The sequence below is a fragment of the Thamnophis sirtalis genome, unplaced genomic scaffold, assembly GCF_051295495.1.
Source record: "Thamnophis sirtalis isolate CommonGarterSnake01/CBP01778 unplaced genomic scaffold, rThaSir2_p1.2 scaffold_9, whole genome shotgun sequence".
Taxonomy (NCBI): Eukaryota; Metazoa; Chordata; class Lepidosauria; order Squamata; family Natricidae; genus Thamnophis; species Thamnophis sirtalis.
This window is the reverse complement of record NW_028261389.1, coordinates 81,555,061-81,699,239: the sequence shown is the minus strand read 5'-3', so window position 1 is coordinate 81,699,239 and position 144,179 is coordinate 81,555,061. Positions and strand designations below refer to the sequence as shown.

Sequence of the window (144,179 nt, the reverse complement as noted above, 5' to 3'; positions counted from 1 at the left end):
AAGGCTGAAAGGTACAGAATTGAGGGAAAACGTCCTGCCTTTACCAACCGTAATCTGAAAAACGCAAACTCTGAAAATAACACTTCTCTTTGATCTTTTGAAACACATTTGGAGACAGGAACAATCAGTTTCTGGCTGATTAAAATCTGTTTAACGAGAGGTTATTGCTTCTCTTCTCCACCATCCTAAGTAATTAAAAGTGAATTGCATTAGAGAGGTATCCTCGAGTGTCTGAAGAATATCCCCCCCCCTCCATAAAACTTAAAAAGTGAATGGCGGAAGATTGAAGCTGGATATCCCTTGATATCGGTTTTAAATCCTGTTGTTCCCTGGTCTAAATGAAACGTCTCCATCTAATTGGTGCTTGCTGAGTGATGATTCAAATTGGATGCAAATCCTGTGGAGCAAGAACTCCTCAAGGAATATTTCTGTTGGCATCATTGTCTTTTTTTCTAAAAGAGTTTTATTGTTTTTCAATTACAGAACTAAACATCCCATCTTTCCTTCTGCCGTGTGTCATCTGGGCACAAACATCTCTGTTCAACATTGTTCTTCTTTGCCACGTCTTTCAAATTCATATTAACCTTAGCAATAGCAATAGCAATAGCAATAGCAATAGCAATAGCAATAGCAATAGCAATAGCAATAGCAATAGCAATAGCAATAGCAATAGCAATAGCAGTTAGACTTATATACCGCTTCATAGGGCTTTCAGCCCTCTCTAAGCGGTTTACAGAGTCAGCATATCGCCCCCACAGTCTGGGTCCTCATTTCACCCACCTCGGAAGGATGGAAAGCTGAGTCAACCTTGAGCCGGTGAGATTTGAACCGCCGAACTGCAGATAACAGTCAGCTGAAGTGGCCTGCAGTACTGCACTCTAACCACTGTGCCACCTCAGCTCCTTATTTCCCTAAGTTTAGTATTATAATATATTAATATAATATATAATATCTTAAGCACTTAAAATTATAAAACTCTCCATTTTTCTTCTTACTGTCTTTTAGTAATAATATATCAACATTAAACATCATTATTCTTAACATACCCATACCAACTGTTTTATAGCTTTATCTAAGTGTATTATCTACTTATTTTTTAGTTTTCTTCATTTCCAAACTCCTTTTTTTCTCCAACCATTGGTAAAATACTTCCCATATCATACAATAATCAGTTTGTTCCTTCTCCTTAATTGCTAATGTTAGTCTATTCATTTCTGCACATTCTAATATTTTCCTTATCACCTTCTCATCAATAGGGATCTCTACACTTTTCCAATGTTGTGCAAATACAATTCTAGCTGCAGTTAATACATGAATGATTAAATATACATTCTCTTTATTATAAATTTCAGGTAGAATTCCCAGCAGAAATGTTTCTGGCTTCAGCTCAATACGTTGTTGTATCATCTCTTCCAGCCATGTCTTAATTTTTGTCCAATATTCCATCTGTGCTAGTCATTCCCAGCTCTAGGGGACGGTGCTCATCTCCGTTTCAAAGCTGAAGAGCCAGTGCTGTCTGAAGACGTCTCCGTGGTCATGTGGCCAGCATGACTAAATGCTGAAGGCACACAGAACACTGTTACCTTCCCACCAAAAGTGGTTTCTATTTTTCTACTTTCATTTTTTACGTGCTTTCAAACTGCTAGGTTGGCAGAAACTGGGACAAGTCACGGGAGCTCCCTCCGTTATGTGACGCTAAGGATTCGAACCGCCCAACCGACAACCTTTCTGATCGACAAGCTCAGTGTCTTTAGCCCCTGGGCCACCATGGCCCTATATAAACCTAGAGATTGTGTGATTCAGTAACACAGGTAGGTTTTTGCTATAAACCATCATGGTATCCTAGCACAAGTGATGATATCATAACTGTTGTTGTTTTGTGACCTAGTTTGGCAGAAGAGGGTCATTTCCCATGAGAAGGGAAGTTCCCTAAGATAACAGCTTAGAAAATCTTTTGCTCTTTTGACTGACTAATCTAGATCAGTGTTTTTCAACCTTGGCAACTTGAAGATGTCCGGACTTCAACTCCCAGAATTCCCCAGCCAGCGAATGCTGGCTGGGGAATTCTGGGAGTTGAAGTCCGGACATCTTCAAGTTGCCAAGGTTGAAAAACACTGATCTAGAGCACATCCCTTTATGACTTGTGGACTTTGACTCCCAGAATTCCACGGGAAGGCCAGAAATTCTGGGAGTTGAAGTCCACAAGTCTTAAAGTTGCCAGCGTTGGAGACTCCTGATCCAGAGAGAGAGGCCTTGCCCCTACATTCATGGATCGAGCATTGACACCTTCCATCACGTGCTGTGTTGCCTGAAGACTTTTAATGCCAATCAGGATTAACTCTGCCCATTGGAACACAACCAGATTGTTGCGTCTTCTCATTCTATTTCTCTGTAAGAAATACAGAAATTAATCCTTTGCCATCTGGCCCTCGACAATAAATAGAAAGCGAGAAGCCCTAATGAAGTTGGATTAGGAAGCCATGTTTATTTATATAACTTTTATGGCTCCCGGGTTATGACAATAGGCTCCGCGCAGTTCTGCTCTCACACAATCTTCTCCCAAGGTTGAAAAATAGCCCATTAATGGGCAATGCAGGAATCCTTCTGCCACAACTGATGCATCGGGATGGGGGATTGGAAGGCAAGCAGAACCTGCCAAAGTTTGCAAATTTGTCTTCATTGTTGCGTGGCCAGAAGGCACCCAAAAGTGTGGATTCTGTCACCATATTTGGAAGACGGTTATTATCTTTGCAGGCAAAACCTTACACAGCACTTCCCACCCCTCTTCCTGTGTCAAGGGCCAAGGTGGCGCAGTGGTTAAATGCAGCACTGCAGGCTACTGCTAGATCAGCAGGTCAGCGGTTCAAATCTCACCGGCTCAGGGTTGACTCAGCCTTCCATCCTTCCGAGGTGGGTAAAATGAGGACCCAGATTGTTGGGGGCAATATGGTGACTCTCTGTAAACCGCTTAGAGAGGCCTGAAAGGCCTATGAAGCGGTATAGAAGTCTACTGCTATTGCTATTGCTATTGTCAAGAAGGTTGTTGTGGTCCAATATTGGTGAAAGTCTTGTGTATTTTCTAGCAGCACTTTCTCCATCAAAGAAACAATTTATTTATTTATTTATTAAAAGAATGACTAAGAAAATCACTATTAGTGCAGTATAAATTACTGCTGGGAACACCAACCATCTACTTTTTTTTAAAAAAAAACTTTTGGTCTCTTAATTGCAGCAGAGAGCAAAATGATCATGAGTGGAACATTTCTTTTTTTTTTAAATATAATTTTTATTAAACATTATTACCTTTAAAAACAGAAAGAAAAATACAACAACATAAGAAAGGACAAAACATACATAACAATATAAAGTAAATATACAGCCTTTTGTATCGGCATTCATTAGTTATACATTTTTTTTAAGAGTAAAACATACAAATAGAAATACAATTTTAAACATACAACACCCCCCCCCCCCCCGCGGTGACAGTCATTCACAGCCCAACTTTTTTCTTTCCTTCCTCATTGTTAGGTCTCTAAGCCACATCTTCTCATTGCAAAGTTCAGGGATCTATTACAATACCCATGTTCACTTTTAACTTTCCCCATTTTAAGTCCCTGCTGTTCTCCTTGTCGCCTACATATACCATAAGTTCCAGCTAAGATAATGTTCCGTTTCTCCTTTGGAACATTTCTTGTGGCCCACCATCAGAATCAGACAGGGAGGAGGGTTGGGGAGGAACCTGGGCCAGTCCTGGAGTCTGGAGAAGGCTCAGGTGAGGGCTCTGCGTCGGAGGCACAGAGGGGGCCAGGGCCATCTGAGGATTATCAGCTGCCTTCGGAGTCAGACATGGCCCTGGTGTCAGAAGAAGAACATCAGGAGCCTGTTCCCAACGTGCGCACGCGCAGAGCTGCCAGAAGAAAAGAACAATTAAGAAAAAGGCGTCAACTCGGGAGTAAGGCTTATGTCCCATAGGACATAAAAGAGGAGCGAGCTGGACGTGAGCTTTTGCAGGAAGCAATTCGTTCATCCGGTCAGTTCAAGCTCTGAGAAGTCCTGTTTGACTCTGTGCTGTGTTTGGCCTTGCAAAACTAATTGGAAATTAGGTCTCCGGAAGCATTTCAAGGGAGATAAAGGTGGGTGCTTATCAACAGTCCCTTGAAAGACAGTGGCAACTCAAGCAGACATCTGTCGGAATCTTCACAGACTGTTTGCGAATCATTACGGGCTGTGAATGACCATAATTCACAGCCGTCTATAAATAAAAGAGGGTTTTGGGGACTAAGAATGTGAGTTATGCTTTCTCAGGAAACCTAGGTCAGAGCAACATTGTCCAATACCTTCTGCCATGTTGTAGGAACCTTTAAAATGTTATTTAGCCAGCTTGGTTTTCAGTGCAGCAAAGAATTGGCCACACTGAACTCTACCTCAATATTGGGCATGTGAAGTGAGTGAATGGGTTCTGTACCATCAGGATTCTTAGCAACCACACACGACAGAGAGGTTTTCTCCAGGAAAAAAAAAGACCATCTCAGCTCTCCAGTCAGTGGAGAGGCAGTGCAGGCAGGCAAACAGACAGGCAGGCAGACTGACTGACTGACAGATGGACAGGCAGACAGACAAAACAGGAAACTAGAGAATGCATTCATCACTCTGCTGAAACTGTCTTGCATTAACTGAGAAAGGGCAGCCCCACTCACCCAGCCTCACTGCCGAGCACAATAAAGCTTAACCAAGGGCTGAGCATAATTTATGCTGATGTAGCTATCTGTCAACTCAAGGTTGAGAGGAAGGCATGTTAATGTAGTTTTGAGAAAGTGCCAAACTGTAAACTCAAAAAAAACCTAAGAATACCAGTGCTTAGCCTCTTGCCAACAAGAGTATCAGAAACCTGGCCAAGTCCTGGATTCATGAAAAAAAATGGTCATGATTTAGCAGTCAAAAACTTGATCAAAGCATGATGTTGGCCTCCGGTAATCCATGCAGTTAAATAATGTGTCACAGTTGATAGTGATAGTTGATAGACACAGTGATAATTAGGATAACACTGCCAACAAAAGTGTGTATAGCCAAGGCTACGGTTTTCCCAGTTGCAATGGATGGAGCAGTTGGACCATAAGGAAGGCTGAGAGCCAAAGAATTGAGGCCTTTGAACTCTGGGGCTGGAGAAGAAGAGTCCTGCATTGAGTCCCTTGGACTGCAAGGCCATCCAACCCATCAGTCCTAGAGGAGTCCACCCTGGCTGCTCTTGAGAAGGCCAGATCCTGAAGAGGAAACTCAAGTACTTTGACCACCTGATGAGAAGGAAGGACTCCTGGAGAAGAGCCTCATGCTGGGAAAGATGGAGGGCAAAAGAAGAAGAAGGGGACGGCAGAGAAGGAGGTGGCTGGATGGAGTCACCGAAGCAGCCGGAATGAGCTTCAATGGACTCCAGGGGATGGCAGAAGACATCCTCTGGAGTCTATTGAAGCCCCAAGCTTGCTTTGGGGTGGGGGGGAATGGAAGGAAAACTTTTCAGAGAAGTTAAGGGAAGGGCCACCCTTTGTCCATCCCTTTACTAAGTGAAAGTTGAAACAAACAAGGACCAGAGAAACGGAAGAGCTCTAGGAAATCTAAAAGAACAAGCAATTTATTTTGCAAGGATTTTTCATAAAAACGCTGTTTCACAGCTCCCTACTCTCTGATCTCCCAGCAGCTGAGAAACACAGTTAATATTCCCAATTTTGTCATATTTTAAATGTACAAAGCCTCGTCCCCTTATTAAGGGACTCTAGATGGAGACATCTCCAGAAGCTTCATTTTAGCAAGATGCCAAAGCTAATTTGCCATCAACTCCCAGAAATAGAACATCAAAAGTGTGCCATCAAAACAAAAGCAAGTTACATACCAAAATTGCCCAGATAAATGCGAATATGTTTGAAGTCACGTCTACTTTAACAGATTATGCTGAAGAAATGGAGACGAAATTGGAAACTTTGGAGAGGGCTAATTTTGATTTGACTTCTAATATTCAAGCTTTACAACAAGAGATTATTAATAATCAAACACAACTTACAATGATAAATTATAATACAAAGGCGTTTGCAATAAGAGTCAGAGGACTGCCTGAAAAGAAAGGAGAAAATTTGAAACAGACTTTTGTAGAAGCTCTCAGCCAAGTGGTGGGAGGCCCAGGACTTAATCTTGATTGGAATATTCGGAAAATCTATCGCCAAAATTCGCATGTAGCAGAGCAACGACAGCTTCCAAGAGACATAATTATATATTTTTTCACAAGAGAATCCAGAAATGCGATCTCACAAAAGCTTTATAATAGCAGGCTCCGAATTGAAGGTCACGATTTGTTCGTCTTTAAAGATATCCCGCTTCAGATGCTGCAAGCAAGGAGAAGTTATACTTTTTTAACCCAAGAACTTAGAACTCGTCAAATAAAGTATAAATGGGAAGCTCCAGTTGGAATCACAGTTACATTTGAAAATCAAAGATTTCGTATTAATTCTGTTTCGGAAGCTCGGGACTTTTATTATAAAACTCTGAAGGCGGGGCTTCTTGACTCACTCGGAAACGCGGAAGGACAAGGTGAAGGAAAGACAAGCAGCAAGTCACTTGGCTACAAGAAGGAGGGAGTTGTTCGCCCCCTACTGGAGAGGCAGAAGAGCGGAAACTGAGGATTCAGTTACATTTTCAAAGCAGCGGGACACGTGGTTATAAGGCAGAGGGTTGCCTTTTCTTTCCGGAAGGACAGAAGAGTAAAGAATATAGACTCAGTGACGTCTTTAAAATACTTTCTAAGCTTTTGGACTGATTAAAACTTTAGGATTTCTGTTTGGTGTGAAATGGTAAAGCTGTGTACTGATACGGGACTTTTACAAGACTTATTTGAATTTCAATCCAAACTGCGCATGAAGTGTTTTCTGTGAGGAAAGCGGGGACTAAGATTTATTTGAATTGCGGTTTGGGATGAATGGAGTGTGGGGCAGAAAGGAAGGTGGAGCGGGATATTGATGAAGGGATCTTGGGATTGAACGAACTGGTATGAATTTCGGGCATATATTTTACGAATTTATATGTTTGAAGTATAATATAAAAAGCTCAGGATTTTAAAGTGAAGAGCGAGATCCTAATCTTATGCAATTTGGGCTTGGGAGGAATGGAGACGTGAAACGAAGGATAGGAAGATGAGTAGCGAAAGTATGAAGATAAATTGATTTTTGTATAAACTAATATTTGAATATAAGGTTAAGAAAGGCTATCTGGAGATTCTACAGGAAGATGGGGGTAAATATCAAAGAAGTAAGGGACGAGGACAAAATATAAATGGAATGATTCACACTGTTTAAATTTTAAGAATGATGGGAGGCTGAGCATAATGCAAAAGAGTTTTCAATTTTTTTATTTACTTTTTTGTTTTTGTTTTCTTTCTCGGAGTGTTCTTTTTATTTTATTTTCATTATTATTGTTAATAAGATATTTTGAAGGTGAATGGTACTGAACTGTGCCGGGTGTGTGACCTGGGAAGTCGGAGGGGGTTAGGGAGGGGGGTTCATTGGGGGTGGGTGGGTGGGTGGAGATATAGCTTCAATATATAGAACAAGAAGAACACTTGTATACTGTTGTTCCTTATCTTTTCTTTTTATTTTTCTCTTTTTTTTTCTTATTGCTTTTTTCTTTCCTTTTTTTTTTTTTTGGGTGTAAGGAATAGAGAAATGCACCATAGTGAGAAGTAGAGGAAAAGAAGAGGGAGAAGTAAGGAGGATGAGAGGGGAAGGAGGGTGAGGAAGGCGAGAAAGGAAGATAGGAGGGGAAAGGGAAGTAGGAGGGGTGATCGTTGGAGGGAGAAAGGAAAGTTGGAGGGGGAGAAGAAGGGGTGTGTGAAAGTGATAGGTTGGGTTTATGAGTTGTGTTTAGGTTGGGGTTTTTTGTTTTTTGTTTTTTCTTACGATTATATTATTATTATTGCAAACATCCAGTATATAAGTGAATGTACAAAATTGAAAATGAAAATGAATAAAACATTTAATTAGGAAAAAAATAAAAGAAAAGTAAGATAAAATTAAAAATAAAAAATAAAAAAATAAAAACAAAAAAAAAGCAAGTTTTAGTTTTCTTATGCTAAAAGAAATAGTGTGTGTTGCTTATCAAACACTCTCAAATATCATACATAAACATGGCATCAAAGAAGATGCTGAATTTAGGATACTACACACTAAACGAATTGTTGACTTTTGTTCTAATGAGGCAGCAGACAGTAAATATTGGACATTGAACTGCATAAAAGAAATCTGTTAGAAATTCATGTTTACCATTATGCAAATTCATTACAGAGACTGATGGGCATCCCTAAATATCTAAGGGGCTGCTCCAAAGAAGGGGGATCAACTTATTCTCCAAAGCATCTGAGGGTTGGGCAAGAAATAATGGATGGAAACTTACAAAGGAGAGAAGCAACCTAGAAATAGGGAGAAATTCCCTGAGAGTGAGGACAATTAACCAGTGGAACTGCTTGCCACCAGAAGTGGTGAATGCTCCAACACTGGAAGATTTCAAGAAGAGGTTGGATAACCATTTGTCTGGAGTGGTGTAGAGTTTCCTACCTGAGCAGGGGGTTGGACTAGAAGACCTCCAAGGTCCCTTCCAACTCTTGTTATTCTGCTAAATCTTCCATTAACCTATTAGAATACAAGTACTCCTTAACTTATGATAGATTGCTTAGAAACCATTCGAAGTGATGACAGACCTTCCCAGAGCTACTTATGACCCAGTTTTGATACTTTGATGGACAGCCCTCACCCGTGGTCATGGGGTTGCTTTTGGGTCCTTGATAATTCCTGTCTGTGGGCAGAGTCGGCCTGCAATACTGCATTCTAACCACTGCACCCCCACGGCTCTTCAACCAACTTATCTGATCATCAAAACCCCAACCCAATCAAACCTTGGAAGTTGATGAGAAGCCTCCAGTAAGACTAGGGCAGGCAAAGATGCTCTCAGATCTTGAGAGATTTGAGCTACGAATTTTACAGAAGAACCGGATTTCTAAATAAAAAGCTCCCAATACAATAATTGGTTTTATGGAACAAACCACCTCTTACAATACTAGACAACACAGGATCAACAGAGGAGACCTTCAAGTGTCTAGCTTCTACCATATCTCAAGACCTAAAATGGACACCTCACATCAGAAACGTCATCAAAGAAGCACAACAAAGAATGTTCTTTCTGCGCCAACTCAGGAAGCTCAAACTGCTCCAAAAGCTGCTGATCCAGTTCCAGAGAGGAAGGATTGAGTCTGTCATCTGCACCTCCATAGCTGTCTGGTTTGGCTCTGCAACCCAACAAGACAGACACGGACTTCAGAGGAGAATCAGAACTGCAGAAGAAACAATGGCTGCCAACCTTCCTTCCATTGAGGACTTGTATACTGCAGGAGTCAAAAAGAGGGCTGTGAAAATATTTACAGACCCTTCACATCCTGGACATAATTTTTTTCATCTCCTACACTCAAAACGATGCTATAGAGCACTGCACACCAAGACAACTAGACTCAAGGATAGTTTTTTTCCCCCCAAATGCCATCACTCTGCTAAACAAATGTTTCCCTCACCACTGTCAAACTATTCACTATTACTATTAGTCTTCTCATGGTTCCTATCACCCTTCTCCTCCCAATTATGGCTGAAGGACTGTGACTTTGCTGCTTGCATCCTTACGATTGATATTGATATTGATTGTTTCCTGATTGCTTATTTCTACCCTATGACTATCATTAACTGTTGTACCTTATGATTCTTGACGAATGTATCTTGTCTTTTTATGGACACTGAGAGCATCTGCACCAAAGACAAATTCCTTGTGTGTCCAATCACACTTATAAAGAATTCTATTCCTATTCCTATTCCTATTCCTATTCCTATTCCTATTCCTATTCCTATTCCTATTCCTATTCCTATTCTTATTCTACTCTACTCTACTCTACTCTATTCTATTCTATTCTATTCTATTCATTGGCATATCTACACCCTTTGGGTTAAAAGTCACGTGCAAAGTTAAGTGATTTTTTTCAAAGGAACGTAGGCAGCTCCTGGGTGTGCAGTGCAACAGGGGGTTCAAATGAATGAAACAGGAGAAAGGTTAAGTTCCCCTTGAGACACCCCCCCCCCAATAACTTCCACACAACATCAAAAGACGATGGCATGGGGGGACATTAACCAAATCTTAACGTTTGCCCGAATGCACAGAGAGGTCCTCCTCCAGCTGCAGCTTTCTCGGTCTGATCCGGTGTGTTTCCCTTTGATCAACTCGCACCGTTTGAATCCTGCGGTGACGTGTATAAAGGACATCCAGAGACAGTTCCACTCTTTCTCATCTTCCGGCCTTTCAGAGCTGGCAAGCTGATCGCGCCTTTTATCATCGGCCTAAAATGATCTGCTATTGTGCAGGAATTCTCTGCATTCAGCCTCTCTCTCGATCTGAGCTCTTGGTAGGGCGCTCTGATTAAGCATATACGTTTCTGCTATTTGGAAGAACCATTTCTCTCTGTGAAAGAATCTATCAGCTGTTGCTGCTGCTTCTTCTTTTTTCAAAAGGAGAGAAGTTAGCCTTAAAGGCACAGCAAAAAAAGCTTCTTTCGTTAAAGCTCTTTTAACCTTGAACAGACCTGTGGAGCTGATAACCAAAGCTTCATTAGCATAATACTAAGGCAGCCCCATTGAATCCTCTCTCGATTCAGGGCATCCTCTCCATTTGTCTGCCGATAACTCTGAACAGATAATCACAGAGAATGAAGGCAGACTAAATTAAATAACAGCCCAGTGCTGCAAAAGAGAATACAATTGTTTGCTTTAGAAAGCAGAACCATGAGTGGGAATCAGCCTGGTGGTTGAATTAAAAGGGGGGGGCTGCCTTCCGTGTTCAGCAAAAGGCCCAGTTCAAAGAGAAACGGGATACGCCTCCGAATCATTTGGGGTAAGTAATAATTACTGTGCCATTCTCCAACACGCGTAAAAACCCTTTGATAAAGGCTGTGAAACTCACTGTCCATAAGGAATTTTAGCAGTGGGCTCAAGGAAGTTTTGAAGGCAGAGAACTCCCTTCAACCGCACTAGAAACAGAGAATATCTGCTACCTAGCCTGCTGTGACGGGATGTAGTGCCTCAGTGGCTAAGATGCTTGTTGATCAGAAAGATCGGCAGTTCAGTGGTTCGAATCCCTAGTGCCGCGTAACGGAGTGAGCTCCCGTGACTTGTCCCAGCTTCTGCCAACCTAGCAGTTCAAAAATACGTTAAAAATGCAAGTAGAAAATAGGAACCACTTTTGGTGGGAAGGTAACAGCGTTCCGTGCGCCTTTGGTGTTTAGTCATGCTGGCCACGTGACACAGAGACGTCTTCGGACAGTGCTGGCTCTTCGGCTTTGAAATGGAGATGAGCACCGCCCCCTGGAGTCGGGAACGACTAGCACAGATGTGCGAGGGGAACCTTTACCTTTAGCCTGCTTTGGAGGAAGGCAAATTCTCAATTTATCTGGTATTAATATTTCAAATAGGGCCAAGGTAGGAAAACTACAGTGGGCTTCAAAAATGAAAGGAAATGAAATGTCAAATCAAACTCTGATGATGGTCATAAGATCAGAGTAAGGAGGATGGGATATGAGAAATTGAAAAACATACTGCAAAATAAAACATATTAAAAGCTGAACATATTTCTAAAGTCTCAAAAAGTTTTTAAAGGCGTCTAAAGGAGGGTGGGAGCAATAGATGGATTAGATGGCAAACTGAATCTATCATAATAGAGACTTGAGTTGAGTCGAATAGAATGGAATGGAATGGAATAAAGGGACCTTGAAGGTCTTCCAGTCCAACCTCCTGCTCAGGCAGGAAACCCCCCTACCATTTCAGACAAACGGTTGTCCAGTCTCTTCTTCAAAGCTTCCAGTGATGGAGCACCCACAACATTTGGAGAGAACCCATTCCACTGATCAATTATTCTAACTGTCAGGAAATTTCTCCTTCGTTCTAGGTTGATTCTCTCCTGGATGAGTTTCCATCCATTGTTTCTGGTCCTGCCTTCAGGTGCTTTGAAGAATAAGGTTGACCCATATGTGTTAAATTTTAAAGCATGATTGCACTTGTATACTGTGGCTTTTTAATGTTAGTGTCAAAACAGAACAAACTGAATATGTTGGAAAGTAATAGAAGTATACCGAAGGGAGGAGCTGAGTGAAAGAAGAAGGAGAGTAGAGAGAGTGAGAGAGAGGAGGAGGAGAAGGAAGGGAGGAAAAGAGAGGGAGTGATAGGGTTAGGGTTAGATAGAGGGGGAGGGAAAGTAGGTGTAGAGGGGTATGAGAGAAGGAAGAATGAAAGTTGGAGGGGGATGAAAGAGGGTGTATGGTGGGCTAAGGCGGTATATTGGGTTTGTATTGTAGGGGGCATTTTCTATATAAGTGAGGGCTGTGTTTATTACCCAATGTTATATGCCTCGGTTATGCACAGTAAACATGTGATTGTATAGAATGAAATGGAAATAAAAAGGCTTGTGGATGGGGGAAAAAAAAGAATAAGGTTGACCCCATCCTCTCTGTGGCAGCCCCTCAAATTTTGGAAGACTGCTATCATGTCACCCCTGGTCCTTCTCTTCCCTAGACTAGAGCAATTCCTGCAGCCAACCAGTGCAGGCCCTGTTCTTTCTACCTATCTAGGGTCAGAGGACCATCGTCTTTCCCGAGAGGGCGTCTTCCTGTAGGGCCTTCAAGGGCTGAAGTAAAGTCTTCCATTCGCCGTCTCAGCTGTAGGTTGGAGATGAGACAAAGGCGACACGATGAGAAGATAATACTCAAAAATGGATACCAGGACAGGTTCGTGGTGTTGCTAGGGGAACATGAGAAAAAAGCCCAGAACTTGGGAAGGTCTTTCAGCTGACGAGGTAAATCAAGAATCAGCTTTCATTTCAAGTATGCAGAGTTACCGAAAAGGAAAGAAAAGAGGGGATTATATTTTTAAAGCTTCAGAATAGAGAGTTAAGAATGGCCTTTTGTGCATTCCCCACGGGGAGAATACGTGAAAGTTTTAATATATCAAAAGAGCATTTTCTTTGGTACAGTTGAAAGTAGAAGATGGATGGGAAGAAAGATGAGAGGGGGGGGGGAATAGATAGATTTGGACGAAGAAATAGAGTGAACGATTGATGAGGAGAGGAGCATTTGCATGTTGCTGACTAGGGTCAAAAAATGGCCAAATAAATCTCTCATTACTTTTTCTCCCCCATAAGATATTCCTGGGAGGACTTACGTCTCCAAGACTTGCAGCCTCTCGTGTAAAACAGTCCATTGTAAGGACTTCTGAAATAAATAATATGTCTATATAATATTTACATCTAATATGTCTGCTTTTATTTTGATCTGCATATTCAGCAAGTTTTTAAAATGATGTAGGCATTTAATTGCAACGTCCCCTCTCGTGGCTTCCTTCTATACAATAGATCTTAAGATGTTACCCCAGTGGTGAAATTCAATTTTTTTTACTACCTGTTCTGTGGGCGTGGCTTGGTGGGCGTGGCAGGGGAAGGATACTGCAAAATCCCCATTCCCTCCCCATTCTGTGGCCAGCCAGAGGTGGTAATTGCTGGTTCTCCAAACTACTCAAAAGTTTCCCCTATCGGATCTCCAGAACCTGTCAGAATGTGCTCGATTTCACCTCTGCACAAGGTGGTAGATATATATATATGACAAAATTAGGATCTTTGGGGCTGCAATAAATACGACGTCATATTACAGGAATTCGGTGATATGTCTTGTATCCAATTTTAATTAAAAGGAAAAGTAAAGAATAGAATACACTTGTACCACTATAGAGAGGCGTAAAGTGTTTCAGATAGGGAGAAAGCGGTTTTGAAAGGGAAATACAAATGTTTTGTATCTTAGAAGAACAGTAATGAGCTTTGACTTCAGATAATTTAAGGGTTTGATAAGTCTTAAGAAAGACTCGGGCAGAAAAAGGAATTTTTCCCACTTGAGTTTTATTCTGGCTGATTTTACACTGGAAGAGGGGAAAAATTGAAAGAAACCTTTGGTAGAAGAAGATATTTCATTAGAGTAATATTGTAATATTCAAGTATGAGAATAAGAATACCCCACTATGTGCTTAAGTGATTTTTCTCTGAAAGTGGGAAGTTACTATAATTATATTTGTTTCTGCCTCTGTTACATGAAATAAAATGTTTTGAAAAGCTTCGTTTTCAACACGTTTGATTCATAAGCTCAGAACCATTTAAGTACCTAGAGAAGCAAATCTGTAGGCAGAGAGTGAATAGTCCCCACCACGGTGCTAAATCTGGGTTTAGTAAAAAAAACCACACACAGTCTTAACATCTTGATCAAAATATTATCAAAATATTTAATAAATCTTGGATTATGGCTTATTTAACATAAGGTAATTTTTCAGACTCCTGCATACGGCTGGAAATGTAATGAGAACAGCACTTCGTTGAATCTCATTTTTGCAATATGAATTAATATTAATTCATATTAATATAGCCCATTTATATTAATTTATAAAATACATGTACTGATGTGTGTGCATGTGTTTGCACAGATATATTTTATGTATGCGTGTTGCAATATTAAATCATAATTTTAATAAAAAATGAATTGTATTTCATGAAAAAGTCATTACACATATTAATTTAATTTTGAGGGAAAGTTTGATATTTCCATTCCAATAGAATTTGGAATTATATACCCCTTATGTGGCCAAAGTAAGTGAGATGCAGTTTCATGATTGATTGATTGATTTTTGCCTTCGAGTGACATGTCTGGTGTGATGGGCTCCATTACTTGATTGTTGGTGACCTTTGCTGTCCAAGAAATGCTCAGGAAACTTCTCCAACAACTCAGCTCAAACAAGTCGATTTCCTTCCTGTCTTGTTTTTTTAAGGTCTAACTTTCAAAGTCATTAGTAGCTACGGGGAATATTGTGAGTATTGAATGAGTTGCTGACAGACGTAAATCATATATAGACAATTACAATGATATGTGATCATCCTTTATAGAAGGTGTTGGAGTAAAAATTTATGTCCACATATGGGAAGCTTGTACATACATGTATACATGCATAAAAACTAAAGGTTCCCCTCACACACATGTGCTAGTCGTTCCTGACTCTAGGGGGGCACTGCTCATCTCTGTTTCAAAGCCAAAGAGCCAGCGCTGTCTGAAGACGTCTCTGGGGTCATGTGGCCCGCATGACTCAACGACAAAGGCGCACGGAAACGCTGTTCCCTTCCCACCAAAGGTGGTTCCTATTTTTCTACTTGCATTTTTTTACTTGCTTTCGAACTGCTAGGTTGGCAGAAGGCGGGACAAGTCGTGGGAACTCACTCCGTTATGCAGCTCTAGGGATTCGAACCGCCAAACTGCCAACCTTTCTGATTGACAAGCTCAGCATCTTAGTCACTGAGCCATCGCGTCCCTTGTACATACATACCTACATACCTACGTACATATATACATGTATGTATGTATATACAGGCTACGACCAAAATGGGATCCTAAATGTATATTGCTGAGAAACTTGTTACATGAGTTTTGCCCCATTTTACAACCTTTCTTGCCACAGGTGACTCACTGCAGTGGCTAAGTTAGTAACCCGTTTGTTAAGTGAATCTGGCTTCCGCATGGGCGTCCCCTGCCAGAAGGTCGCAAAAGGGGACCACCTGATATTCCAGCCTTCGGAATTACACCTCAATTGACAGGCTTCCCACTTGGGATGACCGTGAGGATACAACCATGGTCATAAGTGTGGGAAACAGGCCTAAGTCCCCTTTTTTTGGTGTTGTCGTAGCTTTGAACAGTGGCTAAATTAACTGTTGTAAGTCAAGGACTGCTCTATATTCTCATTTTGCCACGGAACCCAGCCAAGGCACAAGAGGCTTCAGCCATTCCTTCTTCTGACAACCTTGTTAACAACGGAGAGAAAGTGAAGCCTCCAACGGATCGTTTTAATTGCACGATACGTGGTTATTCGTCTCCTAGGAGGAGGCTGGGATAATAAGTCTCACTCTGACATTTCCCAGCCACACAATAATAACAGTTCAAGAAGCCGAAGTCAGGTGTTTCTCTTTCCAGGCGGGCATCGCTCTCTTACATCAGTGTTTTTCAACCTTGGCAACTTGAAGATGTCTGGACTTCAACTCCCAGAATTCCCCAGCCAGCGAATGCTGGCTGGGGAATTCTGGGAGTTGAAGTCCAGACATCTTCAAGTTGCCAAGGTTGAAAAACACTGTCTTACATCAACAGTCATAAAGAGTCCAGTGGAAAATCCCAACCTTTCATGCTTTCATTTACCGCAACCAGCTCCCTGATGGAGAGAGAGAGTGTTTTAGGAGTAAATTGATAGATAATTAGGGAGGGAGAATTGGCATCAGAGGAAAATGAAAACGCAGGAAAGGACAAAGGCCTTATTAATACTAACATCAACTACCAAAATATCTGTCCAAAATATCCGTTGTTTGGAGACTTATCCTGACACTATTTTAATTTTTTATTTTTTTATTTTATCAATTTCATATATACATTCACAATTATATGATCTCATAACTGTTATTAATAATATGTATTTATAATAATTTTTTCCCTACAGTTGACAATATACTTAAAGATTGCTTTCTTACCATCCCATAGATCCATCTTATCTTACAACGGTCCTACTTCTTCTTCCCTCCCTCCCTCTTTCCTTCCCTCGTTTCTTCTCTCCTGCTCTCCTTCCTTACCTCCTTCCTTCCCTCCCTCCTTCCCCCTTCCCTCCTTCTCTCCTTCCCTCCTTCCTTCCTTCCTTCCCTCCTTTCTTCTCTCCTTCTCTCCTTCCTTTCCCCCTTCCTTTCCTCCTTCCTTCCCCCTTCCTTCTCTCCTACATTCCCTCCTTCCTTCCCTCCTGACACTATTGGAAGATAATCTTCTCAACTTTTCCAGTGATGTCCGTTCCTGTTCTCACTCTTAGCATCGCATCTCTGTGGTACCAACAACTGCAGTTCCAGTTGTATGATTGTTGTTGGTTACAAAGCCGTGTCCAACCCATCGCAACCCCATGGACAACGTTCCTCCAGGCCTTCCTGTCCTCTACCATCCTCCGGAGTCCATTAAAGCTCACGCTGACTGCTTCGGTGACTCCATCCAGCCACCTCCTTCTCTGCTGTCCCCTTCTTCTTCTTTTGCCCTCCATCGTTCCCAGCATGAGGCTCTCCTCCAGGGAGTCCTTCCTTTGTGAGATAGTTGTGCCCATACCAATTCTCCAAGGGGTCTATTTTGCATTGCTTGGCCCAATGTTTCTCAACTCTGACACATTTCAGATTTCAGAGCAGTGGGCTTCCCCAACTCCTAGAATTCTCTGGCCAGGAGTGAGTCCACATGTTTTAATGTCACCAAGGTGGAAAAACTCAGGTTTCGCCCACATGCCTGGTATGAGCTGGATATTTCATTACAAGCTTTGTCTTCCAAATGGTGAAGGTCTCTTTGGGAGAACAATTGGAGGCAATCAAGAGAAAGCATAACTTATCTGGGACCATCATTAAATGTTCTGCAGCGGAATAAATACTAGGCATCTCTTTCAATAATTTTTATAAGGGAAGAAAAGCAGCAACCAGCTAAACCCAAATGTGTCCAGATAGAGAGGGCTGGAAAGTAATTAAAAAGAAAGAAGTAAGCTAGCACAGCACAGAATAAAATGGGCTGCAAATTATTTTCTTGAAGAAACAGCTTTTTTTCTTCTTTATTTCCTCTTCCTTAGATTGGGAGACTTGATGAAACTTTAGGTTTCATCGGTCCAGGGTTCAAAGTAGTTACAGGCTGCTCTTCCCGCTGCTTTTGAAGTGAGTATCAGCCAGGCTTAGGGGCTTGGGGGCAAAACTGACCCTTCTCTCATTCCCCCCATTCTTCCTAAAGAGGGTCCATGGTGCTCTCTGAGCTTGGTGGTTTTCTTGCAGACATTTCGCTACCCAAAGTCTCCAGAGGTTGCGAATGCCACAACACTGGAAGTCTTTAAGAAGACGTTGGAAAGCCATTTGTCTGAAATGGTATAGGGTTTCCTGCCTAGGCAGGGGGTTGGACTAGAAGACCTCCAAGGTCCCTTCCAACTCTGCTATTATATTGTAAAGTAGGTAACATCATCAGCACCAGGTGACACTGATAAGGTGATAACTTTAGAGCCAAGGTGACGCAGTGGTTAGAGTGCAGTACTGCAGGCCACTTCAGCTGACTGCTATCTGCAGTTCGGCTGTTCAAATCTCACCGGCTCAAGGTTGACTCAGCCTTCCATCCTTCCGAGGTGGGTAAAATGAGGACCCGGATTGTTGGGGGCAATATGCTGACTCTGTAAACCGCTTAGAGAGGGCTGAGAGCCCTATGAAGCGGTATATAAGTCTAACTGCTATTGCTATTGCTATAACTAATAGTACAAGACAATGTTACCAACCTTGATAATAAAACATCTACAAGAAGCTCAGAGAGCTCCCACTGTTCTCCTCCTCCTCCTCCTCCTCCTCCTCCTCCTCCTCCTCCTCCTCCTCCTGTCCACAAACTCCACTCCCTTCTAGCATTGATAAAGTTATCTAGTTGGATAATGAAATGTCTGCAAGAAAACCACCAAGTTCAGAGAGCATCAAGTCCTCCTCCTCTTCCTTCTTCTCCTCCTCCCACTCCTCCACTCCACAAACCCACTCCATTCTAGCACTGAAGATGTTCCCTACTTGGGTCATGAAACGTCTGCAAGAAAACCATCAAGCTCAGAGAGCACCAAGGACCCCCCAGTTGTCGTCCTCCTCTTCCTCCTCCTCCTCCTCCTCCTCCTCCTCCTCCTCCTCCTCCTCCTCCTCCTCCTCCCTCCTCCCTGCAAACCCTTCTAGCACTGATGATGTTCCCTAGTTGGGTCCTGAAACATCTGCAAGAAAACCACCAAGCTCAGAGAGCACCAAGGAGCCCCCAGTCTTCCTTCTCCTCCTCCCCATAAATCCTGCTCCCTTCTGTCACTGATAATGTTCCCTAGTTGGGTTATGAAATGTCTGCAGGAAGGCCACCAAGCTCGGAGAGCTCCAAGGACCCCTCATTCCAACCCTGAGCTATAAATAGTCTCCTCCATCAGTATTCATCCTGAGGAAGGCCAGCCTGGCATTCTACCAGCTCAGTCTTATCTCGGCTTCTTCTGCCAAGGAGGAGAAATATGAGGAAGTGCAATTTGCAGGTTCAAATCATCATGAAAATGAAACCCCAGACCCACTTCTGACTTGGTCACTGCTGCATCCCCCAGAGAAACGAAACCAAGGGGCTGCATCCTCCTCCACTTCTCTGCTTATCCGAAAAGACACATTGAAGCTCTCTGGGCTATTTTTACATTAATCACCTCCCCATATTGCACTATAAATTAATGGCTGGCGGGGGTGGTGGTGTTGCCACTTTTCCCGTTCAAAGTCCCCATAACTTGCTTACTGTTTAAGGGCAAGAGAAGGAAGGGAAGGGGATGGAAAGGGAGGAAGGCTGGACAGAAGCCACCAATAATCCAGCTTTGCTCCTTTTCTGTGTTCTGAGCTCTTGGGGAAGGAGATGATTATTGCCACCATGCTGTTCCTTTTGCGATTACTCGGTGAGAAAAGTGATATTGGAGACTTCTCATTTTCCCAGGGTATCAAAGCAGAGCCCGAAGAAGCTTCTTGGATGAGAAGCAAAACGTATTTAAGGAAAAATGAAGTCCAGTTGCTTTTTTGTGGGGCGGGGGGGGGACACCTTAGGGATGGACTGAAATGATTCCTTGATTGATTGATTGATTTTTATTTTGTCAAATGAGTACAAGATAACAGGTATAAATATAAACATGGACATGAAGGAAAGAGATGAGTATAAATAGATGGGGACAGGGGGACAGGGACGGAGGGCACACTGGTGCGCTTATGCAGGCCCCCTTTACGGACCTCTTAGGAATGGGGTGAGCTCCACGGTGGACAGTTCGAGGTTGAAGCTGTGGGGGGTTTGAGGAAGTAACAACGGAGTCAGGTAGAGCATTCCAGGCGTTGACCTCTCTGTTGCTGAAGTCGTATTTCCTGCAATCGAGTTTGGAGCGGTTGACCTTGAGTTTGTATCGATTGCTTGCCTGTGTGTTATTGCGGTTGAAGCTGAAGTAGTCGTTGACAAGTAGGACATTGTAGGACAGTAGTAGCAGTAGTAGTAGTAGGCAGTAGTAGTAGTAATAGTAATAGTAGGTAGTAGATAGGACAGGTAGGTAGATCCTCAGGATTGAGTTTAGAAATAATTCCTCAGGCGCTGCTTGGAATCTCTTTGGGAATTTTGCTTTCCTGATTCCTGGATAGTTTAAATGACAGCTAGAAGAAAGTCCAACTAGGCAGTGAGTGAGAGAAATTGTGGATTCCCGCAATCTCCCCTTATTAAACTTCTTAAAAGTCTGGCCTGCATCATCTTGAAAGAGTAAATATTTCTTCTCTTCTATTTCTGAGCTTCCCGATTCTTCCCCCAAATCAAGAAGCTCTAGAAATGGACTATCGGAAGATAAATGCAATGTGCAATGATCGTTAAGTTCAAAACATGGTAAAGAAATAGACAAGATGTCTTGGTCACCTTGCTGAGAAAATAAATACAAGGTCTGATTCAGACTTTACATTGACAAATTGGATGTAAATAACAGAATAACAGTTAGAAGGGACCTTGGAGGTCTTCTAGTCGAACCCACTGCTCAAGCAGGAGACCCTAGATCATTCCAGGAAAAAAATTCCTATGATAACAGAAAATTGGAGAGTTAAAAGAAGGAACAGACTTATAAATTGTGTCCTTCTTATATTACAGGTGATGCAGTGGCTCAGTGGCTAAGACGCTGAGCTTGTTGATCAGAAAGGTCAGCAGTTCGGCAGTTCGAATCCCTAGTGCCACGTAACGGAGTGAGCTCCTGTGACTTGTCCCAGCTTCTGCCAACCGAGCAGTTCGAAAGCACGTAAAAATGCAAGTAGAAAAATAGGGAACACCTTTGGTGGGAAGGGAACAGCTCTCCATGCGCCTTTGGTGTTGAGTCATGCCGGCCACATGACCACGGAGACGTCTTTGGACAGCGCTGGCTCTTCGGCTTTGAAACAGAGATGAGCACCGGCCCCTAGAGTCGGGAACGACTAGCACGTATGTGCGGGGCGAAACTTTACCTATATTACCTGGAGCCTTTGAAATAGAGTCCCCAAGAAGGATCCTGTTTTATCCTAAGGGTTTTTTAAAGGATCCAACTGCTACCTATTTAATACCCGGATTCAGAGCACAGAGAGTGGAAATGCCTTCTTGCCCTCCAGCTGGTCTTCTCAAATAGCACAAAGACTTCAAGGCTGAGGCCTCACAGTCCTTAATGTTGGTCCTGTTGGCTGCACAGGTGTGTGGAGCTCATAAGTGAAGGGGATGCCCCAAGGACAGCCTAAACTTTTGCACCAGTAGAAGAATCTGCATGTCAGGCGTGCCTCCTTCAATGGCCAAGAAAGAAAACTCCCAACTCCATCGTTTGTGGAATTAAAGATACTTTTACTGGTGGTGAAAAGATAGCAGCGAAAGAAAAGCCATAAAGGCGCAGACAAGTACACATCAAACGTTTGCCCAGCACCCACCCACCCACAATTACCCCAACCCAATGACCAATCTGCAACTCCCTAAGGTGTCATGTGGGGTGCATCTTCAAAAGGCCTCATCCAGTTGGTACGCAGAGACGGTTGACCTTGGCCAAGTCCAAACACCGGCCATCAGCATGCACAGAAGATGGTGAGAACAGAACTCCCTCCTTGATAACTCCTCCAGCACCAGAAACTCCCCCTCCGAAATACCTCCAGCCCCCACCCTCCCCGTTTCTATGGCAGCCGATAGCAAGCAAGCAAAGCAGAGGCGGAAGCTGCATTTGAAAGACAAAGCCACCACTTATTGAAGACAGCAAAGTCCACCTTCTGGACAGAGAGATCCGCTGGCTTAAAGGAGGGGTTACAGGGGCCATCTAGATGAAAACTGCCCAGCCCTCTCTCAACAGAGGGGGAAGCAATTCGTCCTTTCTTAAAAAGGACTATCAGCTTTAGATAACCTGACACCAGCGGACCAGTCCCCCAACACAACTTCCTTTTGTGATTAGTAGACCACAAGATTCCAATGAAAAATGTAACCCTGGAAGATGACTTGGGAAGTTTCTCCATGGAAGCTGCTGGGTTGTTACGTAGCAAAATGCACAATTTGCCTCCAGTAAAAGGTAAAGCTACAGGCAAACAAACAGCATCAGCAAATCCCTTGTAAATAAGGTGTAGTCTGTTGCGCAACTACTCCCTGTTGTTGAAATCCCCCTTCAATTTGGAAGATGTTTTAATTTGTTTACTGCTTTTCTCAAGTTGCCACTATTTAATTCTTTTACTCAAGCGTTTTTGAATAATAAACGTTTCCTGCATTATTTTTACCCTTTAAAAAAAATGCCTGGCTGTTGACCTCTGTTTCCCACGTATCAGCTTTAATTGGGAAGCCAGGAGGGGCTGTCAAGCTTTCTCTGGCAAAGGCAGGGAAATCGTTGGGCTGTTCGACTTGATTCCCCGAGAGCTGATTTTGCAATTAAAGGGGACTCTTTTGAAGCAGAAAACCCTTCGCCTCGCACGTCCCTGAGAATATTAACAGGGGGGGGGCTCCATTTAAACCAGTTTCTACAACCAAAATAAACGCCAAGCCCAACGAAACCATTGAAAGCAGCGGCTTCTCTAAAACGGGACTGGACTTCCTTGGTTTTTCACTTCTCATCCAAGCAGCTTCTTCAGTTCTGACCGAATGCTGGGATTCTTATAGAGCCAAGGTGGCGCAGTGGTTAAATGCAGCACTGCAGGCTACTGCTAGATCAGCAGGTCAGCGGTTCAAATCTCACCGGCTCAGGGTTGACTCAGCCTTCCATCCTTCCGAGGTGGGTAAAATGAGGACCCAGATTGTTGGGGGCAATATGCTGACTCTCTGTAAACCGCTTAGAGAGGCCTGAAAGGCCTATGAAGCGGTATATAAGTCTACTGCTATTGCTATATTCTTGGATGAGAAGTGAGAGGTCTTCAACAAAAAACTAGGAAAGTCCAGTTGCCTCTTGAAAAAGCACCTTTGGGATGAAGAATCGTGCAAACCTCAGCTCTGCAAGCAGTTCCATTTCTCCAGCATTTATCTCGATTTTCTGCTCAAGGGAGGGGTGGCGTTTTGGTTCATTTTGTAATATTCATTTTAGCCTCCTGTTTTTCAGCAATTTTTGCATGTATTCCTAAAAGATTCAGGCTGCACATCGGTGCGAACAGAGTTCCAGAGAAAACTCCTATCTTGGGACTAACCTAGGAAGGTAAAATATATATTATGCTCTTCTGGTTTCTGTTTACTTCAGTGATAAACTGCCAATGGGGGGTTTAAAAAAAACAAACATGTGAGTGCGTGAGGTTTAACGTTTTCAATGCAGAGAAGCTGGGAGGAGGGCTATTTTTTAACAGAATAACAAGGAATGGACCTTGGAGGTCTTCTAATCCAACCCCTGTTCTAGATGGAGACCCAGTATCCTTCTGGACAAATGGCTGTCCAGTCTCAAAAGCCTTCACTGATGGAGGAGAACCCACAACTTCTGTTCCACTGGTTGATTGTCCTCACTGTCCAGAAGCTTCTCCTTAGTTCTAGGTGGCTTCTCTCCTTGATGAGCTTCCATCCGTTGCTTTTTGTTCCCCCTTTGGAGGGCTTTGGAGAATAGGTGGGGCCCCCTCTTCTTTGTTGACTGTTCAACTTGTCCTTGGGCTTTCAGCTGTCCTGGGTAATTGATCCCCTGTAACCACAAAAATATGAGCTGCAGTTAAGGATCCCTACGAAACACCACATGAGAATTCGCAAACCTGTCGTGTCTGAAGACTTCCAAGAAAACAGACTTGTGTCCGACTGTTGCACGAGTTTAGGACTGATTGTCAGTGCTGGCAGGAGGCATTTAACCCCATCAGCAACAGAAGGTTCACCAGCCCTTTTGGCAACTGGCCAGCCATTCTCTCATTTCTGTGCCTCTTCAAGCTAATGATAAAGTTTATAAAAGCTGCTCCTTCGGACTATGGATTATTGGTTACGGCTGGCTTTGTCATCATCTTCTCAAGAGCAAACCAACATACACTGGTTTGACAATGAAGCAGAGCCCACCAGAAGTATAATCCGAGAAGGCTTTCGTCCAGATCACGATCCAATCGGGAATTTCGATTTACACATTTCTAAGGCACAGGAGACCTTATTTCTTGCATTTTTCTCCTGATGTTGAAGTCCAATTTTCCTCTTTTGTCTGATCTCACCCAAGAATAGCTTCAGGTGCATAAAATGCGTTACTCTTGTCCCCATAGCCATTATTAAAGAATATTGTTCCATCTAGCCAAGAACTTTAGAAGTAGACCTCAACACAAGGACTTTGTCTAAAACAGCTCTTCTTTCTGCAGAATCTATTTCTCTCTCGTTTATTTGGCAGTCTTCTTTTTTAACTGCCTCCATCCCCTGGCTCTGGGTTGATGTGTCAGACCACAACTAACAACTTCTTGCAACCCACATTACAGCGACAAAAGCTAGAAAACTAGACAATTATCTAGTTATGGCTTATTCTGGACCAAGATCCGGCTGGAAAAATAATGGTTTTATGTGCCTTCTAAAAAGTCAAGCAGGGAACCCACATTTTCTAACTGGAGGTACCTCTAGAACAGTGTTTCTCAACCTTGGCAACTTGAAGATGTCCGGACTTCAACTCCCAGAATTCCCCAGCCAGCATTCGCTTACAATCGCTTATAGCATTCGCTGGCTGGGGAATTCTGGGAGTTGAAGTCCGGACATCTTCAAGTTGCCAAGGTTGAGAAACACTGATCTAGAAGATAAACCTGCCTTCCAGTCCCCTTCCTTCTTTCTTCTCATGGGATGGGCCCTGAAGGAGCTGAGGTGGCGCAGTGGTTAAATGCAGCACTGCAGGCTACTTCAGCTGACTGCTAGTTCTGCAGTTCGGCTGTTCAAATCTCACCGGCTCAGGGTTGACTCAGCCTTCCATCCTTCCGAGGTGGGTGAAATGAGGTCCCGGATTGTTGTTGGGGGCAATATGCTGACTCTGTAAACCGCTTAGAGAGGGCTGAAAGCCCTATGAAGCGGTATGTAAGTCTAACTGCTATTGCTACTGCTAAACCCTCTTTGGACGGCTGGGCTGGGCAGACACATGCGTAGGGAGTCTGTCCCTGGTAGAACATAGGAAAACTGTGCCGATTTGCAGCCAGTTGCAGAGCTGCATGATCTTAATCATCGTGCAGCATCCACAAACTAGTTGAGCCTTCATTTTCAGCTCCACAATTTATTTTTATTTTTTTTATTCAATGCAGAAGGAGCTGGGGTTGTCACTACTCATGAGGGATTCTGGTTTTTCCCTCCTTCTCCAGAGTAAAATATTGCAAAGAAAAAGAAGCATGAGGCATTTCCACCCCAGATACTCCAGAATGGCCAAAGTTGTCATTCCGCACTCCGTATACTTCACAAAAGGTTTGTTGCTACTGCCTGCCTTGGGGAAGACACAGGCTGACAGTGAATCAAGCAATTGTTCTTTTTTTGCAGAAATGTGCATCTATTGTCTGGCATTGAGATGCAGCAAACAACTCTAATTCCTTTTGTGGTTATTGTGGTAGGTTTTTTTGTGTGTGTGGATTGTTTTGACAGGCTGGCGAAGACGGTTTCAATAATTGGATGTGGACTTTCAGTCCTGATGTCTGTTTTATTCCGTTTTACTTCCACGGGTAATTTTGATGATGTCACGAAGTGCTCACAAAACAAACGGAGAGGCCCATTTTCTCTAGCAATTATGCCTCCGCAATCTTAATCCCGGCTTTTTAAATGTCAGTGTGTTTTCAAAGTAAGATAAGAAATGTTCCATTTTACAAAATAATGCTAAAGACGCTCTCAAATGCAGCTCAGCTGCTGGCTTCCATGGACCTGGAATAGCCAAACAGTTTTCATAAGAGCAAAAGTTGTTTTTTCGTTGTTGTTTTTTTTTCTTGGATGTTTTCTTCTTCTTCTTTTTTTTTTGTATTTTTTATGAAAACAATTTATTGAAAGGACGATTTATAAGGATGTTAAAACTGCAGAAATGAGGAATAAGAAAAAGGAAGCTTTTAAAAGAGTAAAAGAAAAAGCAAATAACATTTTTTAAAAAATTTCCTTGTCTTGCTGTCAGCCTTAGAATGCCCACGTGGTTCCCCTCCAAACGTTAACTAGGGCTGACCCTTCTTAGCTTCCAAGATCAGCCAAGATCAATCACTTCATGTCTAACATCATTTCATTTTTTAAAACATCGCTTCATTTTTAGAAAAATCCAGATTCATAGAATGAGACTTGCCTTTAAAACCAGCTTCAAATAGTACTAATATCTCTTTATAGACCGGCGCGTGTATTATTGGTGCTGTAGTTTCATTCATGCAAAATGATTGCTTTATTATTTTCTTTAAGAATATAAAACTATGCATGTACATCAATGCACACATCAATCCAATACAACTCAGTCAGCCATGAATTAATGTAGATGTATTGTTGATAGATGATACCAGAGAAATCATCCAAACATACAAAGGTATTTCAAAGCAGCACTGGAAATGTGAAAAACATGAGGGAACATCTTATCATGCATGGTGGGCTTCTAAGGAAGCTGAGAAATTTTGGAGGAAAATTCATACAAGGAAGCAGAGGACTTTAAAGATAAATATTGTGATGAAACCAGAATTCGTTTTATGGACAATGAACTAGAAAAGATCGATTTTGTGTCTAGTAAAATCAGCAAGGCTATTGAATGCACAACAATTTAAGAACAACAAAATTCCCTTAGTGGAGGAAGTGGTTGTGAAAATGTCAAGATTTGCTGAGGTGGCAAAACTGACCTATTTGCTCAGAGGAAAAACAACAAAAACTTTTCCAAAAGACTGGGGAATTCTGGTAGTAGTAGTTGAGTTTATTTATAGGCCGCCCTTTTCCCTGGGGGTTGAAGTCCACACATCTTCAAATTGCCAAGTTTGAAAAACCATTGATTGAGATGAAGGAGGAGGTCACACATTTCTCTCGGGGTCTTTTGAACTGAGATGGAGTCCTGAGGTCAACACAGATGCATCCATGGGGTTGTCGTTACTTTTTTAGACAGCAGAATTGTTCATGGGGTATTGTCAGAAATGATCAAGATGACAAGATCAAGTCACGATCAAAGCAAGTGGCATATGGAAGTGAAGGGTCCTTGGTGCTCTCTGAGCTTGGTGGCTTTCTTGCAGATGTTTTATTACCCAAATTAGGTAACATCTTCAGTGCCTGATGATGGTTGTCTAATGAATCATCCTCAAGAATAACCACCAAGCTCAGAGAGCACCAAGGACCCCACATTTCAACCCTGAGCTCCAAATATTCTCTTTTATTGGTGCGTATAGACGTGCTTTGGGAGTCTCCCTTATAAGTATTGACCAAGTTTGACACTACTTAGCTTTCTAAAGACTTCCCAAGGTCAGCTGGATGACTTGTGTGGCCTTGCTGCCTGAGAGTACAGTATTTTTAGCAGACAAACCATTTTTCTCTCCTGCAGAAACCGATTTTATATCCCTCAATGCCAATCGGAATCTTATTGCTGGAGCTGCCTGGCTCCGAATGTTCCTTTGGCATGATGAAAATATGCCCTTAAATATAACAGCTCTTTCCATTTCAAAGAATACATTTCTCTGGCTGGCAATTGGGTTTTCCTGAGAGCAATCAGAGAAACGATGTTTTCTAAATTAGATGTAGGCTCCCTTTGTATATGATGATTACTTGTAGGTTTGGTAACCACAGTTGAGTGGATAAACTGCAATTTCCCGGGTTTACTCATTGCATTATGCTCAGAACGATGCTCTCTCAATTAAAATAACTGGCTTCACGCAACATGGTCAGCCATAACCAAGCCACATTAGAGCTCAGTGCAATGGAGAAACACAATCAATGATAGATGTAATTGCCCCGGCTCACAATCTGGGGGGAAAGGAAGAGAAACCAAGAAGAAAAGGTGAAACTCTTGATCTGGAAAGGAAGTTTCAAATGCAGCATGAAAAGTCTGCTAAAAAACTGAAAGATGTACCAACAAAACAACAACCCACCAGGATTTCACAATAATAAAATAAACTTAGAAACACTAGCCCCAAAAATGCATGGACAATAAAATAGCAGTAGAGAATACAGGGGCCTTTGCCAAGCAAAATGATAATATTTAAGTTTAATTATGATTTGTCACACGGTCAGTCTGAATTTGGCCTTTTTATCCTCCTATCAAGTCCTTCCCAAGGATCTGGGCTGCTCTTCTTCTTCTTCTTCTTCTTCTTCTTCTTCTTCTTCTTCTTCTTCTTCTTCTTCTTCTTCTTCTTCTTCTTTGTTATGGTAACCCAACTTGCATTTTAAAAAATGCCTTCTCAAGGTGTAAAAGGCTGGATCAGATGGTTGTTTCATAGAAACTGCAAAGTCCTATGAATTCAAATCCCCTCCCACAATATAAGGGCAACCCCTGAGCATCTTTTGGGAAGAGCCGGAAAATTCAAATCATGTCAACTGTCCAAACTGCCTGAATGAAATCTTTAGGTCCTTTAGGCCATCCTTGTTTTTTTAAGAAATATTATTTTTATCGAAGGTTTTTACATGAGCTAGTTATAAACATAAAAACATACGTAAAGGAGCATTAAGAAAAAGATCAAAGTGTGACAAATTGAAGAAGTGACTTCTGATCTTCTTCACAACAAACAACCTCATTACCCCTTTTGCAGCTCTAAGATTACATCCCATACTTCCCCTCTGTCTCATATTCAACCCCTTTTAATCATTCAATCTAGAAATTGTCATTTCATTTATTTTTCTGTTGTCAGCAAAAAGTCCATAAAAGCTTCCTCCTTCTCCATTATTCGGCAGCCTCTGTCTCCTGGGCCAAGGGCATTCGGACGGAACAGACAGAGAGATGGTGGCCTCCAAGACCTCTGTCCTTTCCGTATCTGTCATCTCCCCGTTGCCCCCAGGAAGAGACCCTGTCTCTCTGCTTCTGAGACGGAAGAAAACAAGGTCACCCGGGGTGGGGGTGTATCTGTATAGGCTGGAGGTGATGGGGGGGGCTTCCTCTTCATGAGTCAGAGGAAAATAATTTGAGTACATTGGTAACACTTGGGAAGGAAGGAAGGAAGGAAGGAAGGAAGGAAGGAAGGAAAGAAAGAAGGAAAAGAAGGAAAAGAAGGAAAGAAGGATAGAAGGAAGAGGTCAAAGAATGAAAGAAGGAAAAAGAAGTAATGGGGAAAGAAGGAAGGAAAGAAAGAAGGAAGGAGGAGGTGAAAGAATGAAGGAAGGAAAAAGAAGTAATGGGGAAGGAAGGAAAGGAAGAAAGGAAGGAAGGAAAAAAGGAAAGAAGGCAGGAAGGAGGAGGTCAAAGAATGAAGGAAGGAAAAAGAAGTAATGGAGAAGGAAGGAAGGAAAGGAAGGAAGAAAGGAAGGAAGGAAGGAAAGAAGGAAGGAGGAGGTCGAAGAATGAAGGAAAGAAAAAGAAGTAATGGGGAAGGAAGGAAAGGAAGAAAGGAGTATGGGAAAGAGAAGGAAGGTCAAAGAAGGAGGTCAAAGAACTAAGGAAAAAAGAAGTAATGGGGAAGGAAGGAAGGAAGAAAGAAAGGAAGAAAGGAAGGAAAGAAGGAAGGAGGAGGTCGAAGAATGAAGGAAAGAAAAAGAAGTAATGGGGAAGGAAGGAAAGGAAGAAAGGAAGGAAGGAAAAAAGGAAAGAAGGCAGGAAGGAGGAAGTCAAAGAATGAAGGAAGGAAAAAGAAGTAATGGAGAAGGAAGGAAGGAAGGAAGGAAGGAAAGGAAGGAAGAAAGGAAGGAAGGAAGGAAAGAAGGAAGGAGGTCGAAGAATGAAGGAAAGAAAAAGAAGTAATGGGGAAGGAAGGAAAGGAAGAAAGGAGTATGGGAAAGAGAAGGAAGGTCAAAGAAGGAGGTCAAGGAACTAAGGAAAAAAGAAGTAATGGGGAAGGAAGGAAGGAAGGAAGGAAAGTATTGGGAAAAGAGGGAAGGAAGGAAGGATTGGAAGGATCATCTTTTGGTTTCCATAATGATGCCCTTTTTTAAAAAAAAATGGAATATAATATCTTTAAAAGTCAAAGGCTCCTTGTTTGTTTTCTCTCCCATCTTACTCCAGCTGATTATGGGATGGCAACAACACTCCCTCCCCCCCACTCCCCGTTTTATGCCCCAGCATGGGGAGCAGCCGAGAGTTCCTGCAACCGATGAAGGCCTCACTCCTGGCTCTGCTGCTGATCCCTGGGAGCCTCTGAGCTGATGACTTCAACAGACAATAAAACTGATGGTGGGGAGGGGATTATGGCCATGTTGGATTATGACCTTCTTCCCTCTCTTGAAAAGGGGGGGGAGGAAGAGAAGATGGGGTTTTTTTCTGCGGAAATCAGCTCCTCCTTTTTAATTCAAAGTTCTGGCAAAAGTAACAGCATCCCATCAGATCACTGATCTTAGTCAAGTTGGGATTCTCCAGACATGATTAGGCCTACAATTCCCAGCTTTAAAAAATGAAGAGTCTCGTTAGGAGTTCTGACATTTTTTCTTTCTTTCAAAGACACCGGGATAAAGGAAAATGGAATAAAGGAAAAGAGATGTACAGTAAACGCCTGCTTTTCTTTCTTTTTTCTTCTTTCTCCCTCCCTCCTTCATTTCCCTTTCCCCTTGTTTCCTTCTTCCCTCCTTTCCCTCTTTCCAATTCCTTCCTTCCATCTTTTTTTCCCTCTCATCTTGCTTCCTTCTCTTTCCTTGGTAGAAGGGATGGGGGGGTTGTAGGAATGAGGGGGAGAGGAGGAAGAGGAGGAGGAGGACTGTGAGATCCTTGGTACTCTCTGAACTTGGTGGTTTTCTTGCAGACGTTTCATTATCCAACTAGATAACTTTAAAGAAAGGTGGCTTCTTTTCCATGTGGCCAAAATACATATAACCCAACAGCGTCCATAGCTGATGGGTCTCATGCTCCTCAACCATTTAAGGGCAGGTAGCATGAGTTCTCTGATGATAGATTCAGAAATAGAAGGTGCGACTCAACATTTTTATAAAGTGGAGCGTTGTGCTTGCAATGAGTAGTTATAGATACTTGAGCTGGTCCCCTTCTACATAGCTGGTTGAGCTAATAAAGATGCCTATTGCAGATGGAGGCTCAGAATTTCATTAAATCTCTCTGAGACACCATCAATCCTGCCAGGCAATTATTATTTTATCCAAGGGAGAAGTCAGGCTCAATCAAATCTTGAGTCCCACCTCATGCATGCAAGAAGCCGGACTTTCATATCCCTCCTAACCTTCACTCCTGGTTCCATCTGCAGGAGCTCAATTAATGTAGCACAAGAAACCAAATGCAATCAAACCGCATGGTGGGTTAGAAAGGGAGAAAGTGGGATTGTCCTTTGAAGGACAGACAACTTCTAGGCATGTGGGGGCACCTTGAAAGAGATAGCAATAGCAATAGCAGTTAGACTTATATACCGCTTCCTAGGGCTTTCAGCCCTCTCTAAGCGGTTTACAGAGAGTCAGCATATTGCCCCCAACAACAATCCGGGGCCTCATTTCACCCACCTCGGAAGGATGGAAGGCTGAGTCAACCCTGAGCCTGGTGGGATTTGAACCGCCGAACTGCTGAACTGCAGTCAGCTGAAGTAGCCTGCAGTGCTGCACTCTAACCACTGCGCCACCTCGGCTCCTGATGGAAGATGGTTTTGCTTTGGGGGGTGATAAAAGCTTGCTAGGCAATAGAAAACCTTGGGAGTGCAACTGCCATACCAGATGAATCCTGATTGGGATTTCCATGGCCACAACTCCACCTACTCTTTGAGCAAAAGCTGGAGGATCCTCTAAGTTATATCAGCTCTGTCCGGGAGAGGGCAGCCAGGTTTAGGAGTAAAGGAGGGAAATTCCCACACCAGAAAATCAGGAACATGCAGTTATTCTAAGCCCATCTCTCCATCCAAATCTCAGCAGCCTCCAAACAGTGAGAGAAGACAATTGGCTGATCAGAGGGGATGGGGGAGGGGAAGGGACAGGACAGAACAGAATAGAAGAAGGGAAGGGAAGGGGGGAGGAGAGGACAACGAGAAGAGGGGAGAGGAGAGGAGAAGGAGAGGGAGAGGGGAGGGAAGGGAAGGGGGGAGAAGAGGAGAAGGAGAAGGAGAGGGAGAGGGAGAGGAGAGGGAAGGGAAGGGGGGAGGAGAGGACAACGAAAGGAGGGGATAGGAGAGGAGAAGGAGAGAGAGAGGGGAGGGAAGGGAAGGGGGGAGAAGAGGAGAAGGAGAAGGAGAGAGAGAGGGGAGGGGAGGGAAGGGGGGAGGAGAGGACAACGAAAGGAGGGGATAGGAGAGGAGAAGGAGAGAGAGAGGGGAGGGAAGGGAAGGGGGGAGAAGAGGAGAAGGAGAAGGAGAGGGAGAGGGAGAGGGGAGGGGAGGGGAGAAGAGAGAATGGAATGGGAGAGGAGAAGGGAAGAGGAGGGAATGGAAGGGAAGAGAGAAGAGGAGAGGAGAGGAGAGAATGAATTTTGGGTGGTATAATAGTCCCTCTATCAAAATGGTGTTTGTGCAACGACATTCTTTCAATGAAATCCTGTCCAGGGAATACATAATTCAGGGCCCAATGAGCAACAGGACATAAAAACAATATAGCTGCCCAAGGGCTCAGCTGACAGCCTTGTGTCCACTTCATATTTCTGGAACTGCCAGTTGTAAAAAATTAAAAATGACTGGACCACCTTCCCTACCTTCATTTCTGCATTAAGATTATAAAGACGGTGCTTTTCTTCGTGAGGGGGTGGTCAATGAACTTCTCCAGGAAGGGTTACTTTTTTTAAAAAAACAAAACTTGTGGTCTCTTTTTCTTGTTTCCCCTAAGCTGATAATATGCCCTTGAATAGATTTTTCACACTGCGGTTCCTTCCTGAGCGATTTCATTAACATTTCTGCTACAGGATGAATTTTCCCCCTGCTATAAGATCAGCACTGCAAAAAGTGGAACTAATTGCCTACCTGAGTCTGCGGTGCAGCCAATAAGCGAGCATTTCTTTCTCTTCCCTGTCCAAGGGTGGGAATTGGACTTTTATTGGGAGGAAATGCTTGCTTGACTGTTTTGATTTGAGATATATAGATAGAGATAGAGATAGAGATAGATAGATAGATAGATAGAGAGAGAGAGAGAGAGAGAGAGAGGGAGAGAGATGATAGATAGATAGATAGATAGATAGATAGATAGATAGATAGATAGATAGATGATAGATAGATAGATAGATAGATAGATAGATAGATAGATAGATAGATAGATAGATGATAGACAGACAGACAGACAGACAGATAGATAGACAGACACAGACAGATAGATAGATATAGATAGATGATAGACAGACAGACAGACATAGATTTAGATAGATAGATAGAGATATAGATAGATAGATAGATAGATAGATAGATAGATAGATGATAGACAGACAGACAGACAGACAGATAGATAGATAGACAGACACAGACAGATAGATAGATATAGATAGATGATAGACAGACAGATAGACATAGATTTAGATAGATAGATAGATAGATAGATAGATAGATAGATAGATAGATAGATGATAGACAGACAGACAGACAGACAGACAGATAGATAGATAGACAGACACAGACAGATAGATAGATATAGATAGATGATAGACAGACAGACAGACATAGATTTAGATAGATAGATAGATAGATAGATAGATAGATAGATAGATAGATGATAGACAGACAGACAGACAGACATAGATTTAGAGAGAGAGAGAGAGAGAGAGAGATGATAGACAGACAGACAGACAGACATAGATTTAGATAGATAGATAGATAGATAGATAGATAGATAGATAGATAGACAGACAGATAGATAGATAGATAGATAGAGATAGATAGATAGATAGATAGATAGATAGATAGATAGATAGATAGATAGATAGATGATATAGACATAGACATAGACATAGATATATACAGTATCAAAGGCAAGTTGTTCCACTGGTTGATTGTTCTCACTGACGGGAAATTTCTCTTTAGTTCTCGGTTGCTTCTCTCCTTGATTGGTTTCCATCCATTGTTTCTTTCACCTAGAAAGGTGGAGGATAACCACCCCATCCCTGAACATCGAGATGGGGAGGGAATGGAGGTGCTGGAGTTGCAGGAACTTGTTTAAGTCGTTGCCAGGAGACAAGGACAGAAATAACAGAGTTGGAAATAATGTAAGTTGGTTCTCTCCTTGATGAGTTTCCATCCATTTCTCCTTGTCCTGCCTTCTGGAGAAGAGGTTGACGTCCCTCCTCTTCTTTGGGGCAGCCCCTCATATATTGGAAAACTGCTATCAAGTCACACCTAGTTCTTCTTTTCATTAAACTGGGGAACTCTTTAACCTAGGCATTAAAATATCCAATTCCTGCAACCGTTCTTCATATATTTTATCCTCCAGGCCCCTCGTCATCTTTGTTGCTCTTCTCTGCAACAAGGCAGGTTTTATGTCTTCCAGTCGATGACTCCAATTTTTTTCTTGTACTTTAAAGGTGGAAAATTTGTAACTTTCTTATCATCTGGTTAGGAAGGTTTGCATTAGGATATTCATATTGGAATAATGCCTTATTGGGGGGTTGATAATTTCTAAACAATACAGAAAATGGCTTCTTAACTAGCAATTGCTTGGTTCATTGCACCAACATCCACAAAATGTGGGCAATTCCACACAACCTTACTTCTACTCTGCCATTTTTTAAAGATAGTTTGAAGCCAATTCATGTCCATTTTCACTTCTACCAACCCTTGAAATGCTGAGAACATCAAAAACTAATCAACGTTCCCTCCAAATCATCAGAGGGAGAATGTAAAAAGTGACATTCCATCCCTGTTCCCTTCAACCTTGTTTTGATTTTCTGTTCTCGATATTATTTCCCCCCAGGGGTTGCTACGAAGTTGAGTGTCAAACTGCCACCGTGCTTTCTGCTTCATCGAACACCTGGGAAATAATAACACCTGGGTGCTTGGAGGGAAGAAAAAGTTGTGTTGAGCCCAAAAATCATAGGAAGGAAGAGCCAAAGCAGATCTTCGCAACTTCTGTATTTCAAAAGGAAATTAATTTAAAGTGCAATTTTGAGACCCATCTCAGCTGCCCAACTCCAAGCTTCCCATTATCCGTGAAGAGATCTGATCCTAACCAGATAACAAGATTGCTAAATTTCCACCACTGAAGTACACAAAATAATTCCGTTTGTTGACTGGAAGACATACAACTGGCTTGTTTGCCTTGAATCTTTCCTTGTATCACACGTGCTGGGTATTTCGATTTTCTTCAAGCAATATTTGTTCCTTGGAGAACTATCTCAATATAGTACATGTTCAACCCACATCTTCAAAACCTATTCTCATGTCACTGCATCATTAACCAGATGTAACGGTATACATATACATTTTTAAAAAAAGAAATCACATCTGGAAAATATGTAGTGTTCTGTCAGCTTGTAGTCTAGCTGTATCAACTATGATCAAGTTGACTATGGTTTGAGACTCTAGAAAGAATGCAGAGAAAAGCAACAAAAATGATTAGGGGACTGGAGGCTAAAACATATCAAGGATGGTTGCAGGAATTGGGTATGTCTAGTTTAATGAAAAGAAGGACTAGGTGTGACTTGATAGCAGTTTTCCAATATTTGAGGGGCTGCCCCAAAGAAGAGGGGGGACGTCAACCTCTTCTCCAAAGCACCAGAAGGCAGGACAAGAAGAAATGGATGGAAACTCATCAAGGAGAGAACCAACTTACATTATTTCCAACTCTGTTATTTCTGTCCTTGACTCCTGGCAACGACTTAAACAAGTTCCTGCAACTCCAGCACCTCCATTCCCTCCCCATCTCGATGTTCAGGGATGGAGTGGTTATCCTCCACCTTTCTATGTATGAGAATCTCCTTGTGTCAACAAAGATACAAAGTCTGTCCTCCCCCTGATAGTTGACTTGTTCTTCTTCTAACTTCTTTGGTGCATGATTTTGTTGGGCGTCAGGGGAACGGTTGATGACGTCCCTTGGGTGCCTTCAAGAGACAAGCTCCACCTGCGGAAAAAGCACCATGTGTTCTTCCTGTGCATTGTTGTGGTCTTCAATAACCTATCCACCATGCACAGGTGTCTACTGTGCCCAGGTACCAGAGATGGACCAAGGGTGTTTATAATCTTCTGGCTTACAGTCCTTGAAAACCTAAGTAGAGTCAGAGATGACCTTTTATGGAATACTTCTATATTATGAAATAAGCGAAGTATTTCACATTTCCAGAAGAGCCCTTTGGCAAGAACCTCAAACGACTTGCCTTCTGCTGCTGAGCTGAAATCTGAAGGCATGAAGCAGAAAGGACACTCCACTGGACAGAAAGCTGGACCTCTTATAGTCCCCGCTGTCCAATATTTCCCAGTTAGAAGATGCTCTAAAGCTTGAAAACATTTTAGATGTTAACAATTATAGTGTGCTTCAGATTGCAGTTAGGTTGCAAATATTTAATTGGTTTTATTCACTTAATCGAGTTGCTAAGTTTACACAGATTTGCCTCTGAATGAGTACGATATGTTTGCAGCAATCTTTTTTTGGGGGGCTTACTTTTAAATAGCACCCACGGATCCTGTACGGATGCTTGGGAATATGTTTCTGTAGAAACTAATTGGTGGGCTCTTCCCTTCAAGTCTTCTGAAAAACCTAGAAGATAGCAAAAGGCGCCTCTCGCTTCCTTGCAGCTAGAAGACATCTGACCCTCTTTCCTCCCCCCCCCTTTCCGTTTACTTCAGCACCACAATATCTCAGCAACTGCCGTGGGCCTCTTGGGAGGGGTCCCGACTGCTCCCCTCCGGAGCCAGGCTTCAGCTGCCTCACGGCAACATTTCGGGTTTCAGGAGGGAAAAAAATAATGCTGTTTCCTACCGCAGGGCACACATTTTGTCCTCCATCCAGCACAGGAGCCAAAGTCACCGCTGTCCATTGCTTTTACAGCATGTTGTCCTAGCAATGAAGCCAGAATGGATTGACACCAGCCGTGCTGGTGGGAAACGGTGCCCGGATCCTTTGCACGGAAGGAAGAGCAACCCGGAGAATTATATTTGGACTCAGAATAAACCCCAGCAACTGCTTCCTCCTGGGCCATCCAGCACTTCTGCCAACATTTTGCCTCTTTCTTTGTAAACAGAAATGTTTGAGGGGTGCAGCCTAAATCTGTCCCCTGCATTCTCTGTTCAAAAGCAGCATCGGATAAGCACCGAGACTCTGCATCCCCCTCCCTATGCAGGGAAGCTAGTGCCAGAGGGGGCACTTCCACACTTAGGAAATTGAAAACATGGGGGTAGGAAGTTAGCGCACAGGCCTCTCCTAGGAAAATGAGATATTTTAGGAAATATTAAAAGGGCAGGACATTTTGCCTAAAGACTGGGCACAGAGTCTCTAAGATTCACGGACAGATCTTCACACTCCTGATACGAATCTAATGAATGAATTGTTTCCTGCAAAAGCCCCCTCCCCTTTCGCTCCTCTTTTATTTCCTATGGGAGGGGCCATTCACCGTCCACCTGTGGCTTTACTCCCAAGTCGACCCTGATTTCTGAGCTCTGCGCATGCCCACTCTGGGAACAGGCTCCAGCTGTTCCTCTGCCTCACTGCTGTCTAGCTCCAAAGGCAGCTGGTAACTGGCATATGGCCCTGGCCCCCTCTCTGCCTCCAATGCAGAGCCCTCATCCGAGTCTTCCCCAGACTCCAGGACTGGCCCACCTTCCTCCCTGTCTGACTCTGCTGCCAGCTCTGCTGGTTGCTGGCAAGCCACAACAGATTCCTCCCCTCCCGTGATGGAAGTTGTGTACTAATTATTCTCCACCACTTTAGAGAATGGAGTATGGGTTCTCCTCCTTGAGCAGGGGGCTGGACTAGAAGACCTCCAAGCCCCCTTCCAACTCTATTCTGATTGAGACTGATTGGCAATTGCAGTTGAGACACACAATTGCAGTTGTGACGAGCTGATGAAAGGGAATTGAGACACTGAAAACATTTAAACATTTATTTATTTATTTATTTATTTATATTTTTATTTAAATGTTAGAGTTAAATAGATAAAAAGAAATACAAACTATTACTGGTGAAAATTCATGGCATATTACGTGTCTCTGAAGGAACAAAGATGGCACAATGGTGAGATTGGCAGTTAGAAAGTAAATTCCGGCTGGCAAAATCTCTCTGGAAAAGGGAAACGTCATGAAATCACCCTCTTCTACTCCAGACATTGATTTATTGAAAACATTTTTAAATTCTCAAAAACATCACAAGCATAGGTGAAAAAAACCACTGGTATCTGCAACCTATTTATTTCTCCCAGAGTATATTTCATTAAACTGAACAGGAATTACTTCCTCTCTGTAGATAGACTCACCATTGCATTGTACGGCTGAAATTAGATGTTTTCCAGAAACTCTGTTCAATTTATCCCAGGATACTTACCTCAAGATCCGATCGTAAGCCTGTTTAAAATACAGTTTTCTTCCAAGAGGGAATATCGAGAGACCTAAACTGAATTTGAAAACGTTACTAATGAAATTTGGATCGTTTGCTGGGTCTCCTATAAATTGTTGATGAAATATGACTCAGAATCCAAATACTGCATTATTTAAAAAGATACAAAATGTGAAATGTAGTAATAGAAATGCAGCTAAGGGGAATTTCAGCGGAAGGGAAACATTTGATCCCATTTACAGGGGTGCAGTTTACAACACCAGAAAACGGTTCTGTTTTATTGTGGATTACTGCAATTCTGGCTGCAAAACTTGACACTTCGCTTTCTCAAACTTGCTTAAATGTAATCAGCAGTGGCAAGCTACGAAGCTCAATACCTATGGAATATTATCTCTGTTAAAAGTAAAGGCACATGTGCTCATCATTTCCAACTCTAAGTGGCAGTGCTCATCTCCGTTTCAAAGCCAAAGAGCCAGCATTGTCCGAAGACGTCTCCGTGGTCATGTGGCCGGCATGACTCAACACCAAAGGCGCACGGAACGCTGTTCCCTTCCCACCAAAATTGGTGGTTCCTATTTTTCTACTTGCATTTTTACCTGCTTTCAAACTGCCAGGTTGGCAGAAGCTGGGACATGTAACAGGAGTTCACTCCGTTATGGGGTGCTAGGGATTCGAACTGCCAACCTTTCTGATCGACAAGCTCAGGATCTTAGCCACTGAGCCACCACATCCCGTCTCTATTAGAATGAATCAAATAATGAAAGTTGAATTCCCATCTCAACCTGCAATATTCGTATTAAAACTTCTAAATCACATAACCCTTCAAAATAAACTGAATATGTTTTTTTCTTTACGCTAACTTCTGAAAATGTCTTTTAATGCCCTCCATGGTAGGATGGATAACTTAAAATTGTGGGAGCTTGCTTAGAATAACTACATGCTTTAAAAGTAAATCTGATTCAGTTAAAATCATTCCTAGATTCTAATTGAATATATGGATTTGTACCCCCAAAAAATATGTCTGTTCTATTTCTGGAGCAGCCATACAGCTCTAAATTATATTTTATTTCAGTAGTCAACAGCAAATGGTGACATGTTGAATAACAGCATGCAAAATATTTCACCGTAGTCTTTGACAGATGACATTCAAAGGAGTCACGTACTTAAATATTTTCAAAGAATGCTAATTAGCTAATATTAGTCTGCTACCCTCCCTCATAACCCTCGCAAAAACTGCTTTTAGTATTTTTTAAAAATGAATTGTTATGGTTGGCCACATAATCAGCCAGGTGTTCAGACTAGATTCAGCATTTTTATCCGCCTATCAAATCCCTCCAATTTTCATGGTTCACAAAAGCAATTAAATATGTTAATTTTCTATTGTAGAAAACAAGTTAGCAAAACAGGGAACAATATTATTATCTGTGAAAGCTCAGGTTATTTTTCATGTATCCATAAATTAAGCACGCATCAATGAACATTGGTGTGCTTTCTGGGATCACAGAAAACCTACTGACTTTGGAGCTCTTCCAGATGGGGGATATAAATGCAAGAACTGGGAGAGTCTATCCCCTCCCCTCCCAAGGATCCTATCGTTGCAGGGGTCCCTCAAAAGCACCATAATGGGGGGATCCTTTTGCAAGAATAGAGGTTGCTATGTAAGTAGAAAGATGATAGGATAGCATAGAAGCCATCGCTCTCTCACTCTTGTGGCCCGCTAGTGCCCAGTGGAGCTGGCAGCAGAGTCGGACAGTGAGGGGGTTGGGGAGGGACACAGGCCAGTCCTGGAGTCTGGGGAAGGCTCTGAGGCGGGGTCTGCATCAGAGACAGAGAGGGAGCTAGACAGCAGTGAGGCAGAGGAACAGCTGGAGCCTGTTCCCAGTGTGCGCATGCACAGAGCTGCCAGAACAACTAAGAAAACAGGGTGGGCTTGGGAGTAAGGCCACGCCTTGGATCTGATTGGCCCCTCCCAACAGAAACAGAAGAGGGGCTTTTGCAAGTAACAATTCGTTCCTTCGGTCAGTTCAAGAGTGGAAAGTTCTATTTGTGACTATAAGAGACTCTGTGCCATGTCTTCCCTTGCCTTGCATTTGGAAACTAGTTATCTGGCAGCTCTCCAAGCGAGATAAGGTCCGTGTTGATAAACATTCCTCGGAAAGACTGTTTGCCAAGCCTTGCTGACGGTGAATGAAAGGAATTCACAGTCGTGTAAATAAAAGGGGTTTTGCCAGGACTAAGTCTCTGCTTCCTGCTTGTTAAGGAAGCCTCGGTCAGAACACCCACCACCCTTCTACTATTACCATACTTTGTTGAGAAAGGCCCATCCAGCTAGAAAGGAGGAGCCAGGTGGGAGATTAGCCTTGAATCCTTGTGCAGCCACAAGAGATCCAGAACTGACCATCCTCCCTGAAGCTCCATGGAACCTTATGTATCTCTTCCCCAAAGGAAGGGAAGCTATCTGGGGAAGATTCCTGTAGTACAGGCAGAATAACAATAAAGTAGTTTGCTCAAAGTCTACATATTTGGATCTGGTTTCTTGAGCCTGACAATGTCTGTGAAGCTCCATGGAAATCACATCTACCTGTCCCCAAGTGCAGGGAAGCTATCTGGGGAAGATTCCTGTAGTACAGGCAAAATATAATAAAGTACTTAGCTTGAACTCTACATATGTGGCTCTGGTTGCTTGAGCCTGACAATATTGCTTTGACTCGGATGCAGAGCATGGCAAGCACAGGAATTTTGAACATGTAGCCCTCCTTGTTTGTTTCATCGTTTGAGTTGGTTCAGGTGCAAAATCGAAAGAGGATGAGCAGAGAGCTAATTCTACCAAGTGAGCATTGTTGATGGACACTTTTCTATGCTTGGCTACAGGACTCAAAGAAGCCAATACCCCTGGGCCAGAGGTCCCCAATTTTCCACCTTCGTCATTTCCCAACGCCTGGACTAACCTGCCACACTCGGAGTGGTTCAGAACAGCCTGATGTGGAATTAGGAGGAGGAGGATTGAGGGGCTGGAGGAGGACTGAAAATCTATCTTGGAACGATTTCCCCGTGGAGATTCGCACCCTCACCACCGTCCAGACCTTCCGCACAGCCCTCAAGACCTGGCTATCCCATCAGGCCTGGGGATAAAGATTCTAATCCGTCCCCACCCGAATGATGAATGAATGTTGTGTTCTATTTTTACTTATGTATTGTCTCATGTCTTGTCTTGTATTCCCTTCCCCACAAACTGTAAGCCGCCCTGAGTCCCCTCAGGGAAAAGGGCGGCCTATAAATAATAAACAAATAATATATATATATATATATATATATCGCCCCGAAAGATCCTGGGCTGTAACCAGACTGATAGATGGTCTGTAAAATGTTAATATTGGGCGACAGTTGGCAGCTTACGAAATGTCACATTTGGTGGAGGCCAAAACAATCAAGGGAAGCAATAAATGCAACATGGCATTCAAAATCCAATTTTGAATTTTGAAAAACCTTAAAAGTTTATAGCCGCTTGGCAGGAGCAAAAAAATTTTTTTTTTATAAATGGACTGCTCATGAATATTTATTTCGGCTTCAGCTTAGGGAGGGTATTTACCTTGCAGATCAACAGCAGCATCTCCACAGACGTGCAAATGTGGATTAAGACACAGAGGAGGGCCGTTTTAATCCAGGCACCCAACACTTCGTAACGTGGCAAGGAAGAACAGCGTGGGTTCTGATGGGAAGGTTGTTTTTATTTATTGAGAAAGATTGGTTTCCCAATCCCTTCGACTCCTAAACCCTAAAAGCTTCTCCACTCCTTCTTTTCAAGCGTCCTCCAACTCCCTTTTTAACAGCCCAATCTGGGACACCTTTTAGCAGGGGTGAAATCCAGCAGGTTCTGACAGGTTCTGGGGAACCGGCAGCAGAAATGTTGAGTAGTTCAGAGAAACGGCAAATGCCACCTCTGGCCAGCCCCAGGAGTGGGGATATTTTGGATATATTGGATATTTTGCAATATCCTTCTCCTGCCACACCCACCAAGCCACGCCCACAGAACCAATAGTAAAAACAAATTGAATTTCACCACTGTCTTTTAGTGCTGTTGTAACTAAGAAAGCTAGAGCAAGCAATCCTTAGCAATCTCGTTCCAAATCATGGAAAGATCCACAAGTAGATCCAGAACAACCTTTTGCCTGATGTTGTGTCACATCACTCTCCCAAACTAGGCAACAGCGAGGACCCGTCAGTAAATTTTAACCCCTTGTGACCACATGGACAGATATTTCCATTTCATTTTGTTGGATGCAGCACAGAGGTACTTTACCACTCTTTATCCTCCTCCTCCTCCTCTTTCTTCTCCTCTTTCTCCTCCTCTTTCTCCTCCTCCTCCAGCTTCTTCCTTTCCTTCTCCTCCTCTCTGCAATCCCTCCTCCCTTCTAGCACTGAAGATGTTACCTAGTTAGATAATGAAATGTCTGTAAGAAAACCACCAAGCTCAGAGAGCACCAAGGACCCCACAGTCCTCCTCCTCCCCTAGCATTTGATGATGTTACCTAGTTGGGTATTGAAATGTCTGCCAAAAAAAACCCCAACCAAGCTCAGGGAGCACCCAGGACCCTACAGATCTCCTCCTGTTCTTATTCTTATCTGTTCTTATTCTCCTCAAATCCCAACTAATAGCAGTTAGCAATAGCAGTTAGACTTATATACCGCTTCATAGGGCTGTCAGCCCCCTCTAAGCAGTTTACAGAGTCAGCATATCGCCCCCACAGTCTGGGTCCTCATTTCACCCACCTCGGAAGGATGGAAGGCTGAGTCAACCTTGAGCCGGTGAGATTTGAACCGCCAGACATGCAGATAGCAGTCAGCTGAAGTGGCCTGCAGTACTGCACTCTACCCACTGCGCCACCTCGGCTCTTCGCTTGTTTCTCCATCGCTTCTGAGCCACTTAAGGAAGTGTCTGACCCACTGAGGCTGACTCTCAAGTCATCATTTGATTTGCTCAGAATTTCTACCCTTCACAAGTTTGATAACTTTATTGTTTTTGCAAGAAGATGCAATTGCAGTTTCCTGCTCTTTGGCTGCTGTTGGCCTTCCTAGGCACGACGTTCTTCCCCAGAACCTGGTGGGTGTTGGGATCTATCAGTGGCTTAAATGTGCGAATCCAAGCTGGGCGGCCTTTTCAATTGACAGATGAAAATCTTGCCAGTTTCCAGATTTTCTAACTGAAGTGCAATATTTTTTGGGTATGGCACCCAGTGTGCTGATAACTACTGGGACCATCCCAGTTGGTTTATTTATTTTTTTATTTAGTTTATTTCATTTGTCACTCCTGTACAAGATAACAGGAATAAACATGAATAAGAACATAAGAATACAGGAAATGAGGACAAATAAAGGGGGACAGGAGGACAGGAATTGCCATCCCAGTTATGCCCAATTTCAATCAATTTATCTCCTTGCAGATGCCTTTTCAGGACTCAGCAACATGCCAGGGCTTGGCCCAATGACACAAAAGCAGCCACCCCCAAACCTTCCATTCCCCAAAAAGCAAGGAATCGGAAGAAGCTGAGATTTATTTGAGAGCCAGCTGGAGAAAATGAATCTGCAGATAAGTCCGTCAACTAAGATGCTCTGCGTTGGCCAACGCTTTTGTAGAGGACCCATCAGATGGGCACAGAGACGGATGAAGAGAAATAACTCTAAGTTATTATTATTCGGAACCGAAGTTAAGGGAAACTGTAAAGCAAAATAATAAATCTGATTGCCTCCAGCATTTTGGAATGCTTACAGAAATCGAAGTAACTGTGGTGGAAATATGTACTCATTCCAGCAAAACTGTAGAGAAATATGTTTCACATCTGAGTTTTGTACCAAACATCAAACATGTCAATGCACCAAGAACAATTTTGACCTTCTCCTCTACCCCAAGAACTTCTGCTCAGTTGTCTCCTTGTCAACATTTCCCCCTTTATATTTTGCATGTCTTCCTAGCTTTGGCCACTAAAGTCATAATATATTTCAAGGTTAAGATTCAGCCATAGCATAACAGATAACTCTCTGAATTGTTGAAAAATGCCAGTGATAAGCGGCCAACATATTTTCAGGAGGATAGATTATGGGGCATTTGGAAGCCTAGGTTGGGGTTTGATAAGACCCCTGAATATTTAACTCTTTGGGAAAATTCTACTTTAAAAAAATAGTGGCAAGATGTTTCATGGAAAGTATAGCAGAAGCTGGAATAGCAACTTTAATCCAGTGTAGGTTATGATGATCACTACAGATTGGGACTGCAGCCAAGCAATCAAAAGACGCTTGCTCCTGGGGAGTAAATAGTGGCAAATCTAGACAGCAGACTAAAAAGCAGAGATATCACCCTGCCAACAAAAGGGTGTCTAGTCAAGGCTGTGGTTTTCCCAGTTGCAATGGATGGCTGTGAAGGTTGGGCCATAAGGAAGGCTGAGCGCCAAAGAATGGAGGCCTTTGAACTCTGCTGCTGGAGAAGAAGACTCCTGCATTGAGTCCCTTGGACTGCAAGGCCATCCAACCGGTCAGTCCTAGAGGAGATCCACCCTGGCTGCTCTTTAGAAGGCCCTAAATCCTGAAGAGGAAACTCAAAGACTTTGGCCACCTGATGAGAAGGAAGAAGGACTCCCTGGAGAAGAGCCTCATGCTGGGAACGATGGAGGGCAAAAGAAGAAGAAGGGGACAGCAGAGAAGGAGGTGGCTGGATGGAGTCACCGAAGCAGTCGGCGTGAGCTTCAATAGACTCCAGAGGATGGTAGAGGACAGGAAGACCTGGAGTTGTCCATGGGGTTGCGACACAACTTCGCAACTAACAACAACAGGTGATGATGATGAATGGTTATTTTGTTTTAAGTGGACTTTGGTCTTCCTAGTTCACAGTGTACACCATGGACTGTCAGAGGAACCAACAGAGAGATGCTGAATTGTACAGGACCAGAAACATCAAAGCAAAGACTTCGTCTGATTTCCTTTGACCACATCATGCGTGCAAATTCATCGGAGAGGTCCGTGATGCTAGGAACGGTTAGAGGAACAAGAGGAAGGGGCAAGCAAAGAACTTCATAACATCCAAAGTTGATCCAAAGTTAACCATCCAACAATCGAAAGAAGCTCTCCTTGTCAGGGTTGCCTGGAAAGCAATTGCCTAGTCACCAAGAGTTGAACATGACTGAATGGTTAAAACTAACTAAGTCCCAACAGTTGAGATATTTCCAACTGAAGCATTGAAGCACGACTCAACGTAAGCGTCAAGGCCCAGATGCTTTGGCTACTTCAAAGGCACTTGAGTTAAACCCACAACAAAAATATGTTGTGGGGTTTCGAGTTTCGAGTTTGAGTTTTATTTCATTTGTATGCCGCCCTTTTCCCTAAGGGGACTCAGGGCGGCTCACAACTCAAAGAAGGGAAAGGGGGGATACAGACAGTTTAACAACAACACAGAACAATACATAGTTAAAAAACACAACAATCATACCATTCGAAAGGGGGCGACGAAGCTTCAGCCCCAGGCCTGTCGGAACAGCCAGGTTTTAAGGGCTTTGCGGAAGGCCAGGAGGGTGGTGAGGGTTCGAATCTCCACGGGGAGTTCGTTCCACAGGGTCGGAGCAGCCACAGAGAAGGCTCTCCTCCGGGTAGTCGCCAGTCGACACTGGCTGGCGGATGGAATTCGGAGGAGGCCTAATCTGTGGGATCTAATCGGTCTGGTGGAGGTAATTGGCAGCAGGCGATCTCTCAAGTACCCAGGTCCAATACCATGAACTTCTATAATGGCTTCCATCAAATATAAAGGGAGAGGCTCTTTGATTTGATGAAATACATAACAAAAGTTAAATCTACAACACAACTTTATTGTAAAACTTAAGAACATTTTTGAAGTCAGCACCACGGGGATAGATGATATCATACATGAAGCAAAAGTCTCCGATAATGTCCCATCCATGGCTGCATGTTCTTTAAAACATTAAATTTGGGTTGGTGAAGTTGATTGATCAAAATGATCGTATTTGAAAGGAAGCTGAAAGGGCTGCCAACAGATTTCCTCTGCTGGAAATATAAAAACACGGAGGATATGTTGACGTATTTGAAAGGGTCTTGTGGATTCTTGAAACTTCTCTGGAATAGTCTTTCAGCGGATAGCTGTGGATTTATGTATGAATATTTATATGTTCAAGACGATAACATGATTTTGTTATGGATGTAATTGGGGGTATTGTTTATCCTTGGATGCCCGGAATTATTTATTGCAGATTTTTCTGTATTTTAATCCTTGTAAGCTGCCAAAAATCTATTGTATGAGATGAGCAGCTATATAAATCAAATAAATGAATAAATGTTGAATTATATAACTAAGTTCTTCAATCTGCGAAGAGTTATGGTGGTACTGTCCTTCCAGGTGGCAAATAAATTTGAGAAATTAGAAAAGTGGCAATATACCAGAATTTACAGAGCAGCTTTTGAAAATGTGTATTTTTATCTGCCCTAAAAAAGGGCAATATTTTCTACTAATCAAAAAATGAACCAATACGCTTTCCTTTTATAATGTTTGCACTTGATGGTAATATGGTATTGTATGGAACATTTTTGCAAACGAGTGATTATCTATAAATTTAATGCAAAACATAAAGTTTTTCTCTTTCTTTTATTTTCGCTTTTAATTTTGGGATTATTTAGTGTAATTTTCTTCTTGTTGCATGTCCTCGTATTGTGTTTATGTTTGCAATCTTTTTAAAAACCATTGAAAAAATGGTCCACTAAGGTCCTCAGACAGGGGTGTCAAACTCAATTCCATTGAGGGACGCATCAGGGTTGTGTTTGATCTCGGAGGGTTTTGGTGGGCGTGGGCAGCTGACATCATTCATGCTGGGGGCATCTATGATGGCCAAGTGCTAAGGCAGGACTTCCCCAAGACCCTCCCTCACTCTCATTATAATCTCCTTCCTTCCTTTTTTCTTTTCCTTCTCTCTTCATTCTCCTTTCTCTTCCTTCCTTCCTTCCTTTTCTTCTTTTTCCTTCGCTCTTCATTCTCCTTTCTTCTTCCTCCCCATGTTCCTTTTTTTCCTTCTTTGCTCTCTTCCCATCTTCCCCTCTTTTGGCTTGTCTTTCCTCTTTCTCCTTTCCTGTCCCTTCTTGCACCCTCAAATACAAAAGAGGAAACATCTGTTTTCACTGGCAGAGGGCTGAAGGAGGAGGCCACATGTTTCTCCCTCACCCTCCGTGTTCACTGGCAGAAGCACTGTCAGCCAGTCCTGTGCTGTTTCCAGGCTGGTCCCACAGGCCAGATCGAAGCATCCCAAGGCCTTGAGTTTGACCCCTCTGTCCAAGATCTCAATCATCAGAGAGGATGGAAAGGAAGTGGACTCTCTGGTTCTCCTTCCACATCGTCCGATGTTCAGAAGAACTCTGCGACTGGGAGAAAACCGTCTTCGGTTGCTGAGCGTAGTTAGACACCAGATAAGCACTGGTTTACAAAAATGCAGCAACCCCATAAAACCTCTCCTAGGCCAGTGAGATTGTCCGTGGAGAAAATGGCGGCTGCTGTGAGAACAGCCAGTCATCAGCGGCTCTTCCTCCTGGAAAGCCAATTGGGGAGGCTTCCTGTGCTGCTCCTCAAGACTCATTTCTTGAGCCCTGCGGTGCAAATAAATAAATAAATAAATACAGCATCTGGGGAAAGGAAGAGCTGATGTGGCAGGAGGAAACGAAAGGAAATGGAGGTGGCTTTGTGATTCCGTCCTTGACGCGAGCCGTGACGGATAGCTTAATTTTCCTTCAGTGCACCAAATCGTATATATTGTTGGTTATTGCCACCTGTGATGTCAGAGGTCCCGAAGAGATGGCATGAAGGATGAGCGATGCTGTACGGTAGGGATGCCAGAACTATTGGCCTTTTTAAAAAATGATCTCCCAACTTCAACTCCCAGAATTCCTCATCCAGCGTGGCTCGGAGTCAGCATGGCTGGCTCAGGAATTCTGGGAGTTGAAGTACACAGATTGTAAAAGGACCATAGCTCCACAGCCCTGCTACATAGGAACAGAAGAGAATAGAGCTGGAAGGGACCTCGGAGGTCTTCTAGTCCAGCCCCTGCTCAAGCAGGAGAACCTATGCCATCCCAGACCACTGACTGTCCAGCCTCTTCTTAAAAATCTCCAGTGATGGAGCACCCACAACTTCTGGTGGCAAGCTGTTCCACTGGTTCATTGTCCTCACTGTCAGGAAATTCCTCCTTAATTCTAGCTTGCTTCTCTCTTCGGTTAGTTTCCATCTGTTGTTGGAAGGCCAGCCTCCATTTCCTCCTCCAATCTACCCCACGGGGACTTCTGCCCTAGATAAACGAACAAATGAAATAATCCGAAACCCCTTGTAAAAAATAAATCAAAAGTTCCTGATACTGACGTGAGTCTCTCTCAAATAATATAACTGTTTTTTCCCCTCCTCCTTAAAGCTGGGTTGCTTATATTTCTCACGCTCATTCCAGAGTGGAACTGGTTTGATAATCCTGGATGGAACCTACTTTCTCCTCACTTCACGTGTAATAAAGCATTAAGCTTTTAAAGAGCCGAATCCTATTTTCCTCCTCCAAGTCCATCAACATGTGATGGAAAGTTTGCAACAATCTTTGCCTTTTGAACATGCTGTATAAACACTCAGCAAGGCCAGTGATGTGAAATCCGAGCCTTCTCTCCCCCACTTCTGTAAATTTCCTCTGCCTCTTGTTGTTTATTCACAGCACACATTTTAATTGCAAACGCCCCACGGTTATCAAGACACCCATTATGAAAAACACACACACTTTTAACTTCAAATGTCCATGAATTATTAAGACCAGGTTACCAGACAAAAGATGTCATCGCATGTGAAAGCCTGACGGCTTGATTGTACCTTAAAATAGAAAAAGAGCATCTAAGTTTTGTTTTGATTATTATTTCTTTTATTCATTAAGCATGAAACTCAGTCAAGTGAACATTTAAAGGTGGGTCACAAATCCGATTGACTGGTGCTAATGGTTGATACGGGTTGCTGCTAGCATCCTAGGTATCAACTTAATTATTAGTCAATTAGTCAATATTAGTCAGCCAATATTAGTCAATTAGTCAATATTAGTCAATTAGTAGTCAATTTTAATATATTAAATTAATATTAAATTATTAAATTAATAGTCAATATTAGCCAATTAGTCAATAAGTCTATTATTATTATTTCTTCTATTCAATAAACATGAAACTTAAGTCAACTGAACATTTAAAGATGTGTCACAAATCCCATTGACTGGCGCTGATGCTTGATAGGGGTTTCTGCCAGCGTCCTAGGCATCAACCAAGGACCTTCTTAAAATATAAGACTATTATTATTATCTCTTTCATTCATTAAACATGAAACTCAAGTCAACTGAATGTTTAAAGATGCATCACAAATCCCATTGACTGACGGATTTCTGCCAGCCTCCTAGGTATCAACCAAGGACCTTCTTAAAATATAAGATGTTCCGAGTAGCGCGGTTTTTTGCAGCTCTGCTGGTGTTATTGCAGGAAGCTGCAATTTCTGGATGTGTTTTGTAAAATTCTTGGACAGGGTACCAAGTGCCCCGATGACAATGGGCATCACTGCTACATGCTTCATCCATGGCCAGGAGTATTAGTATTATTATTGGTATTATCAGTATTATTAGTATCTCTTTTATTCATTAAACATGGAACTCATGATAATTAGCATTAGTGGTCTTCCCGGGACAGAAGGAGAAAGTGGGCACTTATTATTATTATTTTTTTGGAACAAGTGGCACAGCGGGGAGTTTCCTGCCTTTCGTACCTCCTGTCTGACCGGTCAGACTGATTCCTCTCTCCCTCCGGAGGATGCCAACCGCGGGCAGCCTTCTTTGGGAAAAGCGGGCGTGGCTCCCCTTTCCGCCCGGGCCAATCAGGCGGCATCCGGAGGAGATTGATGAGGGGTTGCTAGGAGACAGCATCCTCTCCCTTTCCCAGCGACCAGAGCCAGGATTTGCTCTCGCCGGACAGCAAGTTCAACAGCTGGAGCGCCAGCTCGCCAGGGTGCGCAAGGCGCGCGGGCTGTCTGTGTGTGTTTGTGGGCGTGTGTGCACGCGTGGGGGGTCCGCACCCTCCCTTTCCCCGCCGAGTCCTCCGGGGCTTCCACGTTCGCCCTCCCAGACCCCCTCCCTGCTGCTTCCCCTTCCCCTTCCCCAAATGAGGAGGAGGAGGAGGAGGAGGCGGAGAGCCCCGGGCGCAAAGGCGCCGCAGCAGAGCGCATCCCCGCAGAGGAGCTGAACTTCTGCCGCCGGGCGAGCCGGGACGGAGGGTGCCCCTCTTGCCTGGCAGCCTGGTCCCACCGCCCCGGAGGCCCCGGAGGAGCTGCGCCCCTCAGCCCGGCCAGGAGGAGGCGAAGCGGAGGCCGAGGAGGAGCGAGAGGGGGACCCTCCCCACCGCCGCCTGGCTGGGCGTCCGAGGCGCGGAGGCAGCGAGAGGCGGACGGGAGGATGACGGGGGTGGGGACGCCCGCCGGGAGCCCAGCAGCAGCAACGGCGGCGGCGGCAGCAGCTCCGGCCAGGCACGGTAAGCCTCCCCCTCCCCTCCTCCCCTCCTCCGCCCACCCTCCGGTCTTGCAGGCGGCCGGAGCGGCTCCACCTGGCCCGGGTTAGGCGCGGGAGGTCCCGGGCTGGGCAGCGGACACCTGTCTCCCGGCTGGGCGAGGCGGGCGCTGCTGCGGCTGCAGGATTGGAGCCCCGAGGTGGGGGCTGCAGAAGCCTGGAGACACAACCCCCCCCCTCCCCGCTTTCTCCTGGGGGCTCTTCGCCTTTTCTCCCCCTCTCTGCGTTCTTGGCCGTCTCCGACTTTGGGGAGATCAAACCCGGCCAAGAACTCTTCTTACGTAAGAGGCGGTGGGGTTTTTTGGCCCCACGTTCCCTGGCGGAGCTAAATAACGGCGAGGTTATTATTATTTTGGCTGCGAGGCTCGCGTGCAGGTTGTTATTAAAGCCTTGGAGGTGGAATCGTGTCCGTCCCTTAGTCCTCTTTCCCGGGCTTCTTCGGTGGAAGTTATTGTCCTTCCGTCCTGGATCCAAGACCTGTTTTCGTTGCAAGGCGAGATCCTCCCCAGCAGGCTGAATAACTGTCGTGTTTTGGAAAGCTCCTATCATGCCGGGACTTTATTCCTGCTTCTCAATCTCCTGTAATGAATCCCCTTTGTTATCCTGGTAACTATCTCGTCAGCTATTTGGGAAGAAACGGATGGGGAGTCCAAGCAAGCGTGAAAATGATATTTCGGGTCTTCGTGGGAATCAAGCGCCTGGGTCTCTTTTTGGACTCAACTCGGGTGTGAATGAAGTCCGTTTTGGGGGGTTGTGGTCAGGCTTTCTCTGCTAGGAAGTGTGCAAAGTTTTTGTGTGGCAGTTGTTAAGTGCAGCAGATTTAGCACAAAGCATCTCTGGAGAAAGAGGCACTCTGCAGTGGAGGTGGGGCGAGGGACGAGAGAAGCAGGGGCTGGGAAATCGCATGGAGAGAAACAGCGTTTGGGGAGAAAATACACGCCAAGGATGGTGGAAATAACGGGAGGCTGAATATCAGGATGATTTGGCTTTTTCAGGGAGAGGGGGGGGAGGGAGAAGGAGGGAGGGAGAGGGAGGGAGGGAGGGAGAGAAGGAGGGAGGGAGAGAAGGAGGGAGGGAGAGAAGGAGGGAGGGAAGGAGGGAGGGAGAAGGAGGGTGGGAGGGGCAGAAGGAGGGAGGGAGAGAGAAGGAGAGAGAGAGGGAGGGACAGAGAGAAAGACAAGGAGGGAGGGAGGGCAGGAGGGAGAGAAGGAGGGTGGGAGGGGCAGAAGGAGGGAGGGAGGGAGAGAGAGAGAGAAGGAGAGAAGGAGGGAGAGAGAGAGGGAGGGACAGAGAGAAAGAGAAGGAGGGAGGGAGGGCAGGAGGGAGAGAAGGAGGGAGGGAGAACGAGGGTGGGAGGGGCAGAAAGAGGGAGGGAGAGAGAGAGAAGGAGAGAAGGAGGGAGAGAGGGAGGGACAGAGAGAAAGAGAAGGAAGGAGAGAGGGAGAGAGGGAGGGTAGGAGGGAAAGAAGGAGGGAGAAGGAGAGTGGGAGGGGGAAGAAGGAGGGAGCAGGAGAGAGAGAAGGGGGAGAGGGAGCGAGAGAGAGAGGAGAGAAGGGGGAGAGAGGGAGGAACAGAGAGAAATAGAACGAGAGAGAGAGGGAGGGAGAGAGAGAGGGAGAGAGAGAAATAGAAGGAGGGAGAGAGGGAGGGAGAGAGAAGAATGCAATTAGAAGATGCTAGTAGTGTAGAGTTGGCCTTTGTGCATGAAAAATGTTCAGCCTCATGGTTTGGGTAGAGTAACGTTACAACATAATATCAAAACCTGATATTGTGGTTAAATAGTTTCAGCCTGATTATTTCTTGAAGCTCCCTTTATGATATGACAGAGGCGCTCCTCCCAAATCCATTTGGGGTGGGGGGGGGCTGTTGTCGATGACCCCTGGGTCCCTCTTCCTGTCAGGAGTTCATACATGGGAGAACATCCGAATGGATCACACCATCCATTAGTCCTTGGATCTTCTGTCCTGCAACAATACCGGTCCTTCCAACAGCGGTTTAAACTGGAGAGACCCACTTGATCTCTGCTTCCCGTGAGGATTTCAGATCAACAGATATTCTGGTACAGCCCACAGAACGTGTTCTCCACTCAGTGGATTTTGAATTATTTATGTACTATCTGGTGTCCATGAAGCCATGACTCGGAGGAGCCTTCCTCTGTTTGTATCCTACAACAGCTTGTATCACCATAGAGTATGCGTCCCTCTTCTGTTTGATGTCCATGGCTGGGTAGAAAAGGATTGCTTTCCTTGAAGGGCGAAAATCCCCCCCCCCATGTGCTTATTTAGGGCTTCGAGAATAGGGCATTGTGTGCAGTTTTTTCCCTCTAGAAGGTGACATGCATTATGGTGATTTGATTTTTCTTTTCTTTCTTACAAAATCATCTCAAATGAAGATCGATACCGTTGCTTGCAAAAGGAGTTCTTCGCTCCGTAATGTATCGCAGGAAAGCAGGTGCACTTTTGGGTGTCTTCATTTCCAGCAGGTGTGATCAGCTGAAGCCGGGTGGGCGTGTGCGCACAAGGTTCGTTTTTAAGGTCTCCTCTCTCTCTCTCTGAAAGGAAATTCGGCCAGCCTGAGTGGGACAGCAGCACCTTGGCAATGAATTTGCACACCTATAAATATTTTGCCCTCCCGGTTATATCTCCCTGCTAGCTGTTCGTTTAGGAGTCGCTGGATCAGATGTCTTGCCAGAGAACAATGGCAAAAAAAAAAATGCTGAGCCCATTCCCTTCTCTTCCAAATGATGGAAGATGCTACCTGCAGATTTCAGTCTAAGCCATCAAAATAAAATAATGCTATTTTAGAAAAACCAGGAGGTTTAAAACAGTCTCTGCTCTCTCCCTCTCTCGCTCTGTGTGTGTGTGAGAGAGAGAAACAGAGAGACAGAGAAACACACACACACACACACACACACAGAGAGAGAGAGAGAGAGAGAGAGAGAGAGAGAGAGAGAGAGAGAGAGAGAGAGAGAGAGAGAGAGAGCATTTTCAATAGTAAAATTATCTTTCACTTTCAGAGACGATCAGAAAATAAGAAAATTAAAACGTTTTTGTTTCACTGATTGGTGAACCGGACTGCTAATGCATAGAATGGGGCACTTCAGCTCTTTATAGTCCTTTATTAAAATACCTTCTAACATCCAGGAATTCTCCATGGCTTTGAGGTCAACAGTGATAGAGAAAGGCAAGATTTTGTTCCCTTCAAATCTGATTAAATGGAGACCGATATAAATAGAAATAAGGAAGACCAAGAAATTCTAAAGTTATAGCATGATATGTACCACCTTGGTTAATCTGCAAAATCTTCTTGAGTGGAAGATCCATCTGGATACTTCAGGCTAAATTGGGAAATAATAACAGAATCACAGAGTTGGAAGGGACCTTGGAGGTCTTCTAGTCCAATGCCTTGCTCAGATGGGAAACCCTACCACACTTCAGACAAATGGTTGTTCAATCTCTTCTTGAAAACTTCCAGTGTTGGAGAATTCACAACTTCTGGAGGCAAGTGGTTCCACTGGTTAATTGTTCTCATTGTTAGGACATTTCTCCTTAGTTCTAGGCTGCTTCTCTCCTTGATTAGATTCCACCCATTGCTTCTTGTCCTGCCCTCAGGTGCTTTGGAGAATAGGTTGAACCCCCCCCCTTCTTTGTAGGAGCCCCTGAGATATTGGAAGGCTGCTATCATGTCACCCCTAGTCTTTCTTTTCAATAAACTAACCCTACACAATTCCAACAACTGTCCAGTCCCCTAGTCCTCTTTGTTGCTCTTCTCTGCTCTCTTTCCAGAGTCTCAACATCTAAAAAGAAGAAGAAAGCAAAGACAGGCTGCTTCTTCTAAGACTAGATGCACCTATAAGTTTGAAGATTTGTTTTTTAAAGTCCTTTAGAAAGTTTTGCCACTCAGTAGAAATCACACGTAGGATGGCATTCGAAGTGCAGGGGAGGGGAAAAAAGCAGATATCTTAAGTGTGGCGCCTCTTGGCAAGCAGAGGCTGAAAGCTGGCACTTGAACGGAAGTGAATGCTGGAGGGTGTTAGTCCTGGCACCTTCACAGATTAAATGTTACAGCCAACTGCTAAGCGACCATGTGAATTAGTTTTCACCCAAAGGCCTTGATGGATCTCATTTCTGGGTGACTTTTAATACATCTGGTCCACTTCTAAGTACAAGCATGTATACTTGAGAGCCTATCCCAGATTGTTGTTGGGGGCAATATGCTTACTCTGTAAACCGCTTAGAGAGGGCTGAAAGCCCTATGAAGCGGTATATAAATCTAACTGCTAAGTCTAACTGCTATCCATGCACTGCTGGTCTTGTAGCCACCACAACAAAGTCTAAAGACTCCAGGGAGTAGTCAATCAGCCAGTTAATTAATTGCACCATAAGCTTTTTTTCCCCTCCCATCTTCCATAAAGTAAAGCTTTGCTCATCAACCTATTGAAGGCAAAGCTCTGGATCAGGGATGGATAACCGTTTCCGGACTGAATGCCCAAAGCATGCACGAACCCCCCCAAATGCAATGTGCATGCAGTGGGCTGCACATGGCCATGCCCCATGTGTGTGTGGCCCTCTGCATGTGCCCCCCTCCCTGTGCATGTACACCAGTGGTGAAATTCAAAATTTTATTACTGGTTCTGTAGGCGTGGTTTGGGAGGCGTGGTGTGGCTTGGTGGGCATGGCTTGGTGGGCGTGGCAGGGGAAGGATACTGCAAAATCCCCTTTATTGGGGTCACAGACGTCTCCATCTTTTGGCTGAGATCAAGCGTAGTAAGGCATCCATCGCAGTCATGACATTTATCATCTCAATCAGAATAATCAGATGCCATGAAAGCAAAAATCCACATTAAGGTCAAATCTTTATTAAAACCCTTTAAGATTTCACGGTGATGTGCAAGATCTCAATTCTTCATTGAGCAAGTCATAAAACTGAAACGAAGGTTAAAGAAAGAGGAAGTCGGGCGGGAGCAGCTCACGCGTCAACTGGGCCTTTCGGCTGAGTTTAAATTTGCTTTGCAAAGATCAAAACACAACGTGGATCCCCATTTGGGGGGACTAAGCAGCTGACAAATATCTAATGAGTGGCTTAGCTGGAGATTATTCACACATTCCATTAAGATTGTATCTCAGATTAAACCTGCCTTGAATATAACATCCAGCTTCTCCCTCTTCTATCCCGCTCAACTTGTGCCTCTGTGTGTGTGTGTGTGTGTGTGTGTGTGTGTGTGTGTGTTGTGCGTTTTAGCTATCTTTGCTGATGAAAACATTTGGAAAACTTGCCTCTTGTTCTGGAGCTGAGCTCTCCTCCTGCACATCTTCATCTGATCTGAGTTTTGTCACAGAGACACAGAGAGATGTCTTTGTTCCGCCCCTTTAAGGTTTGTGAAATAGAGCTGGATAAAATCTGGGGAATTTCTCTTTAAGGCTTCGTTTTGGGGGGTGTAGGTTGGAGTTTGGGCGCACTCGAAGTTGGTCAAGGAGCTCCAACCCCTTTTTTTTTTTTTTACGACTAACATCGAGAGAATATTGGCGTAGTTCAAGTCTGCTTCTCCGCTTCATGTCATATTCGGAGCCTTGTTCTCTTCCCACCACGATGTGTTTAACGTTCCTTGTTGGGATCAATATCCATTTATGTATTTGTTAGATTCATTTGCCACTAGCCGTGGGGATTCTCAAGGTGGGGTCAACATTGCGGGATCCAGGGGTGGGATTCAAAAATTTTAGCAACTAGTTCTCTGCCCGGTTACTGGGTGGGTGTGGCATGGTGGGCATGGCCTACTGGGTAGTAGCCCTATAGTAGTTCTCATCTTTAGCTCACTGTACAACATTTCTCAGCTTTAACGAATAGAATACAATAGAGTAGAGTAGAATAGAGTGCAGAATAGAATAGAATAGAATAGAGAATGGAATGGAATAGAATAGAATAGAAAATGGAATGGAATGGAATAGAGAATAGAATAGAATAGAATAGAATAGAATAGAATAGAATAGAATAGAATAGAATAGAATAGAATAGAATAGAATAGAATAGAATAGAATAGAATAGAATAGAATAGAATAACAGAGTTGGAAGGGACCTTGAAGGTCTTCTAGTCCAACCCCCTGCTTAGGCAGGAAACCCCACACCACTTCAGACAAATGCTTATCCAACATCTTAAAAACTTCCAGTGTTGGAGCATTCACAACTTCTGGAAGCAAGTTGCTCCACTGATCAATTGTTCTAACCGTCAGGAAATTTCTCCTTAATTCAAGATTGCTTCTCTCCTTGATTAGTTTCCACCCATTGCTTCTTGTCCTGCCCTCAGGCGCTTTGAGGAATAGTTTGTTCCCCTCTTCTTTGGGGCAGCCTCTGAGATATCAGAGCACTGCTTTCCTCTCTCCCCTAGTCCTTCTTTTCATCAAACTTTAGATATACGGACTTCAACTCCCAGAATTCTGGCTGGGGGATTTTGGGAGTTGAGGTCCACAAATCTTGAAGTTGCCAAGGTTGAGAAACACTGTGCGAGATGGCTACAGAAATGTGTTTCCTAAATAAGTAAATAAAAAAATCCAGCACATTGAAATCTGGGAGCCATGCATGAATAGAGAAAGGAAGGAAGGAAGGAAGGAAGGAAGGAAGGAAGGAAGGAAGGAAGGAAGGAAGGAAGGAGAAGGAAGGGAGGGAGGGAGGGGAAGGAGAGGAAGGAAGGAAGAAAAGAGGAAGGAAGGAAGGAAGGAAGGAAGGAAGGAAGGAAGGAAGGAAGGAGAAGGAAGGAAGGGATGGAGGGAGGGAGGGGAAGGAGAGGAAGGAAGGAAGAAAAGAGGAAGGAAGGAAGGAAGGAAGGGGAAGGAGAGACAGGAAGGAAGAAAAGAGGAAGGAAGGAAAAGAAAGGAAGGAAGGAAAGGAAAGGTTTAAGGTTTTAAGGTTTTAATGGATTTGTATGCCGCCCAATCCCGAAGGACTCCAGGCGGCTTACATAAAAACAACTTAAAAAAATTAAAAGATATTAAAAGAATTTAAAATACAAGACAAAGCGAATTTAAAAAAAACACAACATGCATTCAATCTCTGGGCTGAAGCTCAGTCAAAGATCAGCAGAAAGGAAGGAAGGAAGGAAGAAAAGAGGAAGGAAGGAAAAGAAAGGAAGGAAGGAAGGAAAGGAAAGGAAGGAAGGAAGGAAGGAAAGAAAGAAAGAAAGAGTCATCCCAATAATTTAAACCCCCAATTTGTTTTTGTCCAAATACCAACACTAACATTTTGTCTTTAAAAAGAGGAGGAAATGGCTTCCCCAAATATTGGGGGCTGCTTTCCATAGGACCTTTCGGGTCCTCTGCCCAGAATGCAGCTCACCCCTAAACTCCCCTTCGACCACCCTTGCTTTTAAGGGGGGGATGTCAGGGGACATGGGAATAACAGCCCCCCCCCCGGACTCCGCAGCAGCTCCGGGCCCAGAGAAAGGCTGGACGTGAGATGACTGGCGAATGGGCTCCCTCTTTCCAACCATTGTCCTTCTGCTAGATTCACAAATTGGAGGGGCATTTGCACTCTCCCGAAGGCTGCCAGCCTTTGCCTGCCCATCACATGGCTCATTCTTCAGGCTTCCCAGCAGCAAAACAAGGATGGGAATCGTAAAACCCTCCAACGTTTGGTTAGCAAACACACACACACACCTCCAAGTTCTCCTCCGCGACAGACAAGGAAGGTGTAAGATGAAGAACGAAACCCACCTTGCCAATGGATTTCTTTAGATCCGTTTTCGAAGGAAGCATTCTCCGATGGGGGTGTGCTTCCAGAATACCAATCAGGAGAGCCACCTTTGATGGAATAATAAAGGAAGTCACCCCTGTGGGCTTAAAATCCCCATGAAGGGAGGGGCAGGGCTTTCTCTAACCTTTCCACAAGCCCCTCCCCTTCTGAAGGGACCTCGGATTAATGGCATGATTTAACTCAACTCTGCACCCACCGAGAGCCAAGCGGGAGGGAGATTGGTTTTAAAACCCAAGAGGAAGAAGTTACAAGGATGGGATGGGAAGGGAAAGGATAGCACAGCATAGCAACTAGGGAATGGAATTCTTTATTGGCCAAGTGTGGTTGGACACACAAGAAATTTGTGCATACCTTCTCCGTGTACCTAGAAACAACAAAGTAATAGAACATTGATCCTAAATCATTCATCCTAAGATACAAACAAGAAGCATTTGTTGCATGGATGGCTGGGGAATTCTAGGAGTTGAAGTTCACACGTCTTAAAGTTGCCAGGTTTTAAAGTCGCCAAGTTTGCAGACCCCCCTGCTTCAGATTTCGACTCCAAAGAGTTAAGTGTGGGAGCAGCACTTACACAACACTCCTCTCTATTCCTGCCTTGGCCACTGGTCCATCCTCCCATCTCCCCTGCAAGTCATTGCTATCTTTGAATTCTTTCTCTCCTTTTAAGCCAAATAGCTTCAGGGCACTTGAAAATGAACAACCCACTAGAATCCGCCCGGCTCGTCTCCTGAGAATCAGACCTGGGAAGAAGCATGGATACAGGAAGATTATACGGCATGCAAATAATTCAGTAGGGCAGCCTAAGTCAGCTCAATCTGCTAATCCCTGGCTGTCATCCTAGCTACCTTTGGCCTTTCCGATACTGCCCTGAAACAGGCTCTGTTTGTTAATTAAGGCCCATCCCTGTATTCCCAGATTTAATTCCGTGGAATTACCCGAAGAAAGAAAATAGTGAGAGTGAGCAAGTCTCAAATTCCTAAAAAGTCTCCCGTCAGATGTGAGCAATAATAGCAATAGCAGTAGCAGTTAGACTTATATACCGCTTCATAGGGCTTTCAGCCCTCTCTAAGCGGTTTACAGAGTCAGCATATCGCCCACACAGTCTGGGTCCTCATTTCACCCACCTCGGAAGGATGGAAGGCTGAGTCAACCTTGAGCTGGTGAGATTAGAACCGCCGAACTGCAGATAACAGTCAGCTGAAGTGGCCTGCAGTACTGCACCCTAACCACTGCGCCACCTCGGCTCCCAGGAGTGGGATTGGTGCGTTTTAGCAACCGGTTCTCTGCCCAGTTGTTGGGTGGGCGTGGCCATGGGGGCGTGGCCTACTGGGCCTCCTGCACCATGGTGGGGTGGGTGGGTGGTGTTTTTTCCTTCCCCAGACTCCAGAGGCTTTGCTCGAGCCTCCTGAAGGGCGAAAACAGCCTCCCCCTGGGCTCCGGAGGCCCAGACTTCCAGGAAGTCCATTTTTCACCCTCCCAGATCCTCCGTGTGGGCTCTGCACTTTCCTGGCATCCAAAACTTTGGTGGTGCTAGGGATTCACGCCGCCGAACTGCCAACCTTTTTGATTGACAAGCTCAGTGTGTCTTAGCCACTGAGCCGCCACATGCCTCCCAACGATCATGATAGATGATCACTATCTAACGAGAAGGATCATTCAACAGCCTGTCCCAAAAGTGCTGTCTTCAAGAGGCAACGGGGCTTTCTGCTTTTTCTTTGAAGAGGTTTCACTGATCATTCCAAGAAGCTTCCTCAGCTCTGACTGGATGGTGGGGCATGGGATCCAGTCAGAGTTGAAGAAGCTTCTTGGATGGGAAGCGAAACCTCTTCAAAGAAAAACCAGCCTCTTGAAAAAAGCACAGACTTCCAGCCGCCTGGTGTGAGATTAGTCATTCCCTATAAGGGAGGGACAAACACAGAATATTTATGATGCCTTTATTGTCCTTATTAAATTGGACATCAACATAATTTTCAAGAACTCCAGGTGGCTACCACAATTTAAAAAAAAATAGTCATGCATAATAATATCTAAAACAGCCAACAGCAAATGATAAACATTGAATTAAACTAAACGAGGCAAAAACAGTCTAAACAACCCAACACAGATGGTGCCGTTCAATTAATTTCTCAATGCCCTCCAGGATACTTTCGTTGTAACCTTCTTCCAGAGGTGGAATTCAGCAGGTTCTGAGCAGTTCTGGAGAACCGGTAGTGGAGATTTTGAGTAGTTGGGAGAACCGGCAAATACCACCTCTGGCTGGCCGCGCCCCCATCTATTCTCTGCCTCCCGAGTCCCAGCTGATTGGGAGGGAGTGGGGATTTTGCAGTATCCTTCCCCTGCCATGCCCACCAAGCCACACCCATGGTAGTAAAAAAATGCTTTCTTCCCAGAAGGCCAGCAAAGAGGGGCCCTGTAATTTGGGGGAGTCAGAGGAAAACTAAGATGTAGAACAGGTGTCCTTAGTGAATAACAGATTCACTCACTTCCTGTCCATGTGGAGCTTTTTCCCAGGAAGAATTTAATGCAGTGTTTCTCAACCTTGGCTACTTGAAGATGTCTGGACTTCAACTCCCAGAATTCCCCAGCCAGCGAATGCCCCTCGTGATGCCTTTGACATCATTTTCTTGACAGAGGCTACTATCATAAAAACAGTTGTAAAAATTGAGTCAGGTCACGTGGCGACCCACTTAACAACGGCAATAACATAATCAAAATTCCAGGTTCAATTGTGGACATTAAGTAAGCAGTGCCTGCACCCACTTTTCTCACTTACTTAAGACTACTGTTTCTCAAGCTTGACAATTTTTTAAACATGTGGACTTCAACTCCCAGAATTCATGCTGGCTTGGGAATTCTGACCCATCCTAAAGTTGCTAGATTTGAAAAACACCCCCGGAGGCCATCCGTATCCATTCATACTAGAAAGTTTCCGTGCTGGGGGGTCCTTGTTTGTTTCCTAAAAGAGGCTCATTCTCTCAGGTCTCCTTAAATTAGGAGACCTCCAGGTTTTCAACCCCCCTCCCCTCTAAATTGGAACCTGGCCCAGTTCTTCTCCATAGGGCTTTGTGAAATCTCTCCTTTGTCAAAAGCCTTTTGGAGATGAATGGAGCTCCTTCTGGAAGCCCATCATCATTCTGTTGGAGCCCAATCCCACGTTCATTCAGAGAATGCCCCGGGGTGGTCCCTGCACCAACCGAGAGGGAGAGGAAGAGGAAGATCTTCCCAGGCTCCTGGACCAAACCGAGATGCTAATTCTGGGTGAATTGTGTGTAGGTAATAAGAAGCAAAAAGAAAATAGGAGGGAGCCTAAGGGGCTAAGATGCTGACCTTGTCGATCAGAAATTTCAGCAGTTTACTGGTTTGAATTCCCTAGCGCTGCGTAACGGAGTGAGCTCCCGTTCCTTGTCCCAGCTTCTGCCAGCCTAGCAGTTCAAAAGCAACTGGCAGGAAAGCAAGAAAAAAAATGCAAGTAGAAAAATAGGAACCACCTTTGGTGGGAAGGGAACAGCGTTCCATGCACCTTTGGCGTTGAGTCATGGCGGCCACATGACCACGGAGACGTCTTCGGACAGCGCTGGCTCTTTGGCCTTTGAAACGGAGATGAGCACCGCCCCCTAGAGTCGGGAACGACTAGCACAGATGTGCGAGGGGAACCTTTACCTTTAATAAGAAGCAGATGGTTTCCAATGGGGGCCTCTTCAAAAGCCAATGGGGCGCCTGTAGATCATGATGAGCCGCATGAGGTGGGAATGCAACTTTCTTAAAATATGCGACTCTGGGATCACGAGTGCTTTGCTGCGAACTTTCCTGACTCCCTCCACAAACAGCACTTCCAAGAACCCCCCACTCAGTTAGGAAACTCCCCCGTCTACCACCGGATCCCATTCATGCGCAACCACTTCACAACCCCTTCCACATCTTGGCTTCTCCCAGCAGGGGCTCCTGGTGACGGGTTATCAGCACATTTAAATAAGGTTATCAAAGACTGGGAACTCACCAGGGCTGCTCTGCTCTACTTAAGGGCGTTTTTCTGAGCGGCCAAGCTGACCAGCAATTGTGGCCAGTGACCATAATAGGATTCGTTCGTTCATTCACAGGTTGCATCTCTTGCTCGGCATCCGAACAATCAGGTGTGCTTTGCCTGAATTTCTTTTAGCAAAAGTAGAAAGATTTTCAGGATGTGCAATTGTTCGTTTTGGTTGTGTGTGGCTCACTATTACATCAATCGTGTTTTCTACTGCACCTCTTTCAATGCCCGTTTACAATATTCGGATCTGCAGAAATTCATAAGCGTGCACTGGGAATTCATTCATTCATTCATTCATTCATTCATTCATTCATTCATTCATTCATTCATTCTTATAGGTGCCCTTCTCACCTGACAGCTCACAACAACTAAAAGTGATATCTAATATTGAAACTCAAGTTAAATCATTCTGCACCACCATTCACTCTTCCAGGGCATAGCAATGACCTTGCTCTTCATTCCAGAATGAAAGTGGGCGTGTGGGTGTGTGGGGGGTGTAGCAGGCTTCCATGTACACATTACTAGTAATTTAATATTATAGACATCAAAAATCACTACAAATGATTAAAGTGGTATTACGTATAACTTTAATTACTGAACCTTCCTCCCTTCCTTCCCTCTTTTCTCCCTTCCTTCCTTTTTTCCTTCTTTCCTCCTCCCTCTCTCCCTCCTTCCCATCTCTTCCCTCCCTCCCTCCCTTCTTCCTTCCTGCCTCCCTCCCTTTCTTCTTTCCTTCCCTCTGAGCTTTCTTTCCTTGAGATGTTTCTGCAGTTCGGACATCCCCCCCCCCCGCCCCCGGATTTTAAAAAGCCATGTAGCAGGCAAGGCAATTGAGTAATAGGTCTGGGAGAGTGAAGGATATTCTTTTAAAAGGGGAGTATTATGTGGCACCAGAGGAAATGTTTTATTCATATGGATCGAGAAATAAAGCAAATAACATGCATTGTCACTCTTCAATCCCGGGCTTCTCCAGTTTTCATAATTCATTGTGATTTGATTTCATTAGACACAATGGGAACTTTAGCAGAAAATATGAATATTGGATGGAGGAGAACCAGCTACTTTGCAAAGCATGAGCTGAAATGGGTTTGCCATCCTGATGTCTGCTTAGAGCATGTTTCCCTCCCCCTCAAGAAAAGGTGCATTTTGTATTGGTGATATGTTGATGTCCAGAAAATGACCACGGATGATAAGCTCCTTCGCTCCATTCTAAGGCATAAGCCAAAATATTAATGGAGGAGAAGAGCTACCCCACAAGCTTAAAAAATAGCTCTAATTTAACCTTCCACTACCTTATCAAAAGGGGAAGCAGTCGCTCAGGGGCTGACACTGAGCTTGTCGATTAGAAAGGTCGGTGGTTCGAATCCCTAGTGCCGCGTAACGGAGTGAGCTCCCGCGACTTGTCCCAGCTTCTGTCAACCTCGCAGTTCGAAAGCAGGTAAAAAATGCAAATAGAAACATAGGAACCACCTTTGGTGGGAAGGGGACAGCGGTTCATGCGCCTTCGGCATTGAGGCATGCTGGCCACATGACCATGGAGACGTCTTCGGACAGTGCTGGCTAGCTGTCAACTAGCACATATGTGCGAGGGGAAGCATTCCCTTTTTACCTTATCAAATCCTTGAGTCTTATTGCTGTTTTGCTCTGCCGTTCTCTTTTAAGTGAAGCCACACCAAGAGGATTTGGCCTTTGTTGGGAAACATGAAACGAGACAAAGAGGAGCCCTGAAGAGGATGCAAAAGACCAAATGATTGTTCTCTCTCAACCACCTTTTTATTGATAAGACAATTGTTTGCAGTTCGGGGTTGAAACGAGGGGGTCCCTCGGTGCTCTCTGAGCTTGGTGGTTTTCTTGCAGACGTTTCATGACCCAGCTAGGTAACATCATCAGGGCTACAAGGGAGGAGGGTTTGAGGGAGGAGGAGGAGGACGATGACTGGAATCCTTGATGCTCTCTGAGCTTGATGGTTTTCTTGCAGACATTTCATTGCCCAACTAGGTGACATCATCAAGTGTAGAAGGAAAGAGGAGGAGGAAGAGGAGGAGGAGGAAGAGGAGGAGGAAGAGGAGGAGGAAGAGGAAGAGGAGGAGGAGAGGAGGAGGAAGAGGAAGAGGAGGAGGAGGAGGAGAGGAGGAGGAGGAGGAGGAGGAGGAGGAAGAGGAGGAGGAGGAAGACGAGGAGGAGGAAGAGGAGGAGGACGACGAGGAAGAGGAGGAGGAGAGGAGGAGGAGGAGGAAGAGGAGGAGGAGGAAGAGGAGGAGGAGGAGGAGGAGGACAAGGAAGAGGAGGAGGAAGAGGAGGAGGAGGAAGAGGAGGAGGAGGAAGAGGAGGCGGAGGAGGAGGAGGAGGAGGAAGAGGAGGAGGAGGAGGAGGAGAGGGGGAGAGGAGAACGGTGGGATCCTTGGTGCTGTCTGAGCTTGGCAGCTTTCTTGCAGACATCTCATGACCCAAACTAGGTAACTTCATCAGTCTAAAAGGGAGTGAGTTTGCAGGGAGGAGGAGTGGGTAGAGGAAGAGGAGGAGGAGAAGGACGACGACAACAGCAAAAATGACTCTTGGAATCCTTGGGGCTCTCTGAGCTTGGAGGTTTTCTTGCGGACGTTTCGTTACCCAACTAGGTAACATCTTCAGTGCTGGTGATGTTCTTCAGGTGGGTCATGAAACGTCTGCAGGAAAACCACCAGGCTCCGAGAGCCCCAAGAACCCCCCCCCAGCTCTTGTATCCCTTGTCCCCTCCTTCATCAACTTTAAGGAACTTGTGCTGCAAAGGTAAAAGCCGCCTGCAGGTGCTCCGCGCACCGTTCTGTTCGCCCAAGTGAGCTGCTGACTCAGCTCCTGTCACCTAATGAACCTGTTTGGATGCAGAGCAGAAAAAGGAAAGCACAAAGCATTTCTGGGTCTTTCACACATTCGCACCCCTCCCGGCCCCTGCAGAGTGTCAACGGAGCGCTTCATTAGTCATCACTGAAGTGGCAAAGCTGGGAAGGCCGGATGCCTTAGGGGAGGCAATTTAAGAAAAGAAACATCTCCAAATTGCTTTTCAAAGTTGAAACCCCTGGAACTTCAGAGAACTCTGCTGGTTTTCATCTGGATCGCAGATGAAAAGCCTCCTCCCGTCTTTACAGGGATGGGACGACAGAAGGAAAGGGGCTTTTCTTTCCTTTTGTTGAGTTCCCCCCCCCCCCCGAAATACTTTGGTGTGTGCCTTTCCTCACCTCATTGAGGAACAAATGTGTGGATGTCGGTGGTGGCCACGAGGTTGTTAAAGGGAAGAGTTGATTCATGTTCACATCTGTCTAAGTCGATGGACCTTTGATGGCATCTCGGCACAATTAGGCTTCCACCAGCAACCAGCAACAAGTGATGGATTCGCCTACAATGTGAGCGGAGAGTGGGGCAGTGGTGAAGTTCAATTTTTTTACTGCTGGTTCTGTGTGCGTGCCTTGGTGGCTGTGGTAGGGGGAAGGTTACTGCAAAATCTCCATTCCCTCCCCACTCCAGGGAAGGATACTGCAAAATCTCTGTTCCCACCCCAGCCCAGGGGAAGATTACTGCAAAATCCCCATCCCCTCCCGATCAGCTGGGACTCGGGAGGCAGAGAATAGATGGGGTGGGGCCAGCCAGAAGTGGCATTTGCCGGTTCTCCCAACTACTCAAAATTTCCGCTACCGGTTAGTTGAAATACTCAAAATTTCCACTACCGGTTCTTCGAACTACTCAAAATTTCCGCTACTGGTTCTCTGGACTACTCAAAATTTCCGCTACTGGTTTTCCAAACTACTCAAAATTTCTGCTACTGGTTCTTCAAACTACTCAAAATTTCCGCTACCAGTTCTCCGAACTACTCAAAATTTCCACTACCGGTTCTCCGAACTACTCAAAATTTCAGTGGAAATTTTGAGTAGTTTGGAGAACCGGCAAATACCACTTCTGACTGACTCTGCCCCCATCTATTATCTGCCTCCAGAGATCCCAGCTGATTGGGAGGGAATGGGGATTTTGCAGTATCCTTTCCCAAGCCACGCCCACCAAGCCACGCCCACAGAAACGCTAGTGAAAAATTTTGAGTCTCACCACTGCAACCAAGGATTGTCAATTTGTCTAAATGGAGTTGGGGGGAAATGAGAGTTTATTTCTTAGCCACAGTATATGTTTGTGATTTGGGTCTTATCATTTCTCTCATAATCTATATATGCATATATGCTTATTAAGGTCAATGGAACCCAGGGAACAAAACTGCAATACGTCAACCGACATCTGAGCCAAAGTGACTTCAGTATTGCAGCTGAAATCACTTTAACAAGTCCAGCTTTAAATATGGTTTTAATTATCTAAGTGTGTACGTATCAGCAATATTAAAAAGGATGGGTAGAATTAGAGTAAACAAGAGAAAAAGCATTTCTCTGAACACTTTCCCTTTCACATTGTCTCTCTTTATGTCTTTAATTCTCTGAGTAAAGCAAGGAAGCCCAATTTTCTTACCATCAAGAGGCGCAGAAGTCTTTGCCCTCCACCCTAAATTCCTACAATGCTGTAATTCTCAGAAGGTTTGATTTAACTTTAGTGACACGCTGTTATTTAGAGCAAATTCCTGAATTTGGAATATCAAGGTAGAGAAAGGCCTGTCCACTTCAAAATGTCATCATTTCCTGCTGTTACAAAATTTGAAAACCCCTGTGAGACTGGAATAGCCGTGACTCACGTTGTTGAAACAACATGGCTTTTTAAAAAGACTCTTTGGTCTATCCTGATCCTTAGTTCAGGTGAGTTAAAAGCTAAAGGTTCCCCTCACACACATGTGCTTGTCGTTCCCAACTCCAGGGGGCGGTGCTCATCTCTGTTTCAAAGGCGAAGAGCCAGCGCTGTCCGAAGACGTCTCCATGGTCATGTGGCCAGAAGGACTCAATGCCAAAGGCACATGAAACGCTGTTCCCTTCCCACCAAAGGAGGTCCCTATTTTTCTACTTGCATTTTTTACCTGCTTTCGAACTGCTGGGTTGGCAGAAGCTGGGACAAGTCTCGGGAGCTCACTCTGTTACGCAGCACTAGGGATTCAAACCACCGTGCTGCTGACCTTTCTGATTGACAAGCTCAACATCTTAGCCACTGAGCTACTGCGTCCCTATTTTGAAGAGTTAGTGTGATACATTATTATGAGAAGCAGGTTTTCCTAATTCAGACATCCTGTCTGCAAGAGACATGTATGCCTACATCTCATGCTGGTCTCTAGTTGGGACAAGAGGCTGGAGAAAGATGCATCTTAGCCTCATCAAGCAATGTTGGTTTTATAGACCAACTTTGCAACTCAGGGTTGGAATGTGGGGTCCTGGCTGCTCCCCGAGCTTGATGGTTTTCTTGAAAAGGTTTCATGACCAAACTAGGTAACATAATCAGTGCATTGGTGGTTATTGAATGCCTCCCTTTTGTATGGAAAGGACCTTGGAGGTCTTCTAGTCCAACCCTCTGCTCAAACAGGAGAGCCTCTATCATTTCAGGCAGATGGTTGTCCTATCTCTTCTTGGAAACCTCCAACGTTTCCTGGAAAAACACCCTGAGATGAGGAGATAGTCAGAAAGATATTATATTGTGCAGAAATGGATAGATCAACATTGAAAATGAAACAGGAAGAAGACGTAGAATGGTATCCAACGTGGAATCTGTTTGACCAATGGTTGGAAAAAGAGGGTGGAGATTCAGAATGTAAGTTTGCACTATTAAGCAAATTAAATACACAGACAACAGGAAGTTTATTAAGCACTAAGAAATGTATTTAATAGAAAAGCATTTTTTTAAAAAAAGAAAAGAAAGAAAACCAGTGTTGGAGCACATACAACTTTTGGAGACAATTTGTTCCACTGGTTAATTGTTCTCACTGTCAGGAAATTTATCCTTAATTCTAGGTTGCATCTCTCTTTGATAAAGCTTCCATTCTTTGCTTCTTCTTCTTCTCCTGTCTTCAGGTGTCTTGAAGACCGGCTCAGAGGCGGGTGTAACTCTTCCACTCTTCCAATGTGATAGTGCCCAATTTTCTTTCTTCACTTGGAAAATATTCTTTCCCAGTAGGAAAATCACGGCTTTATTAGGCCATTCTCTTTTACAAATCTCCATTCCGTACTGCGTGGGCTGGCTTTAATTGCCAGATTAGTTGTGTCCTATGGAGGCAGCCTTAAAAATCTTCTGTTCTGGGAAATATTCTTTAGCATCCTTCCAGCAGCTTTGTAAAGAAACTGAACGAAATCCTTTCATTAAAAGCAGGTATAAAATAGCTCTCCATCTTGATGGAGGGAGAAACTATATTGGGATTAAGAGACAAAACAGCCCTCTGTGAGCCATCTCTACTTTATGTCAAGCAATTGTTCTTTCATTGCTATTCCTAGTCAAAGTGACTGTTTATGGCACTATATTGGGGCTCCTTGACTCCCCCGTGTGTGCAGTTGTCACCTGACCCTTTTTTTGCAAGGTTTGGCAAGGTGTGCAACACATACACACTCAACAGGTGAAATCAATCAGACAACAAAACTGTTATTGTATGTAAAAAGAAGGAGATGCTTTAACACAGTGTTTCTCAACCTTGGCAACTTGAAGATGTCTGGACTTCAACTCCGAGGATTCCCCAGCCAGCGAATGCTGGCTGGGGAATCCTGGGAGTTGAAGTCCAGACATCTTCAAGTTGCCAAGGTTGAGAAACACTGCTTTAATAGAATCCTGGACCAATCCATAATTAACCATTAGACCCACATCAGCCAATGAGTTCAATTCCACTTAATTAATTAAACAGCCCCTTTTAGCTCCCAGGTCTCTGAGATAATCCACAATCAAATTCTACAGTTATTGGAAAATGTTTGGAGGGGCGGGGGAGAGAAGAAGCACATTAGATTAGCATCCTTATACAGTGGGATAGTTTTTCACGCTTACCTTCTAATGTGTTTGAGAAAAGCCCATTTTAGATCCTTCTAACTGCCAAGAAGACCCTGCTTTTTAAATACATGGCAACAGCAATAACCTTTAGACTTATATACTGCTTCCCAGGGCTTTACAAAACTGTCTAAAGGGGTTTACAGAGTCAGTCTTTTGCCCCCAACAATCTGGGCCCTCATCTTACCAACGTTGGAAAGATGAGCCAACCTTGAGCCAGTGAGACTTGAACTGCTGGCAGTGGGCAGAATTTGCCTGCAATACTGCACTCTAACCACTGGGACATTACAGAATGGTGGTGGAACCTTCCTGCAAAGGCTCAAGTCCCTTTGCTCCTCCTTTATGTCTTATGGGAGGGGCCAATCACCTCCAAGCCTTACTCCTGAGTCTCCCCTTTTGTCTTAACTGTTCTTGCCTTCTGGCAGCTCTGCTCCTGCGTGGTCTTGGGAACAGGCTCCCCCTGTTCCTCTGCCTCGCTGATGTCCGACTCTGCAGGCTCTGGAGGCAGCACATACTGTAACTCCCAGATGGCCCTGCGCCCCTCTCTGCCTCTGACACAGAGCCTTCCCCAGACTCCAGGACTGGCCCAGGTTCCTCCCCAACCTCCTCACTGTCCGACTCTGCTGCCAGCTCCACGGGCTGCCAGCGAAGCACAACAGGGAGAGGAAGGGGCTAAAAAATGTCAAGGTCCCATTAGAGACTTGATACTGTACCAATGCATTCACAATTTAAGCAGATTGTGCTTTAAAAAAGCAAGATTTTTCTTGTTAAGAAGCAGTCACACAAAAACAGGACAATGATGTGGGTCACACAATCACACAATCACACCCCTGCCTACAATGGGAAAGTTTGCAGGAGTTCCGTCTTCCAGGCAGGGAAATATCTGCAACGGTTATTCATGGAAATATTATGATCGGGTTATTTAATATCTCAGTAGCGCTTAAATATCAGTCAGATTTCTTTCCCCCAGAAGCTCTTCTTACTAAATAATAATAATAATAATAATAATAATAATAATAATAATAATAATAATAATAAATAGAAGTTCATAGCCATTCTGAAAATGTAAAATCCGTGCCAAGTGGAACAGTGTGGGAGATGAAATGTACTGTATCTTCAAAGGCAATTCAAAATTGCAAATTGATAATTTCACAGTGTTATCTTTGACATGCAGTCAGTCTGGGGCACAACGCAGATGATGAGCCGAGTCAAATTAAGGCAAACTGTTGGATTGACAGAGGATTTCATGGCCAGGGATGAGATCGTAGGAACCGGAGCCCGTTTTAACATGGAAGGAGTGACCGGCTCTCCATTGTTTAGCCCAGGAATTTGAGAAAAGAGAACAAAACTGTGTCTCCGTGTCCACCTGTCTCTCTGGATGAGTGCGAAGGGCAACTGGCCCAGCCAACTAACCTTCCAAGAGATTGATTTAGCCCAAAGGAAGCCTGCCAGGCCTAGGATTAAATGACCTGAGTCCATATCACGCCATCCACTAACCATCACATGGCTTCCTTGGTAGTGGGCTAGTAGGATGACCATAAGAAACGTAGTAGCTCAGCCTTCCCCACTGTGGTGCTTTTTGATATGCCGGCCTCACATTCTAAGAACGTTGTTCCACTTGGATGGCATTGGGTTAAGCCGAAGATAAAGCATCAATCTATCCCAGGAGTTCCCAAGCGACTTACGTTGGGAAAAGAATAGCAATAGCAATAGCAGTTCGACTTATATACCGCTTCATGGGGCTTTCAGCCCTCTCTAAGCGGTTTACAGAGTCAGCCTCTTGCCCCCAACAATCCGGGTCCTCATTTTACCCACCTCGGAAGGATGGAAGGCTGAGTCAACCCTGAGCCGGTGAGATTTGAACCGCCGAACTGCAGAACTGCAGTCAGCTGAAGTAGCCTGCAGTGCTGCACCCTAACCACTGCGCCACCTCGGCTCCTTGATGGGGCTTCCTTGCCTCCTCAGGATTTCTGTCACAAGAACCAAAGCGATACCAGGTTGAGGGGCGCAGAAGTGAGGATAATTGGATCCTTTGCAGTTTCAGCCATTGCAAGGAACTCTGTAACAGAGATCATTAAAACTAAAACGCAGCTTTCTTAGCTCCTGGATGAAGTTTGACATTTCTAGACAGGGAATGCGATCTCCATCTCTGTTATGTGTTCCTCACGGCTCCTGGGAATAAGCCCACTAACAACTGCTACGTACTCCCTGCTCTCCTCTTGCAGAAATAAATCTCCCTACCGCCTCAGCAAAGGCCGGGCGAGATGGAGATGAGTGGAATGCTCATTTCGCCTGCAAGATAAGAGGTTCAAAGGTGGGCAGGCGATGCTGTACTTCCACAGTTACTACATTACTTCAACTTCTGTTTGGCTGGCAGTGCATCCATTCAGATAATTAGTAGGCCTTGAAACAACAAAGAGGTTTTCAATCAGGAAGAGCCAGAATGATAGAACAGCAACCAAAACACGCCAAAATTTGCAAAATATACCAGGGGATGTTACAGAGTGGTGGAACCAGTAGAATTCTTCTATATTTATTAAGATTATATTTATCATTTCAGAATAACTATAGAAATTCAACATTATTTTGGAAGCTGACTGATTGGTGCTTTTAGAAAAGTTATGTTTGAAAACCCCAAATGGTAGAACAATAGAATAGAATAGAATAGAATAGAATAGAATAGAATGGAATGGAATGGAATGGAATGGAATGGAATGGAATGGAATGGAAGAGAATGGAAGAGAATGGAAGAGAATGGAAGAGAATAGAATAACAGAGTTGGAAGGGACCTTGAAGGTCTTCTAGTCCAACCCACTGCTTAGGCAGGAAAATCTACACCACTTCAGACAAATGGCTCTCCAACATCTTCTTAAAGACTTCCAGTCTTGGAGCATTCACAACTTCTAGAGGCAAGTTATTCCACTGATTAATTGTTCTAACCGTCAGGAAATTTCTCCTCAGTTCTAAGTTGCTTCTCTCCTTGATTAGTTTCCACACATTGCTTCTTGTCCTGCCCTCAGGTGCTTGGAGAATAGCTTGACTCCCTCTTCTTTGTGGCAACCCATGAGATATTGGAATATTGTCTCACATGTCTCCCCTAGTCCTCCTTTTCATTAAACTAGACATACCCAGTTCCTGCAACGGTTCTTCATATGTTTTAGCCTCCAGTCCTCTAATCATCTTCGTTGCTCTTCTCTGCACTCTTTCCAGAGTCTCCACAACTTTTCTACATCGTGGCGACCAAAACTGGATGCCGTATTCCAAGTGTGGCCTGGCATTATAAATTAGTATTAACACTTCACATGATCTTGATTCTCTCCCTCTGTTGATGCAGCCTAGAACTGTGTTGGCTTTTTTGGCAGCTGCTGCACACGGCTGGCTCCTATTTAAATGGTTGTCCACTCGGACTCCAAGATCCCTTTCACAGTTACTACTATTGAGCAAGGTACCACCTATACTGTACCTGTGCATTTTGTTTTTCTTGCCTAAATGTAGAACCTTACTCTTTTCACAATTGAATTTCATTTTATTAGATAGTGCCCAATGTTCAAGTTTGTCAAGATCCTTCTGTATCTTAAGCCTTAAGTCTTCTGGAGTGTTGGCTATTCCTGCCAGCTTGGTGTCATCTGCAAATTTGATGAGTTCCCCATTTATCCCCTCATCCAAATAATCGATGAAGATGTTGAAGAGTCCTGGGCCTAAAACAGAGCCTTGGGGTACTCCACTGCATACTTCCCTACCTATCACTTCAGAATAACGGTAGAAATTCACCATTATTTTGGAAGCTAACTGATTGGTGCTTTGAGAAAAGTTATGTTTGAAAACCCCACGTGGTAGAATAGTAGAGAGACAAAGTTATTCCAAGCCCCACATTCCTTCACTCTTCAGTTCTTCTAGCAAAAGCATCATGACGGAAAACATCTGTCTGTCTAGTCTAACCCTTTGTTCCTGCAAGATATTTTTGGTGGGGCATTCATAGAACTCAGCAGGGAGACGATGAAAGCGAGGAGCACAAAGGAGCCAGTGAGATTCCATTTCCATACCAAATAACTTCCCACAAGCTGTGTCAACTATCACTAATCAAACAAACGCTCCCCAAAAATCAACATGGTTAACTTTGAAAGGAGAAAGCGCATCCCGTCACCTATGGCTCTGCCGTCTTGGGAACTTCAGCAATGAGCCAGAAATAATTAGCTTTGATTTTACTGATTGCATCCACCAAAAAATGTTCCCGAAAGGGAAAACAACACTACTCATATCGGGACAGATACCCTGATATGAATTGCAAATATCTCAGCCTTGCGCATTCTAGCAATGGGTTGGAACCATAATTCCCAGGATGTAGGCTTACTAACCTCAGGCATTCTGAGGTATCCTTCTCCCCCAATCTACACTCATCTGGAAGGGACCAAGCCAGTGGTGGGTTTCAAAAATTGTTGGAACCTACTCTGTGGGTGTGGCCTCCTTTGTGGGAGTGGCTTGCCACCCATGTGGCTGGATGGGAGTGGCTTGCTGCCCATGTGGCCGGATGGGAGTGGCTTGCCGCCCATGTGACCGGATATGAAATTATGAATTAGTACTTAGGTCGGTCCAAGTAGCTATTCAGAAGTTAGTGGTTAGAAGCAATCGTAAAGCAAGTATATGGAATTAAAACCAGAAATATTTTGTTGGCTATTTGAAAGGGAGTATAATATATATTTAATTTTACACATGTGAGCAGCTGCTGGAATTGTGTTTGCACAACAGTGCAAAAACAGATATGTAAATGAATAAATATTACAATGTGCAGGAATAAATAAATTGACAATTAAAATCAAGAAGGCTTTGAATACTTTTTCACATGGGATTGGTTTTAGCAATTGCCAACTAACGGAAACAGAAATTAGAAATCCAAAAGTATGAAAGAAAACACCAATTATGTAAGGAAAGGTCCCTAAAATGTATAAGGAAATATTACTAGATCATTATTAATGCGTAGATAACTGCGGGACATTACACACCCACCAGTGGTGGGTTTCAAAAAATTTTGGAACCTCTTCTGTAGGTGTGGCCTGCTTTCCGGGTCCACTGGTGGAACCTCTTCTAACCGGTTCGGTAGATTTGACGAACCGGTTCTACCGAATAGGTGCGAACTGGTAGGAAGCCACCTCTGGACCAAGCTGAAGAAGGACAAGCTACGGTTAGTTCAGAGATGGCAATCATTGGGGGCCTCTTTGCAACTAACCTATTAAAATTTAGGAGGCGCTCAAACTCATGATGTAGGCTCAGAATAACAGAATTGGAAAGGACCTCCAAGATCTTCTAGTCCAATCCCCTATTCAAGCAGGGGAACCCTGAACCATTCTGGACAAATGGTTGTCCAACCTCTTCTTGGAAAGCCTCCAGCACCCATAACTTCTGGAGGAAAGCAATTCCCCTGATTGATTGTTCTCACTGTCAGGAAATTTATCTTTAGTTCTGGGTTGGATTTTTCCTTGATGAGTTTCCATCTGCTGCTTCTTGCCCTCTTCAATTGTACACGGAGCCTTCCGAATGATAGGATATATTGCCAGTAAAGACTCTTGAGGCTGGTGAAATTAAGGACCGGTAGGATGCTTAAGAAGACCTACTCTTGAAGAGGGAAAAGGCTGCCTGAAAAGTAGAACATGTCCTTGTCCTTCTCTATCAATCTTCTCAGCCTAAAAAATTTTCTGATTTATGATCCCAAGGTGAGACTCTGCTGAGCGTGTCAATTAGGGTACGTAGGGTAGATTTATGGAGGTCTTTTTGACAAGAGTTTAATTGCGATGGCTCCTCCTTAATTTCACCGTGTCTCATTGACCTACAAACGTGAGGGAGGGAGGGAGGGAGGGGGGGTCGGGGACCATCTGCAGAGCTGTGGAAGCCCGTCTCCCTCCGGGCTCCAGCTAAGCACTCCGGAGTGAAGTGGGAGGCCTAATCCAATGAGCAGGAGATCAAAGGCAGCCTGAACGCTTCCCTCCATCGCTCTGCTTCGGTTGAGTCCTTCATTTCAAAGTCTGCCGGCTGGTTAGGACAGGCGGGTCGCAAATCGCAGAGCGCTTCCCCTTGATTGGCTTTGACAGGTCCAGTCGCCCACAATCAGACCCAAGGAAATCAGAGCCGCTTTACACAATTAACTGAGTTGGTGTGGCTGTTCTGGGCATCTCTGGGCACAGGAAGCTACAAATGAAATCTGCTCCTTGCACGTTTGAGTGCCTTGACATGTTTGCGCTGCCTTCCCTTTTTCGCACAACAAGCTGTTCTTTACGGGTTAGAGATTTCCTTCTCTCTTCTCCCCCCCACTCCCCTCACCCTCTCCAGGAGTGTGGTAGAAACAAGGAATTCACACACAATGTCTCTGTGTGCTGATATTCCAAAGTCAGTCCTGGAGAGGATCAGGCTGGCATTACGACTCATACGACTGACGGCCACGATTCAGCCCAGCGTTTCTGTTGCTAAGACATCTCTTGAGTGAGTCTCCCCCCTCCCATTTTACGAGGTTTCTTGCCACCATTGCTAAGTGAATTGCCGCAGATGTTAACTTAATAACCCGGTTGTTAAGTGGATAGAATGGACTGGAATGGAATGGAATAGAATATATATAATAGAATAGAATAGAATAGAGAATAGAGAATAGAGAATAGAGAATAGAGAATAGAGAATAGAGAATAGAGAATAGAGAATAGAGAATAGAGAATAGAGAAAGAATAGAGAATAGAGAATAGAGAATAGAGAATAGAGAATAGAGAATAGAGAATAGAGAATAGAGAATAGAGAATAGAGAATAGAGAATAGAGAATAGAGAATAGAATAGAAAATAGAATAGAGAATAGAGAATAGAATAGAATAAAAATAGAATAGAGAATAGAGAATAGAGAATAGAGAATAGAGAATAGAGAATAGAGAATAGAGAATAGAGAATAGAGAATAGAGAATAGAGAATAGAGAATAGAGAATAGAGAATAGAGAATAGAGAATAGAGAATAGAAAATAGAAAATAGAAAATAGAAAAGAGAAAAGAGAATAGAGAATAGAGAATAGAGAATAGAGAATAGAGAATAGAGAATAGAGAATAGAGAATAGAGAATAGAGAATAGAGAATAGAGAATAGAAATAGAATAGAAAAAGAATAGAAAATAGAACAGAACAGAATAGGATTCTTTATTGGCCAAGTGTGGTTGGACACACAAGGAATTTGTCTTTGCTTCAAATGCTCTCAGTGTCCATAAAAAGACAAGATATATTCATCAAGAATCATCAGGTACAGAACTTAATGACAATCACAGGGTACAAATGAGCAATCAGGAAACGATCAATATCAATATAAATCGTAAGGAGACAAGGAAGAAAGTTACAGTCCTGCAGTCATAATCTGGCTTCCCCGTTGACTTTGCTTGTCAGAAGGTTGCATAAGAGGGAATCACGCATGACTCCGGGATCACTGCAACGGTCATAAATATGAGTCAGTTGCCAAGCGTCTGAATTTTGATCCCGGGAACGCAGAGATGCTGCAATGGTCTACCTGTATTAGCCATGTCCAGGGTCTTCTGAACACGTAGCATGTGGTGCCAAAAGAGGTACATTGATTGCTTAGTCAACCAGATGTTCTGCTGGTGTTACCAAGTGATATTCGGAAAAAAACATACGCAATTGAAACAATTTTCATGCAGCCAAGAATCCGTCCGTCATCCGATCCCTGGCTTTCCCCAATCTTTTCTCTAAGGGTTTTCAGTTTGTCAATTAACCCTGGAACGCCCAAGTTTATAGATGCCTCTAGATCAAAAAGCAAGGAAATACTATTTCTTATTTTATATAGTCAGGTTACTCGGGATTTTAAATCTAGAAGCTTGATATATGCTCAAATATCTGGGGCCTTGGTAGCCCACTTCCCTTGTTTCCTCCCAAAATAAGACCTCCCTGGATAATAAGCCCTATCGGGCTTTTGAGCACATGTGCTAAAATAAGCCCTCCCTGAAAATATTGCAACACAGCAGCAGCCATGAGGTGACCACACTCACCGCCTTCTGCACCCCAAAAATAATAAGACCTCCCCGAAAATAAGGCCAAGCGCTTAATTCAGGGGGCAAAAGAAAATAAGAAAATGTCTTATTGTCAGGGAAACACAGTATTAATCATGCTAATTGACGCTAAGTGTGATTTCTTTGGACGACTGGGTGTGGGTTTCGTTTTTGTGTATGTGTAGGTCTTTAACCTACTTTTGACATTGTCAGTTGCTCAGATTCATGTGCTTGAGATGAGCATCCCCATAAATTTAATAAATAACTAAAAACTATGCAGAAGTTGAATTCATGGGAGGGGGTTGTGCGGCCCCACTCGCACCATTTTTGAAATTTTAATGAGCTCAGTACAGCTCCCTGAGTTTTACACTTAAGGATTGTGATTGCGGTACCACTTACCTGTGAATAAAAATATGCTCCTGGCAGGTGGTAATTTATTCCAAAACCTCAGAAATCTTTGTGCTTCAGTGACCCCCTGAACACATTTGTATGAAGATGAGACGGAGTTTCTCTTCCCTCCGTTCCTTTTGAAGTCTCTGCAAAGACGGTTCAGGTTGGATGCTGATTGGACGCCATACGGCTATCGGCCGGGCTCAGCAGGTGGGAACACCTGGCAAATCCTTCTCAGGGCTCAGGAGCTACCTGGGCTCGGCCAGTGCTCGAATGGAAGACCTGCAGGGGCGAATTCTCCCTTTGGTTTTGATCTCAAGCATTTCTTGGTCCTCCTTGTATTTTGATTTTCAAAATTCCACCTGTATTACTTCAATATTTCACAAGAAGAGGACTCAACTCCTCTGCTCTTACTAAAATCCCTTCTACCACCAGGCTTGAAATTTTAGGCCTGGGCAACATTGAACTATGCTGTCTACATTCCGACCTGAGCTTAGTGCACAAGATTATCTGCCACAACGTCCTCCCTGTTAATGACTATTTTGACTTCAACCGCAATAAGAGAAGGGCTATCCATAGATACAAACCAAATGTGATCCGTTCTAATCTTGATTGCAGGAAAAGCGATCTCAGCAACAGAGTAGTAAATGTGGGGAACATCCTACTCGATCCTGTTGTTAGTTCCTCTAACCCCCCCCCCTTTTACCTTAAGCTGCCTTCCGTGGATCTTACGTGTTTCCTAAGAGGTCCGTAAAGGGGGCGTGCATAAGTGCACCAGTGTGCCTACCGTCTCTGTCCTACTGTCCCCATTGATATGTCCTCTTTTTATGTGTTTATGGCTAAGTTTTGCTTATTTATATCCATTTATTTGTGCCATTTTTTCATGTGTTTGTCCTACTTGTTTCCCTGTACTTGTTGAGAAATTAAAATAAATACATAAATAAATGTGTAACTCAAGGTGTTGAACCTGCACCACAATCCTTCTCCCTTCTCCTGTTTCCCCCACAACAACCACCCTGTGAGGTGAGTTGGGCTGAGAGATGCAGACTGACCCAAAGTCACCTGGCCATTTTTCATGGTTAATGGGGGGGGGGGACTAGAACTCCCTGACTCCTGGCGATTGGCCAAAGACACCCAGCTGTGTTTCATGGCTAAGAGGAAACTAGAACTCACCCTCTCCTAGTAATAGGCCCAAAGTCACCCAGCCGGCTTTTGTGCCTAATGCAGGACTAGAACGCAGAGTCTCCTGGTGATTGGCCCGAGGACACCCAGAAGGCTTTCATGCATGAGGTTGGACTAGAACTCACCAACTCCTAGTGGTTGGTTCATGCTTAAGGGCAACTGGAACTCACTAAGGCAAGACCAGGTGTTGCATGTTATAGAGTAAAGATCTTCCCAAGGTAATGAAGACAACACAGAGGTGTTGCTAGGTGAGCATTGGGGGGAAGGCTATCCTGTAGCTGGGCCATCACAGCTCAGAAGGCCCAATCGGCTTCTTCTGTTTTGCTCATTTGTTGGGAGCCTTCAGAGCATGGCTGATTTCCCACACGCCCATAGTCAGCGAGAATTTGTGCCCCCGTTTCTATCCCAACGCAGGGGTGAAATGCTACCGGTTCGGACCAGCTCCCCTGAACCAGTAGTAAAAATGCTACTGGTTCACCCAAACCAGTAGTAAAAATGCTACGGGTTCACCCAAACCGGTAGTAAAAGTGCTACGGGTTCACCCAAACCAGTAGTAAAAATGCTATGGGTTGACCCAAACTGGCAGTAAAAATGCTATGGGTTGACCCAAACTGGTAGTAAAATGCTATGGGTTCACCCAAACCAGTAGTAAAAGTGCTACAGGTTCACCCAAATCAGTAGTAAAAATGCTATGGGTTCACACAAACTGGTAGTAAAAATGCTACGGGTTCACCCAAACTGGTAGTAAAAATGCTACGGGTTCACTCAAACTGGTAGTAAAAATGCTACGGGTTCACTCAAACCGCTAGTAAAAAAAATGCTACCGGTTTGGGTGAACCGGTATTTCCCACAATCAGCTGTGATGCGCGATTTATATTAGCTAGGAAGCAGGATTTCCTGCTTTGTAGCTAATCTGAATCGCGTGGCACAGCAGATTCCCCTCCCTCGCTGTTTGCTTACCTTTGCAGGCACGCTTGGTAGCAGGCTCCGCCCACCTGCCAAGAAGTCGTCATGTCCGTTTTTGATACTTTGCGCATACGCGGAAGGTCCTGCACACCCACAAGCTCACATTGCTACTGAACCAGTAGCAGAGGCAAGTTGATTTCACCTCTGACCCAAGCCCTGACTCCAGCCATCTCTGGACCCACCTTAGAAACTTTTGCAAGTTGGACAAAGCAGTTGTGTGTGAATATTGAGAATGGTGGTTAATAATTAGCGAAATGAGTTGGGAAGAGTCTCTGGACTGTATTAGGGTGTTGCACTTGTGTAAGGGTTATTTCTATTGTGTTATTAAATATATCACCCTAGGAGAAGTGGTGACAGAACCTGGAGGTGGCGTGAAAAGGGGGATCAGCCTAGCATCCCTCCATAGCTGCAAGGAAATTTAAGTTTAGCCTCCTTTGAAATCCACTGAGCCTTTTCTAACCGCAAGAGGTGCTGGCAGTTGTTGGGAAGATTCCTGTGCAGAGGCAGAAGTTGCAATAAATCCATTCATCAGACCTTCGGGTGTGATTTGGTCATTTGTGCCTCACAATCGTGTTGGGGTGGGGGTGGAGGGGGTTGCCTCCTGTTTCTAAGGCTCTCTTCTTTGGAAAATCCCCCGTCGTTCTCGGAGTTCCCAGAGAGCTGGCTGATTCGGAGCCACCCGGGGGGTTGATGTGGGTGGCAGAACATGGTTGTGTTTTTTTTTTACCACAACAAAACAAGTCCAAACTAAGAAAAGGTGTTAGTTTGGGGCACAACGCCCTTGATTAAGTGGAAATGGGCCCCTGCTGGCTCAGAAGCTGGGATAACAAGGAAGCCAGCCTGTTTGCCAGCTCCTGCCTTGGCACTTGGCTGGCTCTTAAAGAGGTTGGCACTCTCAGCAGGACTTAATCAGCGCCCGGGCTCCATTCATCTGTTTAAACACATTTCCGTTCGCCGCTCAAAACAGGGAGGGTTGGACCGGCTGAAGGGAATGAATGAAAGGCAGGAATTGCTAGGAGAGCTGGCTCAGACGGGGCCTCCGGAGTGACGGGTGGAAGGATTTTTGTTGTTGTTGTTGTTGTTGTTGTTTTGGGGTGTGAAGAAAACGAACGTGTTAAGAACAGGCGACAAAAGAACCTGTGAGAAAGAGTTGTGCTAGTTGCTTCACGTCAAGGGTGCAGAATTGGCTTTCTGTCCTCATACCAGAAGCTGATTTGCAAAAGACAAGGACCACAAAAAGTTCTTGCACGAAACACGACACGCACCGTGAATGTTTAGCGAAGCCCCTGGAATTCTTACTTTTCAGACTCACAATGTTGCATCTCCGGGACCTGCAAAGAGGGTCTCAAATACACACCGACACCACAAAGCCACAATTCTACTCCGTGTATTCAGTTCAAGCCAAAGAAACAGCCCACTCCTCACAGGGAAATGGGTTTTCCTAAATACCCGTGAACGAGAGAGGTATAGGAGACGCTTCCCTGCCTTTCATTTTTATTTTTCTGTCCAAAAAAGAAAGAACGCAAATGTCACTTCCATTCCAATGTAAGACGTGGGAAAAGGGGTGTTAGAGGACCCAAAGGATTTTTCGAAATGACCATCCGATCCTTTCTTATACAGTAATTAACAAGCTCTGATGCTAAGGAATTCTACTCCCCCTCCCCACCTGAAAAGAACTCTGCTCCAACTGCCAGTACAGTTGCCTTATAGTAATATGCTCTGATGCTACCCCTTCACTAAACTGGGAGTGGGCATGGCCAGCACGTGACTCATCCAGCCAGCAGACTGGGAATTTAGGCAGTCTACTTCCCCTCCCCACCTGAAAAGAACTCTGTTCCAACTGCCAGTTGCCGTATATTAACCAAGCCCGAGCACATAGCTTCATAGCGAAGCACGGGTGTCCAGCTAGTCTTTTATATAAATGTTCTTAACAAACAAAAAGAAGAAATGATACCCAAAGTTACAAGGAAAGGATAAAAATACAATGAAAAACAAGTTTTGTCCCAATTAATTTGATTGGATCATATCAACCTCTGCCCAGATGTGGCTCTAAATCAAAACCCCAGTTTCTACATAGGATTTCTCCAAGCAGGAAAAAGTATCAGACAGACCTCAGACTGACCGGCTGATCCCACAGTGTCCAGGAGGGATGAAAGGGAGCAGGTAAAGACTCTCACCTCCGTGGCCTCTGCAGTTCAGGGTTGATCCTGGTCATCATACCATCTAAGCAGCCTTGACTATCTCTGGATTCTGTTTTCTGGGCTTCATAGGATGGGCTTCCCTTTAGGTATTTGTAGTATATGTCAACTTCCTCTTTGATCCGTAACATCTGGCTAATTTAGCCTCTGCTCAGAGCATTTTTCTTAATTAGTTTAATTCAGTTAATCTGCTTTAATTTGGAAAATTCATTTACATGATTAAATTTGCCTTCATGCAGACAAATTCATGAAACCCTAACCATGAAGCCCCCCCCCCAAATCAGCATCCTCCTCCTCCTCCTCTTCTCCCATCCTCTCTGCAAATCCCCCTTCCTTCTAGCACAGATGACGTTCCCCAGTTGGGTGGTGAAATGTCTGCAAGGAAACCACCAAGCTCAGAACACCAAAACCATTCAGCCCTTGTCCTTGTTCTCCTCCTCCTCCTCCTGCTCCATCTCTTCTTCCTCCTCCTCCTCTTCCTCCTCCTCTACTTTCTCCTGCTCCTCTTCCTCTGCCTCCTCTTCTTCTTCCTCCTCCTCTTCCTCCTCCTTCTTTTCCTCCTCCTCCTGCTCCTCCTCCTCTTCGTCTTCCTCCTCCTGCTCATCTGCTGCCTCTTCTTCCTCCTCCTCCTCTTCCTCTTCCTCCTCCTCTGTCTCCTGCTTCTCCTCTGTCTCCTGCTCCTCTTCCTCTGCCTCCTCTTCTTCCTCCTCCTCCTCCTACCCCCATTCATGTAAATAGCGTGTGGAATGTTGTCCTAGAATGCAACTAAACAAAGAGATTCGAGGGAGTCCTTCCACCATCAAAGCCTGCCTGGGTATTCACTCGAATAAAGGTATTAAATATATGTATATGGCAAAAAACCCTTCCTGCTCCAGAGCAGCCTGCCATTATCACAGCAGGTAGCTGGTAGCGGAGACAGCAGAATTGGACACAGTAATGCTTGGATGAGAGACCTCTGAAGAACCCAGGGCTCTAAACTACATGGATAACTCAGGAAAACCTCCAAGGAGAAATCGCTCACACATATTGCCAGGGAAACTACACACAAAACCACACCCAAAATTGAGCTTGTCCAAAATAGGTGGGGAGGGTGCATGTATGTGTATTTGCAAGAATGTGTGCATCTTTCTGCTTGTACCTATAAAGAATTGTGTATTTGCCCAGACAAAGGACAGAGCCAGTTTGGACTAGTGGTTAAGGTGCTGAGCTAGAAACCAGGAGACAGAGTTCTAGTCCCCACCTTAGACATGAAAGCCAGCTGGGCGACTTTGGGCTAATCACTCTCTGTCAGCACAACCAACCTCACAAGGCCGTGGTTGGGAAAATAGGAGGAGGAAAGGGATATTGTGTGTGTTCACACCCTTGAGTTACTTATCAAAATAATAAAGGCAAGATGAAAGAAAGAAAGAAAGAAAGAAAGAAAGAAAGAAAGAAAGAAAGAAAGAAAGAAAGAAAGAAAGAAAGAAGAGCAAGAAAGAAAGGGAAAAAGGAAGGAAGGGAAAGAAAGAGAGAGAGAGAAAGGAAAAAGAGGAAGGGAGAGAGAGAGAGAAAGAAAGAAAGAAAATAGGAAGAGCGAGAAAGAAAGGGAAAAAGGAAGGAAGGGAAAGAGAGAGAAAGGAAAAAGAGGAAGGGAGAGAGAGTGAGAGAGCGAGAGAGAGAAAGAAAGAAAGAAAGAAAGAAAGAAAGAAAGAAGGAAGGAAGGAAGGAAGGAAGGAAGGAAGGAAAGAAAGAAGGAAGGAAGGAAAGAAAGAAAGAGTCTTCAAAATTACCTTTTAGCTCTGAGACTCTCTGGAGAGGAACAATCTTAATTACACCAAAAGATGAAGGCTGGGGAATCACAAATCTAACAGGTTCTGAACACAAAGCCCAGATTTCCACCTTCCTCAAGAAAGAAGAAAATGCCCCAGAGGGGCTGACTTTAATCTCCATTTCCCTCCTGCTGCTTGTTCTCCAGCCCCCTGGAGAGAATCAATACAGATACAGCAGAAGAGTCACACTCAGCCACGTGACTCATTTATCTCTCTGGTTGTGGCCCATTTCCTAAGGAACCTGACCCACAAATACACAATGATGCAGGCATTTCCCAGGCTTGGACTTTTCAGCCTAGGTGAGATACAGATCCTGTCCTATCAGAGTTTTTTTTTTTAAAGGGAGGCGGAAAATGTGGCTGGATTCTGAAATTCAATTGACGCCCATGGTGAGATGCCTCCATCCCGCCCCCTCCCTTACGACCCGACCCCTCCCTCGGGGGCTGCACTGATTCCCTTGGTGCAAATGACTCTATAAATTCTGGGGGAAAGGAAGGAAGAAGCCCCCTTTTTTTCTGAGCCAAAGGGCTGTAAAATGGCTTCTGTGACATCCTCAGTCCAGCGAGAGAGACCGTTGAGCAGCCTGGCACAGTGGCTCACTGAATATCCTTATTTTAGTCCAGCTGTACATTTATGACCAGTTGCCATGAAGCCCCAATTTTCCCAGTTCTCTTGTGCTTCGTGGCCTTTTTTCCCTCCTCCTCCTCCTGCTGCTTACCGAGGTAGCCTTACAGACTACAAACCCACCTTCTGAACCCATCATTCAGGGGTGTGGAAGAGTAGCTCTAAGAGCACCTTAGAGCCAAGGTGGCGCAGTGGTTAAAAGCAGCACTGCAGGCTACTGCTAGATCAGCAGGTCAGCGGTTCAAATCTCACCGGCTCAGGGTTGACTCAGCCTTCCATCCTTCCGAGGTGGGTAAAATGAGGACCCAGATTGTTGGGGGCAATATGCTGACTCTGTAAACCGCTTAGAGAGGGCTGAGAGCCCTATGAAGCGGTATATAAGTCTACTGCTATTAGCTACCTCCCAGGCCACAACTTCCCCACCACCATCTGATTGATCTCAGGCCATTCGCTGCTTTCAGGCACTGAGTAAATTATTCCTGGGTTTGTTCTGATATAGCTGAAATTGCAGCAAAGCTGGCGTTTTCTTCTAAATCACCGCAGCTTGGGAGCTCAACAGCAGTCTTTGTGGGAAAAGATGCTTTAATTGTCTCTGTGTGTGTGTGAGAGAGAGAGAGAGAGAGAGAGTGGGGGGGATAGAGACAGAGACAGAGAGACAGAGACAGAGCGAGGCGGGCAAGCAGGCAGATAGATGGATGGATGGATGGATGGATGGATGGATGGATGGATGGATGGATGGATGGATGGATGGATGGGCGGACGGACAGACAGACAGACAGACAGACAGACAGATAGATAGATAGGTGATAGATAGATAGATAGATGATAGACAGACAGACAGATGGATAGACACAGACAGACAGACAGACAGACACATTGACCCAAAGAGACAATACATCTAAAAAACAGGTGGGACTTCAACCACACCACCGTAACCCCCCCCCTTGACTATTTTACTCTGCCTTGCAGACCCCTCTAGAGATCTACTTAAATAGCTCCCTCTTTTTTTTCAGAGAAAGGGTGTGCCTTTATTGCCAGAGCATTTTGTTCATTGCTTACCAGTGATGACCAGTTGTTCCTTGGTAGCAAAAGATGCTCTCCAACTGGTCTCCCTGCTGCCTTCTTGGCTCAAGGATCCTGCAGTGGCCTTTGCGTTGTTGGGTTTTATCCCCTCCTTTATGGATCATCAGAGGAGCCATATAAAAGGTGTAGCATCTGTGGCCAACTTTAGTTGCTGTGAGGAAGCCGACCGTGTGGCGGGCAACCTTTCCCCAGATCTTCATTGCCTTCCACCGAATTCCACAGAGGACCTTTGACTGGCCGGTTGGATGGCCTTGCAGTCCAAGGGACTCAATGCAGGAGTCTTCTCCAGCACCAGAGTTCAAAGGCCTCCAATTCTTTGATGCTCAGCCTTTCCTGTGGTCCGTATATTGAAACCTGGGAATGGAATAGAAGATGGATGCCATCTCAATTTTCGTGAGATACACATACTCCTACAGTATCACAATATAATTTCGGTCAGTTGAAATTAAGATAGAACATGGGACCCATTTTTTTTCAAATTACATTCACCAGAAACATCAGCAAGTCAGCCTTTCGTAGTATAAAATCCTTGTTGTTCCTGTTTCTTGGACTGATTATGTTCACCCACGTTCTTAATATCAGAGAGAAATGATTTTGCCATGAGCAATGGAGAATCTAGCAATGGCGCAGCCGGAATTCACTGAGCATCATTTTGAGTTCTACATGCAGCACGAGTTTTAATTTAAAAGCATGCAAATCCTATTTTCGAATTAAAACAAATCACACTTTTGACTAGATTAGATGGCCTGCCTGATCAAATGGTTTTTTTTTTAATAACTTGTGCAGAAATAAATAATTCTCTGCCATGTGTCAAGTCAAGTTAAAAATAAGGGAAATAGAAATGTCTGAGACTTTTATATATAAAGATAAGTCATTTTAATTGCTGGATTTCTTCCAAATAATAATTAAGACAGATGACTGCATTTAGTTTTAATTATTAATCTTTTTCCAACAGAACACGATAATTGCTTCTTCTTTTTTTTAAACTAGTGGCGAATTTAAAACTTCCCAGTTGTTAAAAATCTATCTGGGCAAAGATGGCGTCCACTAGAGCAGTGTTTCCCAACCTTGGCAACTTGAAGATGTCCGGACTTCAACTCCCAGAATTCCCCAGCCAGCATTCGCTGGCTGGGGAATTCTGGGAGTTGAAGTCCAGACATCTTCAAGTTGCCAAGGTTGGGAAACACTGCACTAGAGTCTTGTAGACATTTTTGCAGCTTTTTATCACTGTTGATGAAGGTCTCCGATGTTGGGTCAAAAATGGCTTCTAGGATTATTCCTCATGGCCTCACTTACAGGCATTAACCACGTCCTCAGAAGGAAAGTTTGCAAGCAGGCAGTCACCTAACAGCTGAGTTGTGAATCTGTCTCATCCCCAGGACTCTTGACTGTCTTTACAGTTTTATTGTGAGACAATTGTGCGACGACAATTGGTTGCGTCTTGTCCTGTCCTCAGGTGTTTCGGAGAATACTCTCACCCCCCCTCTTCTCTGGGACAGCCCCTCAAATAAAGTTCACCAAACAGGCGTTGAAAAGGACAGGGCCACCACTCCCCCAGAGAACGGTTAAACGCGTGTACTCTGCTGTGTGTTGCTGATCTATTGCCCAAACAGTGTTTTCCAATGTGCTCATAAAGCATTTCCTGAACAGGCACTTCTGAAAATTGCTTGCCAAGGAAACTGCAGGGAGGTAATCAAGATCAGGTGAAGAGTTAATAGAGCTTTATAAGGCCTTGGTAAGGCCACGCTTGGAATACGGCATCCAGTTTTGGTCGCTATAATATATTCGATATAAAAATATGTTGAATAGAATAACAGAGTTGGAAGGGACCTTGGAGGTCTTCTAATCCAACCCCCTTCCTAGGCAGGAAATCAGACAAATGGCTCTCCAACATCTTCTTAAAGACTTCCAGTGTTGGGGCGTTCACAACTTCTGGAGTCAAGTTGTTCCACTGACGAATTGTTCTCACTGTCAGGAAATTCCTCCTCAGTTCTAAGTTGCTTCTCTCCTTGATTAGTTTCCACCCATTGCTTCTTGTTCTGCCCTCAGGTGCTTTGGAGAATAGCTTGACTCCCTCTTCTTTGGGGCAACCCCTGAGATATTGGAAGACTGCTATCATGCAACTGTTCTTCATATGTTTTAGCCTCCAGTCCCCTAATCCTCTTTCTTGCTCTTCTCTGCACTCTTTCTAGAGTCTCCACATCTTTTTTACATTGTGGCAACCAAAACTGGATGCCGGATTCCAAGTGTGGCCTTACCAAGGCCTTATAAAGTGGTTTTAACACTTCACGTGATCTTGATTCTATCCCTGTGTTTATGCAGAGGGATATGTTGGGACTCTAGAAAGAGGGCAGAGAAGAACAGCAAAGATGATTAAGGGTTTTGAGGCCAAAACATGCAAAGAACGGTTGCAGGAACTGGGTATGTCTAGTTGAATGAAAAGAAGGGCTAGGAGTGATATGATAGCAGTCTTCCGATATCTCAGGGGCTGCCCCAAAGAAGAGGGAGTCAAGCTGTTCTCCAAGGCACCTGACTGTAGAGAAAGAAGCAATGGAGTGCTCCATCACTGGAGGTTTTTAAGAAGAGATTGGATATAGGGTCTCCTGCTTGAGCACAGGGTCAGACTAGAAGACCTCCAGTGTCCCTTTAAGCTTTGTTAGTCTGCTTTCCTGTTAATCTGACTTGCCTGAGCAGTCTATAACAATTGGACACAATTCAACAGAAGAAAAAATGATTATGGCATTATATATTTGGTCTTCTATCCCTGTTGAAGCATCTTTACATTAATTTGATGCAATTGCAGTTTGCTAATTAGTGGTCTCACTTGTTTCAGAGTTTTTAGATAAATAAAGAATAATGTTCTCTGAAAGGTTTATGTGTCACTTTTTGCTTAGTTAATGGGGGGCTGGTTTTAGCAAGTTAGCTATTAGTATTAACATTACTTTTTTCTTTTCTAAAGGCAGAAGCTATAATTTTAAGGAATTCATACCGTCTGTATTCCACAAAGACATTAAATTGATATTAACGTCTTCACCATCCAGTGCTAATAACTTTGTACGTTATATTTAGAACGGCATAATTTTCAGCACTTCCAAAACACTTGTTTCTTGTCTCCAGTTTTATCTTTTAATCTTTGCTTTAGGTACATAATTGCTTCATATGCCTCGCGGATCAATTGTAAATTCACTAAGCTGTTCCAGAAACGAGTTAAGTTACAAAACATTACTCCAAAAAGATTAACCCTAGAGTCCTTGCTGGTTTTGCTCAGCTACATCCAAAACCTATTTATGTAGTAAATTATTTTATTCATGATTACAGCTGCAAGGTTAAGAGACGCTAAATTATTCAAATGTGGCAAAACAAAGCAAACACGAGAGATTAAAAGAAAGATAACAGATTCAGGATTCATTGTTCTGAAATTAAAAAATATGTATTGAATCCTATTTAGAATAGAATAACAAAGTTGGAAGGGACCTTGGAGGTAATCTAGTCCAACCCACCACCTAGGCAGGAAACCCTACACTGCTTCAGACAAATATCCAACATCTTAAAAAGTTCCAGTGTTGGAGCATTCACAACTTCTGGAGGCAAGTTGTTCCACTGATTAATTGTTACAACTGTAAGGAAGTTTCTCCTCAGTTCTAAGTTGCTTCTCTCCTTAATTAATTTCCACCCATTGCTTCTTGTTCCATCCTCAGGTGCTTTGGAGAATAGTTTGACTCCCTCTTCTCTGTGGCAACCCCTGAGATATTGGGAGACTGGTATTCTGTCATCCCTTAGTCCTTCTTTTCATTGAACTGGACCTACCCAGTTCTTGCAACCGTTCTTCATATGTTTTAGCCTCCAGTCCCCTAATCCTCTTTCTTGCTCTTCTCTGCACTCTTTCCAGAGTCTCCACATCTTTTCCACATCGTGGCGACCAAAACTGGATGCCATATTCCAAGTGTGGCCTTACCAAGGCCTTATAAAGTGGTATTAACACTTCACGTGATCTTGATTCTATCCCTTAAATAATAAATCCTAATCTTCAGAAGAAGAATGCCTTTTGGGAAAATCTGTGGTAGATTTTGGTCATTTGATGTACCAAATACGGATTCAACAATATCGTTAATTTTGCACTGATTCATTGTATGAAAGATTATATGTACTTCAATTATTTTTTTAATATATTTGGTGTGTCTCTGTCTTCATCAAAACTTGACGAATTATTCATGCAACACACAAATCATAGATGTATCTCCAATGGGAGCACATGAAACCATCATTTATAGAGCTGCATGCTAATATCACCCAAAGCCCTTAAATAAAGCTATGTAAGTAACAGCAAAATGTCATATCATTTATCCTAAAATAAAGGGGATGATTTCACTAGATCTAAACAGAGTTGGGGGCAGGAGTGAAATTCAATTTTTTTTTACTATCGGTTCTGTTGGCATGGCTTGGTGGGCATGGTGCAGCTTGGGGTGTGTGGCTTGGTGAGCATGGCAGGGGAAGGATACTGCAAAATCCCCATTCCCTCCCCACTCCAGGGGAAGGATACTGTAAAATCCCCATTCCCTCCACACTCCAGGGGAAGGATACTGCAAAATCCCATTCCCTCCACACTCCAGGGGAAGGATACTGCAAAATCCCCATTCCCTCCCCACTCCAGGTGAAGGATACTGCAAAATCCCCATTCCCTCCCCATTCCAGGGGAAGGATACTGCAAAATCCCCATTCCCTCCCCATTCCAGGAGAAGGATACTGTAAAATCCCCATTCCCTCCCCACTCCAGGGGAAGGATACTGCAAAATCCCCATTCCCTCCCCATTCCAGGAGAAGGATACTGTAAAATCCCCATTCCCTCCACACTCCAGGGGAAGGATACTGCAAAATCCCATTCCCTCCACACTCCAGGGGAAGGATACTGCAAAATCCCCATTCCCTCCCCACTCCAGGGGAAGGATACTGCAAAATCCCCATTCCCTCCCCATTCCAGGGGAAGGATACTGCAAAATCCCCATTCCCTCCCCATTCCAGGAGAAGGATACTGTAAAATCCCCATTCCCTCCCCACTCCAGGGGAAGGATACTGCAAAATCCCCATTCCCTCCACACTCCAGGGGAAGGATACTGTAAAATCCCCATTCCCGCCCCACTCCAGGGGAAGGATACTGCAAAATCTCCATTCCCTCACCACTCCAGGGGAAGGATACTGCAAAATCCCCATTCCCTCCCCACTCCAGGGGAAGGATACTGCAAAATCCCCATTCTCTCTCCACTCCAGGGGGAGGATACTGCAAAATCCCCATTCCCTCCCCACTCCAGGGGGAGGATACTGCAAAATCCCCATTCCCTCCCCACTCCAGGGGGAGGATACTGCAAAATCCCCATTCCCTCCCCACTCCAGGGGGAGGATACTGCAAAATCCCCATTCCCTCCCCACTCCAGGGGAAGGATACTGCAAAATCCCCATTCCCTCCCCACTCCAGGGGGAGGATACTGCAAAATCCCCATTCCCTCCCCACTCCAGGGGGAGGATACTGCAAAATCCCCATTCCCTCCACACTCCAGGGGGAAGGATACTGCAAAATCTACATTCGCTCCTCATTATGGGGCCAACCAGAGGTGGCATTTACCGATTATCCGAAGTACTCAACATTTCTGCTACTGGTTTTTCCAGAACCGGTCAAAACCTACTGAATTTCACCCCTGGTTGTGGGGCATCTATGGGGCTGGTCAGAAGAGTCCAGATGACAGCTACATTTGTGCAAACCAGAGTCCTTTTTCACGATCGTTCAAATTTCAAAAATTAGCCTCTATGATAGTTGATGGCTTGTATTGAAAACGCAACCTGTTCTTTCTCTGTGTGTGTGTGCATGTTGAGAGTGAAGGAAGGAAACAGAGACAGTTGCACATGGATGAGAGAAGCTGGGGGTGGCTGAGTGGGGGCTTAGATGAGAGGGGACCCTCTGTCTCAGATCACCACACATTTCATTAGCAGCAACATCTGTAAAAAAAGCCCCCTATGAAGATGAAGCAGCGGTGCTCTCTTCACACCTGACGATGTCTTAAGTAAGAACAAGTCACACTTGAATTGTAGTCTCATCACCCACGTTCCATTTTATCCCACCTTCCACAAAATGCCCTCAGAGGTTACAGGAGTCTGTTGTTGGGGTACATTGAATGGTTTAGAAACCCCAATCTTCTCTTTTTAATAATGTCATTTTTCCTCAGGATCATTGCAATCCTTTAGTAGTATGGATATTGGACGGAAGCTAAAAACTATTTTAATTTTACAAAAATACTTCTCTTCTTCTTCTTCTTCCTCCTCCTCCTCCTCCTATCTATATTCTGTAATTTGCAGAAATCAAGCATCATTCTTCTTTCTTTCTTCTTTCTTTCTTTCTTTCTTTCTTTCTTTCCTCTCCCCCTCCTCCTTTCTATCTGTATTCTGTAATTTGCAAAAATCAAGCATCATTCTTCTTTCTTTCTTTTTTTTCTTTCTTTCTTTCTTTCTTTCTTTCTTTCCTCTCCCTCCTCCTCCTATCTGTATTCTGTAATTTGCAGAAATCAAGCATAATTCTTTCTTTCTTTCTTTCTTTCTTTCTTTCTTTCTTTCTTTCTTTCTTTCTTTCTTTCTTTCCTCTCCCTCCTCCTCCTCCTATCTGTATTCTGTAATTTGCAGAAATCAAGCATCATTCTTCTTTCTTTCTTTCTTTCTTTCTTTCTTTCCTCTCCCTCCTCCTCCTATCTGTATTCTGTAATTTGCAAAAATCAAGCATCATTCTTCTTTCTTTCTTTCTTTCTTTCCTCTCCCTCCTCCTCCTCCTATCTGTATTCTGTAATTTGCAGAAATCAAGCATCATTCTTCTTTCTTTCTTTCTTTCTTTCTTTCTTTCTTTCTTTCTTTCTTTCTTTCTTTCTTTCCTCTCCCTCCTCCTCCTCCTCCTATCTGTATTCTGTAATTTGCAAAAATCAAGCATCATTCTTCCTTCCTTCCTTCCTTCCTTCCTTCCTTCCTTCCTTCCTTCCTTCCTTCCTTCCTTCCTTCCTTCTTTATTGATTTATTTCCTCCCCCTTCTCCTCCTCCTCCTCCTTCCCCCACTGCAACTTCCAGGGCATGAATTCTACCCTGATGGCCTTCTGGGTAATTAAGGGGGATTTGAGGTCCCATAAAATCAGCAGTATCACCATGGTCGGTCTGACTTTGATTTCACACACAAAAATTACATTAGGAGCACAAATTGAGAGGAGAATTCTCTTTCAATGAAAAGTGTTCTGCATCCCTTTAGAAAAAGAGCTTCCTGTGACCAAGTACAAAATCTCATCAGAAATGCCTGTACTTTGGGCCCCTCCTGTCTAATTTTGGATTAATCCACTGTAGCATTTATTAAACTTGAATGGTATCAGCTAATATTCAGAAGCTGATCTGTGAATGAAGGGAATCATCAGCCTCCTTGAAACCATTCTGGCACTAATTGCAAGAATTAGATTAAAAATTTTAACATGTGGCGGCTATATTTAATTCAGCCATATTACACTTCTATTAATATCTACAACATAGTGCCTATGTTGAAATGTTGCCGTTTGTTTTTTTAAAAGATATTTGTCTTCTGGCTTTGAAAGCTTTCAAAGTTTTCTTTGAATTTCACTTTATGTAAAACTTTAATGATAATAATTTTTTTCAGGCCAGGATTTCCATATTTGCTTGACTCTGGAAAGAGTGCAGAGAAGAGCAACAAAGAGGATTAGGGGACCCAGAGGCTAAAACATATGAGGAACGGTTGCAGGAACTGGGGGTGTCTAATTTAATGCAAAGAAGAACTAGGGGAGACGTGATAGCAGTCTTCCAATATCTCAGGGGCTGCCCCAAAGAAGAGGGAGTCAAGCTATTCTCCAAAGCACCTGAGGACAGGACAAGAAGCAATGGGTGGAAACTAATCAAGGAGAGAAGCAACTTAGAACTGAGAAGAAATTTCCTGACAATTAGAACAGCTTTCTTCTAGAAGTTGTGGGGGGTCCATCACTGGAGGCTTTCAAGAAGAGACTGGACAGCCATTTGTCTGAAATGGTATAAGGTTTCCTGCCTGAGCAAGGGGTTGGACTAGAGGACCTCCAAGGTCCCTTCCAACTCTGTTATTCTGTTATCTCCAGTTGAAGCAGAGGCACAGCTGTTCTGTGGCAGGAAGTAATACGTACCAGCTGGCAGCCCTTCCAGGTATTTTCATTAAGGGAGCACTGATCCAGCTAAATCCTTGATTGTTTGCTCTGTGCCTTTGCTTATAAGCAGGGCCTTCTCTGGCGTCCTTTTCCAAAATTGGAGCTTAGCAATACGGGACTCCAGGAGGCATCGATGTGTGTTCCGAAATAAAACAGAAGGGTGTTTTTCTTAAATGACAACAGGTGCGGTCCATGAGATCTCACATTAGAAGGCCCACAACCTTGATGTTAGAGGAGAAAAACTCAAAATGCAGGAAGGGCAACTCACTATTATAACGGAGGAAGGCAACCAGTTTCTCTTCGGTTGAGCTGTCCAACCATAGAAGTGAAAAGATGTTTAAATTTGGATTCATCAGATTAGACATCCAGGAGGTCTATAATTCTGTTATTCTATGGCCGAGGACAGTGATGGTGAACCTTTTTGTTATCGGGTGTCAAAAATGAGAGCTATCACACGCTTGCGTGCTGGCACCCATAAACCAAAGCACGTCCCCACATGAGCATGCGAGCACACACACACCCATGCCCCCTCCCTACCGTGATGCACTGCTCACCTCCAAGCTGAGCTTGAAGGCGAAAACGCCCTGGCCCCCTGGAGGCCCTCCAGAAGCTGGAAACGGTCCATTTCCAAACTTCCAGTAGGCCTGTTGTTTGCCCTCCCCAGAGTCTCCTGAAGCCTGGGGAGGGTGAAATCTGCCTCCCCCAGCCCGCCAGAAGGCCAAAAATCAGCTGGCCGGCACACGCATGAGTGCTGGAGCTGAAGGTTCATGTGCTGGCAGATATGGCTCCACATGGCACCCGTGGCACGAGTGCCAAGGGTTCGCCTTCACAGACCTAGTCCATGCTAGAAGAACCGAGGAGACGAAGGAGAAGCCCACAGACAGATGGGATGGAGAAGATCACGGAAGCCTCCTTGGGAGAGCTGTAGGCCATAAGCACCTTCGGGAGTCATGCCTGAGTTGACAATTACTTCACAAACCGCCTTTGAGAAGATCATACAAGAGCCGAGGTGGCACAGTGGTTAGGGTGCAGTACTGCAGGCCACTTCAGCTGACTGCTATCTGCAGTTCAGCGGTTCTAATCTCACCGGCTCAAGGTTGACTCAGCCTTCCATCCTTCCGAGTTGGGTGAAATGAGGACCCAGACTGTGGGGGTGATATGCTGACTCTGTAAACCGCTTAGAGAGGGCTGAAAGCCCTATGAAGCGGTATATAAGTCTAACTGCTATATCTATCTATCTATCTATCTATCTATCTATCTATCTATCTATCTATCTATCTATCTCTATATCTCTGTCTGTCTGTCTGTCCATCCATCCATCCATCCATATCTCTTATCTATCTATCTAGAGCCGAGGTGGCGCAGTGGTTAGGGTGCAGTACTGCAGGCCACTTCAGCTGACTGTTATCTGTGGTTCAGCAGTTCAAATCTCACCGGCTCAAGGTTGACTCAGCCTTCCATCCTTCCGAGGTGGGTGAAATGAGGACCCAGACTGTGAGGGCGATATATGCTGACTCTGTAAACCGCTTAGAGAGGGCTGAAAGCCCTATGAAGCGGTATATAAGTCTAACTGCTATTGCTATTGCTATCATCCCGAACACGAAGCTGTCGCTGAACCCAATCTCTTATGTAGATCCCATAATCTACGCACAGTCCAATATTCCCCCAGAGGAATAAAACTAAGGAAGGCCGTTATGAAGTTGGTGCTAGGCTTGGTTTCCTTCCAGATGTTTAATAGACCTTCCCTTGATTGCTAACTTGAACAACACAGCCCCGTATTTTATCTACGTCACTTTTATGGTTGGCTTTTCTCCCGGGAGAATCGTCCATGGGAGCGTGGAGGCGTGGGAAAAATCAATACAGCGCTTGGGGAAAAAGAAACTTCCGAGTGATTTATAACCCGGCCCAGCGCTTGTGGCCGATGTGCTCGTGTGACATTAACAATTAAAACATACAAGTGAGCAAGTGGAATCCGCCATCCATCATGCTGCGTTGCTTATTTTCTTTCTTTTAACGCCGGCCACGGCTCCAGAGATCGACAGGCGCAGAGTTGCTAAACTAATCAAGCTGATCGCGCGATGTAATTTGGTGTGGCTTCCACTTGCTGGCCAAACATTTGTTCTATTAACCGCGACATCATGCACCAGCGAGAATGAAGACGGAGGGGACAACATTTGTGCAATGCCATAATTACTATCCTTCGGCGTTTGTGCGTGTGGCGCCTCGGTGTACGAGGGTGTTGAATTCAGGCTAATTTGATGAAGTTATTTCTCTTAACACTGAGTGGATTCTCTCTAATCAGATGACATAGCAGCTCTGATTTTTATCAAATTTAAGTACCCACTAAACTCAACTGGATTCAACATTTAAGCAGATTTATGCAGGAATGCATAAGTTCATCATAATTCATCGGCGTCAAGGATGCACGGAAGTGATGTTTATCATGATATCCTCGTGTCAGTGACGGAATCTTATGAGTCTCCCCTGTGCAATGACATCATGTCATCAGTGGTGTAATCCAGTGTTTCTCAACCTTGGCAACTTGAAGATGTCTGGACTTCAACTCCCAGGATTCCCCAGCCAGCAAATGCTGGCTGGGGAATCCTGGGAGTTGAAGTCCGGACATCTTCAAGTTGCCAAGGTTGAGAAACACTGGTGTAATCATAGCTTGTATGGGATGCCCGTAGTTGACTGAACACTGTTATCCTTCTCATTTACTCTCAAAGCGATTCTGAAGTAGGCGATAGCAAGAGGACATCTTTCTGAAGGCCACAGGCCATCATCTAAGCTAGCATTAGGACCATGAGTGGGAGGTAGAACCTGTCCGTGTGCAGTTACAGCAGCTGGTAGAAAATTCGTGGAGTTATCATCCCAATTTGAGGGTGCCGGTCTGAAAAAAATCTGATTGAATTGAGATTGGATTCACAATCCTACAGTCATCTTTCAGATGCCTTATTTCCATAAAGTTATATATTCTAAATTCATCACCATCCACTGCTGGAGCAGACTTTCCGATTCTTGGCATAAGAGTTATGACGTTTCTGTGCATCTCCTTTGTATAACTTATTTGTATTTTTATTGCTTTTCGTAGGATTTATTATTCTCCGACTAAATCCTATGAATTTGGAAATCATTTTACATTCTTTTAATATGCAGACCAACATGTTCAAAGGACACCACGTGGATAAATCACAGCCTTTGCCGACAAAATAGTTTAAGTGTGGATCTTGACCTATTGCAGCCACAGTTTTTATGTGACTTTGAAGGAAAGTGAGATAAGGTATATGCTTCTGCTTCTACCCAGCCAAAGCCAAATTGAAACCCCCAGGACTTCAAGGAGTCACCTTTTACTCCTGTGCTACTTATCTCAATGTCAGAAGGGCATTCCTTCACTGGGAAATCAGCCAGCCCAAATACTGAAAGGGGGAGAGAGAAATATTGCAAGTTTAAAGACTCTTACGTTTTTATTCTTTTTTTACTAGATGATAGATACCTAGGTAGCTAGATAGCAAAAGGGAGAGGGGGAAGGGGAAAGGGGGAGGGAGGAGAGATGATGAGAGATGAGAGAGAGGGGGAAGTGATAGAAAGATGATAGAAGATAGGTAGATAAGTAGGCATATTAGATTATAAATAGATGGAGAGACATGATAGATAGATAGATGATAGACAGACAGACAGACAGACAGACAGACAGATATAAATATAGACAGAGAGGGAGGGAGGAGAAATGATGATAGATGATAGAGGGGAGAGAGAGATGATAGAAAGATAATAGATAGGTAAGTAGGCATATTAGATTATAGATAGATGGAGAGAGAGATGATAGATGGATGATAGATAGATGATAGATAGATAGATAGATAGATAGATAGATAGATAGATAGATAGATAGATAGATAGATAGATAGATAGATGATAGATAGATAGATAGATAGATAGATAGATAGATAGATAGATAGATAGATAGATAGATATAAATATAGACAGAGAGGGAGGGAGGAGAAATGATGATAGATGATAGAGGGGACAGAGAGAGATGATAGAAAGATGATAGATAGGTAAGTAGGCATATTAGATTAGAGATAGATGAGAGAGAGATGATAGATGGATGATAGATAGATAGATAGATAGATAGATAGAGAGAGAGAGAGAGAGAGAGAGAGAGAGAGAGGAGAGAGAGAGAGAGAGAGAGAGAGAGAGAGAGAGAAACGTAGACAGCCTCGTGGTATAAAAGGAAGGTCCTTTCCTCGTTGACAGTGAAGATTCTCACTCATCCAGGTCCTGTTTGTGCCAAAAGTGCTTTTCCGAAAGGCAACTGGACTTTCTTCATTATTCCTTAAAGGCTTTTCGCTTCTCATCCAAGAAGCTTCTTCAGTTCTGAAGAAGAACTGAAGAAGCATGGGTGCCTTTTGTGGGGGGAAAACCAACTTTGGGACCTTTCATAAAGTTCAGAAATATCCTGTGTTTGTATGAACAATAGACGTCAGCATTCCAAGTGATGCATCCATAGAAAACAAACTCCGAGTTCCTCAAAGAATAGTTTATGGGACGCATCACTTTGGCACAAACTGGTGAAAGCCGACTCTTAGGTTTCCTGCAGCTTTCCCGTAAGTAAAACCAAAAGTTTTCCCCTTCCCCCCCAAATCACCGGTCACGCTGTCCAATCCAGGTGCTGGCTGGTTGCTGGGTTACCGACTCCTCCTCTGGCCAGCCACCTGTGAGAATGTCCTTGGTTCCCACAGGAAAGCTTCATTGTTTTGGCTACAAAACCCCATCTAACTATTCCCCCCCCCTCCCGCTGCTGTGTGGCAGCCCTGAAGCCTCCAAGATGGCTCGGGCCAGGCTCACTTCAGGGTTGGCAATCACCTGGCCTGTTTTCAGAGTAGCAAATCAGTTGCGTTTGGCCATCTGTGCAAAACCATTGCATCGCATTTCCAGGAGGACTTCGGACTGATAAGAATAGTCATCCTGCCATTCTCGTGTCACCGCCGGAGGAGTTGATCCAAGCTTCCCGTGGAGATTTACCCCGAAGATATTTGCGGTGAACAATTTTGAAAAGTCTGTGATCTGTCCTGCGTTTCACTTTCTTCCTAATCCTTTTCCATCCCTGTAGGCACCTGACAGAAGCTCCAGTTGGTTTGGTTCCTTCCTTCTCGGTGGGATGGCTCTTCGCCCTGCGCAGTTGAGCGCTGGAGAGAATGAGGACCTCTGACGTTTCTCCCAAGGTTTCTTAGAGCTGCCCGAAGAGGACCAGAAGAGAAGATGTTGGCTATGTTTGCGCTGGCTTTGTTCTCCAGGAGTGTCCTCCTTTCTTTGGGCGACCACAACTTTTTAAGGAAAGAAATTAAGATAGAAGGAGACCTGGTGCTGGGAGGCCTCTTCCCAATCAAGGAGAAGGGCACTGGGGCCGAAGAATGCGGTAGGATCAACGAAGACCGAGGCATCCAGAGGTTGGAGGCCATGCTCTTTGCCATCGATGAGATCAACAGAGACAGCCACCTGCTCCCAGGGATTAAGCTCGGGGTTCACATTTTGGATACTTGCTCACGAGACACCTACGCTCTGGAACAGTCCCTGGAGTTTGTCAGGGCTTCTCTGACTAAGGTGGATGAAGCGGAGTACATGTGCCCTGACGGCTCGTACGCGGTTCAGGAAAACACCCCGTTACTCATCGCAGGAGTCATCGGAGGATCTTACAGCAGCGTCTCCATACAGGTGAGCAGGTCCATTCATAAAAATAGTGTATCGCATGTCCGTGATCATTCACCCGTTTCAGGGAATCTAAGCGTCTCCCCATCAGGAGGTCAGGACTGGTTGGGTTGGGTTGGGTTGTGTGTGTGTGTGTGTGTGTGTGTGTGTGTGTGTGTGTGTGTGTGTGTGTTTTATTTGTGCTGTCTACCTACCTACCTACCTATATATATTAGTGTCACAACCCCTGGTAAGCCCCAATTATGGGAGGAAGCTAACTGCTTCCAACATCTGTCAATCGGCTCGTCACAAGAGTCCATCACGACAAAAACCCAATATTTTTACTGTTGCCTTTGTTATATTTGTGTTTTTTATTTGTGCTGATATTTATTTTATTTATTTATCAGCACAAATAAAACACACACACACACACACACACACACACACACACACACACACACATATATATATATATATATATATATATATATATATATATATAAACAGAAAGAAAATGCAACAAAAAAAGAAAAAACAAGAGAAACATAACAATATAAAAAATAGTTATGCAGCCTTCCGTATTGGCATGTTTAGCCTTTGAAGTTCTCCATTCTCCATTTGCCTTCCTATCAGATTTAACCTCTGTAATCGTGTAATAACAGCTGTACTAACAATTAGAATAATATAAATTGTTCCTAGCGAATGTGCAGAGATGGACAAAATGAGTTAAAAGAAAGTAAAGAATCGGATTTCTATAAAATATGGAACAGAATTTCTAAGTGTCTAGAGAACGGGAGCCAAAACAAGAAATAGAAGTCTTTGTTTTGTCTCAACTAGGATTGAATAAAAATTAACCAAAATTACTAATTACTATCAAATTTAAAGTATTGAGCACAATGCAAATACAACGGTGATATGAACTATAATCTCAGCTTCATCTATGAGAAAGTACGACATTTCTAAATGTTGGGTCAGAACGATGCTTCCTTCAGGCCAGCCGTTTCAAAATCCGAATGCGTTCTCCAAGATCTCAGGATCTTTCCGTGCACGATTGACATTATTTAACGAAAGACCCTGCAGGTCAAACTTGGGGGGCCTTCCAAAATTTAAGTGCTAAAGGAGGCGACCTTCCAAATTTTGATTTCTGCTCTTAGCCTTCTTCATACTAAGCATGTTTGAAGGAAAGAAAGCTCAGATGGAGACTTACCAAAAGCAATTCTCCGGCTTAAGTAAGTATTCTTTTGGGCCCGTTGACCCATTTGACCAGCCCTCCTTCGGCCCAAGTGCCAGAAGAAATGGCTGGATGATAACAGCTCCTCAGCTGGAAGTCCTGACACAATCAGGATAAGGATAAGAGGCCTCTCCTCTTACTGCTCTCTTTGCTGATGGCATCACGAGGTTCTGCAAGCTTTTATCTCTTCTGGAGGGTTTTAATAACCCATCATGAATATTCAGATCGTTTTTGCAGTGTGATTTCCAAGATGGAATATGGCAGGAGGTAACTTTAAGCAGCTTCTTCTGGTTTCCCCCCCCCCCCAGGATATTTTTGTCTCAATTATTTCCCTGCAGGCACAAATGTGAGAAGATCAGTTATACAGGGATAAAATCTTATTATATCCTAGTGATGCAATTAAAAGATTTAACTCTCACATTTGTAGAAATGCAGATATACTCATTTAAATATTCGACATCTGAGTCTATACTCTAATGCAGTGTTTCTCAACCTTGGCAACTTGAAGATGTCCGGACTTCAACTCCCAGAATTCCCCAGCCAGCGAATGCTGGCTGGGGAATTCTGGGAGTTGAAGTCCGGACATCTTCAAGTTGCCAAGGTTGAGAAACACTGCTCTAATAGTTCATTGAGCAATCATTGATTGAATGTAGACAATATCTGCATTGTAGCAAAGGAATATCTAATTCTCAAAGCTCAACGGTTAGATTTGTACAAAATGGTAAACTAATTTATGGCTTCTGAATACCATTTAATTCTACCCGCTCTCCCCTTTGCTGCTGCTGAGGGAAAAAAATACAATAAATAGAAATCTTATAAGAAGAAAGGACATGGCTATTAATTATGTTTGATAATAAAACCAAGTCTTCTGCTTTGTTGCTTTGTTAACAAGCCAGAGACTAAAACCTGTTCTTGAGTTCTGATTCCTACCCATCCATTCATTCTTCTCAAATGGGTAGGTCACTTATCTCTCTCCGATTCTAAATCTGAAATTTTGTAGGGAGGGAGGGAGGAAGAAGGAAGAGAGGGAGGGGGAAAGAAAGAAGGAAAGAAAGAAAGGAGGGAGGGAGGGAGGAAGTAGGGGAGGATGGATAGAGGGAGGGAGAGAGGAGGAAGAAAAAAAGAGGATGGGAGGGAGGGAAGGAGAAAAGAAAGAAAAAAGGAGGGAGGGAAGGAAGAAGGAAGAAAGGAGAGAGAGATGCATGAATAAATAAAGAAGGAAGAAAGGAGGAAAGAAAGAAGGGAGGGAGGGAAGGAGAAAAGAAAGAAAGAAAAAAGGAGGGAGGGAGAGAGGAGGAAGAAAAAAAGAGGATGGGAGGGAGGGAAGGAAGAAGGAAGGAAGGAGAGAGGGATGCATGAATAAATAAAGAAGAAAGGAAGGAGGAAAGAAAGAAGGAAGGGAGGAAGGAAGGAAGGAAGGAAGGAATCCAGGGATCATCACATCAGATGCCCCCAGAGTCATCTAGGAGACTTCAGATCATTCACAAAATTCTGGATCCACTCCTGGGAAGCGAGTGGACCTTCTCCGCATCCTTAACGCTCTTTTTCTCTTTCCAGGTTGCCAATTTGCTCCGGCTCTTCCAGATCCCTCAGATCAGCTACGCCTCTACCAGCGCCAAGCTCAGTGACAAGTCCCGGTACGACTACTTTGCCCGGACGGTGCCTCCGGACTTCTACCAAGCCAAAGCCATGGCTGAGATCCTGCGCTTCTTCAACTGGACCTACGTGTCCACGGTGGCCTCGGAAGGAGACTACGGGGAAACGGGGATCGAAGCCTTCGAACAAGAAGCCCGGCTGAGGAACATCTGTATCGCCACCTCCGAGAAAGTCGGCCGGTCCAACATCCGAAAGTCCTACGACAGCGTCATTAGGGAACTTCTGCAGAAACCCAACGCCAGAGTTGTGGTCTTGTTCATGCGCAGCGACGATTCTCGGGAACTCATCGCCGCGGCCAACCGCTTCAACGTCTCCTTCACCTGGGTGGCCAGCGACGGCTGGGGGGCCCAGGAGAGCGTGGTCAAGGGCAACGAACACGTTGCCAACGGGGCCATCACACTAGAGCTTACTTCCCACCCGGTCAAAGAGTTTGACCGGTACTTCCAGAGCCTCACCCCTTACACCAACCATCGCAACCCCTGGTTTAAGGATTTCTGGGAGCAGAAGTTCCAGTGCAGCCTCCAGAACCGGAAAACCCACAAAAAGGTCTGTGACAAGCATTTGTCCATCAACAGTTCCAATTACGAACAAGAGTCCAAGATCATGTTTGTGGTCAACGCCGTCTATGCCATGGCCCACGCCTTGCACAAAATGCAGAGGACAATGTGTCCGAACACAACCAAGCTCTGCGATGGCATGAAGCACCTGGACGGCAGGAAGCTGTACAAAGACTACTTACTCAAAGTCAACTTTACAGGTAAACCATCGGCCTCTTCTAATGCTTTCCCTGGGAAAGAGCTATGGTTGATTCTAACTCATTTAGCCTCTTCTTTGCCTTGGGCTCCCTGGTTCAAGCAGGGTTTGAGGCGAGGTAAAAATCAACTGCTTTGAGTAAAATGATAGATAGATGATAGATAGATAGATAGATAGATAGATAGATAGATAGATAGATAGATAGATAGATAGATAGATAGATAGATAGATAGATAGATGGATAGGTAGATAGGTAGGTAGGTAGGTAGGTAGGTAGGTAGGTAGGTAGGTAGGTAGGTAGGTAGATAGATAGATAGATAGATAGATAGATAGATAGATAGATAGATAGATAGATAGATAGATAGATAGATAGATAGATAGATAGATCGGTGGGTGGGTGGGTGGGTGGGTGGGTGGTTGGGTGGGTGGGTGAGTAGGTAGGTAGGTAGGTAGGTAGGTAGGTACGTAGATAGGTGGATGGATGGATAGATGATAGATAGATGATAGATAGATAGATAGATAGATAGATAGATAGATAGATAGATAGATAGATAGATAGATAGATAGATAGATAGATGGATAGGTAGATAGGTAGGTAGGTAGGTAGGTAGGTAGGTAGGTAGGTAGATAGATAGATAGATAGATAGATAGATAGATAGATAGATAGATAGATAGATAGATAGATAGATAGATAGATAGATAGATAGATAGATAGATCGGTGGGTGGGTGGGTGGGTGGGTGGGTGGTTGGGTGGGTGGGTGAGTAGGTAGGTAGGTAGGTAGGTAGGTAGGTACGTAGATAGGTGGATGGATGGATAGATGATAGATAGATGATAGATAGATAGATAGATAGATAGATAGATAGATAGATAGATAGATGATAGATAGATAGATAGATAGATAGATAGATAGATAGATAGATAGATAGATAGATAGATAGATAGGACAGACGGACGGATGGATAAGACAGGCAGGCAGGCAGATAGATAAACAGACAGATAGACAGATATAGATATAGATATTATCTTGAGGCAAGGAAGGACTTAACAGAACCAGATAAAGCCAACAGCTTCTGTTAGCTAAATTACCAAGACAAACAACTGCAAAAGCCTTTTTGTTCTATTTTGAGGCCTGGCAGTATATATATCAAGAAGCAGCCAGCAGTTCCACCGAAATCCAAGGAAATGTCAGGAAAACAAACACAGATGTCGCTTCGGAGGGAGAGAGGCGGGATTAGAAGAGACAGGTAGATGGGTGAGCCATTCAAGCGACGGTGCCAGATGGGCTCTTTTTCGTCTCCCTGTGTAGGAAGAGTTTGTTTTCTGGAGAAGGGAGAGAAAGTTAAGCGGTCAAAAAAATTCAGATCCAGATTTAACGGAATAACACACTTGGGGGGGGGACCTTGGAGGTCTTCTAGTCCAACCCCCTGCTCAGGCAGGAAACCATGTAGCAATTCAGACAAATGGCTGTCCAGCCTCTTCTTGAAAACCTCCAGTCATGAGGCACCCACAACTTCTGGAGGAAATCTCTTCCACGGATTAATTATCCTCGCCGTCAGGAAATTTCTCCTCAGTTCTAGGTTGCTCCTCTCCTGGATTAATTCCAGAATGTCTCTGGAATGGCTCACTGCCCACTTTCCAAAGACATTCTTAAGTAGCTTCATTCTAGCTCAAATATGACTTATATTAGCACTGATTTTCTCTACCCTAAGCCATTTGGGGACGTGATTGCTAAGATGCTGAGCTTGTTGATCAGAAAGGTTGGCAGTTTGGTGGTTCGAATCCCTAGTGCCGCGTAACGGAGTGAGCTCCCGTGACTTGTCCCAGCTTTTGCCAACCTAGCAGTTTGAAAGAATGTAAAAAATGCAAGTAGAAAAACAGGAACCACCTTTGGTGGGAAGGGAACAGCGTTCCGTGCGCCTTCAGCATTGAGTCATGGCAGGCACATGGCCACGGAGACGTCTTCGGAGAGCACTGGCTCTTCGGCTTCAAAACGGAGATGAGTACCGCCCTCTAGAGTCAGGAATGACTAGCACAGTTGTGTGAAGGGAATCTTTACCTTTTAAGCCATTTGGGGTAGAGGTGGATTTTCAAGAAGCATTATTTTCTAGCCATACGAACGTTTAAAATACAACAAATAGTGCTAAACAGCTAAAATAACAAATGTCACCATGAACCACCAGTAGTCAGTAAAAACACTACTAAAAATAAAAGTTATGAGTTAATAAATGCTAAATTTGCACGTAGAAAAAGCCGCATGAGAGCCAATGCAGTTTGTATTTTTAGCTACCCTTCCAAAGGTTTCAGCGAACACTTTAGTAACCACAAAACAGGGGACCTGCTTTCCCGTATAGTTGGAGCAAAAAAAAAACAAACCCCATCTTTTATTTTAACAGCTGCTCTCCTCCTCATCCTAGAAATGAAATGAAGGCTTTATGAAGGCCACCAGTTTATTGTTTCCAATGGGCCATTCCAGAAAGAGGGGACATTTTGTGTCAAAAGCAAGCAGCCTTTGCTAAGAGAGGCAGAAAAAACTGGGCACAGAGTGGCTTCCTTTAAAATGCCCCCAGTTTGGCATCAAGAGGCTAGTCAAGAGTGTTGAGTTGTCCTTCCCAAGACCTTTCTCAAGGAAGGCTTTCGGAGGGCTGCATCGCAAGATACGCGGGCCGTATTTCCTTGGACAAAAAGCGAACGGCCAACCTGAAAAATGTCTTCATGAGGGCTAAAAATATTTATGTTTCTATTTTATGTAGAACTTTTTATTTTATTTAGAACTTTTTGTTTTCTGTAGAACTTTTTATTTTATTTAGAACTTTTTGTTTTATGTAGAACTTTTTATTTTATGTAGAACTTTTTATTTTATGTAGAACTTTTTATTTTATTTAGAACTTTTTGTTTTATTTAGAACTTTTCATTTTAATTGGAACTTTTTATTTTATTTAGAACTTTTTATTTTATTTAAAACTTTTTATTTTATTTAGAACTTTTCGTTTTATTTAGAGCTTTTCATTTTATTTAGAACTTTTTATTTTATTTAGAACTTTTTATTTTATGCAGAACTTTTTATTTTATTTAGAACTTTTTATTTTATTTAGAACTTTTTATTTTATGCAGAACTTTTTATTTTATTTAGAACTTTTTATTTTATTTAGAACTTTTTATTTTATTTAGAACTTTTTATTTTATTTAGAACTTTTTATTTTATGCAGAACTTTTTATTTTATGCAGAACTTTTTATTTTATGCAGAACTTTTTATTTTATGCAGAACTTTTTATTTTATGCAGAACTTTTTATTTTATGCAGAACTTTTTATTTTATGCAGAACTTTTCATTTTATTTAGAACTTTTCATTTTAATTGGAACTTTTTATTTTATTTAGAACTTTTTATTTTATTTAAAACTTTTTATTTTATGTAGAACTTTTTATTTTATTTAGAACTTTTTATTTTATTTAGAACTTTTTATTTTATTTAGAACTTTTTATTTTATTTAGAACATTTTGTTTTATGTAGAACTTTTTATTTTATTTAGAACTTTTTGTTTTATTTAGAACTTTTTGTTTTATTTAGAACTTTTTATTTTATGTAGAACTTTTTGTTTTATGTAGAACTTTTTATTTTATTTAGAACTTTTTATTTTATTTAGAACTTTGCTTGACAAAGGAATATACAAGAGCGGAGCCAAAAGAAAAAAGTATTACATTAAATAAATTTAAAGGGCAGCTTTCTGAAATAAAGGCCCTTTATAAGAAAGGTCCTGTGGTGACAATATTTTAAAGGGGAAGCTGACTGTGAAAATGATCATTTTTATCCAGGTCAAAATGTTTCTTGAAAGAAAGTCCTTCAACAAGGTCTTAGTTTGATATTTGGAGCAGGGTTGTGTGATTTTAGCCTATGGGGTTCCATAATTCTGATGATTGGTCGTACTAGCTGGGACTTATGGAAGATGTAGTCCCTGTCATTGAAAAACCTGCCCTACGCCTGGAGTACAAGGTTATCCATCAACCATCGAAGTCACTAGATACGTTTGGGCCCATTCTCAACCTGACCAACCTCACAAGATTTCATAAATTATTTTTAAAATCGCATATCCCACCTTAATTCCTTGCGGGAAAGCAAAACAGAGGTAAACCAACAAAAATTCACCTTCTGCGTGCCACAGAAATGCATAACCCACATTTGAAGACCTTGTTAGATGGGTTTGTTTCTTGAGTCACAAGATTTGAGAGTTTAAAGGAGAGCCGAGGTGGCGCAGTGGTTAAATGCAGCACTGCAGGCTACTTCAGCTGACTGCAGTTCTGCAGTTCGGCGGTTCAAATCTCACCGGCTCAAGGTTGACTCAGCCTTCCATCCTTCCGAGGTGGGTGAAATGAGGACCCGGATTGTTGTTGGGGGCAATAATGCTGACTCTGTAAACCGCTTAGAGAGGGCTGAAAGCCCTAGGAAGCGGTATATAAGTCCAACTGCTATTGCTATTGCTATGCAGGGGGGGGATCTCCTCATCCCCATCTGATAACCTGACAGCAGGCATATATTGTTTACCCTTCCACAAGAATTGTCCCGTAAAGCGGGCGAAGCAGGGAAGAAATTAATTTACACCACAGTATAAAATGGCCCAGTTCCACTATCGCGTGAATCGGGGTTTGTCCTGGGAACTATTTTCGTTTTCCTGAAATTAGCCATTTTACTGCAATAGCTCTTTTTTTTAAAGAAAAAAAAAGTGGTGGGGGGGAATTGGCTGGGGCCTGTTTTCCATCTTGATCCCTGCCCGTTCTCCACTTCTCAAGAAGGAAGGGGAGAGAGAGAGTGGGATTTGCTGAACTTCCAGCCAAGTGAGGGGAAAAAACAGACACATCTGGAGTGTCCGTTTCCATGGTAACCACTCCATTCAGGTGAGGAAGTAAATAGGGTCGCTGGCCTGCAGCACACGCCCTCCCCAGACAGACTCACAGCAGCCCCCACAAAGTCCCCACCTTCTGTGCCGTATAGACCAGCTGAGAATTGCAGCTGAATGAAATCTTGTAGTCCCTTAAAGTATCACGCCAGGCCAGATGGAGCCTGGCTTCAAAATATACCCTGGAGTTGTCTTATTGCAACTCCGTGTATATCCCGCCTTTAGTTTGAGCAAATCAAGGTGTGCGCACATAATGCTCTTGCCTTCTATGTTCTTCACTATAACAACCCTGCTGTGGGTCTGTGGTAAGTTGGGTGGGAAGACAACGATTGATCCAAAGTCACCCAGAGGACTTTCACACCTAAGATAGAACTAGGAGGAAATGGTCTCCTGGGTTCCAGATTGCTATCTTGTACATTAAATCTTCTTCTTCTTCTTCTTCTTCTTCTTCTTCTTCTTCTTCTTCTTCTTCTTCTTCTTCTTCTTCTTCTTCTTCTTCTTCTTCTTCTTCTTCTTCTTCTTTTAACGACCCCATAATCCCTTGTGGAGGTGGAGTCTGGGCAACTGAATGGAGTTGGGTTTTTACTGGCCAGATGCCGTCCCTGTCGCCAGAGTGGGGAGCTTTGTTCGGCAGATAGATTCTCATTGTGCCCAGAGAGAGAAGGATCTGCCTCTACCTAGGATCGAACTCACAGCCCCCCGATTGTGAGGCGAGAGCGCCACCTCTAGGCCACCGCACCACTCCTGTTATAATGATACATCTTCTGTCCAATATAGAAAATCAAGTCTCCAGAAAAATATTTTGACCTTTTGAGCCTCCTTCAGCCTTAGATGGAAGTGAAAACTACTTGGTATGTCAAGAGTGTTTTCACACAACGGGATAAACCCTAAACCTGGGTTAAACAAAAGACAATTTCAGCATTCTTAGAACGTGACATCATCTCAAAAGCTGGACATTTCTGGTCTTTGCTCTCTATGGTTCTATGATTGCCTTGTCTTCACAAGACTTGCTTAAACAGTGGCTGGTTTCCTGCCATACTCGGAACCATAAAATGGCAGAAAGCATCATCCTTCCATCATCCTTCCTCAAGACAATGAACTACTGAAGTTACACAATATTTTTATGCACCCCTAAACCTGTGCCTGTTTTAACCAACAGCCTTTTTTCCAGAAGTTTATGAAAATGCGTTGCATGCTTTCAGAGTTTGTCAACTCAAAGAAGGACAACTCCATCCACCATTTTTAGTAGTAATCTGTTTGTAAGTACAAGTTCTGCGCTACCTACAAATTCAAGTTAAAAAGGCATGAAACGTATTCTTAATCCAGATAGTAGTTTACATAACTTTTTTTAAAAAAAAGTGCTTAGCTGAAACTGTTCATGCTTTCGTTAGCATATGGTAGAATTATTTTCCATCTGATTTATTTCTTGGCGCAATACCCGGCTTGCAAAAAGCTTTGCCTCCAGTTAATTCTTCAAATTAGGAACTTGCCCAAATGTGACTCTGTGAATTAATTCAAGGCTACACAACTCTATTTTGTTTTGTTTTTTTAATGTCCTTGCAGTTTTCCTGCAGATTGCTCTGGAAATTAGAGGTTAACAAACTAAGAAAGCACCTTGCATATTCTGTGCTTATTTCTCCGGCAAAATAAATGTCTTTTGTTCAAGGCGCATCAACTTGATGTTGTTGAAAACTGAAAACTGTAAAGATTCTCAGTTGAATCGATATATTTAAATACGGTGGAAACTTTATGAAATCAGGCCAGGTTCCTCCAAAAGTAGCTTGCCAGCAAGGAGCTCTTAGGAATGAGGCATAAATACAAGGCCATGTAAGGAAGATGGCGAATGGGTGGAGTGGTTAGTAATGCCAAGGATTCCTTATGAATAGTGATGGGGCTGCTGAAAAACATGCTTAGTGCATTAGGAAGCAGAGTGCGCTGGATCTTGGATCGTTTCAAAAAGCACAACAGAGATAAATCTTCTTCAAACATAGACTGGAAACCATAAAGAAATCCCAGGATAACAGAATAACAGAGTTGGAAGAGACCTTGGAGGTCCTCTAGTCCAACCCCCTGCTTGAGCAGGAGACCCTATGCCGTTTCAGACTGTCCAGTCTCTTCTTAAAAGCCTCCAGTGATGAATACCCACAATTAGTGGAGGGAAGCTGTTCCACTGGTTAATTGTCCTCACTGTTAGAAAGTTTCTCCTTAATTCCAAGTTGCTTCTCTCCTTGATTAGTTTCCCTCCATTGTTTCTTGTCTTGTCTTGTCTGGTGCTTTGGAAAATAATTTCACACACACACACACACACACACACACACACACACACACACACCTTTGTTGCAGCCCCTCTGGCATTGGAAGGCTGATCATCCCTGGTCCTTCTTTTCACTAGACTAAAAGTAAAGGTAAAGGCTCCCCTCGCACATCTGTGCTACTCGTTCCCGACTCTAGGGGGCGGTGCTCATCTCCGTTTCAAAGCCGAAGAGCCAGCGCTGTCCAAAGACGTCTCCGTGGTCATGTGGCCGGCATGACTGAACACTGAAGGTGCATGGAGCGCTGTCCCCTTACCACCAAAGGCGGTTCCTATTTTTCTACTTGCATTTCTTTATTTGCTTTCGAACTGCTAGGTTGGCAGAAGCTGGGAGAAGTAACGGGAGCTCACTCCATTACCTGGTGCTAGGGATTCGAACCGCCGAACTGCCGACCTTTCTGATCGACAAGCTCAGCATCTTAGCCACTGAGCCACCGCATCCCCTTTCACTAGACATACCCAATTCCTGCAACCGTTCTTCCTATGTTTTAGCCTCCAGTCCCCAAATCATCTTTGTTGCTCTTTTCTGCACTCTTTCCAGAGTCTCAACATCTTTTTTTAGAATATGGTGTCCAAAACTGGATGCAGGAGTCTAATGCTAATGATTCACATGATCTTGATTTGATGGCTCTTCTGGATTAGGCTGGGAAACTGGTGGGGAGAGAGAGATTTCTGGAATAAGACTGCAGCCAGCAGTTCTGTATCCTTTATACAAGGGAATTTATCCGGACGTCTTCATGAAGTTTCATGATTAGCTCCCTCCACTTTGGCCAATCTACCAGATGCCAAGGCAGTTCACGTTTCTCTGTCTCATATAATTGGGATGTAATTTGATTTAGTGGCAAAAGAAATGGGGGAAGAAATATCTGCCTTTCATGCACACAGTTTTCCCCAGTTTTCAACCCTCTCCGGAAATGTAAAGACATCATTCAAACCGCGGAGTGTTAAAGAGCATTAAAAAGATTTAAAGTGATCTAATCTACCTGAACTGGGGGAAAAAATCAATGCATTTAGGAGCCTCAGTGGAATTTGGGGTTGACTTTCTTTGAAAAATATGATAATTTACTTTGAAGTAAAGCTAAAACACAAATGGTTTTGAAAAGAAACAAATGCTTAACTTTTTATTATTATAGAGGGAGGGGAAAGGAAAGGAAACATTTTTCTTCTTTCTTTTTCTCTACACAGACACACATCACTGTAGACATCAGATATCAGGCAGGCTGATCTCAGACAAACCAACACATGTGAGTCCTAATATATTGTGTAGGTTTGTATCTACATTAAACCTTACAACTAGAATGCATTCAACACAAGAAAAGGTTGGAAATTTAAAAGCTAAGATCAAGATCTTTGAATGGTTTCCTCCAAACAGAAATTCTGGAAATAAAATACAGGGCAGCTGTGTGTGCATTTGTGTGTCTGTGTGTCTGTGTGTAGGGTTTTCTTCATATCCTTATATAACTGACAGCCATTATTTTTCTCCCAATCATAACAATGTGCAGAATTCATTTCCATCGTCCCCCACTTCATTTCCAGACTATGGATGCATGTTTCAACATAACACCCACATTTATTTTTGTTTTTTTAAAAACCCAGTGAACTCTTAAACAAGCCCAGGGAAGGAGAACAGGGAATCTGAGGTGAGGTTTATTTTTTTTAGCCATAAAATAAGCAGGCACATAATTGAATTCTGCAGTGGAAAAAATATGAAGGGAGGGAATCCTGAATCCAGCTAATGTTGTTATTTTTAACTCTCCCATCATATCAACTGAATAGGCTTCAGGGCTGTTATATCTACAGCATTTGCTCCTAGATTATGTCCTTTGGTGAGCGACTAAATGGAAAAGGAAAATAATCGAAATCTATCTCTCTGTCTATATCTACATGTATCTCTATCTGTCTATCTATCATTATCATCTATCCATCCATCCATCTATCTCTATCATCTCTGTGTCTGTCTGTCTGTCTGTCTGTCTGTCTCCCCTCTCTCTCTCTCTCTCTCTCTCTCTCTCTCTCTCTCTCTCTATCTATATATATATATATATATATATACAGAGAGAGAGAGGGGGGGGAGAGGGAGAGTGGTTAGGGTGCAGTACTGCAGGCCACTTCAGCTGACTGTTATCTGCAGTTCAGCAGTTCTAATCTCACCGGCTCAGGGTTGACTCAGCCTTCCATCCTTCCCCGAGGTGGGTGAAATGAGGACCCGGATTGTTGTGGGCAATATGCTGACTCTGTAAACCGCTTAGAGAGGGCTGAAAGCCCTAGGAAGCGGTATATAAGTCTAACTGCTATTGCTATTGCTATATTCGATCTGTAAAAGATGCTACTGCTGATAGCACCCTTGGTGAAATGTTCAGCATTAGTTTTGATGTTTTCTGTTCTATTCCAATAAAGAATTATGTTCTATATTAATTCTATTCTATATTAATTATATTCTATTCCACTCTACTCTATTATCACTGGGCATTTGACTTCCAGTCTAGAAGCTGAAGCAATGAGAGGTCAGGGTGGGGCTAACCGTTGCTGATGCACAGGGCTGTCCACCCAGGGGCATTGGAAATTGAATTCCATCCCAGTGTCGGGGCAGCCTTCTTGATGATTTTGACACATCCTGGGTTGTGGCATCTGTTGTGGCATCAGCACTTCCTCCTCCACCCTCTTGCCAGAAACATCAACAGCACCATGGAGAGCTCCCTTTGCATTCAGATTGCTAGGAAGTGGGGGAGGGAGAATATGTGCCATAGGGGGGGGGGGGCAGTGGAAGTAGAACCCTATGCGGGTCTTAGAGGAGTTTCTGGGCGGCTTCATATCTTCTCATCCTCTTGCTTGGTCAAAGTCTGCTCTATGTTGGGGAAGGATCCACCGCAGCGCAGGACCATCATCTTCCTCTTCCCTTTCTCCGGGCCGCCTCTATCCCCATTGCCTGAGCTAGACGAGAAACTCGGCACGCGTTCAAAAAGTTTCCCATCCTACTTATGCTGGAAATAGCCCAGCCACACCCCACTGCAGCGTCCCCATCCTAGGAGGCAGTTGAACTCTTACTGTACTTCCAAGAGGTCTTTCATTTTTTCCTGGGCCTCATCCTTTGCCTTTTATTTGCTGTAGGATTTGTAGAATCGATAGTTAGAAGATCAGATACTTCCGTGAATGTTTATCAGGCAGATTTCCAAGGCAGCACTCAGGTGTTAAATATATTTAAATTATCTCAATCTAATCCTGAATAGGAATCAGTTTCAGAGAAGTGCATTGATCTTGTTAGCAATGTTTTATTGGCCACACACGTATCTTTATCTTGACTCAAACAAGAGAGAGGATGGAGGGAGGGAGAGAGGGAGGGAGGGAGGGAGGGAGGGAGGGAGAGAGAGAGAGAGAGAGAGAGAGAGAGAGAGAGAGAGAGAGAGAGAGAGAGAGAGAGAGAGAGAGAGAGAAACTATACTACTATACCTCACAGGTGACCATAAACCAAACCAAGATGAGAAAACACTGGCACAGGTATTGGAGCAATGACATCATCATTATGAGTGCGATGTCATTATCAGGACAAGCAGCAACAGATGGAAACTAATCAAGAAGAGAAGCAACCTAGAATTAAGGAGAAATTTCCTAACAGGGAGGACAATTAACCAGTGGAAAAGCTTGCAACCAAAAGTTGTGAATGCTCCAACACTGGAAGTTCTCAAGAAGAGGTTGGACAGCAATTTGAAATGGTATAGGATCTCCTGCTTGAGTTAGGATCTCTTGCTTGAGTAGGGGGCTGGACTAGAGGACGTCCAAGGTCCTTTACAACTCTGTTGTTTCACTTTACATATTTAGATTTCCTACAAGTTTGAGGAGAACTGTACAATTCTTTTTTAAAAAAAACACCCTCCTTTCTCAAGGAAATGTCTTGCTTCATGCAATTTGGAAAACCAGTAATGAAGTTAGATGGTTGACCCTTTCTTCTCCCGCCATGCCACCGAGGTCTTACAATAGAAATAGTCAAATGAGATCCACTCCCGGGCCTTTTATTTAACCGGTCTGTTTCCTGGACTTCACAGAAATAACTTCAGGGGTCAAATGTTTCTTTCAGCTTTGATTTCACCGAGTTGCAAACCAGGGACTTTATGAAGCAATATCGTCTCAAGGACCAGCCATCCATAACCTCCTCATTCTACTGTATTTAAATTTAAACTATTCCCCCCCCCCCCCGCTTCTATAACTCCAACAAATGTTGAGCGTATTTGTTGCTAAAAATTAAAAGAGTCTCTTAGGCTCTGAACGTCAAGGTGCTTCCCCAAGATTGGTGCTCTCGCCTAATTTCTTGACAGGTCCGTGTCTCAGACAGGAAATCTGGCATTCATGTGAATGTTAAAGGCATCATTAACACCCTTTTCGGAAAGATTCTTCGCTTCAGCCTTCCGTCACTTTCCGTTTCTCCTTGGCTCGACCCTCCCGTTATTTTAGCAGTGAAAGACGGCAGGCTTCCTCTATCATTTCCCCCCACCCCCCGAGGTTTCATGATTGCTCTCGAAATGATTCAGTGGAGCAAAATATTGAGAAGCGAAGCGATGGCATGCGATGGTCTTCGGTCTCTGCTGGGACGAGGGGTGTGTCCGTGTGAGAGAATCTGTACTGACACAGAATACAAAGCAGACCTGAAGAACTTACCGGGCAGTTGTGTCCTGTGTATTGTAGGGAGTTGGCTGGAATGCTGGCTTGCACCGACGGTGGCCAGGTTCAGAATCGTAGCTTAAGCATCAAGGCCTAGTTGACTTTGACAGATCCCTCATGCTACACAAGGTCAACGGGATTTAGGACGTGGGTTAACTGATAAAAATCCTGGAATGTTGACTGCTTATATTGGAAAGTGGAAGGGGTGGGGGGAGAGAGGAAGCAGAGAGCAGGAATTGCCCTTGATTTGATAGGGATTCCAGGTTAGGTCTCCTCCGGATTCCATCTGCCAGCCAATGTCGGCTGGCGACCCCCCGGGGGAGAGCCTTCTCTGTTGCAGCTCCAGCCCTCTGGAATGATCTCTCCGTGGAGATCCGGACCCTTACTACTCCGGACCCTTACTATCCGGACCCTTACTACTCTGACACACTCTAAGATTAATGATGTAAGAGTGGTTATCAAAAAATAAAAAAAAAACTTTTCCCCCCAAAAAATAAAGATAAATTAGTCAGGAAATCACACTTGGTGACCGATCCAGATTTATCCGAATGTGCAGCTTAGAAACAGCTTCACAGAATAGAATATCATTTCGGAAAATCCAAGCGAGAGAGAGAGAAAATGCCAAATATTTCGAGGGCTGCCCTCTTTATGTCCCAGTCCTTAAATGGAACATGGGGAAGGGTATAAAAATGGGTTTGGAGGTTTTTAAGAAAGTTCCGATACATTCAGTTCCAAAGCCTTCCTTTGCAACTCAGGATCTTGCAACAAAATTAGCTCCATCCATCAAGGCGACTTGCAGATCCTACCTATTCCTGGTAGTTAAATAGTCAAGCATTATGTGTTTTTTTTAAATCATTAATATTGTTTCGTTTGCTTTTGAGAGCATTGAGTCTCTCTGTGTTCTTTGCTGCCCTCTTGCTGCAACGAATAAGTAGGATTAGCACTTCTAGAATTGTTTCGTTCATTCATTCATTCGCTCAGAGGAGACTTCATCCCTCAATTCTCCCAGGACCTACTATCCTAATTTAATTGAATAACTCCATTATTATCCTTATTATTATTATTTACTAATAAGAGCCCCGTTGGGCAAAAAGTTGTGTCTGCTTCTCAGGAGCCTTTGGGAAAGTTTGAGCACGAAGGTTATTGCTTGTTCCCAATGAGGTGGATTTAGGTTACCAGCTCAACGTTTGCTATACATAAATACAAAATTAAATAAAGACTGAAGTTCGGAGGCTCAACACGGAGCTAAAGTCGGGACCTCTCCTCCTCTAGGCATGTCTGCCTACAGGCATGAGACACTTGGGAAGAGCCGAGGTGGCGCAGTGGTTAAATGCAGTACTGCAGGCTACTTCAGCTGACTGCAGTTCTGCAGTTCGGCTGTTCAAATCTCACCGGCTCAGGGTTGACTCAGCCTTCCATCCTTCCGAGGTGGGTAAAATGAGGACCCGGATTGTTGTTGGGGGTGATATGCTGACTCTGTAAACCGCTTAGAGAGGGTTGAAAGCCCTATGAAGCGGTATATAAGTCTAACTGCTATTGCTATTGCTAATGGGGACTCTGCTTCTCTTTCTGGCAAATTGTGAATACAGGGAGTCCTTGACTTACAATGGTTCATTCAACGTTACAACAGCACTGGATAAAGTGACTTACGACTCTTTTTCAGTCTTATGATCATTGCAGCATCCCTGTGGTCACAGGTGTTGTAGCTGGCACCGGATTCAGACAGTGAGGAGGTTGGGGAGGAACCTGGGCCAGTCCTGGAGTCTGGGGAAGGCTCTGGTGAGGGCTCTGTGTCGGAGGCAGAGAGGGGGCCAGGGCCATCCAACAGTTATCAGCTCCCTTCGGAGTCAGACATCAGTGAGGCAGAAGAACAGCTGGAGCCTGTTCCCAGTGTGCGCATGCGCAGAGTGGCCAGACGAAGGGAACAGCTAAAGAACAGGGGTCGACTTGGAAGTAAGGCCACAGGTGGACAGTGAATGGCCCCTCCCAAAGGAAATAAAAGAGGAGCGAAAGGGGAGTGGAGTTTGCAGGAGACCATCAGTTCCCTTCATCGGTTCGTGACTCTCCGAGGCTCCTTGCCAAGTTTTGAGACATCGGCCTGGCAGCTCTCCAAGCCAGATGAGGTCTGTGACTGTAAATCCTCCCTCGAAAGACTTTGCTGGATGTGAATGAGAAGAAATCACAGCAAATTAGTAAAAAGGGGTTTTGTCGGAACAAGGAGTTTGCTTCAGGCTCTCAGGAAGCCTCGGTCAGAACAGTGTGATCAAAATTGAGAGGCCTGGCAATTGGCTTGTATTTATGACGGTTGCAGGTGTCCCAGGGTCACGTGATCCCCTTTTGCGACCTTCTGACAAGCAAAATCAATGGGGAAGCCGGATTCACTTAACAACTGGTGATTAACTTAACAACTGGAGTCATTCAGTTAACTATTGTGGCAAGAAAGGTCTTAAAACAGGACAAAACTTAACAAATGCCTCACTTAGCAACAGAAACTTTGGACTCAATGGTGGTGCCAGATGTAGTTGGTATATATAGTGTTTTGTGAAAGCATCTGGCACGGTTTCCCTTTTGCCTTTCAAACCCCCTCCTAGAGCCTTCCAGCAGGAAAACCATTGGCTTAGAGGTTAATACAACTGTCTCATACATAAAAACAGCCCAGGTTCGAATCCCAGTAAGGGTATGGCTAACTGATGAGAGCTGAATAGCTTGAAATAGATCTATACTAGTCTCCCTTCATTTATTTATCAGCAAAAAAATGCATACACACACACACACACACAGAGAGAGAGAGCATTGAGCCAGCCCCCTGCCAGACATAGCGCTTAAGCCATGAATCATGGTTTCCCTTTGAGTTTCAGAGGAAAACTCCAATGAAATGCCACTCACCCTCCTTAAAGCGGGCACAATGGCAACTTTAACAAGGCTACCGATTTCAGTGGAAACCGTCCCTTTCCTCATTTCTGCTGGCCTGTTAAGCGCGCTGGACGTTTGTGGTTCCATCCCCTTCATGGACCGCACGAGAAGCCCCTTGTGTTAAGATTCACCTTTAAAAGGCCCAGGGGTGGAGTGAAGCGGCTGGCTTTTCATTTCCTTTGTAATTAGAATTTGATTGCCGGTATAAATTAGCCCGCAACGCTGGCTGCTTTGTGTGCAACCTATTTCCCAGCGCAAATAACTTCAAATTAAATGACTCTTATCAACCCCCAGGCATCGGTGCTTAAAATTTCAGAGGGGGGACTTGGGAATTAGGAATCAAACCGGACGCATTTCTTTCTCAAAGCAACAGTTGCATCGTGATTATTCTTTCTCTTCTTTAACCATAAACCCCCACCACCACCACCAAATATTAGCAAACGAACAAAAAAACCTCCAAATTTTGTGGAAATCAACGGATGCAGTGTTTGGTACAGAATAAATTCTTCAAAATGTATTTATGTGAAATACGTGACATGGTGTTGCAATTTACGAACACGCCCAACACAATCAACGGATTAAAATGTGGATCAGAAAATGTTGGGAATTCTAGAGGCCCAGATCATCTCAGTCCCATAAACCCTTCCAAAGTTGGGTGTGACCTAATTTACGGACAACACCCATAAATTCCGGACCAACGGACAGATCTGCGCTGATGGGGCTGGGGGGGCTTTGCAGAGTGTGGGGGTCCAAACACTCACGAGGACGGCCGCGATTGTCCAGTTGAAGCTCTGCCCCCTTTTACAAGGACTTCCACTGCATATTTGTGACTGACCTCTTGGCTTCTTTCGAGCCCCCCTGGAATGTCCATGGGAGCCCCATCTCATTTTATTCAAAGGGAGGGGGGCGTGAAAATTCACACACAAGGCTCTCATTTTAATAGATGGGGAGGAGGAGACTTCAAATCGACTAGGAAGAATCTGAGCGGGGTTGCTGATCCCTTCTTTCCATCCCAAAAGGATCCCAAATGCAAATTTCTACCTGGAGAAATTCTCAGGGAAACATAGCACCAGCCTTTAGACTTATATATCGCTTTACAGGGCTTTATAGCCCAGTACATGGCATACAAGTCTAAACATGGTGGCTCAGGGGCTAAGATGCTAAGCTTGTCAATCAGAAAGGTCGGCAGTTGGGCAATTTAAATCCCTAGAGTGCCACGTAACGGAGTGAGCTCCCGTGACTTGTCCCAGCTTCTGCCAACCTAGCAGTTCGAAAGCACGTAAAAAATGCAAGTAGAAAAACAGGGACCACCTTTGGTGGGAAGGGAACAGCGCTCCATGCGCCTTTGGCATTTGTCATGACAGCCACATGACCATGGAGACGTCTTCGGACAGTGCTGGCTCTTCGGCTTTGAAACAGAGATAAGCAACGCCCTCTAGAGTCGGGAACAACAAGCACATATGTGCGAGGGGAACGTTTACCTTTTACCTTATAGCCCTCCCTAAGCGGTTTATAGAGTCAGCCTCTTGCCCCCAAACAATCTGGGTCCTCATTTTACCCACCTCGGAAGGACAGAAGGACAAGTCAACCTTGTGAGATTCGATCTGCCAAATTGCAGGCAGCCGGCAGTCAGCAGAAGTAGCCTGCAGTACTGCACTCTAACCACTGCGCCACCTCAGGGAGGAGAAGCTCCAGGTTTAGTTTCTTCTGGGGGGGGAACAGCCCAGGTTGAGAAGGTGGAGAAGACAAGTAGGCTTCCTTTCTAGTGCGAGGAGGACATTCAGGTTCACCATCATCTTCCTGATTCTTTGGATCGAATCCCGTGGAGACGCTTGTCTTCAAGCAGCCTTCTTGGGCTCTGATCATCTTTTGAGGCCCTGTTCCTTTCCTCAGGCTTAGCGGTGATGCCTCCATTTACATAATGGCTGCCCTGTGAAGTAAAAGCAGGTGGCCGGGGTAATGAGGTATCATCCTTTAATGATGAGCCACTACAAATTGCTCTGGCACACCGAACCAGAGGCAGGGAGTTAACGAGGAGGCTGAGGGATGATCGATTGTGACAGGAACAACCTTGCAAAGTCACAGCCTCCCATGAAACTCCAAATTGCATCCGCCATCAACCGGGCAGATGCCGACTCGTTCCATTTTTTCACCCAGGGGTCTTGCGTTGTTGCCAGGATCCCCTTCCGATGGGAAAGGGCCAAAGGGTCGTCCATCCAAGATCCTTTTTTTTTCAAGGTGAAAGTCAAACAGCAACTCCTCTCCTTAAAATTTGTAGGTGTTGCCGAGATTGACAGGACGTTGGGGTGTTTGTTTTTGCCTTGGGGGTGGGGGGGTGGGCTTGCCAATTTGGGTCGGTGCAAGATCCCAGACTCCCCCGGTAACTATGGCAACTGGAGCTACCGGGAATGCAGAAAAAGGGTTTTTAAGAATTCCCTGTCAGGATTATCCAGGGGGCCTTTTGAGAGGATTGGAGAGCTGGATTACGTTTCTGGAAAGGGTACAGAGGGATTTCGGAAAGCGTGTCAGCTGCTATGCAGTTTCTTGGGAATTCGTTTTGTGTTCAGTTCTGGAGAAATGAGGTTATTTGTCTTGTGCCGAGAGAGAGAGAGAGGGAGAGAGGGAGAGGAGGGGAGAAGAGAGAGGAGGAGAGAGAGTGAGTGAGAGAGAGAGGGTAGAGGGTGGAAAGAGAGAAGGCCAGACAAGGAATAATGGATGGAAACTGACCAAGGAGAAATTCCACCTGAAAGGAGGAGAAATTTTCTGACAGTGAGAACAATCCCTTTGGAACAAGCTCCCCGTGGAGATTCGGACCCTCACCACCCTCCAGGCCTTCCGCAAAGCCCTTAAAACCTGGCTGTTCCGACAGGCCTGGGGCTAATGAGTTTTTTGTCCCCCCACGAATGGTATGGTTGTTGAGTGTTTTAAATTGTGGTATTGTTCTGTTCGTGTTCTTTTCTTATTTGTACCCCCCCCCCTTGACTTGGTTGTGAGCCGCCCTGAGTCCCCTCCGGGGAATAGGGCGGCATAGAAATATAATAAACTCAACTCAACTCAATCAACCCATGGAACAGAAGTTGCCTTCAGAAGCTGTGGTAGCTTCATCATTGGAGGCTTTCAAGAAGAGGCTGGATTGAGATCTGTTAAAAATGGTGTAGGGTCTCCTGCTTGGGCAGGGGGTTGGACTAGATGACCTACAAGGCCCCTGCCTGCTCTGTTATTCTGCATTCTATAAGGCAAAGAGAAGGGGAAGGGAAGGAGAAATTTTCTGACAGGGAGAACAATCAACCCATGGAACAGAAGTTGCCTTCGGAAGTTGTGGGAGCTTCATCCCTGGAGGCTTTCAAGAAGAGCCTGGACTGCCATCTGTCAGAAATGGTGTTAGGTCGGCTTGGGCGGGGGGGTTGGACTAGATGACCTACAAGGTCCCTTCCAACTCTGTTAATGTGTAACCTGTAATCAGCAAGATTAGTGTGTTGAGCTTTGTTTCATCGGGAACAAAAAGCTGTGTGTAGTTTTATATGCAATTAACAAGGATTCATCTTGTATCGTCCCAGAAAGTTGTTTGCTAGATCAAGTCCTTTATTCTTCTAACTCACATATATTTTGTTTATCACTCTACAACAATACAGGCCCGTAATAGGAAAACCCTCTTTCCTTCCTGTTTCCACAGCTCCCTTCCATTCTTCAAAATCTGCCGACAACCTTGTTAAATTCGACATCTACGGTGACGGGATCGGCCGATACAACGTCTTCAACTTCCAGCAAGCCGGAGGCCGCTATTCCTACCTGAAAGTGGGACAGTGGGCCGAAACTTTGACCCTGGAGGTCAACGCCATTCACTGGTCCAGGGGCCTGGTCCCCGTGGCCCAGTGCAGCGACCCCTGCGCGCCCAACGAGATGAAGAACATGCAACCGGGAGACGTCTGCTGCTGGATCTGCATTCCCTGCGAGACCTTTGAGTACCTGGTGGACGAATTCACCTGCAGGGACTGTGGCCCAGGACGGTGGCCCAGCCTGGACCTGGCCAGCTGCTACGACCTCCCGGAAGATTACATCAAGTGGGAAGATGCCTGGTCCATCGGGCCGGTCTCCATCGCGTGCTTGGGCTTCCTTTGTACTTTCCTAGTGGTGGGAGTTTTCATCAAGCACAACAACACGCCGTTGGTCAAGGCCTCCAGCCGCGAGCTGTGCTACATTCTTCTTTTCGGGGTCTTCCTCTCCTACAGCATGACCTTCTTCTTCATCGCCAAGCCTTCTCCGGCCATCTGCACCTTGCGGCGTTTGGGCCTGGGGACGTCCTTCGCCGTTTGCTACTCGGCCCTCCTGACCAAAACGAACTGCATCGCCAGGATATTTAACGGGGTGAAGAATGGGGCGCAGAGGCCGAAGTTCATCAGCCCCCGCTCTCAAGTCCTCATCTGCCTGAGCCTCGTCATGGTGCAGATCGTGCTGGTGTCCGTGTGGCTGATTTTGGAAGCTCCGGGCACTCGCCGATACACCCTTCCGGAAAAGAGGCAGACGGTCATCTTGAAATGCAACGTCAAGGACGCCAGCATGCTCATCTCTTTAACCTACGACGTGATCCTGGTCCTCCTATGCACTGTCTACGCCTTCAAGACAAGGAAGTGCCCGGAGAATTTTAACGAAGCCAAATTTATTGGCTTCACCATGTACACCACCTGCATTATCTGGCTGGCATTCCTGCCCATCTTTTACGTGACCTCCAGTGACTACAGGGTAAGGCCTCCGCCGACACTTCAACCAAATCCTAACCCTTTGTTAGAAACACCTTTTCTTTCTTTCTTTCTTTCTTTCTTTCTTTTTCTTTCTTTCTTTCTCTCTTTCTTTCTTTTTTCTTTCTTTCTCTCTCTCTCCCTTCCTTCCTTCCTTCCTTTTTGCAAATGCTTCAAAAGTCATCCCGGGGCTAAATGAATAACTGAAGTCAATATCGTCTATGGCAGACAGAGATCATTTCAGCCAAATCCTAACCCTTTGTTAGAAACACCTTTCTTTCTTTCTTTCTTTCTTTCTTTCTTTCTTTCTTTCTTTCTTCCTTCCTTCCTTCCTTCCTTCCTTTTTGCAAACGCTTCAAAAGTCAGCCCGGGGCTAAATGAATAACTGAAGTGAATATTGTCTATGGCAGATAGAGACCATTTCAGCCAAATCCTAACCCTTTGTTAGAAACACCTTTCCTTCTTTCTTTCTTTCTTTCTTTCTTTTCTTCCTTTTCTTTCCTTTCCTTTTCTTTCTTTCTTTTTCTTTTTCCTTCCTTCCTTCCTTTTTGCAAATGCCTCAAAAGTCAGCCTGGGGCAAAATGAATAACTGAAGTGAATATCGTCTATGGCAGATAGAGACCATTGCAGCCAAATCCTAACCCTTTGTTAGAAACACCTTTCCTTCTTTCTTTTTTTCTCTTTCTCTCTTTCCTTTCTTTCTTTTCTTTCTTTCTTTCTTTCCTTCCTTCCTTCCTTTTTGCAAATGCATTCACTCCCCTCCCTTGCTGACCTCCCTAATTTAGCAACCATTTTATTCCATGCGCTGTTTTGTTTCCCCTCCGAGCAGGTGCAGACCACCACCATGTGCATCTCTGTCAGCCTGAGTGGCTTCGTTGTCCTGGGCTGCCTGTTTGCCCCCAAAGTGCACATCGTTCTCTTCCAACCGCAGAAGAACGTGGTCACTCACAGGCTGCACCTCAACAGGTTCAGCGTCAGCGGGACAGGAACCAGCTATTCCCAAGGTAAATTCCACAAGGCTCCTTCCTCTGACGAGGAAAACGTAGTTCTCTCCATTTGAGCACTGAGAACTTCTCTCTTGCCATAAGAGAAAGCAAAATGTCACAAATGCTCATTTGGTTGTAGCTCAACTTTACTATTTTTACAAATAACTCAAGATAGGGAACATATCCACCTTCCCCCTTCTATTTTCCCATGCTAACATCCGGTGAGGTGACTTGGGGTAAGAGAGAGCGACTGGCCCAAAGCCACACAGCCAACTTCTATGCTTAAGGCAGGACTAGAACTCACGGTCTCCTGGTGATTGGCCCAAGGTCACCCGGCTGGTTTCCATGCCTAAGGCAGGACTAGAACTCACAGTCTCCTGGTGATTGGCCCAAAGCCACCCAGCTGGTTTCCATGCCTAAGGCAGAACTACAACTCACAGTCTCCTGGTGATTGGCCCAAAGCCACCCAGCTGGTTTCCATGCCTAAGGCAGGACTAGAACTCTCTGTCTCCTGGTGATTGGCCCAAGGTCACCCAGCCGGTTCCCATGCCTAAGGCGGGACTAGAACTCCCAGTCTCCTGGTTTCCCTCCTTAGTATCCTTTCAGCACTGGCACCTGGGTTTCCAAGGGGTAGGGCGTGAAGCCAACCAAATCAAAATCGCTTCGGTGACCCTGTGATCAAACCGCTGCCTTCTTTTTTTTAATATTTATGCGTCGGGGATCCCTTCGGTTTCAAAAACATCCCGCTGCGGTCCTGAAAAGTGTGAGTCTTGTTGGTGTTGATCTCTGGCACCTAAAAGTCCGTTTTCTTCTTCCTCTTCCAGCCTCGGCGAATGTCTACGTCCCCACGGTCTGCAACGGGAGAGAAGTCGTGGATTCCACCACCTCTTCCTTGTAGCCCTTCCGCCGGATTTTGTATTCTTAGATGGTTAGAGTGAAAAGCACACTTCTTGTGCCCCCCCTGGGATAAAAAGCGAAAACCTTTTAAAAGGACTAGCATTTCTTTTCTAGAAACCGTGTTAATAAATTATTTTTGAGGACTGTACAGTCTTTATCGTGTTGTTCTGTTCGGAGCAACTTTAGGGGTCTTCTGGGAGTAACCGTTCTAAGGGATGTAGAAGTAGCCCGTCTGTTGACCTCGGAGGGAGGGGGAGGAAGGATGACAAAACTGCCACGCCGGGTGACTTTCTTTCTAACAAGATACTTTTCCTTTTTTGTAATTCCTTGTTGTAATTTAGATTGCATTTCTATGTTGTACATTATAGTCCCATTCTGTGCGGCAGACGGTTTTCATGGCAGTATTAAAGACGTCCATAATAAAATCAGAAAAGTTTTTCCAGCATGTCTTCTTTTCTTTCCAAAAAAATACATTTAAAAAAACCCCTCGGGTTTATTCAATCAGCTTGCAAGCAGAGAAGGACAACCGAGTCACGTTCTTACCAGCTCAGCTACGATAGAGTAGAAAAACTGCTGCGGAGGCCAAATTTTGTCTAGTCTGTTACACTTCTGTCCTTGGGGAAATCTGTTGCGAGAGAAGGATAGTCTCGAAACTGGGTTATGACAATGATGGTGTCGCATCAAATTAGCTGGTCAACAAATTATATCAGGACAGCATCAGGACAACCTGAGAGCTCCGAGGGGGAAGAGGGAAGGAGCTGTGTGTGTGTGTGTGAGAGAGACAGAGAGAGAGAGAGAGGGAGGGAGGGAGGGAGGGAGGGAGGGAGGGAGGGAGGGAGGGAGAGAGAGAGGGGGGGGGGCAGACCCTAGGCTGTCCGTCAACCTTCAGATGGAGAGTCAACAGCCCCCAGATCTGGAGGTTACTTTAAGTTAACCAAAAGTTGGTTAAGAGAGGACCGACATCCTCTCAGCTGATTTGCATGTAGTAGCAATAGCAATAGCAGTTAGACTTATATAGCGCTTCATAGGGCTTTCAGCCCTCTCTAAGCAGTTTACAGAGTCAGCATATTGCCCCCAATGACAATCCGGGTCCTCATTTCACCCACCTCGGAAGGATGGAAGGCTGAGTCAACCTTGAGCCGGTGAGATTTGAACAGCCGAACTGCAGAACTGCAGTCAATAGCAATAGCAATAGCAGTTAGACTTATATAGCGCTTCATAGGGCTTTCAGCCCTCTCTAAGCGGTTTACAGAGTCAGCATATCGCCCCCAACGACAATCCGGGTCCTCATTTCACCCACCTCGGAAGGATGGAAGGCTGAGTCAACCTTGAGCCGGTGAGATTTGAACAGCCGAACTGCAGAACTGCAGTCAATAGCAATAGCAATAGCAGTTAGACTTATATAGCGCTTCATAGGGCTTTCAGCCCTCTCTAAGCGGTTTACAGAGCCAGCATATTGCCCCCAATGACAATCCGGGTTCTCATTTCACCCACCTCGGAAGGATGGAAGGCTGAGTCAACCTTGAGCCGGTGAGATTTGAACCGCCGAACTGCAGATAGCAGTCAGCTGAAGTGGCCTGCAGTGCTGCACTCTAACCACTGCGCAGGGCGGATTGCCACGCCCCCAGCTGTGTTATTCCCTATAAGTAAGATGGAAGATAAGTTTTGTTAAACTGTGCATGCGATCCCACCACTGGTTCAAATACAGTAGCATAAATCAAGGAAGCGACGGTGATTTTCAGCATCGAGATATGCTGAAAATTAATCCTTTAGGTCCCTGCTTGACCGACGGGCGTTAAGAAGAAAGACACAATTTCAGGCCAGTTGGGTCAATAAAGGTTTACATTTATTACTTGAAATCCAAAGGTTAAGCCACCACCTTCTGCAGCATTCGAACTCGTAGCAGCAATTTCATAACCAATATGGCTACGTGGGATACAACAGAAATTCCAACCGCAGAATCGGCATTCAAGCCAATTCGGAAGTCTTGAAATTAAAACATCTGGAGAAATATTTGGGGGGAAAAGAAGTTTTTTAATCCCCGGAGAAGCGTAAAGAATTGCGTTAAAGTCAAGTTTCCATAATTCGCCCTTGGACATTCATAATTTCCCAGCCCCCCCAAAATGATATGATGCTTCAGGGCGAGCTCCTTTTCCAGTTATGTGAGAGTTATATCTATGCAGGGAGTCCTCGTCTTACAACAGTCCATTTAGTGACCGTTCAAAGTTACAACGGCACTGGAAAAAGTGACTGACGACCAGTTTTCACACTTATGACCGTTGCAGCATCCCCGTGGTACACGTGATCAAAATCCGGACACTTAGCAACTGACTCACATGTGTGACGGTCGTAGTGTCCCGGGGTCACATGATCCACTCTTGTGACCTTCTGGAATAAGCAAAGTCAATGGGGAAGCCAGATTCACTTAGCCAATGTCTCACTCAGCAACTGATTGTGGTCATAAACCGAGGACTACCTCTATTCTGAATTTTACTAACAAAATCTGCTCATTGGCTCATCACACGCTTGGGGCAGTCCTGTGGTTCAACTAAGCCCCATGGCTGCCTTCAAATAATTCCCAAACTGGCTCCTGATCATCTCAAGAAACTTCTGTTAATACACCCCGACAGGCATCTTGGTGCACTTACTAAGAGCAAGAGAGATGTGGGTGTCTTTACTAACACTTCAAACTCCTCACTGAAAAACTGCACAGGGTGAACTGTAGCCAGGATAGCCTACTACGTAGTTCCACCTCGCTCTAAAGGGCTTGATTTGAAACGCGTTCAAACTCAAGATGTGGCCAAGCTAAGCTCTGCTACCAACCAAATGAAAAGTAAACCGAGTGGAACTACTAAACTTCCGTTGGCCAAACTTTCAAAGCTTTTGGCTCTTCTCTTCGTAGAAGTAGTTAGATCAGGGTGGGATTCAGCCGGTTCGGACTGGGTTGGGTGAACCGGATGTTAATTTTACATCTGGTTTGCCAAACCGGTACTTGCAAGGACTGGCTCTGTCTGGCAGGCTCTCTTACAACATGGGGAACCTATATTTGGTACTCCTGGTGTCCCAGAGATATTGTAAAGTAAGAAATGGAAGAACGTGTTCCTTCCGAAAAATGGCTAAACATAATCAACTTGTTGAAGAGGGGGCAAGGGGACACAATACACCTCACTGCACAAAGAAGCAAATAATATACTTTGCACAATTTGTGTGATGATGTGTTGGGGAAAAAAGTAGAGGCATTTGCTTTTTAAGGTGCAGGGTGTTGTACCTCTGTGTTCCACAAATAGAAAGATACAGAATCCAACATTGATAAGTTTAGACCAGAGGTCTCCAACCTTGGAAACTTTAGGACTTGCGAAGTCTTAAAGTTTAAAGTCTTAAATTCTGGGAGTCAAAAGTCCACAGTTCTTAAAGTTGACAAGGTTGGAGACTCTTGCTTTAGATAAGCCAGCATCAACCAGGGTGGTGTTTTGAGGAAAGTGACAGACCGAGGCTGGGGAGACCAAGGTTTGAATCCAGACTTAGCCATGCAACCTCTCATCCAGTTAACTTCTCTCAACTTGTAGTTGCAGTGGAGGAAAAAAATGGAGGAGAGGTTGTTGTGTGCCTTGAACTCCTAGGGGAAAAGAGGGAGAGGAGCATCTAAGAAAGAAGTGAACAGAAATCAAGAGTCAGAGCTAGGATAGATAAAGCCAAAACAAGGAGATTTGTTCTCCTGCGGCTTGGATAGGTTTAGGTTAGGTTATAGGTTTATTTCATTTATATGCTGCCCTATTCCCGGAGGGACTCAGGGCGACTAACAAACCCAGGGAGGGGGGAGTAATACAGATAAGGCAAAAACAACACAGGATACAAAGAAAATTTAAAAACAATCAACAGTCATACAATTCGAGTGGGGAAGGGAACTCGTCAACCCCAGGCCTGTCGGAACAGCCAGGTTTTAACGGCTTTACGGAAAGCCTGAAGGGAGGTGAGGGTCCGGATCTCCGCGGGGAGATGGACTTCTCTTCAGTAGATGTTTGGACATCCAGGAAGACCCAGGTTCAAGTCCAAGTCCAGTTAGCCATGCAACCTCTCACCCACTTCACCTCTCTCAACCCAGTCTACCTGTCGTTGCAGTGGAGAACAAATTGGAGGGGAGGGTGTTATAGATGGTGCCTTGAACTCTTGGGGGGGGGCAGGGGGGAAGGGAGATGTACATCTAAGAAAGAAGTGAAACAGGACCAAGAAAGATAGAACCAACACAAAACAAGGGGACAACTAATTCTGTGGCAACAACGAACCTATCTTCGGTAGACATCCGAACACCCAGGAATGACCAGGTGAGTCTCTGATCCAGAACCAGCACCTTTCCCTCTGAGGTCCATGGAGATTCTCCATCACCCAAGGTCATGGGGCTTTTCCAAATGGCAACTGGATTTTCTTGGAGTTCTTGTTGTTGTTTTTCTTTGATAAACATTTCGCTTCTCATCCCAGGAGCTTCTTCGGTTGAGTTTCTCTCTGTGGTGCCGCACACTAATCTGAGCATCTTAGAAACCAGGCATGGGGGGAAACGGTGGTCCCAGGGGGGCACGCTTCAAAACCGATTTAAGGCAGGCTAGGGGCCTCTTGCAGCCATGGGAGTTCCTGAAAAAAAGTGATGTGGCTGCTTTAAAGACTCATGTGACCCCCCCAAATGGGTTTGTTAAAGCAACAACTGTTTTGAGGATGTTGCTTTTAAAGGAGAACAATGTTCTTCTGGAAAGCCTGGCCGGTTCTTCTACCGAATTGGTTATGAGACAGCCAAGGTGTGAGGCCATCTTTTCTTTTGGATCTTTGGCCTGCTTCTATTATTCTGCTATGCATTTTCTATGGTGGGAAAATTGAGTGGGGAGTTAGATGCTATGTAGCCATAACAACATTCTTTCTAGAAAGCCAAGGTCATCCTTTGTCTCTGCACCTCTGCACCTGACCGGAACTGGATGGGTGGAAGCTGCCAGTGTGGCAGTGGGAGATTGGACCATGGGATGGACTGGTAGGTTTGGGGGGGCAGGATCTTGGACTTTCAACTGGGTGGGGGAAACCGGGAAGCTTTCAGATTTGGGTTTCCCCAGATGTGCCAACATGGCTCTCTCAATAAATTGGAACTTTGAGGAATCCTTTGCCTGGGACTCTGATTTAATTTTGGGTGCTATTTGGAACCCTGACACAGGGCTTCTATTCTTCTGTTTCTTTGTTTTAAAACAATCTTTCCTGAGTTGGCAGCTTCCCCACCCTCTTCCCACACCGTGGCAAAACCGGAGCATGAGGAGGAAGTGCTCCCTTCCATGCCGTTTGTGTTCCCTAGAAGCACAACTGGGCTTCCGTCGCTTTCAGAGGAAACCCCTCATCTTCAGCCGCTCCTCGAGCATCTCTTGAATCCTTGAAGAAATGTGGAAGTAGGAAGCCTTCTAAGCGCTTGGGCCCCACACTTTCAAAATACCCCATGCTCATTTTAGCAACGCAACCAAAAGGCCGGCTTCTACTGTTTAAACCAGGAGTCCCCAAACTTGGCAACTTTAAAACTTGTGGACTTCAACAGTTGACGTCCACCCATCTTAAAGTTGCCAAGTTTGGGGACCTCTGGCTTAAACCAAGGGGGATGTCCCTTAGACCAGTGTTTTTCAACCTTGGCAACTTGAAGATGTCTGGACTTCAACTCCCAGAATTCCCCAGCCAGCGAATGCTGGCTGGGGAATTCTGGGAGTTGAAGTCCAGACATCTTCAAGTTGCCAAGGTTGAAAAACACTGCCTTAGACGTTCTAAAGATAAATAATAATAATAATAATAATAATAATAATAATAATACCACAATGCCTGTCAAGTAAAGAGCAATGCTAGTCCTTGACTTACAACAGTTTGTTTAGTGGCCATTTGAAGTTACAACAGCATTGGGGGAAAAGTGACATTTTTCACACGCAAAATTCAGACTCTTGGAAACCGACTCATAGTTATGACGGTTGCAATGTCCTGGGGTCACCTTTTGCGACCTTCTGACGAGGAAAGTCAAGGGGGAAACCAGATTCACTTAACAACCGTGCTACTCACTTAACAACTGCAGTGATTCGCTTAACAACGTCGTCCAGAAAGGTCGCAAAATAGGGCAAAACTCAGGGAACTGTCTCTCTCTCTCTCTTAGCAAAGGAAATTTTGGGGTCACTTGTGGTCGCAAGTCGAGGATTCGCAAACTGTTACAGCAAATAAATAAAGAAAACGTTATAAACAAAAGCTCACCAAATATACAAAAAAAAAAGGGTGGGGGGCTTTATAATTATTTATCCAATGCACAGCGACTACGGAGTAAATCTCACTGAAACCCCTTGCAACTTCTACTTCTGAGTAAAAACGCTCAAGATTCTTTTGTTCAAGCATTCAAAGGTGTAAAGAAAATGTGCTGGGGGTTGCATCTTTTGTGCGCCTGTGTTTGACAGGTGAGGCACAACACAATTTTAACACTGAGGAGTTGCAAACGCTCTCTGAATTTCTGTGACACACACACACACACACAGGAAGAAAGAAAGAGAAAACCCTTATATTCTGCCACTGCGTGCAGCACATTTCTTCCCTATGAACGATGAATAAAATCTTCAGAATCCAGTATTGGGAGCCTGGGATAATTATTCAGAATGCAGAGAGATTCAGATTCAGGTTTTCATTCAGCAAAAGGACGATTCATCAAACGTCCACCGTAAACCACAGCAGATGAATCACTTCTTTTTTCTTTTTAAAAAAACCACCCTCACTACAGTACCCCCACTTCATTTTTCTTCAGTGCTTTGTATTACACACCTGTTTATAAACACACACACACACACACACACAAACGCTGGTCTTGTTGTATTCGGGTCTTTTCCCGTGTAAGATTGAGATTGTCTTGGCGACGTTTCAGCGAGGTCTCACTCGCCATCTTCAGGCTGGTATTTTGGGCTTAAAACGTGACCGGAGGTGCCCAAAAACCCAGACTGAGGATGGTGAGTGAGACCTCGCTGAGACGTTGCCAAGACAATCTCAATCTTACACGGGAAAAGCTTTGATGATCCATGAGTTCATCCTCCTCTTTCAGCCTCTCGGCTTTTATACCCCATTTCTGCCTCTCTCCCCCTTGAATATTTCTTCTGTTGCCACAGGAAGGGCACCCCCAGAAGAAGCGTGCAGCCATCTTTTCTTTTGGGTCTTTGGCCTGCCACACTTTCTATTATTCTACTAGGCATTTTCTATGGTGGGAAAATGGGAGGATTGTATGGAGTTAGATGCTATGTAGCCATAACAACATTCTTTCTAGAAAGCCAAGGTCATTCTTTGTCTCTGCACCTGACTGGATAGGTGGAAGCTGCCAGCATGGCAGTGGGAGATTGGACCATGTGATGGGCTTGTGGGTGTTGGGGGCAAGATCCTGAACTTTCAACTGGGTGGGGAAAACCGGGAAGCTTCTAGATTCGGGATTTCCCAGATGTGCCAACATGGCTCTCTTAATAAATGGGAACTTTGAGCAATACTTTGCCTTAATTTTGGATGCTATTTGGAACCCCGACAGTAAGATTTTATCGCTTTTTTTAAAGCTCAATTTGCACTGATTATTTCCCTCTAGCTCTAAAAAAATGTGTGCATAGATCCAGAAAACGTACAGAGACCCTTAAGCATTCAAACTTTTCAGGTGAACGTGGAGATGAAGGTTCTACATTCGGTAGCCCTGGGGCATCGGTGCTTTAAAAGGCAGCTAATGCCTCATGAACAAACCCAGGACCTTAACAGTCCCATGTTTCACACCCACCCTTGGGAAGAGTGCGCATGGGAAGGATGAAGGTGTTAAGCACAGGGAAAGTGACCCCCCGTAAGAAAAGGGCTGTGTAAAGCCAATGGGTTTAGGTGTGAGTGTGAACTGCACAAACTCTCTGGCCATTCTTGTTAGGGAGTAAGTCCCACCGAAGACGGAGGAGTAAGGTGTGCCCTTCTGGATACCCATGTAGAGAGTGACGTTGTTGTCCTTGAGTGTGGTCCACCTCCTGGGCGCATCTGCAACTAGGAGAAGCTGCTTCCGCTGGAGAGAAACTAGATTTCCAATCCTCACCAAGACCTCACCACTGCTTCCTAGGCCAAGCACCCTCTTTTCCAAAGCCGAAACCGGAACCATTCTTCGGTTCCAAGCATCGATGGATGTTTCCATGTCAAGACGGAAAACTCAACGTGGCGAGCCACAGCTCATCCGGGGGGGGGGGGGGGGGGAGCCTGGCCACCTTCTAAGACTCGAGTAGTTTCATGTGGGCGACAGCAGGGAACTTGAGGGATAGCGAGAAGCAGCATCGGCCATGCCAGAGCAATGCGCAGGTTGGCATCTACCTGGCGTCAGGTAGGACCTTCTCTCCCAGGGCAGAGTGAAGCAACATCTGGAACGGAGGATGGGAAGCCAGGGAGCAGGGAGGGCAGAAAAACTCTCCGTTTCTCAAATTCCTTGCAACTGTGTATTTTAAGGAAACGCCATGCAGATTTCCTGCCTCTGAGCCAACCCATCCATTGTTCCTCCTTCCCTGAGTTGAGCCAGATGTGGGGTGCCAAGGGCTGGCTTTGCTTTTGGCAACTGAGTCTCGTGATAAGGCAGTGTCTCCTTTTCTCCTTCCCTCTTCTTCTTCTTCTCTTTCTCTGTTGCTTTCTGTCTCCATCGCTCAACGTTTCTCACGCAGGAAGCCAGTTCCTCCGATGTGGTCCAGCACGAGTTTGAAGCATTGGTCCCCCTGGAAATGGAAATTGGGCTCGAAGGGCAGAACCGAACCGTCATATATTTTGAGATCTGGAGGATTTCAGCTGGACAGATTCGAAGCGGTCTTCTTTTTCCTAGGTCAGAAAAGAAAGAAGTTTGGAGGAGACCACTGATCCGGGCAGCAGAGCTGAGCAAAGGGCATCTCCTAAATGTTGTGTACTACAAAAAGCCTCGTTCCATCAACACGACAAAATGGCAATAGCCCTTAGACTGATAGGCCGCTTCACAGTGCTTTTACAGCCCCCTCTGAGCGGTTTACAGAATCAGCCTCTTGACCCCCCCAACAATCTGGGTCCTCACTTAATAATAGGGGAAATACAACAAAAATATCTGATCTCACATATAGCAGTGTGTGTGTGTGTGTCCATCTGTGTGCAAGGACTGAGTTTCTACATAGTACATGTGTGTAATACATACATGTAATATATGTATGTGGGGTGGGAGGAGAATTATCTTTCAAGCACAACTTTTTATTCCGCTTTAACATTTCTTGTTAAAAGGTTCCGTTTTGAATATGGTTAATCGTCTAAGTGTGAAATAGCTTTCCAAAGATTTTCTGGAAGCTGCTTTGGAGTTTAGAGGGATGGAGACACGATGGTTTTACAGGAAGGAACAGTTCCATCGTCCTCGAGTTAAATAGGGGGAAAATAACCAATGAAAAAGAGGGGAAAATTCACAAGAAGGGGAGACAAGATTTGTACCGTAAGAAACAATAATAAAAGAGCATGGAGGACGTTTTCCCACAAAATTGGCACTGTGCAATAACCAGTCATATTTATGAAACATTCTGTACAGGCGGCCACAATTGAGACTGGAATTTCCATTGCTAAGTGAGATGGCTGCTAAGTGAATCACGACATATTTTATCATCTTTTTGCCATCAATACTCAGTGAATCAATATGGTCATTAAGCAAATCCTACTTTCCCGATTGACTTTGCTTGTGGGAAGCCAACAGAGAAGGCCCCAATCAATAGCGCCAGTCGTAAGGGCGAGAACCAGTCGTAAAGGCACATTTTTAGCTGCTGTTGCCACTTCGAACAGTCACTAAACAAATATTGTAAGAGAAAGACTATCCGTGTTGGCAATTCAGCCGCATTTCCCACTAACTTATTTAATTCTGCAGTCAGAAATTCTCTCTCCCAGGAAAGGGGAGAGAAGGAAGAAAGAGGAAAGGAGAGGAAGGAGGGAAGGGAGAGAAAGAGAAGGAGAGAGGGCAGGAGGAGGAGAGAGGAAGGGAGAGAAGGAAGAAAGAGGAAAGGAGAGGAAGGAGGGAAGGGAGAGAAAGAGAAGAGAGGAAGGGAGAGAAGGAAGAAAGAAGGAAGAAAGAGGAAAGGAGAGGAAGGATGGAAGGGAGAGAAAGAGAAGGAGAGAGAGGAGGAGAAGAGAGGAAGGGAGAGAAGGAAGAAAGAGGAGAGGAAAGAGGGAAGGGAGAGAAAGAGAAGGAGAGGGGGTAGGAGGAGAAGAGAGGAAGGGAGAGAAGGAAGAGGAAAGGAGAGGAAGGAGGGAAGGGAGAGAAAGAGAAGGAGAGAGGGTAGGAGGAGAAGAGAGGAAGGAAGGAAGAAAGAGGAAAGGAGAGGAAGGAGGGAAGGGAGAGAAAGAGAAGGAGAGAGGGCAGGAGGAGAAGAGAGGAAAGGAGAGAAGGAAGAAAGAGGAAAGGAGAGGAAGGAGGGAAGGGAGAGAAAGAGAAGGAGAGAGGGCAGGAGGAGAAGAGAGGAAAGGAGAGAAGGAAGAAAGAGGAAAGGAGAGGAAGGAGGGAAGGGAGAGAAAGAGAAGGAGAGAGGGCAGGAGGAGGAGAGAGGAAGGGAGAGAAGGAAGAAAGAGGAAAGGAGAGGAAGGAGGGAAGGGAGAGAAGGAGAGAGGGCAGGAGGAGGAGAGAGGAAGGGAGAGAAGGAAGAAAGAGGAAAGGAGAGGAAGGAGGGAAGGGAGAGAAAGAGAAGGACAGAGGGCAGGAGGAGGAGAGAGGAAGGGAGAGAAGGAAGAAAGAGGAAAGGAGAGGAAGGAGGGAAGGGAGAGAAGGAGAGAGGGCAGGAGGAGGAGAGAGGAAGGGAGAGAAGGAAGAAAGAGGAAAGGAGAGGAAGGAGGGAAGGGAGAGAAAGAGAAGGAGAGAGGGTAGGAGGAGGAAAAGGAAGAGAGGAGTAAGGGAGAGGCAAGGGAGGAAGGACAGGGAAAGGAGAGGAAGAAGGAAGGAAGGAGAGAAGAAAGGGAAAGATGAAAAGAAAAGATAAAAATAGGGTGGGGATACTATAAAAGAGGTGTATGGGATGGTAAGCAAAGCAGCCCAGAATGTTTTATATGGGAAAAACAAATCTATAAGTGATAAAGAGAAGTAAGAATAATAGCTTGTATGTGACTGTATACCTGTAGCTACATATAAAAGAGAATAAAAACAAAAGCTTTTTTTTTTAAAGAAAAGAAACCTTGGTGGCCAGGGACCTGAGCTTTCCCAGCAAGGACTGTTTATTCGAATACACAATTTCCTCTTCGTTGTCTTCTCCTTCCATGATCGCACAGCTGTCGGCCGCAGGCAGCTCACACTCTCTGGAATTGGCCGTCATCACCAGTTTTGAGTATTTATATTCCAATCTGTGGGAAACAATACAGACAAAGGAAACGTTGTGGCTAAACCGACTGCTTTGATTTAAAAAAAAAAAAAACAACACCCACAATTCCTTTTGTTTCTGCTTGGAAACCGTTTCTGGACTTTTTGCTTGAGGTGGGGGAAAAAACCCTGAAACTTTGATTTGGGGTTTTAGTGATTAAATAGGTTTGTCGTCGTAGAAATGGCTAGTTTTTGTTTCATTTTCTTAATTTTTTTTCACTAAACAAAAAAAAGGATCTTTATTACCTCTTCCTAAAGTTAAAATACAACGTATTATCTATCTATCTATCTATCTATCTATCTATCTATCTATCTATCTCTATCTCTATCTCTATCTCTATATCTATCTATCTATCATCTATCTATCTATCTATCTATCTATCATCTATCTATCTATCTATCTATCTATCTATCTATCTATAGCTATAGCTATAGCTATAGCTATAGCTATAGCTATAGCTATATCTATATCTCTATCTATCTATCTATCTATCTATCTATCTATCTATCTATCTATCTATCTCTATCTCTATCTCTATATCTATCTATCTATCATCTATCTATCTATCTATCTATCTATCTATCTATCTATCATCTATCTATCTATCTATCTATCTATCTATCTATCTATCTCTATCTCTATCTCTATATCTATCTATCTATCATCTATCTATCTATCTATCTATCTATCTATCTCTATCTCTATCTCTATATCTATCTATCTATCATCTATCTATCTATCTATCTATCTATCTATCTATCTATCTATCTATCTATCTATCATCTATCTATCTATCTATCTATCTATCTATCTATCTCTATCTCTATCTCTATCTCTCTATCTATCTATCATCTATCTATCTATCTATCTATCTATCTATCTATCTATCTATCTATCTATCTATCTATCTATAGCTATAGCTATAGCTATAGCTATAGCTATATCTATATCTCTATCTATCTATCTATCTATCTATCTATCTATCTATCTATCTATCTATCTATCTATCTATATATATATATATATATATATATATATGTCAAAAGATCCTGAGGAAATCCACAAGCCTTAAAGTTGCCATAGTTGCTACAGTTTGGTGCCTTCAACGAACTGCTAATTTTATATACAGTCACATATATTGTCACATAAAGCATCTATGCTATTTGTACTTTACTTTATCAAGGTTCATCTTCAGAAATTATGCTTCTTATTAAAGGAAAAAACACAATTACTTTTGTTTCTGCTTGGAAACCATTTCTGGACTTTGTGCTTGAGGTGGACAAAACCTGAAACTTTGATTTTGGGTTTTACCGATTAGATGGGTTTGTTGTTCTAGAAATGGCAAGTTCATAGTATTATGCAAGCATAGAAAGTTGAGGTTTGATGCTGTTATTCTACTGCACCAGAATTCATCAGCTTTTCTTTCTTTTTTCCCCTTTTCCTACATTCTTCCCTTCTCTTCTCCCTCCCCTATTTTCCTACTAATTTTTTTTTTGTTTTTTATACTATAAACTAATAGAAAAAAAAGAATCAATCTTGTCAACTCACACAAACTATATTCTGGAGGTATTAATTAGTGAGATAAGAAAAGGTTCTTTAGGTAGATGCTTAATACAATTGAGCCGAACTTCCTACCAGATTCAGAAACGAGATAACACAAATGTTAACTTGTAGATCAAAAGTAGGGAGGACTTTGGGGGTGTTTTCAGGGGCATTTCCCCCACTCCTGCATAATTCTTGAGATGATTCATTTTTGGGGGGGGATAAAAAGAGGTACCCCAGCTGAGAACAAGAGAGAGATGGGTCGCTACCTGTTTGCATCATTTCGGGCGAACCAGTAGTGGAAATTGGGACTGGGTCGCCGAACAGGTCGGGACGGCAGGCTGGCCGCGCCCCCGAACCAGTTCCCTGGTTGCTGCTGCCATTGCTGGCCTGTTCTTTTAGTCCTTTTTTCATGCGCAAAACAACTTACAGGCAAATGCGCACATGCGCGCAGCAAAGCGTGCACGAAGTGAATCGGAAGGAGTGCCGGCAGCAACCCAGCCCTGGAAGAAGAGATCTAGAAACCCAGAAACCCTGAACTGATGGATTTAACTGTGCAAAAATCAGCCGATCGACTCGATAGCTCCTTGAAAAGGACGTCTGGGACTCACTTCTGATTTTTCTTCCAGAAATAGCAAGTTAAGGCAATGAGCAGGACTCCCGTGAAGGCCCCGACCCCTGCGCCGACTTTCAGCCAGAAATCCACCGTTTCACAGATGATAATCTTTTTTTCAGGCAAGGAAACCCCTTTGATGCACAACTTGGGCTCATTCCAGACGTACAAGGTTTCCTAAGACACAGAGAGAAGGGATGGAGGAATCAGTCAACCCATCAACCAATCAACCAATTGTATACCTTTGGTTTTTCCTAGGAGGCAATTCCGTTCAGTTCTATGGAGCTTCTGTTTAAGCAATGACATAATCAGCCAATTCCATGAGAGCGAAGGAGACCTAAGGAATAATGCATGTACGTTCTATCTATCAATCATCTCTCTCTCTCTCTCTCTCTCTCTCTCTCTCTCTCTCCCTACCTACCTACCTACCTATCTATTCTCTATATCTATCTATCTATCTATCTACCTACCTACCTACCTACCTACCTACCTATCATCTATGTTGTATTTGTGTATTTGGGCATACCGGGGGTTGTAAAAATCTAATAGCTATCTATCTATCTATCTATCTATCTATCTATCTATCTATCTATCTATGTAACTATCTATCCATGTAACTATCTATCCATCCATCCATCCATCCATCCATCCATCCATCCATCCATCCATCCATCCATCCATCCATCCATCTATCTATCTATCTATCTATCTATCTATCATCTATATGTATATATGTATGTGTATGTGTACGTATAGATAGATAGATAGATAGATAGATAGATAGATAGATAGATAGATAGATAGATAGATAGATAGATAGAGATATGTTTTTTTTATTTAAATAATTTAATATCAAAATGAAACATCCTAGGAGCCTCAGCATCCAATCAACCATCGTCCACGACCTTGATGGTGAACCTATTGCCATGAATGCTAGAGGTGGCACACAGCACCCTCTCTGATGGCCCGCTAGCTGTTGCCCCAGTTCAGTTCCACCGCGCATGCACTTCCCGTCGACCACCTGGTCTTCGGGTCCCTGCCACGCATGCACAGGGGGCATTCAGGAGGCTGTGTGCGCATGCGCAGGGGACGGGGCACATGTGGGGGGGCACACACACGCATTGTATTTTTGGGGTTCAAGCGCACATGCGCACACTTTGGGCACTCAGTCCAGAAAAGGTTAGCTATCACTGGCCTATGATTTCCACTGAGGACAGATAATTCCACTGTAAGTAGATAGTGAGGATAGGAATACAACTAGTAGTGTTTTTCCTCCCTTCCTCGTTGCACAGCACATGAAATTGACTCCTCTCTGTTATGTTTCTAAGCCAGGCCTCACTTGCAAGATATTTCTTCTAGAAGTTGAACTAATCTGCATGTTCCTGAAGGTCTCCTTTGGCTGGAGAAGTCCTTGCCTGTCTGGGCCAGGGAATTCGTAGCATTTCCTGTAAGAATCTTTGCAAAGGACTGGGTCTTCCATCTAGGGAGGTTCTTGGTTGTCCCAAAGGTGCCTTTTTTTTCTTTTTTTCCTTGAAGACATTTCACTCCTCAGCCAAGAAGCTTCTGAACTGAAGAAGCTTCTCGGATGAAAACCAAAACATCTTCAAAAAGCAAAGAAAAATCCAGTTGCCTTTTGAAAAAGCACCTTTGGGACAACCATGACTGGATGACCAAGAACCTCCGTTGGTGGAAGACCCAATCCTTTCTCCTTGGGACTAAATCTTCCATTCAAACAATACTTTTCACCCTCGATGTATTATCTGGTACCCTCTGGACCCCTTGATTATAGGGCCACATTTAAGACGCTTGGCCAGTTTCTCCCCCTTTCTTTTGAATTCAAGATATCCAAGGGCATTCATCCACACCCGTTTTCATCCCCAGCTCCAGCCCTCTACAGAAAACCGGCCCTTGATCACACTGATGCCTTGGAGACAATTGTCCTCAAGAACTGCCCTATTATCCCTTCCTTCGTGTTTCTCATTTAAACGTTTGTACTGGTTTTAAGTCTGAGTATATATTCTCGTATTTTGAAGCATCTCTTGTTGTAGCTCTTCGCCTGGGAGGAAAAAGGGAAGGATGAAGGTCATTGGTGAAATACTTGGGGGCTCCTTGTGCCCTGCCCAAATTTGTAACAGGATTAGTATTTTTTTAATACTAAATATAATGTCGGAATATAACGTCTAACTACACAACCTGTGTTGATGCCGCCGCCACCAAAGAATGACTTTGGTTAATTACCTGGTGCCCCTTTTTGCAAGCCCCCTCGATCTCGTGATAATCCTGCTCGGTGCACATGGGACACGCTTCTGCGCTTTCCCACAAGAAGTTGAACATACACCCATCGCAGGTACCTGCAGGACAAGAACTGGAGGAGAAACGCTGGCTGGGTTAGAGCGATGCATTCAGAAGAGACAATTAACTTAATTGGTTCTCGTAGAAGTTTCCACCCTGTCACACCATCAGTCCATGGACTGCAAAAAAAACACAACACCACACGCCCATTGCCAAGTTGGCCATTAACAATGTTCTGAAAATGGGAAAGTGTGATCTGTTCAACTCCTGCGGCCAAGATAAATAGGTTATGAGCACTCTGCGTCTTTAATGGGCCGCCTTCTACTTCGTTACTCAGCGTACTTTTGGGACATCCTGCAGGAAGTGTTCCACTCTCCAACACTCGGTCTCCCCCTCTTTTGATTCTGACGTGCACATCTGGATTCACCCAGGGGCTGCTCTTCTGCAAGCAGCGATCCGTACACTGTTTATCATTGTGCACTGTTTGCACATGGTCAAGAGTTCAGGTTGGTGCAACTATGTCAAGGAAAGGGGTATATAAGTGCAATAAATTCAATTTTCTACCTAGGATTGAACTCACAGCCTCCTGATGGTGAGGAGAGACCTCCCCGCTCTAGGCCACCAGAAAACTCAGTTAACCTGAATATATCTCACTATATCTAATGTTTTTGGATTATTTTTAATATTTTGCTCACAGAGTGTAAGTCGCTTCCTTTGTGCATTTTATCTTTAGGCAACCAAATACATTCTCCTGAGAAGAAGCCCACAGATGACTGCCAGGTTTTCCAGAAGGATCCGTGGACCAAAATGGCCGAGGAATCCCGCCCGAGAGGCTCTCCCGGTTTCACTTAAATTGAAGGTGAAACTGAGCGTATACGGGGGCTTCTTCCAAGAACCTTCTGAAAGAATCTCAAGCCTATTAAAGGACTCAGGAGGACGGAGATCCACTGGGAGGCCTCCGCTCGGGTTTCTCGTCGTAACACATACCTGGGGACGGAAATTTCTCCCTGGCCAAGTTTCGTGGGGTTGCACCGCATCGTCACGACAGACGCCCGCCCGTGTTCGCAAGTGGCAGAAGCTCCTGAAGATCTGGGCAGAAAGGAGGAAAAGAATTCCAGGTGTTGCCCAGAGAGATTCGACCCTCTCTGCCTCCTGCGGTGAAGAACGAGGTGCTTCCTTTGGTTGGGTTCATTGGTCGGGATGTTGACCCCCCGAGAAGGGGATTCTCCCCCCCCCCCCCCGCCACCCCACGCTTGTCTCGGCTGCAAAGGAAGCTTTGGCTGGATTTTATGAAGTTATTGCCAGTTTTTATACTTATTAGCAGCTCTTCAATTTGGCAATAAAGAGACTCTTAAGTCAGGCTCTACGCCTAGCGGCTTCATGAAAAGGTCCAAGCTATTTTATTGCTTTTTTTCCCCCCACTTCCTTCTTTCAGATACTATTATATAGTTTATTCATTACTGATAGACAAATGGCTATCCAACATCTTCTTAAAAACTTCCAGTGTTGGAGCATCTACAACTTCTGGAGGCAACTTCTGTCCCACTGATTTTTTTTTAAATAAATTTTTATTTTAAACACATAAGCACATCAACAGAAACAAACACATGACTTAAAAACAACATAGGAACAAGAAGTTCCTTCGTATATCATACAGCAGTTCCGAATTGGTTTCTTTGCAGTGAGTGTTTTCCCTTCTATACATTTCTATCTTGTGTTCATAATCTCCGTATTCGTTATCCATGTACAAATCTTTATTTATTTGTACTTAGCTATTTATGACCAAATATTATTTACCTATATCGTGCTTTATATTTTTACTGTCATTTATTCTCTTACATACAGTTATAGGTATACATTCACATAGTTATTCTTTTTCTTTGCCATTCTTATATTATTATTATTCCATTTAAAAGGTTATAAGGTATAATTTGGAGTGCTTTGTTTACCATCCTTCACACCTGCTATGACACCACCTTATTTTCTCTTTCTTTTCTCCATCCCTTCCTTTTCTACTTCCTTCCTTCCTCCTCTCCTTCCCCTTCTTCCTTCCCTTACCTCTCCCCTACTCCTACCCTTTCTTCTCCTTCCTCTCTCCTTCTCTTTCTCTCTCTTCCACTGATTAATTGTTCTCACTGTCAGGAAATTTCTCCTTAGTTCTAGATTGCTTCTTTCCTCGATTTGATGCCAAAACAGAACGTAGCCAGAGAGAGAGAGAGAAAAAAGAAAGCAAGCATTGATATTACAGGAGGGTTATAACCCCCACAGTCAAAACAGATTTTGGTGCCTCCAGACTATTTAATTTGGTCCTTGATGACAGTCTAAGCGTCTCCTGAATTTTCACATTCCCTCTGCAGATTGAAAAGGAGAACGAAGAATCGGGTGATTCGTTCTTCTACTTACTTGTAATAAAAATGAACATCAGGCAGCTTCGTTTCAGATGGCGCAAACATTTCTGGCTTAATATGAACATTTCCCAGGGTGGTTTCAACCGTTGCTCCTGCAAAGAAGAAAAGGAATCCATTTCTGAAAGAATTTACAGGCGGTTGGGAAAAGAGACTGTATATTCCACAAAACGTTATCAGGCAGATTTGATTTGTTACAACGCAAGTTAGTCTAAGGCCAACTGGGGTCGTTTCAACGCTCGATATATTTTCTGGTTTTCTTATAAAAATCCTCAGGACTGCGTGGAAGAATTAAATGTACGTGTCAAGTTCGAAGCACCCTTATGCTGTTGCAACCATTGTCGCTTCTCAGCTTGCCAAAGAATCAGGGGGGAGGGAAGGGTGAGATGGGATGTAGGCTGCAGACACCAAGAGGACCAGCCGTGGGAGCCAAGGACACTTTGGCAGGTGTTCACCTAAGTCAAAGGCTTTTTCTCAAAACAATATAACGAGAATCAATTGGATAATGTGAACTCCGCTAATAGAGGTGGGGGAGAATCCTATACTTTAATTATGGGGGTTTGAGCAGGAATGAGCTAGATCTGGTTTTCCCCTCATCAGTGCCGAAATGATGTATTCAATAAAGTTTTGCGCACATAGATTGCACCGCCTCCATCGTCCTCGCTTTGGCTGTCAGAACATTAACGGCAGGGGGTGGGTTGGTACCAGCGTTACTGCTGGCTCGACGTGCACATTTTTTTGCGCATGCCAAATGCACATTTCATGCACATGCGCTAAAAAGCTCTGCGCATGCGCAGAACGTAAGAAAAGGGCGGAAAATCACATTTCTGCAATGGAGATTGTTATGCGCATGCGCAGAAGTGAAAATCAAGATGGCCCGTGGAGATTCGAACCCTC

General features: G+C 44.2%; 2 protein-coding genes across 4 annotated transcripts in view; one reads left to right on the top strand and one right to left on the bottom strand.

Moving 5' to 3' along the window:
- Nucleotides 1-50,796: 50,796 nt before the first annotated feature.
- On the top strand, nucleotides 50,797-125,491 carry GRM3 (glutamate metabotropic receptor 3). Its single transcript, XM_087722426.1, has 6 exons — nucleotides 50,797-51,148; nucleotides 99,452-100,053; nucleotides 102,815-103,670; nucleotides 122,110-123,176; nucleotides 124,002-124,176; nucleotides 124,983-125,491. The coding sequence occupies exons 2-6, from the start codon at nucleotides 99,601-99,603 to the stop codon at nucleotides 125,054-125,056; spliced, it is 2,625 nt and encodes an 874-aa protein (XP_087578552.1). The 5' UTR covers nucleotides 50,797-51,148; nucleotides 99,452-99,600; the 3' UTR covers nucleotides 125,057-125,491.
- An 8,027-nt stretch (nucleotides 125,492-133,518) lies between these two features.
- Nucleotides 133,519-144,179, bottom strand: part of ELAPOR2 (endosome-lysosome associated apoptosis and autophagy regulator family member 2) — an 82,758-nt gene continuing 72,097 nt past the window's right edge. For 2 of the 3 annotated variants that reach the window (XM_087722425.1, XM_087722423.1), the window contains exons 17-22: nucleotides 143,281-143,377; nucleotides 141,865-141,966; nucleotides 140,824-140,950; nucleotides 138,584-138,762; nucleotides 136,248-136,413; nucleotides 133,519-133,902 (exon numbers count right to left, since the gene is read on the bottom strand). In XM_087722425.1, the coding sequence (XP_087578551.1) occupies nucleotides 133,843-133,902; nucleotides 136,248-136,413; nucleotides 138,584-138,762; nucleotides 140,824-140,950; nucleotides 141,865-141,966; nucleotides 143,281-143,377 (731 nt within the window). In that variant the 3' untranslated portion in view covers nucleotides 133,519-133,842. The remainder of the gene's footprint in view (nucleotides 133,903-136,247; nucleotides 136,414-138,583; nucleotides 138,763-140,823; nucleotides 140,951-141,864; nucleotides 141,967-143,280; nucleotides 143,378-144,179) is intronic. The other variant, XM_087722424.1, reaches the window with a different exon arrangement.

Coding starts and splice junctions, on each gene's coding strand:
- GRM3 (XM_087722426.1), top strand. CDS start 99,601: ATGTTGGCTATGTTTGCGCTGGCTTTGTTCTCCAGGAGTGTCCTCCTT. Junction 100,054..102,814: donor ACAGCAGCGTCTCCATACAG/GTGAGCAGGTCC, acceptor TTCTCTTTCCAG/GTTGCCAATTTGCTCCGGCT. Junction 103,671..122,109: donor ACTCAAAGTCAACTTTACAG/GTAAACCATCGG, acceptor CTGTTTCCACAG/CTCCCTTCCATTCTTCAAAA.